The 109,252-nt window shown below is 39.4% G+C and overlaps 1 protein-coding gene across 3 annotated transcripts; it reads right to left on the bottom strand.

Moving 5' to 3' along the window:
* Positions 1–215: 215 nt before the first annotated feature.
* Positions 216–103,044, bottom strand: LOC142391696 (uncharacterized). 3 transcript variants are annotated; one of them, XM_075477684.1, is made up of 54 exons: positions 102,951–103,044; positions 100,171–100,295; positions 99,724–99,798; positions 99,539–99,638; positions 94,231–94,354; positions 93,865–94,140; positions 93,223–93,303; positions 92,532–92,651; positions 91,769–91,831; positions 86,187–86,231; positions 83,253–83,297; positions 73,658–73,711; positions 71,848–71,883; positions 70,125–70,154; positions 69,996–70,013; positions 69,450–69,503; positions 54,720–54,764; positions 52,881–52,916; positions 47,948–48,001; positions 47,829–47,873; positions 44,849–44,881; positions 41,335–41,373; positions 41,164–41,208; positions 39,012–39,047; positions 38,480–38,524; positions 38,289–38,342; positions 37,761–37,805; positions 35,554–35,634; positions 33,987–34,028; positions 30,834–30,902; positions 30,416–30,451; positions 30,182–30,235; positions 29,898–29,951; positions 29,066–29,107; positions 26,102–26,206; positions 24,730–24,783; positions 24,231–24,284; positions 22,532–22,585; positions 21,345–21,398; positions 20,779–20,823; positions 19,862–19,912; positions 19,674–19,709; positions 18,756–18,782; positions 17,506–17,559; positions 16,613–16,657; positions 16,274–16,318; positions 16,113–16,175; positions 15,646–15,681; positions 14,190–14,234; positions 13,567–13,710; positions 11,298–11,364; positions 11,040–11,177; positions 7,692–7,760; positions 216–3,712 (listed from the first exon to the last, which is right to left on the bottom strand). In XM_075477684.1, exons 2-54 carry the CDS (start codon positions 100,259–100,261, stop codon positions 3,621–3,623), a joined length of 3,345 nt encoding a protein of 1,114 aa, XP_075333799.1. In that variant the 5' UTR covers positions 100,262–100,295; positions 102,951–103,044; the 3' UTR covers positions 216–3,620. The 3 variants fall into 3 exon arrangements, with proteins under 3 accessions (XP_075333799.1, XP_075333808.1, XP_075333817.1); XM_075477693.1 differs by lacking the exon at positions 73,658–73,711; XM_075477702.1 differs by lacking the exons at positions 216–3,712; positions 7,692–7,760 and adding an exon at positions 9,353–10,578.
* Positions 103,045–109,252: the final 6,208 nt, after the last annotated feature.

A 109,252-nucleotide genomic window follows, 5' to 3' on the forward strand; every position in this document is an offset into this window, starting at 1 on the left:
CTTGTCTCCATCTTTCACCAGCTTCAGGTCAATTCCGTGGAGTGGACTTATTCAAAAGCCTAAAACACATTTTAGAGAACACCTTTTATTCATGAAGTGGGGTTTTTAAGTCTTATCGTTGTGTCTTGCATCCCATGGCCACAGGAAATAGTCATTTCTTAGAGTGTTAACAGTGTTAATGTAGGATGTATTTGAAAGAAAAAAAACCCACTGAATTCAAGAAATAATGCACCAGATAACATTTATTGCACACAGAAAGGCAGGTGGCATTAATCAGTGTAAATAAAAGATTCTGCAAAGAAAAAGTAAAATACAACCTCCGATACCTGGTAACCACACACATGTTGGACTACACTCCACAAAAGGGCACATTAATGCTCCTATTCTTTCTTAATTTATGAGCCAAGTCACGCTGACATCAACAAGAAAATGTGTTCTTGAACACGCATGAGGTTTTTAATTTTCCAAGGCAACAACGTTTCCCTTTTTTTGAAATTTCTAATCACGTAGCCATGCGGTAAACCAAGACTGAGGTAGATATTCAACCAAACAAAGACTTTTAAAAACAAACATTAAAGTCACCCAGCATGATTCGAGCTTATACGGGAGCAAGGAGCAGTTTCAGTGGGAGCAGCAGGCAGACATTTTTAATCTGAGGGGCCGTGCTGAGAGGCTGATCCATATTCACCCTCATTACAAGCTTACTTACAAGATTAGATTACATGTGGCAACAGGATCCACTTACATTACTATGAAACACAAGCAATAATAAAGACTGTGGATGTGTGAAAGTGATGTTTAAGTGAATTTTGCATTATTTGACTGGCCTACCCTAGGGTGCATTTTCAAGGGAAGTTGCAACATCTCCGAACTATGAGTTTGCTTTCATTAGACATGTTCCACTTTGAATAAATGGACTTTAATTTGGTATAAAGTTAAATAGCTCCAACTTTCAAGTGAAGTGAGCTGTGACATCAGTGTCCTCCCTACTTATCATACTGCTTGTGTAAATGGAAGCGGCAAAGTGGTGCATATTAATATCAATTGAAGCTAAATTCAATATACAGAGGAAGTGGCTCTCAGCAGTACACCAGGAGAAGTTTAGATCACATTAGTCTGCTGATACTGTCTCATTTGAATCTCATCAAGTTCAGTGTAATTGTCTCTGAAAGGACCCCGTGAAACTAAAAATGAAAATTAAAGAGTGTGAAAGGACAGAAGGTGGGGAAGGAAGGGGAATTCACGTGGTCAATAAACCAAAGAAAATTGTTTTCCTTGTACAGTCACAGCAAAGAGAAAATAAAAACGCATCCAGCAGGGGGCTCCTTCAACTCACAAATGAAGCCAGAGACTCGTACTCTATTTCAAAATTAGACTCACTCACACTGATGAAATTGAGCAGGGATAAAAACCAAGCTGGCATGCTCAGAAAAAAATGGTCTGCAGCTTCTGAGTTACATGTGAGTTATAATTCATTGTGTAAGAGCTGCATAATGACTATGATGTAAGGCATGAAGTACAAAGGGGGAAAAAAAAGAGTGCCAAACTGATCTTAAAGGATGAAATACAGATAGAAAAGAGTTCTCGATGCCACAAAATTTCAGATACACCCACAGAACTGTTCAAACATTAATCACATCAGGACCAAAAAGTCAAATTAAAGTGAGTCAAACCCTCATTACACAGACCTGAAAAAGAAATTGTGAGGATAGTTATATAGATTCACCACAGACCAGTAATCTTTTGCTTCTATATACTGCCACATGTCCATTGTTTAGTGTGATTGGAAAGTAAGGGCCATTTTATTCTGAACGAATGCATTTAAAAACCTGACTCTTTGCAAAGGGGAATTAATCTAAATCTCTTTGTCTCTCATTTGGGAACTAATCCTCCAAGTTAACTTGAGTCAGTTATCCATCCTTTTTATAAAAAAATGATATATTATATGGCCTGCTAGGGTACAATCAACTCAAAGCTTTCATAAATCAGTTGAAAATATTTAAGTGACTCAGAAAAAAATGTACAGAAAAATAAATAAGTTCAAACTCCAGTCTTACAACATCCCAAAAAATTCCAACAATCCACAGTTACACACAGTGTTGGTCAGAGCGAAAAACCAGGATGTAGATGAGAGATATAGTTAAAACTACAAGAAAATTCAAGTAAATTCACGAGTATAACATTGCACCATAAAAAAGAAGAAAAAAATATTGTAGCTGTAGTGTGGTAGTCCGATTTCCTTTGGGCAAAAATATACACATAAACCAGAGGAATCATCATACGTGACACTATGTAAACAAAACATGTCAATGATCATCTCAGATGCAACAGTTGTCGACATTTGCAGAGAAGTACAATTGTAAGTGAGAACCTTAATGAATTACAATGACAGCCTGCTTATGAAGTTAGATTGTTAGGTCCCTTGTCAAGCCCCATTAGATATGGAAAAAAGAAAACAAGAAAAACACACACACATACACACACACACACACACACACAAAGATACAATCATTATTTAAAGATTAAAAACCAACAGGACAGGGAAGTGAGGGAGTCACCTCACACTCACTGAACATTAACGTCATTTAAAGAAGATTCTTTTCATGCGGAAACATCTGCCCTTGATGTAGGTGTCTTCCACAAATAGCTTCAAACAGACCCGGTGGGTTGTTTGTGTTTTTTTAAAAATTACAAAAGCTTTGGCAAAAACATCGCAGATGAGGGCTCAGTATCTACATACAGAAAATGGGAAGTCATCTTTAGCAATGATTTTACTGCAGGTACTTGATCATCGTGCACGACACAAATGTGTCACGAGTCATTGTCTCAAGGGGAAAGAAAATCTGCAGAAACATTTCCCAAGTTATAAACTATCCAGACATGTATTAATCCACTGGCTAATAATAATTATGTTACCAAATATCCATGCTACAATTAGAATAAGTACCATATTTCAAAAACATTCTTAAGGAGCACACTTGAAATAAATAATTTCTCTGTCAGACACATTGGCTGCACTTTGGTTGCATAAGAAGTTTCATAAATCAGTTATTTTCTCACACCTACGCAAAAAAACATACATTCACTCAGCTAATCTCGTTCTCCTTCTGCCTCTCTCACACACACAGAAACATGAGATGTACCTTCTGCCAGCACAATGGCTTATCTGAGTAAGAACAGAAGAGTGCATAGACATGCCCATTAAAGGGGCAAACAAATAATTAAGATTGTGTTTTCAGACAGGGCTGAATTTGAAGAGACAGCTCTTTTTTCATGTTCTTAAAAGACATGTTGAGAGTCGACCAGGAATGCATTACATCACAGTAGGGGTTGTGAAAACAAGAAATAACTTCAAAGTACTGCATTGTCAAAGGTTTTCTGCTGCGTTATAAACAAACCAAAACAGCAATCCCAGTGAAATAAAACCCAGATGGCGTCCAAATGCTGTTGTGACGTGAATAAAAGAGTTCACTTGTGAGTCTGTCTAATAAGGGGAGGGGGGGGGTATGGCTGCGGAAGCTGTCAGACACAGTAAGCCTTTCTCCTGGACTGTGTTTGCAGCACGGAGCTCACCGCTGGACGGCTGTCCTTAGACCAGCCTATATTGCACTCTGCTGGGCTTATAACGAAGGGAGAAGACAGTCAGAGGGGTCACATGTCCCAGGAAGTCCAGGAGAACCAGGAGGGCCCTGAGAGGGGGTCCCAGGTGGGCCTTGGGAGAGAGATAGATATCATTAATTACTGCACTGGATCACTATTCAGAAGAGCTGTCCATTAATGATTAAACTGTGGTTTGGCACAGTCACAGACTCCATCAGACGAACACACACATTTATTCATCATACAGCTGCACGGACCAGCGATAGTTATCAAAAGCTGAACAACACCAACATTAAAACCAACGATAAGTGAAGTGACACTGATTATCATAACATAATGTCACATTTTGGTGTGAAACCAAGAGTTCCAAGATTGATGTGACCTACTGTCATGTGGCATCCACCAAACCACATTCCTGCAGCATCCCCCAGCAGGGCAATTTGCTCCATTGTGTCACAAAAATTGATCCGAAATAGCTTGACAAACATAACAAAGATGTCAATGAATTAACTTGGCTTCCAAACCCCTCAGATCCCAGCCTGACTGAGCATTGGCAAGACAAGCTGAAATGATTCCGATCAAAGGAGGCCCCACCCAGCGGCCCAAAGGACCCAAATGATCCAAAGCTGTAATCGCAGTGCCGGACAGCACAAGACACACTTAGAAGCCTTGTGCTCATGGTCCAATGAGTCACAGCTGCTGCGGCACACAAGGGGGACCTACACAATATAAAGCAGGAAGTTTTATTATTGTGGCTGATTGGTGTCTGTCCACCACAGATATTGGAGATAGAATGATAAATCCAGTTGTAATATTGGAAAAATACCACAGATGTATAAAAAACACTTTTTTTCCCCAGCGGAACAAAATCAAATTTTCATGGAATGGTAAAAATCCTCACTTTCAACATTTGATACGTCTTCTATTTTCAATTGTAAATTAAGTTTTAGAATATATTTAGAATATTTCACATTGTTGCACAGTGTCGCAACTTTTTCTGTAATTACGGTGGTTGAAAAGAAAAAAAAGTTTATGGAACCAGTTCTGAAATTGTGATTTAATTTAATTAATTCACTACTGGACAAGCTACTGTTTTAGTAACTTAGTATCAGTTTGGAAAATCCAGTACCTGCCAGGCTATAATTGAAACCATATGTTGCATGTAAAATTTGACACAACGCATTTTTGATAGTAGCTGCCTGTAGGTTATCAAAGTGTTAACATTGCCTGCTTTTTTTTCAATTTCCCATTAAAACCGTTCACAAAAGTTATAACAATTGTTAGCTGCAGCCTCAATACAGTTTTTTTTATAACTTCAGATTTACAACAAACTGATGAAAATAAAATCAATTCTTTGTTTTCCTACTTAAGAAGTGAGAAAAGCTTCACTTTTGTGTATCAGTGGGAAGTGAAAAGGACTATATTCTGTCAGTGATTTTGCAAATGTTCTCCCTCTCTGCTTTAAAAAAAATATTCAATGTGAAAGATCTAATTTAGAATTGATGAATTCTTCAGTTTCATTAAAGACAATGAAGGAGAGACCGTACAATTCTCCACCCTAATATGTTGAGGTCATCATGGCAGATGAGACCGTAGTGTCTCGTGTTACCTAGCAACAGGTTGTTGGAGTGGCAAAGCAGTCTACTTTGCTTTGTGCTTTCTGACATACAGTACTGGTTATATATTGTTCATCAGGCACGACATCCAGTGATAACGCCGCCTTTTAAAGGGATTTTGATAAGCCTGTTAAAAAACCCTTCAGTGCAGTGCTGCCACAGGAGCGCCCATTACATCAGTCAGACCAGTGACAGCTTGATAAAGGCCCACTCACTTTGTACAAATGGAACTGCTTGCTCTTTACCTCCGTGTGAAAGCACAACTTGCCCCTTCCATCACTGCCATATCCATCTACTATCTATTTATCTGCTCACACACAAACTGCACACAATATTTTGGTGGTTTTTAATACTGAGGGACAACCAACAGGCGTGTTTTTGTTTTCCAGTTTGTGTTCAGGGAGTTTAACAGTTAATAAGCAACTGCACAAATGCAGAATTCTACAGGAGGTGAGGTCAAATACAGCAGATGGACACTGCTATTATATAAATTATTAGCAGTTTATAATCATTTGGATAGTCTCTGTGCAACTCTTGAGACACACTCTTGAAAAGCACTGACACAGCAGCTTACCACAATTGACAAGACAGAGTTGTAAGAATCTCCTGTGTGCAACTCATATATCCAATTCTTCACGAGTCCAATGGGAACCTGCTCTGAGTAGATGCCAAGGATACCACCAATCTTTCATTATGAAGGCCAAGTGGAAGGAATTTTGGCTGGTAAAAATAATCTTCTGTTGTAAGCTACAGGGACTCGTAAATCTACGAGCAAAGGGAAAACCTGAGGCGTGGACCTGCATTCATATCAGTTTGTTCCAAGTACTTTCTGACTCTTTCCAAGATGTGGCTGCAGCTTAAGTCTAACCCCCACCAGTTATGCCGCAGGTGCTTCCCACAACTGTGCACCTCTAGAGAAGATGTCTTTCAACGGCGGTGATTTATCCTCTCCCAAGGAGCTGCAGCCAACTTTACTTTGCCCCTACGCATACATTATGCACAGACAGTACGAGCAACTTTAGGTTCAGTAATAAACTCCCACTGAAGCAGACTGGAAGTCAGTGAAGTGATCCCACTTTTCACAGCAGCTGACATCATGAGTTGGTGCTTTAGTAAGATGAGATTTTAGCTTTCAGCGCACACTTTTTCCTCCACTAAAGCATTCTGTCTTCTCCTGGGGTGCCATTCTTGTCCAAACAGCGCTGAGGCTACAGGACATAATGCAATCTGGGAGCTGTGTTTATTGCAAACAAGTTGAGATAACAAATCGTTGCTGAAAAGATTTAAGGTTTGAGTCTTGACAACAGTCTAATACAGTTGTTTCCCTTCAGAGAACAGGTAAATAAAAACAGATACGAAGGGATGAATGTGGAATAAGAATGGTTGTCAGCGCATTCAGACATGTGTGGCAGCCAATAAAGTCTCTAATATACAGCCGCAAATAGTTTACCTCTTTCCACCTTACTGGTCAGTGGCTGATGGTTTTTGACAGCTCAAGTGACAATAACAATGTCGCTCTTCAAATTTAGAGGACTGTCACAATCCAAGTCTTGGAGTTAAGGTTTAAAACAGTATGAATCTATCTATTTTTTTTGGCCTCTGGTTGGGAATCCTTTTTGCATCACACATAGGCATTTGATTAATTGCTGATGCAAAACTATTGTAGCTACTGCACTGTGTTGTTGCTGGTATAAGTAATTATCACTAACACTAAGGAGTTTATGTATTTTCAGCCACATTTGTTTGTTTGTCTTTTGGAAAGATTGCAGAAAACCTACCAAGATGATTCTCATGAAAGCTGGTGGAGAAGTGGAGCAGAGGAGGAACCCTTTTAAGTTTAGTGTGGTGTCTGCTCTTTGATCATGTGAGAGTTGAACTTAGTTGTAACTTTTCAACCATAAACCAATTTTTCATAAATTGTGTAAAATTAGATTCCTCAGATCAAGTTGAGTTCAAACTGTATGACCGACTGTCAATTTTCTAGACCATGGCAGTTGCAGGTGATTGTCAGACTGAGCCACACCAATGTTACCAGATGAACTGCTAAACTTCTCAAAATCTTTTTAATCCAATCAAAATCAGCAGAAACTTACCACCGAGTAAGCGAGATCATATCCCAGGAACTGTTTCATGACAGTTTTCAGAGGGGGTGCAAACACTATTTTGATATTTCCCCACAATTGTGAACCAGTTGCCTTAGAAAAGGTCCACATTGTCCAAATGCATTGTAGTAATATAAACAAGGACTTTATGGTAAGTATCCCAAAGGGAAACAAAAGAGCATAAAACTTTATTGTAGGTCCATCCTTGGGAATTTCTGTTGGGAATATCATTAAGATGACGGGGACAAAATTATTTTTTATATGCTGTGTTTGTTCAAGTCTCTGTTTGACTATATATAAAAACTCAATACATTAAACTAGCTATGTGTATTTAGGTGATCAAACTAGGAAATGCCATGTCCAGTGTTCTTACCAGGTGGTCCTGGGTCTCCTGGTAATCCCAGGCCCAGCTGTCCTCGTTCTCCTTTCTGACCCCTGTACCCTGAGAACACAGACACAGAACACTCTGAACAAAAACTGAAAAAAAAGAAATACATCTGTGGTGTGACATTACGGAGTGTACATTACAGTTAGTAAATTTAGTAAAAATGCCATTTGTTAACTTGTTCCAATCCAATGAACATCAAGACTGGGACACACTTGTGCAACCAATGTTAGGCATCAACTCTACACTCATTCTTTAGTTTTTCTGAAGGACGCAGCTTTAGCAGGAGTTGTAGAAAAACGGACCGCCCTGAGTCCCAAGTTTCAGTCCTAAACTTTTGAAAAATAAACAGATATACTGACATCCCATCGAAACAGAAAGAATCAAACAAGCCATCTGTATGTTAGTGTTTGACAAGGAAGGCATCATGGACAAAAGCAGGACCACAAGAACATCAAAACAGAGTGAAGAGGCTAATTTTTTTAACCAGAGGTCAGATATGTGGGCCGATGCAGGCAAGGGTGATAACATGGACTCTGGAGGAAGGTAGATTGTATAAAAAAATGAAAAGACACATGGACACCAGTCTCTAATAATCATGTTTAAATTAGATTCAGTCTTTTCAATGACACACACTGGTTGCTATAGGAATACCTCTAAGGAAAAAAAGAAAAACAGTGTGATGATCACAAGCGCATGCTCAGTCTGTCAAGAAAAACGCTCTCATGTAAAACAAAGAAAATCAAAACATTTGCACTCGTCTTCAAGTCAAACCAGGCAGTATGTTGCTTACAACAATATGCACACAATCATTATTTTCCACTGCATGCAAAGCTTGTAAGTCTTTACAGTTCAAAACAGCTGCATACCAAGTACGAATGTGAGGGGCTGCATCAATATTTCCCCATGAGGCACGCAAAGTAATGGAGTCTCTCAACCAGCAGTTGCATGGAGTGCATCAGAAACACTGACAGGAGTATCAAGCATTGCACCGACTGGCCCAAAGGGGAAACGCTTCAACGCTTACATGTCAGAGAAAATCTGAAGAAAGGCTTATGAATGCTCCAGAACTGAATCTCAAAGAGAGAGGGGCTATCCACACATTGCCGCAATAATGAGACTTCGTTCAACACTCACAGAGCCTGGGGCATTCATTCAGGAAGGAGACGTTCCGTGGAGAAAAGTGCACTGTACCTTAAGCGAAAAAAAAAAAACTGAATGGCACACAGAGCAATGAGCTTGGGTGGCACGCTGAGTTGGTGCACTCTGATAAAATTGAAAATGCCATATGGTGGTCGAAAACAAGTGGTTTCCAGGGCCACTAATGGACAAATTACGCTGATAAAAAAGAATGACAATGCCAAAGAGCGCTGTCTCATGCTTGAGTGATAGGACTGCAGGCCTGCACCTGCTGTACACTGTTGTAAAGATTATTGACAGCAACATCCCTGTTTTCATACTACAAGCATGCCTTACAAAAGAAAAAACAAAACACCCTTCTTTGAGCAGCTGCCCCATCCAATACACTGGGATATTTAGTGAGACAGCCATATCGTACAAGAAAGATTTTACAGCCTGAATTATAAGAATTATATATATATATATATATATATATATATATATATATAAGAAAAAAAATACACACGTGAATGAATATACAGAACTTACTGAAATACAAAATTAGAAGAGAATGAATGTTAAAACAACAAAACTGTAGAATTTGTGAAATCTGCACTTAAACACAATGACTTACATCAGAGAGATTTTTCATTTGGATCTCAAAAGTAAAAGATGAATAGAATGATAAATGAGCACTCAATTACAACAAAGGAGGAAATAAAAGAAGCGCTGCTCTTCAGCATCGGTCCTCCTGGGCCTGCTCTAACAGCTGGAGACTTCCTCTCGTGTGCAATCAAGCCACGGAGAATGGAAAAATAAATAAATAAATAAAAGACAGTTAATTCTACAGAGGGGTTATTTTTCTCCATAAACAATACATTTTGGCACAATGGAGAAGAAGTCAAATTGCATATTCCAGAAGAGCACGGTCTCCAGCGGAGGATGACGAGAAATAATGAGGAAATATTACCCCAAACACTCTCACCAGCTGAGTGGAGGCACGAGTCAACAAAGAAAAAAAATATATATATTAAAAGTTGCTGAATTCTTGATTTCTCAAGGGAAAAAACTTTCCTCTTTATTTTCGATAAATATTTATTGCAAGGCTGCATTATAAATCACCTATAAAACACTATTTGAAGCATTAAAAAAAATAATAAAACAAGCAAGACAAAGTCCACGACATGTGTAATGCCTGTTGCATTGACACAGCACAAATATTTAGAATTGACTAGTTTCCTACTTTAACTACATTATTCATGAATGAAAGCAGCATTCTAAATTTTTGCAGCGGGTTCAAATGTAAATGGTCTTGAGTGATGTGAGGTAGATACAAAGCTCAAAGAGAAGGGCCAGTGCAGGGGTGCTTTGATCTGCACCAACACATAAAACACTCCCCCTCTTCGAAAGTTAAGATTCTATAGTTGAGCTGCGAGCACAATACAAATCTGAGCAAGACTGAGGTACAAATCCTGACCGGCAAACCATTACTGTTGTGTGAGCAGTCAAGAGACTTGTATTAGTTTGACAAAAAATGTCCATCTCCTTCCTGACTATGCTCCTTTTGTATTTTAGAGGCTTTCTCTCCCGGAGTGAGGTATCAATACTGGAGCTCTTTCCTGTCCGCACTGATAACACTTTCTCTTATTCACAGCCAATTCTTCGTTTGTCTTCATATTTCCCAGAGAGCTGCTGTGCACCACACTCCTGGCCTTTCCTCTGCTTCCCGCCCCTCAGTCTGCATTGATATATGGGTCTATGCAAGAGAAAAATACCCATGAATCCATACATTATATAAGCCTCGGCCCAACCCCAATTCTACCAGTCTCTTGAATTTCATGTCAACTCTTTTCATTTAAAAAAAAAGAAAAAAGAAAAAAAAAAAAGCTCCAAGTGAGCTGTCAATCATGAGATTTAAACCCAAAGCCTGTATTTCGATAATAGAAACTCTTCCTTCTTTAAATATAGCTGGCTACATGTATGTACAGCACAGTCAGCTAGGTGGAAGTTTGATAGAGCAAATAGAGCATAGACATGTGATGTTGGTACAAACACTGCTAAGCAGTTAAATAAGACAACAAATGGTTAATCGTGTTCGCCAACAAGCAATCGAATGTTATGAGAGTGACTTTTTTTTTTTAAGTGAAATGTTTTTCTTTTGCGTTTTTGAAGCTGTGTTCATGTCCAGTGGTTCAGCTCACAGTCCTGAGCTCCTACCTTGAGGACCGGGGGGCCCCGATTCTCCTGGTGGGCCTGGTAGTCCATCCTTGCCAGGGGGTCCTGGAGGCCCTTGGACCTGTGAAGCTAAGATGCCTGCAGGTGTCTTCTGCAACATGGCAGCACTTGATACTTTCTCTGCAAGGCAATAAGACCAGAAAAGATTTCACACGAAGGGCGCTTAAAGGTGGAATAAAGGGGAGGGGAAAATAAAGCTTGTTAAATTTTTTTTTAATAACTTAAACAGAAAATTTGTACCTTCAAAAATCCTCAAAACTTCATTTTGGATAAACAGTTTGAGTTCTTCCGTGAAATGTGGATCATTCTGTATGTGGGGAGAATCAACAGTCACGTACAGCAAGTAAGAAAGAAAATCCAATTCAGGCCCAATACAAAATAAACGTCTATTTATTGTCAGTTTGCAGCAGTAAAGATTATACTTCTTATGACATGATAATTAAATGGGTTGTTGTCATGTATCTGGACTCAAAAATTGCCTCGAAGCAGTTGTTGAAACTGAACACAAAGAGAATATACTGTATTATCCAATAAAATCCCCTTTTTAAAATCTTTTCCTGTAACTAAGTGAATTCCATCGCAATTTAGTGGAAGATATGCACCCAAACTCAGCAAGAAATAAAACAGATTCAGTGGGGAATATTAAATTTGATACCATAACTCTTGAAAGTGATATTACTTTATGCCAAATTTTGCAGCGATGCACTCTGTGCTTAAGAGCAGAGGTGTTAGGCCTTTATACCTTTAAATATAAGGAAAGTCAAGAAAACAAAGGTATACACAAAAACACACACATACATACATAAAATGTAAACAGTACATACAGAACAACTACATTCAGAAATACTGGACAGGGATTTTAGTTATCTTTGCTATTCATCAAAACATACAGCGGTTATGGTTGTATAATAAATGTAGGTATAAAGAGCAGAATCTACACTTTGATTGGAAGAGTGTATCTCTCAGGAGAGTGTATAAACAACTTCTTTTGAATATGCAAAACCCTCTTTTTCAGGGACTAAAATGAAACTGGACAATTAACGTAAGCGTGTTAACACCTGGACAGCATCCCAACAAGTTATTAGTGATGTGGTCCCTTCCTTTCTTTATTTCTTTAGTTTTGCCGTCAGTCAGTGAAAAGCATCTCGATCAAGGTAAGAACAACATGTCTGAACAACTCAGACATTGTACAACATTCCACTTCATGCTTTCAAATACCCGTGGATTGCTTTCACAGAAAGCTTTGGCTGATTGTCCATCTGTACGCTGAAAAACCATCTAATCAGCTTGGCTGCACTCGGCTGAATCAGGCTAATGTTGTATCCCCATACATCTCCGAGTTCATTTGGCAGCTTCTATTCTGTCACATCATTAATAAACACTGGTGAACCGGTGCCATCGGAAGCCATAAATGTTCATAACATCCCACATTGCTTGAACGCTTTGGATGATGAGCCATTCCTAGCCTCATTCATACTTTTTTGATTCCCTTTGTGTGGATGTCCTGGCCTTTTCATGTGGCTGATTTAACAGGTGGATTATTTTTTTCCTCAGAGTGGGAAAAAAATGTTGAATTAATAACTGAATGATTTTGCAATCTTCCATATGGGGTTGTTTCATTTTTGCAGACTAAGGATGACCTGTTTCACTTGCACTGAGAACCTTTTTTGACATCATGTTGTGAGCTCACAGCAACAGCCTCCAAATGCTAATGCCACACTTAGAATCCCCTCCAGATGTTTTACCTTATTAGCTGGCGAAGAAATAGTGAATGAACAGAGCACACCTGTCCACTAAACAGCTCTGGAGACAATTCTCTTATTCTATGAAAACTTCTTCATATTCAAGAGCTGTGATTTCCACAAGCTCCTTGTGAATACCCTAAAATGAAAGTCTACGCTTCAATCATCACATAACTGTAAACTTAATTGGCTTCAGTAAACATCTGAAGTAAATTAAAAGGTTAGTGACGAAATAGTTTTGCACCTAACTGCATACAATACAGTGTTGCACTCAAAACAGTTCATCAGTCATGAAATGTTCTCAAATGCATTCTTTTCTACAGTGGCACCAGTAACACTGGCAAACAATAGTAGGCTTGAACGCTGAATCTTTCGCATTCAAAACACTTTTTCCATCACTGTGTGTGTTATATAACTGCAGTGAGTGTAAAATGTCTGTGACAGATGGAGGTGTTTTCTCTGCTCTGCAGAGCTCTCGGCACGCCCACATAGCTCTGTCTTTCTGCTTCCGTCTATCTCCCTCTCTGACCTTCTGTTGCGCCTAGATGATCAGGAGTGGGAAGCGTTGAGCAGAAAGAGAACCGCAAGCTCCCTCGCACAGCTTTGTTTGATGTTTCTTGCAGAAAGCTGTAGCTACACCAATTTTCCATACAGGGAATGAGAGCTGAACTAGTTACGGGTTGCGGGAGCGAGTTGGGTGATTATGGTTTCAATCATCTGGGAGGATAGACTGTTTATGCTGAGGTAAGTGCAGTTTTGCTACTTACCAGGAGTTTTAGACTCCCCAACTCTCCCGGAGGGCCAGGGTCACCTTTTCCACCTTGTGGTCCGATAGGTCCAACCGTGCCAGGATCTCCTATGCGACCCCTTTCGCCTTGAACACCTCTTTCTCCAGGAATCCCCGGATCGCCCTGCAGTGCAGAAGCCCAGCTATATCTCAGCTCAGTATGATGCAAAATGTGTGCAGGTTCTGCCGAATAACAATCAAAGCTAGCTGTCCTGGCTGACATAAGCTGCATCACTGGCACTATAATTGCCGGGCCTAACTTTATCTCTTAACCTGCTGTGCAGAGTGACCCTCTTCCTTTAATGTATCAGTCACCTGTCTTGGTACTCTGTTGCTAGCTGCAAGGCTAAAAGCCTCATTTTGTATCCTTCATTACCAGCATTTGCAACAGATTACTGCACAAGTGTGACAGAGCTTTGAAACTACAATAGGAAACTGCACTGAGAATGCCTTTTCTAGTGCTTACGTGCTTGTGGGGATTAGCCATATTTGTGCTGAAGTTTCATTACTATTCATCGCTATTCATCAACACATTTGCATTGTAGTTTGACTTCTAAAAACATTTTCTTTTTAGGAAAGATTAAAACAAGCGACGTTACTTACACGTTCTCCTTTGGATCCCCTGTCACCTGTTCTACCTGTGACTCCCTTAGAAAACAAACAAACACATATTTTAAGACGATGTTACTGAAGAAAAAGTACACGTACAGTAATAGGCTATTACTGAATTCTGCTCACATGATGCAGAGATTACCAAATTCACTCTAATATTCGCAGAGGATTCTGATCTGCTGCCTGAAGGAAAACTGCGAGCAAGCGTTTTCTGAAATGCTTGACTTTGAGAAATGTACACTTTTCAGATGACTGTGCATTGATTGCTTCTAACTCAGCTCAGGTCTATCGCTTGTATAATATCTCCCTGTACAGTGTTTCACCTTCTGCAATGTCATGGCGCCTCTGCATCGCTCCAGTTTTGTTTGACAAAGGCCTGATTTCCCACCAGCTGTCTCAACTGTACAGAGAAGCAGCGAGAGAATACCTGTCTCCAGCTTCATGTCACAACATCTTGTGTCTTCCAGTCCCTCCCTGTCACTCCTCATTGCTTCCCTTTACTTCTCTCACAGCAATACCACAAGGAGCATCTTTGTATCCATTTCCCGCTGGATTACAGGAGCCATGCAAAAGACAATCGGGCATGATGTGGCTTTAAAGCTGGCATCGCTTTGTGATGCCATTTTCCCTTGCCTGCTTTAATCTGTGGTACACTGTATTCCCCACTGCCTGATGGAAAGCTTAAATCTATCATCTTGCCCACTGAAATGTGCTTCCCTGAGCATTACATTAAACCTCAGAGCAGTGAACAAGAAACCTATGTGGAGGAGCAAAGCCACCTGCTAGATGGCACTGTTGCCCCACCACAAAGTCAGCCTCAATGTAGACAGCCTCTGTGAAATGCTGAGATGATAGTGGAAGAATACTAGATAATAAGAATGTGCAAACAATAAAGTGTTGGCGCTGTCATTAAGGTGTAAGGTGGAAAAAAAAATCATGCATATCAGAGCAAAACAGTAATCATCATCAGTCAAGTTTGGGTGTTGGATCATATAATGTGTTGGAAATGGTTATTCAAGAGATCTGTTCTGCATCCTGTGAGACCACTCTGTGTGTTCATGAAGTAAACAGTGTATAATAAACTTGATCAGTCGCCTAAAAGCAGACTTTTCTGCAGTATTTATTTCAACTTTAGCCAGGTTCACCCAAGTAGGACAATGCATAATTAATTTGAAGTGTCTACCGCCCTGTATTACAACCATTTTATCATTGCCTGAGAGCATTAACTGTATGATTAGGGTAAAAAGACTAAAAGTCAACAAAGCCTTAAATCTGCAGGATTCCATTTAGTTTTTATCGTTAAAATCTCATATATGCAAATAGGTTTAATGCAGTCAGCATGCTGTAGCTGGAGGGGGGATAAAAATCTGCTGTGCCATCTTTCTGCAGCTTGGCTGATGTAAAGCACTTTCTATAAGGGGATTTGCAACATGTTCGCCCAACTCACCTTGTATCCAGGAGTTCCATCTCTTCCAGCTCTCCCCTGCTCAAGGAGTGCAACACAAAACAAAGACATTTTGTATCAGCTCCCACCTTTGATTGGATCAGCACTGTTGCACTCCTAGTAATCTCCACAGTTAATGAGATATCTCAACCAAGGCATAATGATCCTGATTGCTAAGCGAACACTGTTCCATTGTGTGCTTACAGAGAAAATTACAGAAACTATCTTCAATGGTGATTACATAGAGGAATGTAATCATCTACAGGACAAGTGGTAGCTATCACGAGTATTTGTTCCATATTGTTCTTGGATCATGCCCCCCCACCACCCACCCACCCACGCCGCCAACAATGGTGAAACAAGAGTGAGTGTGCTAATGTAAAGGTGCGTGGAAATTACTACGAGGCTTTCGAAGCATCTTGTACTGATTATAAAGTGACAAAGGGACCACATTTATGTGGGGTTCTTACAGGAACACCTTGGGGTCCTTCGGGTCCAGGAAATCCTGTCTCTCCAATCGGTCCCCTCTCACCCTGTCAGAAAACAGAGACAGCCAGGGTGTCAGCTGGCGTTGACAAAAGACTGACGCGCGGATTGACAGTTCAAAGAGAGTTAGAAAGCTGCGGCTCACCGGCTCTCCTGGGATCCCTGGCTCTCCACGAGCGCCAGGCTTCCCCTGTCAATCACAAATACAGGAAGAGAACAGACCGTGTTTGACAGGTTCTCAATAGTGTCAAATCTGAAGCTCCTCTGTAGCCTCCCACTTATATTGTAGCTGCACAGAAAATCCACAGACCACAGATCGGCAGAGTTCTTAAATGAAGTAGTGTTGTGTTATAGGACATATTTGTGAAAGGCTGCTGACCACTGCTTAATTAAACAGCATTGACTTGTTGCCAGAAGACTCAAAACAACCCAGATGATTGATCAAGGTGAGTATTTAAAAAAAAAGAAAGGAAAAAGTACTTACTGGAGGACCTAGTATCCCAGGGGTGCCAGGAAAACCTGTATCACCCTGAAAACACAACGCAGGTCAGGTAGATGGTAAGACGGATTACAGAAAGAAAATATAGACCCCTGCCATGTCAAGCAGACACAGACACTAAGAAGTATTGTAGGAAACTTCCTAAACGTCGGTATAATGAACGCCTCAGAGCCCCAAATGGCTTGGACAAATGTAAAGGGGATAAAAGAGTGGAACACTTCATGTATCTATTCATAAAAGGCTCGCATATAGATTTACTATACACAAGCCCCTAAAGAAATTATATCCTCTTCATTTTTCAACCACAAACACTTTGCATATGTCAAAACCTCTGACGGTATTTCCCAGAAGGATAAATTACTCTGGAAGTCACAGAAACAGAAATATCCCACCCCCACACACTTTCCTCTGAACATAAAGTCTCACAGTGCCAATCAGCGGAGACTCTGTCATACAGATTTAAATACAGGCAATTGAGAAAAGCTTGTTTTGTTATCATAAGGAGAACACATCTTGGCCTCACAATTCTATGTGCAGATTGTTAGCTATTACATTAATGCTTATGCTCCAAACTGCTGTACATCCCATTTGGAAATGTCGACCTAAAACTCCTTCAGGCGATACTTAAACAGCAACCCGAGTAATTGAATTCTTCTAAAAACAGTTTCCCTCCAGCTGACTCATAACTTCAACTACAACCAATATTGTGTTGAAATCTTGTACGGCAAGCATTTTTGTTTTACAGAAGATGGATCTCTCCTTTTTAAAAAAAAAAACTCTATATGTGCTGTAATGAAAATTTAGTACAGATCACGCATTTTTCCTCCCTTTGCTATCGGGATAGGTCATGGCAGATGAGATATTTCTCTGTTGCTTACCTTGGTGCCAGGTAGCCCTTCAAGCCCGGGTAAACCCATGGCTCCTGGTTCCCCCTGTGAGGGAAAAAAAAGCACCACCTGTTGTTTTAAGATGAAGAAATCAGTCCCAATACAGACTTCTTTTTTTATTATTCTTTTGCAACTAATAAAAAAAACTATCTTTGCTTTACATATCTTCAACAGCTAAGTGAGTCTATCAAACAGGTGCAAGAAGGTAACATTGTTATAAAGCTGTTGGTAAATGCATAAAAATTGTATAAATGAACAAGCAAATATAGACCAGAGCTGCTGTACACGGAGTCAAGTGAATGCAACTCCGCAGGAGCAAATATTCCTCGCATTTCCATCTCCCCTCATAATATTCTTGGTCAGGTATTGATGCAAGCAATTACATATAAAGATTATATTGAAGACAGTCTGGAGAGGACAATGCTTAAAATGTCCAATGACACACGCAGCCACACCACGTAGGCTATAGATCCAATGGAAAAAAAACTCAATTTCAAAGTAAGGCTTTTTTTTCTACTCTAAAAATAGAGACCCATTCCCAGTGCTCGACCAAGAGATGGCCTCTATCTACCTCCTCTTGTTCAAGCTGCCATGGAGAAACGCCATCACACAGGACAGAGGTGCAACCAGTGCTGACATAGACGGATTGTCCAGGTAACTGTCACACATGTAGATTGTCATGAATAAGCTATTGTGGCTAAGGGGAGAACGGGGCAGCCAGAGGATCAGCTGCGAGACAGATTGGGGCAATTCCAGCATGGCACTGGAGCCGGTCACACAATTCATTAAAATGTCAAATTAACATCCTGGTGAAAAATCACCGTGCAACAAAACAATAAAAAATGCAATTGGCCCCATGAGAGTATAGATTTCAAGTTGATGGCAGAAACGTCAAGTTGTTTCCATGTCTTTGTGGATTGTGTGTGGATTGTATTCAAGAGTCAGTGTGGGGAGAAGCCCATTTGAAGTGCAATGAAGGTTCATGAGTTCTCACTGGCAAGACAATATGGTGCAAAGATTTCATATGTGTCTGAGACGAAGCCTTTTTTTATGCTGTGTGTTGGGTTTCTACTGAGAGTGGTTAAGTGCTCAGGCTTAAGGCAGTATTGACTTATGTTGTTCAGTGGAAAACCTCAGAGATAATGATGGAAAGCAATTGGTAGCTCTGACTCCTCGATTTGTGTGAAAAATGTATGAATGCTTCCAAAATACATTCTCCAGAATGAAAAGCCTCAACTCACTGCAGGTCCTTCGTCTCCTTTGGGACCCTTTAAGGAGAGAAAGAAAGAGAACAGATCACCCCCATGAATGTGACATACACTGCCATAAAAATCATAAATACAGTCTGAAATGACATGTGGCTACACGTTAGTGTTGTTAAAATTTATAATACTCATTATATCTTTTCTTTTCTCACAGTGCCTGTCTGTAAATCATGCTAACACTGGAGCTGTGGCTCAAAAAGGGATGACACAATCCAGTGGTTATCATGGAAGCTTTAAAACTTGGCCCGCATTTTTCCACCCAAAAAATAGGAATAATTGATAAATTGTGTGCCTTTATACTGATGAGGATTCTCTGTTATTGATTGCTCCCAAGGAGCTGTTGGGCACTGATGGATGCAGTACAAGGTGAAGCATCCTTAAGATTAAGCTGTAGTTCATGCGCATTGTGTGCTGGGGACAGCACAGAGGCCGCTTTTTGTCACCTCCTTAAGTGTTCGTTTTGGTGGATGGATCCCTGCAGGGCCTGTGACTGAATGTCTCCCAGGAATGGACAAGATTACAAACTGCCTGATAAGCAGGAGCAGGAGGAACTGATAAGCAAATCGGGTCACTTCGGCTTGGAACTCTGAAGAGCAGCTGAACTTCTGCATTCCATTTAGCATATCAATGATGTTGTGTGTCCTGGGGTGGATCAGAGGCACCTGTTTGAGAGTCAGGAAGCCTCTTGGCCTTTGCCAACCACCAGCTCACAATGAGCATGATTGAATGTGATATAAGAGCCTCAGAAGCCAAAATAACATTGGAGGGCTGGTCGGGTTATTTGTTATTCAGCTCTCCCAGGCTCTACAGCTAACACAGTATTGGCATGCCTGTTTGCTGGTGTTCCTACACAGCACACTTTAAAGGATTTGCTTCAGGCACGACAACACTTACCGGAGCACCAGGAGGTCCCAAAATAGCTCCACCACTCTGCAAAGACATTTCTTTATGTAATGACAACGTATTTTACAATATAGGTCAAACGCATTCCCACAGCAAGAAAAGATTGTTTTCTGCCAGTATGACTGAAAGCTTTGCAGGATTGAATTGAGTAAGAATCATACTGTATGAACAGTCTTTACCTGAAGCTTATACAGACTCCCCATTCCTTTGCCTTCCACATAAGGTACACCCTGAAACACAATCGAGAGTAAATCAGACATCTTCTCACAGAGACACTGACCACGCTCTCAGAGTTTTAGGCACCCTTACAGAAAACTGTACAGTAGGTGTGGAAGAGTTATACACTGCTAAGCGTTTAAAAGCTACATGAGAGGGATCAATAGCTCATTTGGTGATTACACATCGAGGGGGTAAGAGAGTGTGAGAATGAGAAAAGAGCAGAGGAAAAAAGAGAACAGTAGACTTGATCATTTCGTGAGCAGGTCCTAATTCAAGAAAAAAGGGTGTCTCAAAATACAAAGAGCAGAGTGATTAAAAGAGATTTGGTCACGAGAACTAGGCAATCCTGACTTCTCGGGTAGTATTAGGACATAAAAGGGTGTTTTGCTGTGATAGATTGGTAGAGGGCAACTAAAGCGAATGAAGAAGAAGTCAAGGTTCTCATTTAGAAGCAGGCGAACGCCTGTGCCCTTTTCAGGCCAGTGAGCCATCCCCTGTCCTCCCAGGCTGCAGGTTTATGAGACCAGGGTGTGTGTGTGTAGTGGGGTGGGGGCACGGCAGGTTCAAGGGGACCACCGATGAATTATAGATTTGCCTTTGGAAGTGCTTACTCACTCGCCTCTAAAAGGATAGAACATGATTCAATGCCAGCGAACGAGTGGCGGCGATTTCATCATGTTTGTACTTGTTTGTCAGTTATACTTCTCCTGTTACAATAAATGCTGTTAGACTGAGTAAAACACAAGTGCTGAGCAGATAGCTTTACCTCAGTAACCTCATGAATATCAGTAACTGTGCAGGAGGTGACACAAAACCTATGACCCAAGCAGAGTCCTATTATCAACAGTTTGCTCTTGTTGAAGATTTAGGAACTTACGGGAGGCCCCGGAAGCCCTGGTCTGCCTGTGGGTCCGTCATTTCCCTGCAAAACACAAACCACAGGAGTTCTTAAATATGTCTGTGAAAATGGAAATGTTTTATAGGCACTGTTCCTTACTAATGTAATGCACTCACATGGATACTCATTTGCCAACCCTGAGAAAAGATCCTTTAAAAAGATTTGCGTTCTTACGCTTTTGATGCATATGGCAATAAAGAAACCTTTTAAATGGTGTGAATAATCTCTATTTTTGTCATCGGTTATAAAAAAAATGAATGATCTTGCTTTTTCATTTTACCAATCCCTCTTTAAGATTTATGCTAAATAAAACATTGGTGACGAAAAGGATCCTGACCTATTATCAATCCTTCCCATCAAAACCATTGTTTTATTACAGGAATTGAACCAGGATACTCATCTATATCTGCACTTACTTGCAATTAAGAAGAAAAAGTTTCATGCAGGTTCTATATTGAGGGTATCCGTTGTCTGTAAACTATACATACAGTTCAGGCACACGTGTACACTATTTGTGCTATGTAGAGAAATGTAAAACATCTTACTTTATCTCCTTTTGTTCCTGGTTGGCCCATTGGACCAAGTCTTCCCATAAGTCCCTGCAAACAAAACAGCAAGCTCACAATTACATGTGATTTGAACATAAAACTCAGTTACTTTGTAGTTTGGGATTAGACAAAAAGGAAGTTTGAGGTTTGAAATAAGTTGGCTGTTTTTAAGTGCCTGCATTATGTCTCCTTTTTGTAAAGTCTGCTTCTCCATAGTGGAGGTCCCCTCGCATTTTAAAACAACGGGTAAAACAATGACTGTGGGTAATCGAGAATGCAAAAGTACGTCATGTCAGGTTGCATGTTGGGATGTGAGTGCCATCTTGTGATGAATGCTCTTGTTGCCTGATTAGCTTTGGGAAAAAAAGAGAGACAAATGTCCCTTACTGAGAAAATAAGATCTAACCCAGGTGTTGAGGAACAAGATTAACAACAGATCTGCATGCTGGACTATATAACTGACCTTGATAAACTGCCTCCACTCACATTCATGCACACTTCAAATGACATATTTTGCAGATGCAACTTGACTGAGTTCAAGATGAAGCTCAGAAACAGATTTGCAGAGACTGTGTTTTATAAGATCTGATAAATATCAAGCCATTCTTATCTCATTTCTGATTCCCTGCAAAATTCAACCCTCCCCTTTTTTATTTGGCCCATTTAAAGAAGTTAACCGATTATAACACATAATACTGTGTGTTCATTTCATAGTCATAGTCAGTGGATGTTATGAGATGATATATAGTCAATACAAATTTGCTATAAATTAAAAAAAAAAATGGACTAACACATGATTTTAGAAGCTAGTCTTGTGTGCATAAAAATCTGATCCTGGGGTTTAAGAGGCAGTGTCCCAGCCTTGGTGCTAGCGGGATTTAGCCCATGCTAAAAGTAGCAGCCAGTTTAACTTGGCAACTTCTGGTTATCCATTTGCTGTGTAGTGTGTACATAAGATTCTGACTGGCTCATAAAGCTGGGAGGCTATCTATTTAAAGACAGGGTAGTAAGCAAATTCAAATTTTCACAGTTTCGTGTATGCTTTAGAGCTCCATGTTTATGTAGAAAAAAAAGAGAAAGAAAGAAAACACACACACACACACAGTCAAAATGCATTTTTCCTAAATGAGACTTTTTAAGAGATTCCTTACAATATTAGACTACGTGTAGAACATAAATCTTACCTGGGCCCCCATTCGACCTGTCACACCCGGAAGTCCAGGTGCTCCTGGAGGCCCCTGGAGGAGACAAAGAGAATCATTATTCATTTGAATTATTTCTTAATACTGCAAAAGGGAATATCTTCATTTATACTTTTATGCAACACGTGCCTTGGTGTATACATTTTTGACTGAATCAAAGAAGCCACGTTTGAGGAGAAATAGTCCAAAGCAAGTTTACACATTTACATGTCCAGAAAGACTCATCCAGCTAAGAGCTCTACATCGCTACAAACCTGCTCAAGAACGCATGTTGAGACATACATGAAATGAGAGATTGACTTAACATCTTTAAAGACATTCTACCCTGTGAGCAAACATCAATTACAATCAGTACATTTGGAATATTTCCAGTTGTGACGATGATGTGGGCACTTGGCCATGCTGAACGCCACACAGCTCACTACAGACGGAGCAGATATTCTAGACTTGAGTAATGATGTGTAATTTAATCTGTTTCCTCACCAATAAGAGATGGATTAAAAGCTTACTGTACAGGTTGAATAAGACTGCAATGACTTCCTGGATTGTGTATGTGTGTGTGTACATATATATATATATATATATATATATATATATATATATATACACACACACACATCCAACTAAGTGTGGGAGCTGGAGCCTGTAGCTGCCATTGAGCATGTCATATCTATGTTCTATGTGTGTATATATATATATATATATATATATACACACACACACACACACACACACACACACACACACACACACACACACACACACACATAGATATGATGATGACTAACTTACATTAAATAAAATTCTTCTTAACCTGAAGCTTTTTATCTAAATGTGCAAATGATGGCCCTGTGATGGACTGGCGACATGCCCAATGGCAGCTACAGGCTCCAGCTGCCACACTTAGTTGGATTAAGTGGGTACAGAAAATGGATGGATGGACGGTTGAATGTATGTATATGCAAAAACTGTATTGTCTAACTGCGTTACCGCTTACTTGAATAACCAATAGACAAAATGCTGTACAATCAACATCTTATTTGGATGTTTTGATTTTTTTTCTCCCATGTAGTCTGAAAGAATGTTTGTTTGGCAAAACTTCCTAAATGTCAAAAGTGAAAAATAACCACCCAAAAAAACTAAACAAGGGTTTGACCCCTAAGCGTTAGGTCTTGCTTTTTGTGATACTGTGGGCTGTGTAGGACTGTCATGTTTTAGATATTATACGGTTTGTGTTTCCATGATTTGCTGCCAAAAAAATTCTTTTATTTTTTTATTTCTATTTTTTTCTAAAATGGAGCCTATAAAGTATCGTAGCAAATATTCCACTTGGTAGCAAGAATCTCTCGTCTTTGCTGGTGAGATTCTATGAAATGCTAAGGAGTAACTTGTTTTTAATTGACACACAGGCACACACACACACACAGGACAGTCGATGTTCTTTATAAAGTAGCTTATTTGAAAGGAAGAGATAGAGCAAAGTTCACATGCAGCTCTGTGGATAGCTTTTGATAGCTTCTTTTGAAAACTGACTCTCAGAGCAGAATGTCTTTGAGGAGAGGCTGAAATTACAATATATTTACATTCTTTTGAAAAACCTCTCTCAATGTCACAGTGACATCCAGATGGTTAGATAACCACTGGATTAATTTGTTTGGATGGAATTTATTTTTTCACTCACCTCATCACCTTTATCTCCGGTAGGGCCTGGGAATCCTCGCTCTCCCTTTACTCCCTGCAGGAGAGCAGAACCAGTGATGGAAGGAAAAGCGAATGTTTTTCACCAACCATGAAAAAGCCTCAAACTGAGGGCTGATGGGTGTAAACTTCCAGCACACAACTTGAAATTGCCTAGCTTGTTTCACTGTAGTGCAAGACTGTATCCATAGCAACAACGTCTGCAGAGAGCGCCTAGTGTTCATAAAAATATGAGTTGTACGACAGCCGTTTCGGCTTCCAGCAATAACACGAAAGGAAATTTATGAAAAGCCTTTCTCAGTGTAAATCTACATTTCTCCAGATTAGACATACACTTCAACAAACAATATCAGAGAATGAGGCTATTCATTTTACAGATTCTTTCCCTGCACTAAATACTTTTCTCTTTTTTTTGTGGCAGTTCTATTACACCAGTTTTGTAATTCATTGACTTTATTTATGTCTGATATTCTCTCGCCTACCTTTGGGCCCTCTTTTCCGGGGTTACCCATCGGTCCTCTTACACCCGGATCCCCCTGTTTATGATAGAAATAAACTATTAACATGATTGTAAGCACATATACAGCGGCATTAAAAAGTCTTGTCCCCTCTGGTCTGGTCTGCTTTATGTTACTGTAAAAAGCCACGTAAATATCATCCACATTATTTCCATCTAAAGGGCAAGACACAAAAGTTTGAGCACCCTACACGAGTTCTAGGTCTGGGAAATATTCAGGCTGTCTTGCAAACTCTGAAGGTTTTGCGTTCCAGGTAAAAATCGACAGATTTTTTTTAATTTATTTTAAAAACAGCCCAATATTTTCTTTGCGGATATTCAATAAAAAAAAAAAAACAACCTTTTTTTCTACCAGTGAGAGGATCTCTCTTGCAGCGTAAGGCAGAAGCGCGATTGCTCAGGAGTTATTTCCTAAATGCACCAGGCATGTTGAAATATTCATTTCCAAACCTTTGGTGCTGAATTTTGCTCTGAGAATGAGGAAACAGGTTTTCTATGGTTGAGTCATCCTTAAGGATCATTTTTGGTGCAGGTGGGGATGCACAGTAGAATCCCGTGCACCTGCACTCCTGAGTGTGCTAAATCTTTCTGCAGGTCTTTTAAGGCTGCCATTTCCTATTGCATTCACCTGAAAGAGTTACAAAAGCAAAACCTAATCTATCACGATTGTTGCCACGTAAATTGTTTTTCCTTGTTGTCCTTTGCTACAGGAGACTAAATTAACTGGAGTAGTTAGTGGAGTAGTCATGGCACAACTGTTGCGTCACATTTAACAGGCAACAAAAGCGGCGTTTGAAGCTTAGGGGAGGTAGGTGGTTCTAAACCAAGTCTGACTCCCACTCCAACCACTGATGTAAAGTAACTTTACTTTTAAATATCCCTTTAGGATTCAGATGAATAAACGACCACCTGAAAACACACCGGTATCTTCTTATAGCCATCTCATGCCGTGTATTCATTTTCATAGTGCTTAGCTGCTGCTTAGAGGAGTCTCCGTCATCTCACTGCAGGGGCAGTGTTTGAGGAGCCTTTCTGAGGAAAAACTGAACAAAATATTGTCTTTACATGATAACTGCACGCGAGATGTGGTGGTAAAACCTTTGCATGATGTTCAGTCATTATAAATTTGGACAAAACTAAAATCCCACATCAATCTTAATGAAAGTTTCATCTTTAACCTCATGTCTTTTGGAGATCCGTCCATCTTCTGCTCACTTTTTCACAGTAACAGCTAATTTGATTAGGGGCACGTAAACCTTTCCGTGACACTTAATTCTCAGCTCAACAGACTTCAGAGTGGAGCAAAATGAAAAAAAAGAGGCCTGAAATAGATGTACCTTTTCTCCCACCAAGCCTTCGACTCCTTGCACTCCAGGGGAGCCCTTCTCTCCCTTCTGCCCAGGCAGCCCAGGGACTCTGGTCTGGCACACACTGCAGGCATTCTGCCAGCGCAGGCGAGGCAAGAAGAGAAATCAGTGGTACAGATAAGATTTCATCAAGCTGAGTTGGCACACTGCTTTTTCACCCTTTATTATGTCATATCCCCTGGGTGGGAGACAAGACCTCAACTGACACTAAATGTTCCCTAAATGTCTCCTGAGCAGAAATAATGTGAAGCCACCAAGAGAGCCTCAAAGAGTTTCTCTCACCTAAGTGGGAGGTGAACTTTGTCAAACTCATTGACTTTGACATTTAGGTGAGAATCTTAAATATCATTGTCCCTGATTTAATCCAGATATAGGCTCTTCCAGGAAACAAGCGCAAAGCTCTAAGTTGGAGAATAATGGAAGGAATAAAAATGATAACTACTGAATCCTACTTTTCATCTTCCAAGACAGGGACATTTTTTATCCGTTTATCAAAATAAGAAGAGTCTGCTATTATTATCATTATAAAAAGGAAACAATCGAGGCTTATGTTCAACATGTTTAGTCTTTTTTCATAGGTGTCAACGCGCTGTTGAAAGTATCAAATAAAGGGCCTATATGCATTTCTGATGACAGCTGTAAACAATAGCAGCACCTAATGGAAAAATAAGCAGACACTGAAGTAGAAGAATTTATGAAACTTCTTCTCTATTGAAGCATCACATTTATTGTCACAGTTGACATGCGTTTACTATCAAAATGAAAAAGCTTTAATTAAGCTGAAAGCTGTCCTGCAGGTAGCAGCATGAGCTACGGTGACTAATCTGCTTCAATCAGACAATTAAAGAATGGACCCTTTAATTTTGAACGAATTTTGAGTATTCCCATTATGAAAACAAATGCTCGATCTCCCTTTTAAAGCTGTAATCTTGACTAACACGGGCTGAAAGGGGCTTGAAAAAGATTTTGGCCTTTTAGTCCCACTTCACGTTCTGCCTTGCAGAAGATGTAAAAGGACAGTGTTTGTTCCATGTGAAACAGGGATAATTATATGCATTATTAGAAAAATGTTTCAGAGTGAGAACATTAAAGATGCAAGCTTTAAAGTGAGGGCAGTTCCTGAGTTGACTTGTAAAATATTTGGTTGGGTTTACCAGTCTTTAATGTTCAGTGTTAAGCTAAAAAAGCAACTTTGACATGAGCGTTTTTATTTTTCTGTTCACCTTCTGAACCCTCTTAGACAAGCTTGCTTGACATTTCTTTAAGTAGTCTTGAGGAATAGTTCTCCAGGCTTTTGAAGGATATTTCAAAGCTCTTCTTTAGATGTTGGCTGCTTTTTGTTCCCTTCTCTGTCAGTAAGATCCCACACTGCATCAATAATGTTGAGGTCCGGGCTCTGGGGAGGATTCATCCCTCCATAAGACCTGTTGTCACTGATTTTCAGTCCACTTCTTGTGTCATTTGGTGCACTTTTTCTCCCTGTTTTCCTTCCTAAAGAATGGCTTCTTGATCATGACCAGGTCCATCTCTCAGGTCCAGTGTTAGCGTTTTACTTCTTAAGGACAACAGTTTACTGTTTATCTGCTGCTTTTTATTTATATTTTTTTAATTGTTCTCCATTTTTTTCCAGATTTCGCATTTGAACACTAAACACTCTCTGGAAATCATCTCATTGGTGCAAAACGTTTTTTTTTTTTTTCTGCCATCAAATTATCTGCGTGTCTTTGCATTTTTTCTAGATTCAACTCAAGAAACCAGAACAAATGACATGTCTTCATGACAAGCGGCCGGTAACTAAGTGCCTAAAGAAAGAATTAAAAAAATGTTCTTTGCTTAGTTGTATATTATGTGTTGACACGACACTGGCTCGTCCCTTGAGGTAGGTTTATCTTTCATGCTTGAGTGATTCATATGTCAGTATTAAGTGACTTTAAAAAAAAGAGAACAGCAACTGGACTGAAAATGAGTGAAGAAACTGACAGAACAATTTTGAAAACCTTTGGAAAGCCTTGAGAGCTATTGTTAAAGACCATTTAAATTAAATTTTAGATATTACAAAAAGCGTGGCTCACAGTGAGCAAATTAAAAAAAAAAAAATAGGGCTAAATGAAGATTTTTGCACAGCACTGTATTTGAATTTGTGTACATGAGAAGATGATTTAAACATGTCATGAAAAAAAAACAAACAGAGCATTTTCTTTACTATTTGCAAGAGGTTGTAAAGCTGGTTTTACTTTTAGCAGCTTATCTGACCACATTTTCTAAAATACACTTTTAATAACTGTACTACACTACACTACAAAAATTCCTATTCAACTCTATGCATGCAGATTTCTTATGCGCAGTCGCATGCACCATCCTCAGGTGACTAGAGGTTAACAAATCAATAATACCAACACATTTTGTTTCAAGAAACTTTTTGAAACTTTGTGTAAACAACTCTCCATAAACGAGTGTGAAAAAGTCTGTGCCACTCTTCATGTGGTGGGAGGAGAACTGTCATGTACCACCATTTCTTTGACACTATACACAGTGTGCTTGCATAACTGCAGCAGAGTTTATCTCTGCATTAACATCACTTTATTTGCATTGCCCCAGCGATACTTTATTTCTACTGTATATTCCATTCCATATTCCATTACTGTAAGGCTTTAGTAACAAGTTGTCACCTGGGGTGAATGAGTATCTCTGGATTTCTTGTGAAATTATTTGCTGTAAGCTTTTGGGTACACAGCACTTCTCTCGGTCATCCTGATGGAGGCACTCATGATCTTTCACTACAGCACGTCTCTGAACTGATAGCATCCATACATCAGAATAAAGTGGTTTCAAATCAACAAACACTGATCATTTTAAATATCAACTGTGACACCTTGCTTGCATGTCATTCTTTGTTAAAAGCCGTAATTATCGGGAATTACGAAGATGAAGTACCTTAAGTAATGCGCCCATGTCTCCGACGATAGGCAGGGCAGTCTGTCAGAAAAAAAAGGAAAAAAGAGAGAAAGTGGTTATTCCAGAGGTAATCTTTCCTGCTGCAGCAGTTTGGTGCAGCTGCATCCTGTAAATTGCTAAAAAAAAAAAAAAAAACATCAGCAGGCACATAAGGCTTTCATATAGGGGAATGGGATTTACACCAAACATTTTCGGCATATTTTAGTGATGGTGTTTTATTCCTGTCTTTTTTTTATTCTTTTCTTTTTAAATCTGCAACACATGGAGAAAACCTATATATATATATATATATATATATATATATATATATATATATATGTAAATAAATAATATTTTTGCTGAAAGACAGGACCCTCATATCCTTGGAAAATTGTTGTTCTCTGGAGCTCTTAGCTCAGTAAAAGGAATCTTTTTTCAAAACATAAAATATATGATAAATGTTTGTCATGCGCCTTTAATACGCATGAATATAAACATGTTTAATATGCCGCATTTGCAAGGCTTTGATGCAGCAATGCCCATATGGTGCTCACACTACACACACTTACTGTCTCAAATGTTGCTCATTTGAAACGCACAAAGAGACAAGAAAGACATGTGCTAACAACAGGGTGCTGCCAATTTGTTATGAACTGCAGCATTTTCCTGAAAGTGATGTTGGTTAGTGAACAGTAGGACTACTTGCTAATTATCCCAAAACTGGAGCTTCACTCTAGATGTTGACATTGACTGGAAGGTTATCTTTGTAGGTCTCGTGGCTGATCAGTATTTCTGAACTGCAAAAGGAAAGAAAAGAAGTTTTCTTACTTACTGGTTCACCTGGAGGTCCAGCAGGGCCTGGTGGGCCTGGTCTACCAGGAGATCCCTTTAATTGAGACGTAGAATGGCATTAGTAATGCCTCCTGGCAGTAATATCATGCAGACATTAAAGGCTTTAACTTTTCCCACCCATCTCAGTTGGTGGGCATTAGTGTCCTGGATCGTACTTGTACGTCAGCAGAAGGAATCTGACATTCTTTTATTCTCCCGGTAATCTTTCATACGTAAATGTGCGAGGGGGAATGTAAGGGTGTAAGATAGACTGAGCTTACTCACCTCTCTTCCTAGAGGTCCAGGAGGGCCTGATAAACCTGGTGGTCCGTGAGGGCCCTGGAATACATACCCACGCAATCTTACAGGTTCTTGCTTTTTAAGAATCAGCATTTTATCATTTCTACTATAAATAACTGCTGGGATGCTGAAATCAACATCAATGAGCAGAAAAAACTGTTTACAAATCAACTTAAAAATGAGGTTTGCATGCTGTCAGTTCAAGAAATTTCCACACACCTCAATTCCTGGTTTCCCCGGTGATCCCATGGGGCCCTATAAACACATCACACATCTTGTTAACACCATCTGCCCTCTGGCACCCGGATCCAATAAAGGAATTGTGTTAGACACCTTTTGCTCTATTGATTCTCTGTCTCCAACTATCCTGTATTTAAAAAACGGAATGCAGACCCACTCACACTCAAATCTGTGGGATTCAAAGTATAGCGGTGGAGAGCACACATGATGCAGGCAGTGTAATGTACCAGAAACTCACAGCAATAACCACTTAATTCACCTGTGGGTGTCTGTAAAGACCACTTATCAAGATGTTCTTTTACTATCTACAACCAATACAAGAGTGTGAAGGTATTACGGTTTGAAGTAAATAATGAATGAAGGATACACAAACAAATCAATACAACATCATACTCACAATGATGCTTTCCCCTGGTTCGCCCTTTTCACCATGGTCTCCTGGTAGTCCTGGCACCCCCCTCTCACCCTGACACAAACACAAGGGACGGTGAATCCAGAATACGGGAGAGCTACTGCACTGCTTGATCATTAAGCATTCAAACTCAAACAGAACCATTTTCCCCACATCTTTTGAATTTAGTGGTCTTTAGTAAAGACTAAACTGTGATACGAGGTATTTGCATAACAACATTTATAATTGGGGAGATAATCACAAAAACAAGAGGTCTCTTCCAAAAAGTGAAATTAAACATGTATATATCTAGAGAGGATATTTTGCATTATTTGAAAGATCAATCAACTAAAATGTACTTGTGATTCCACACCTCGTTTAATTGCATTCCAGGAGGTGTACACATCATTTTAAAAAGCAAACCTTCAAACATCTTCTATCGCATAAAATCTGAATCAAGGGCTCCAGTTTTTATATCCAGTGATTTGAACTTTCTTGCGGCGTAGCAAGTGGAAATGATTGTATTCAAACATCTGACACCTAAAGCTTGGCATTCCCTCTGCTATTAAAGTGTTTGGTGTCACTATACAAAGCTCTCTGAGGCTTTGAAATAAAAATATCTATGAGTCATGCACTCAAATGAATTTTTAAATGGTGCACATTTCAAATGTCTTCCAGTTATTCCAGGTGTCCATGTTTTCAGGAACACCCATATTTTATTTCAGGATCTGCTGGTAACTCTAGCAGCTTTTGCATCAAAGTGTGCACGACTACAATCACAGAGAGATCTCTCATATTTGGCCTTCATGGAAGGCATGTCAGGATAAGACCGTTGCTGTCCAAATGGAACATCAGAGTAAAAAATGAATAAATAAAAATAACATTTGGCAGTCAATACAAAGGACTAGTTCATTTTTGGACAAATTAAATCAAAGATTGTGTTTATGGCTACACTAACAGTAGACATGTTTGGTGTGGTTTCCCATGGAAACAGCAGTGCATATACAGGCAGCAGATAGTATCTCGGTCGCTTTTCATGTGAAAAATTTTGTTTTATTATCACAGCCGAACAAAGAGACCTAAGAACTCTTTTACCTACATTCCTTAAGCATCTCAACATCATCATGAAAGGGGGAAATTTCCCGAACATTCCAGACAGTTTTAATGCTTCCAGACTTTGAATAATGAAATTTTTTGCTTCGTCAAATAACCTATTTTTAACTAAAAAAAGCTGTCCTTTTTGTTCAAATGATTGTTGTCTTTGGTCATAGGTAGGTGATGGGAGCACTCCATCTTGTAACTTTGAACCTCACAGCCACTGTGAAGCATGGTGGTGGTGCCTAAGGGACTGGGCAGCCTACAGGCGTTGCTCTAACTTCACATTGTGCCATATGAAAAGGTGTTTGAGCACCGTGAAGCCATCTGTTTCAAAGTTGACCTTTTAACAAGGTAATGATCCCCGGCTTACTCATAAAATCTGCTCATAGATGCCTCAGAGGGACTAAATTTAGGATGATGGCATGGCCTACTGGAAAAAAAAAAAAGGAAACAAGGAATCCTGCAAGGAATAAAAATCTCTGCAATCCAACGTCAGAGACGATTATTTGTGCTAAAATAATAGATCCTTGCTTCCAAGGCTCCTGTGCTTACTTATTCCACTGAAAAATACACTCAGTACAAAACACTAAATAAGCTAAGTTTGTTTAAGTGTACCACCCTTATCTATTGGTGCACTTTCAAGCAGAATAAAATATGCTTATGGAGATTCAAGCAGACACACACAAAAAATGATGACTAGATTTCTGCAGTTGACAGCAGGTATATGAAAAAGACGTAAAATGTCAGGAAAATGCTGAAAGTATGTTAATCAAACTCTTGAAATAGATGCTGTTTGTGACATATTTCAGTAACTGCTTGTGTTTCATGCATGACTGTTACTATTATTCAAGCAGGAAACTTGATGAGTAACCAGCCCCATACAGATTAGGTCATAAACATCATTTCAACATCAAACTGTGCTATTACTTTGCTATTTCAATACAATTCATTGTAAATAGTGAAAAATAGAAATACTAGTACTTATTTATGGGAGGAACTGTCTTACATTGCTAAAAGCTTCTCAACTTTAAAAAGACAACTGTTGTATTTTTCTACAACTACTATTTTAAGAAAGACTATTTCCAGAAAGGTCGGGACGTTTCCTAAACATCATCTAATTTAAATCAGCACAAGTGAATAAATTCTGAATATAAAATAAACATATCAAGCACTTTTTTTCTTTTATAAGCTGACACGGTTTCCCAAGGTATCAATGAAATATCACAACATTTTGGGGACGCAGAGTGACCCACTCAACTCCACTCCGCCACTCTTCTCCTCAGGGACCGAGATATGCTGAACTTAATAACCCTTGGAACGTGTTATTGCATTATGAGAGCGTGAGGGAGAGCATACTTTAACTTGCCTTAAGAGCTCAGACCACCAGCTAAAATATGATAAAATCATTTAACTGGCAACTTAATTCTCAAATACTTGCATGTCCCTTATCTTCAGTTCAGCCATGAACAGATGATAGGCTACCAATCCCTCTCGGAGATACAGTCTTATCACGAGTCATGTGTTGAACTGGCCCAGGCATTTAAAAATAGCACTGCAATAACCATTGAAAACGTCATAATTCCTCCGCCAAATATCGACTCTATAAAGACTAGACTTCAGTGTTGTGTATTGCTAGAGCATTATTATTAGATCATTTATTTCTTATGCTCAGTAAACTATATAACTGATGGTAAGATTAGGAGTTCATGTCAAAGCAAAAAACAAGAGCAAAAGTTTCCGTTTCTGTGGAGTTTAGGCGATGTAGAGGGAGGAGACAAAGTGACTTAACTTTACTTTGGAAATCTGTATGACACACTGAATTATACATTTTCAGTTGTAGGGGGCCAAAAAACAAATCAGTTGCATTTCTTTTCTGAAATTTCAAGTTGGTTGTGACTTCAGACTCTTGAATGTTTGTTCTGAAGCACAGAGAAGAATTCTTTTTCCATAATATGTCCTTATTTAGTGCTGATGAAGGGTTTTGATCTTGTTTGAGCTCATGAAACAGGACTGTCTGATAACAAAAAGATTGTTACGTTTCACCCCCACAGTGGTTCCTACCTTTGGCCCACGTGACCCTCGAGTTAGGGACAAACCGTCACCCTACAAAACAACAGAAAAAAACAGAATAGGAAGTCAAGGCACATTCATAAGCGATCCTTATTGACAACTTAGGTACAGTCCCCCCATTAAAAATGTCCTGTGCTGTAATTAAAACATGACTCTGGAAACTGTACATGCTCTACAAACCACAGCATAAACAGTCTGAACACAATGATGCATTATGAGTACATGTTCAGCATAGTTTTATTAGCTTCAGTATGAAGAGGCACAGCGATGATACCATACAACACAGAATAAAACCTTGATTGGAACTGAGTTCAGTGTAAGCATTATTTACTGTGCCATCCAGATGAGACATTGATTTCTGTGGTCAGCATATATTAATGTTACAAGTCCTTCATTGCACAATGTAAATTAGCTGTGCTGAAGTTGGGTTTTCACTAACACAGCAATTCTGCAGTATTAGGGGGAGAAACCAACAAGATCACTCAAATATAAAACAGTAAAGTCAGGGACGTACAAAACTTTTTCAGTCCAACGACTGTATTTTGCCGATTTTGTTTTTTTTAAACAGAAAAAAGGGGGGGGAAAAAACCCTCTACATCTGCCAATATCTGAGAGAAGTGATTGATTGAAAATCAATGAAAACTATTTTGCAAGAAAAGGAAAAAAGCATACTGAAATTAAGATACATTAGCCTTCATTTTTTTGTCCTTTACCCTTATATGTTGTAAATCCCTTCTCTTACAGTGCCTCTGACAATATGTCCTTTGTAAAATAGAGGGATGTCGACATTAGATAAAAGCCATTTCACTTCGTCAAGTTTTTCACCTAAGATACACAAGGCTATTGGAATGCTGTCAACGCACTATATATTACCATCTTTTCTTATCCTTCTCCACTGTTCACAGAACTGGAAAATGTTAAAGAGGGTTAAATATTTCTGCAATCTCTCCCTTATTACTCTGCTCATAGTGTTTTCTTGCTTGATTGGTGGGTCTGCTGTTAATGTTAATGTTCAGTTCTGTGTTTCCACACATAAACAAACATAGTTGTTAAAAGAGCATTGCCAGTGATTGAGGAGCACAAGTGCTGTCGAGCAGGACTTGGGCACTTCTGCATGTGAGCCATATCCATAAAAGAGAGTGCTTCAACAGCTATAAGCACCAGAATGGGAGGATAGGTGATTACCCAGGCTGGAGTTACCGAGGGATGGATTGCTTAATGACACTGCATCTCTCTAATGTGATGCAGTGGTTTAGTAGCCAAAGGGCATGCTGGGACAAATCCTGGTGGGCTGTTGGAGCTGTGGGCAGGTGGTGGTTTAGACTGGCCCTATGCTGGCTGCATGCTGTTTTCATGCTCTGGTCGGCCCCTGGCCTCAATTTCCACTGTACACATCTCCTAGCGGTTAAGTCTACCGCTGGATTTCTTACACTGTTCATGTCACTGAATCTAGGCAGCTGGAAGAGCTAGTTTATCCTACAATTCTGTTTTGAGACAATCCTGTACCTGAACGCTACCCTTTTCTACTTTGGTGTGTTGTGGCAGACACGCTACCCACCATATATCCACCACCGGGTTCTCCAGGCTCACCCTTTGGACCAGCGGGTCCTTGTGGCCCAATGAGTCCACCAGGGTCACCCTACAGGCAAGAAGACAGACAGTGTTCAAATGTATTCAGACAAAGTGTGAAATGGGCTCAGCCATCTCTAAAATGCAAAGGAGGTGCTGTGCGTGCACACCAAGATGCATAAGAATGAGTCTGGGGGAAAAAGCAGGGGCAGGCGTAATTTTGATAAATGCACACAGTATGCAGACATAATGGAAGCTCGGCTCAATTTTGTAGATGTTTTACAGCGCTATGCTGCTATTTATTATCCTCTCGAGTCTTATTTCATCTATCCATTGATATTTTTGTCTCACATTGCCATTTTGAATTGAATCTGGTCGCTTTGATCACAGTTTGGTCACTGTAGGTTTCATAACTGGTCATTTTGCATGGCTTATGATCTCATTATTTGGCTCTAAGCTGCAAATCCCAACACAATAAAAAAAAAAACAACAACATAACGTAATATTAGACATTACAACAACAGAAAGACAGCAACATTTCACCAGGCACAACTCGAAAAGTTTTTTCTTTTCTTTTACAATTTATTGTGTTTTGAGGTTTTGTTGTGCAGTCTGCTTCACTGTTGTGCTTCCTTAAATGTTGTGGTGTTTCTCTGCTTTTGTTTGTTTGTTTTGTTTTCCGCTCCAGCCCCCCCGCGACCCAACCGACGGATTCAGCGGTATAGAAAATGGATGGATGGATGGATGTTTTGTTTTCCGAAATGTCGTGGTGTTTTCTATTATGTTGTTGTGTTTTTGTCTCATTTTCTGTTTTGCACCAGTGAGCACATTGCATGCCATAGTTCTCTTCTTGTCTCGTTCTGGTCGTACTGTGCATCTCTTTGTTGCCACTGTGTAACTTTTTCTTTCATGTTGTGCCTGTATCTTGGGTTTATATCACACTTCACAGCAAATAATCTTCCAAAACTTACAAACATGTTGGCAAGATAAAAATTCAATTTACCCAACACTCTTGTTTATGACAAACACTTGCAAAAGCTAACAACATACCCATCCACCTTAGCTGTGTCTTGTCTTTACAGCATATCACCAAATATAAGAGCAAACTAAGAATAATGCATATGTTCCCCATCCATGTGTGGTTTCTTTCCGGATACCCCGGTTTCCTTCACAGTCTGAAAACATGCTGGTTTCATTGATTGGTGATTCTAAATTGAGTGAGTGTGCATGGTGGTATGTGTCCAGGGTGTACCTTGCCTCTTGTCAAATGGCAGCTGGGCTAGGCTCTAAAAAGCCTATCCAAAGTATGAATGACCTATAATTATCCATTTGACTAATATGATGAGTGGAAATCATAAATTCTTACTTATATTACCAGGCATTCAACTAAGATTTTGTTACCTTGCCGCACTTCAGATTTACAGGGTTTATGTTGTGGCATGAAATAGATTGGTCGACAACATTAGTAGCTTAATGTCCTATGAGTAGTTTGGCACATAAAGCCCTGTAAAATAGCAACGCCTCATTTTAATCCTTCAGTTTCTGGAAGGCACTTTGGTCGATTTTCGAGCTCCTTTCCTATTACTCCTCTGTATCTGTTTTATAAAGACTGTCAGGCGTTACAGCTGCAAAACGTTTTCATATTTTCATAGTTTCCAAGTTTCAGCCCCGATTTGTTTTCGGTACAAAAGTTGCTCGTCTGTTGCCATGTATTCAGAGTGTACCACGTGAATATGCATCGAGTACCGCATCTTGGATTAGAGTTAAGAGCGGTATAACAAGAAAGACAAAGGAGGATTATAAATTGAATACTGGAAGCTTAGGCATTTGAGTGATTGAGGGAGGCTTTAGCCATTTGGGTTTTCCTCACTACTCCAATGGGTGGAAAGACTTGAGTACAGCTTTTGAGGGGAAACAAAACCAATCACAAATGGGTATTTCAAAAGCACCCTTTACCACTTTTCTGCTTTGCCACTCTCAGCACAGTATTCGGAAACCTTTTGCGGGAGGAAATTTCAGCACACATAACAGAGTTGTCAGAGGCATCAAAGATGAGAACACAAAGTTAGAGCGTGATTAAGGATGGCGTCCATAGTAAGTAATCTTCACAAGTTGTCTGGTCTGTTCCACCTGTGATAAAACATCCCAGGTTCATATTTGTCTTTGAGGTGAGAGCTTGATTTGAAGTTTACCTACCTTTTCTCCTTTCAGGCCATCTCTCGCAGGCACCCCTGGTGAGCCCTGTAAATAGTGGTGAAAAGAGACACATCTATCACCAGGCCTTCATCTTCTCGAACACATTAATCTCCTCCTCCTCACTGCTTCAGCGGGCTGCTGTGCTCCAACAAAACTTCCCTTAGCCAGGATTTATGAAATGCCTCTTTTCCCTCCCTGCTTTTGAATAAAGACAGATGCTCATTACTGAAACAGGTGCGGAGAACAGATTGGGCTGCAGCCTCCGTTCCTGGCATAAACCGCTTAGATTTGCCTCTTTCCACTAATTAATTCTTAAATTTGATTACTGATCGTCTGTGTAAAAATTCTGGACTTTTTTTTCTTGACTTATTCTGTGTCTCCCCCTATTGAGGCTTATTTGTTTAATTCTCTCTTTCACTGTGGGGAACTGAGTAAAGAGAGTAGAAGATGAACTATGATGACAGATAAGGCGGTCAGGGAAAGAAAGGCTTGACATGAAGTGCTGGCGTTTAGTGCCGGCGTACTTACTGGCTCGCCTGGGAGTCCTGGGAGTCCAATGGGTCCAAACAGGCCTTGCTTTCCCTGGTAAAATACATTAAAAAAAATGTATGCTTTGGGATATTTTCTTACTTTGTTTTGTTTGTTTTTCTCCATTATGTTAAATGATACCATGATATATATATATATATATATATATATTTACAAATAAAATGGCTCACCTCTGGTCCTTGATCTCCCTTTAGTCCTGGTGGCCCCATGTTTCCCTGTTACATCATGATGAAGGCATGAGGGAGGGAGAAAAAAAAGAAGAAAAAAATTGAATGAGATTTGTATTCGTTGTTAATGCTGAGAGAATGACTCAGCAAATAGGTTTTTTCTTTCTGCATTCAATACATTAGAATTTTTTGTGCACTTTATGTTTCCAATGGCAAAAAAAGGTCAGTTCCAGCCGAAGATGGAATACATGCTCGGATTGTCAATGGAAATTAGCTCTCCCAGCTCCGAGCCATGGCTCAAAGTGGGGACATTGTCAAGTTCAGAACTTACAAAATGTTAAAAGTAGAATCTTCCGTACAACGAAAATCCCTTTGATCAACAATCTATAAACTCTAGAGAGGCCATGACCTGATGTTCCTGTTGCACAGTGGAAGACTACAAATCATGGTCCTTCACAAAAGTGACTTTGGAAACTTGTTTTGTCGGAGGCGGCTTTTGATGTTCAAGTTTCGTGTTCATTCTTCGATGAGTTACCTTGAAACCCATCGGTCCTTGAGCTCCTGTTTCACCCTGCAGAAAATAAAGGAAACAAGAGACGATCTATCGTCAAGATGGGCATCGGGAGAAAAAAAATAGTCAAGTAAGCCATTTCTCTTGCAGACTATGGTAAGGTTTTAAAAACAAAAGAAAATCCCCAAGGACCCCAATGACGTTAGCCTTCGTGCTATGTGATGGTTAAGCACACAAGAGTATTTCCTCTGCAGGGTTAGTTTTTCGCACCAAGTAGGTGAATATATACAAAACAGCAACTATAAAAGAAAATACCTCCGGGACATGTTTTGCTCCACTTTCATAACACTTACTCTTAATGTTCATAAGCTGAATGTTTAGTTTGGATGCCTATCATAACACAGGAAATCTTCCCTTATTTGCAGTGCAATATTTGGACTCTCTGTTCTCTTCAAGCTCCGTACTTCTGCACCATCAATCATGAAATAGATTATATATTTATACAGGGACAAAGAAAAACAGTTTGGGGGGGATAGTGAACCTTTTACTAGCCAACATATAATATCTCAAGTTTAGAAATGTAAAATTATTTGAATAAATATACAAGTCTGTATTGTGTTCACTATACTTTCACTTTTCTTGGTGTGTCTCATATAGTCTTGTCTTCAGCAGGTGGGATGTATCCTCAGTCACAATGAGACTTGTCCATGATTTGCTTTGTTTACATAGTATATTTGGGATTGTTGTTTGCTGCCTTTTGGGCTCAGTTGATCATTTTGTTTTATTTCAGAATGTTCCCTGTTAGTTAATCGCTCATTATCCTTCCCAGTTTCTTTGTTTCCCTTCCAGTTCATCCGAGTTCTCTTTAAATTCTGGCCGTCAAGCTATCTATTCCTTTGGGTTTATACTTTTTGTGCTTAATATTTGCCAAACTGTGTTTTTTCGTTTTTTACCTACTCTGTGCCGTTCCTGTTCTGTACTTAGTTGTCTGAACTCTTTGAGTTAATGTCCTTTTTTTACATACAGTTTTCAAAGTGAAACTGTGATCCCTGATGGATTATGAAACTCCTTGTTTTATGCATGTTGCTGAATCTGAGCACAAAAAGTTCTCCTGTATGCCTCTGCATTCATTTTGCTGCATCAGAAACACCACATTAAAGCAGTACACACTTGGTCATAAGCTGTTTTTTTTCTTCTTGTACACTTTCCTTCTTCCATCACTTTAATTGAAGTTTTGCTTCATCAATCTGCACAACTTTGCTGTAACACTTGACCATTTTTTTTTGTGCTTTTGTGTGGATTGCACCCTGTTCTTTCAGATTCTTTTTCGTAGGCTTTGCATATAGTGGTGTATGTTCTTATTCTCTGGTCCCAAGTTCTTGTCTTAATTACATACAATCAGACATGTACAACTACACTGTTCAAAGCATTTTTAACTTGTTGTGCAGTCATCACCAGTCTGTCTGCCACTTTCTAGTTTATTGTGTATTACCTTTCATCTTGGATTGATATCTTTTCATTTCAACATCATTATAATCTTCGCTAGCATGATCACCTCTTATGGATGGCAGCTCTCGACTCTCAGTCAACAATGAGCCACTTGTGAGCTCATTTGTGCTTGAACTAACTCTGAAAAGCACACATCTGCTTGCGTAACATTCAGAAGCCAATACAATCTCAAACAAAGCCCTCTCAGTGCCGACATAAACCTACTCCAAATGAAGCTCAGTCCTCGCAGTTTCATATAGTTTACTTAGAATTGTGTTCACACACACAAAAGAGTCACTGTCTAAATATGTATGGCCTGGACTGTATGTGGATGCTTTTTTTTGTCTGGTCAGTAGCTGCACGAGAGGCTTTTATAATCTACTGGCCTGAAGTTTTTGAATCCGTACTTCTGAGATCCAAACAAGAATGGCGCGCCACTTTATTGCTACTTTAATGCCTCACTTTGTGCTTCTCTACAGAGCGCTACAACTAAATAAAACTCTCCTTCTGAAAAGCAGGTGATCAATTGTTTTCTTTCAAAATCATATGTCAGCGCTGCTTTTGTTGATGTTATATAAGAAATGGGAAACATCATTCACACTGTGGCATTGGAAGCAGTGCATGGAAACTAAAACTTAGAGACACTTAAATTGTCTTTGGTTAAGGGATAACAAGGAGAAATAGTTACCTCGTCTCCTTTCTCACCCTTTTGGGCTCGTTCCTTCATTCCATCCTTATAAACAAGAGAAAAACAGAGCACGTCAAAATCTGACTGCCGTATTCTTTGTGCGCTATTTCAAAATGGAATAAGACACCAAACATAAACATTTAACGTGTTATGATATAAACAGCTGCTTACAGTTTCAGAGAGCTGTCTTAATCCATGAGCCGTCATCACCTAGAGGTAATGAAAGAGACACAATGTTGTGCAAGCATCCTCCACTGATTACTTGCAGTAAATATAAAGAGGGTGTGAATAAACTGAACATTTTCAAGATTCACAAATCGATAGGGGCCCAGCACGAGCACAAGTCTCTGAGCATAGGTTTGATCAGAAAAGATGATATCTGTATTGGCAGAGATCATTTTCACTTCTCTTTCTTTTTTATCATTTCAAAAGATGAAGTGATGCTGCAGGAATATGAGCAAAAAAGAAAAAAAAGGAAAGGAAATGAAAGGCAAAGACCACTTGATGCACCAAACTAAAGTTGTGATCTTAAGTGTTTGTACGAGTTCTATTGTTTGTCAAGTCTGTCTGTGTACAAGGCACAGTTTTCAGATATATCACCCGCATAAAAATATATAAAGGTGAATCACAGAACAATCTGCTTGCACTTAAAAGCTAATAAAAGCTGAAAAAGTTTTTTTTTAAGTGGGCAAACAGCTGCCGTAGTGACTGACTAAACATGTGTTCAGCGTTCCAGATGTTGTTTTTGCCACATTAACACTTGAACAAGGGCCACAATCATTTTTTGAATTGCTAATACTCTACACACTACAGGGTGCAGGGGAACAGTGCAGAGACCGATGATACGAGTGATTGTTTCAGGTGGATTGCTCACAATCCAGTGGTGACTCTGGAGACATTTTAATAGTGGGCTGCACAGACAAATCGCCAGATAAAGATATAATTTAGATATGAAATACAGAGTTAAATGTTGGCAATAAAGTTGACCCGAGGTTAAAAAGAGCATCTAAGGTTTTGGCTCAGTGTATCAGACTACATTTGAATATCTTAAGAGCTTTTGTGTTGTTTTTACCATATAAATCATTCCTGGAAGCGGTTTTAAACTGATCAGACTTGGATTAAAGAAACAAGAATGGGATTTGAAGCCATTTCTTTTGCTGCTTCCATGGAATCCAAATTTTAACCCAGTCTTACTAGACATTTTGAAATAAGCAAGTTTACACGTCCAATTCTCAGTAGTTTCACAGTCCAAGTAAAAAAAAAACAAAACAATGAAATTACATTGTTTTGTGTTTAATAGTGTGATGTTAGGAAACCAGTGACCCTCCCCTGCTCTCCTTATTAAGAGTCGCAACTGCCAACATCATCATTGTGTTGTAAGCTTTAACATCATCACGTCACAAGAGTGGAAACGTTATCAGTAGAGAAACAGGTGCTGTATCGCAGTAGAGAAATAAAAAGGAAAATGTAGCTGTTGTACATGGAAACGTATTTTTCTATTAACTATTGTAAGTATTTTACAATCTATCATAAGATTGCATTGTAAACTTGGGAAGGAAATGTCTTCTGAGGGCATATTGTGAAAGGCCTTTGGTTACATGCTGTCACTGTGCCCCAATTTAGTTTGCTTTTAGTATTTTATTGTTTACCTGTGCTGGTGTCATTGTTACTTGATTAAATTGGACCTGTAAGCCCTTTTTGATTACAGGCTCTAAGGAATCCAACATAATGAGTCCTCTCTTTAGCAACAATGGCCAAAGTAAGAAAGGCTGCTATCAGTGTTTCTCATTAAGATAAGAAACAATGTGACATTGCCAGTCGTATTTCACCAAATTTACTCCATTAGCTTTCTCAAGAGCGGTGAAATACAGCCCAGCTCCATTTCTTTAACATAAGTTGGCATAACAGATTCGGTTTCACAGATCATAAAACTCAACTGTAAAGCAATGGCGCAATAAAAAACAGGACTCAATCCCAAAAAGGTGGCTTTACCGCTTTAAGGACATTGGTTGACGTGATGGCCGTGCATGCCTGTGAGCCCACTGCCCCTCCTTGTCACTAATAAACAGAGGCACAAGAAGGTTTATGAAGGGAGGGTAATGATCTGAACCCCTGCTTCTGCTGTGTAAGGGAAATCAATGCTTAACTGCCAAAATTATCTGCCATGGGAAGGCACAGAGCATAGACAGAAACTGGCACTAAATCTTCAAACAGCCTCATTTATCAATTGACTAATGTTTTCCCTATCCACTGTGTGCTGTGTTGTACATTTAGTATAACCTGGGAGGCGCACACCTCAGCACACAATGATGAACACGACTGAGTATTTCAGGTTTGATTAGAAAACGACTTCCTCTCCAAGTGAAATGAAATTAGGGGAAAAGCAAAAACTTTTCAAATGTTACTGAACATGGCAAGATGCCCATGTTCCAAAAGCACATTCAAACTGCCTACATTGATATCTATTCTTATCTCTTCGACCAGAACCAGTGAAACCAGTAGAAGTTGAGTGATCTTTTTTTTTATTATTCAGCTGTCTTATTTCCGTACCACTGACTTGCTTACAAGGAATGAAAATATGAATGAGAGCCGTCAAACCTTGCTTCAAAGATCGTTTCTGAAACCTTCAGAGGTTCAATAGGCAGCAGATCTTCAGAACAAAACCCATTAGGGTGGAGTCATCTAAATGTCAAAGCACTCACTATGGGAAAAAAAAAAAGCTCCAACACCAACAAAGTTTTCATTTGACACTATTTTCACTGTAGATTCTTTTCAGAAAGAATATGGTAAAAGCATGTCTTTGAAGTTATTACTACCAGCTCACAGATCTTTACCCAATTTGTCACAGTGTGTTTTTTTTAACTTTAAAATGTCTCAGCAACGAGCCCTTTCGCCCGAGCAACACCCACTCTGTGTCACCTTGAAAACACGTCAGATATCCACCACGATGACAGGGCCTTTTCTGTTTTTAACTGCTTTTATCCTCCGCCCCCCCAAAAAAAAGGAAAAAAAGGAAAGAAAATCTCGTATTTATAATGATGAACATTATAAATTGGTCAAGTGCTGTGTGACCCTCATTAATTCACACTATAAATATTTCTCTGTTCCAAGTGAAAGATTACACCATCATTGGGGGATGGCTAGTGCAAATGTGCTCATTTGAAGCTAAACACAGGAAATCAAAGTTCACAGTGTTTAATGTCCTTCGAGCTATTTTGTGCACAATCCTCCGCTTTGCGCATCACTAAAATCACTGAGAGGTTGTTGGCAATTAGCAGTGACTTCATTACCTAAAGGAATAAGTAATCGTCTGCTAGAGAATTTAACACAGTCATCTTCCTTAAAAGGGCTGCCCATGTTTGATGTCCTCTACGAACCCTGCCCTTCTAATCAAAAAAGGGAAATTAATATATATGAAGATCAAATTAAAAAAGGAGAGTGGAGGTTGACTGCTCTGCTGTTTATTTCTCCCTCATGGCTTACGTATGGTACAATACGAACATTTATCGATGCATAAAATATAGTCTTTTAGGTTTGTTATACACAAAAATGCACAACGGGTCCTTATGCTGTAATATACCCAACAAAGCATGTCATCCCTTGTGATAGAATGTATGATAACACGAGATAACTGGTAATAAAAAGCATTTCATAAGGTGGAGATTCATCACTATGCTGTACTTACAGGACCAGGAGGACCAGGGGGGCCAGCGTCTCCCTGAAAATATAGCAGAAACATGTCATCACTCACTATGTGTTGTCATAGCATTGTCATAGCAGTATGAGGGAGAAAAAAAAGGGAGTTTGAAGTTTTAAGGCCCTGTGTTGTTTTGGATCAAAATATAAGTGAGGGGATTTTTAGAGGACGCTTGAACCGTAGAAGCCAAGGCGTGAATTTGTTAATTACCCAGTCAATTCATCGTGGGCATCTTAGGCGTTAATGTCAGAAGATTTAACCCTTTGATAAAGACAGACATGACACTGTATGGTTAATTAACATGAAGCTTTGTAGAGACACGCTTGAGTCCCGAATAATTAATGATACTGAGTCTTGGATTATATGAATGAATGGATTATATTTGAATACAGTAAACATTTTCATGCTGCCCACATGAGGAAATCCTTTGCACAACCAGCAGAATAAAGTTTTGCAACCTGATCTTGGGAGAAATATGGGAATTAAACAACCTTTTCAATGCCTCATTATATGGTATCGGCATGTAATGCATTAAAATTACACGCTGGCAACACAGAAACAATGGCAAAAGAAAGTCAGTTAGCAGCTTCATCATGGTGGATTCACTAATTCCATCGCTCAACTGAAGTAGTATAAAGACCCACATAAGTCTGCTTATGAGGTCAGGAGAGGATGTTGGTGAAGCAGTACAAATTCATGCCTTAAAGCTAAGATTCCCTGATTGGTGGAACCGTTTCTGTAGAAGGTTTAGTCATAAAATTGTGTGGTTTCTCTCAGGTAAAGATATGGTTTGGGCGGTCTGATCTCATCTGAGAAACAACAATGAAACTTGATTTTTGAGCTTTCGCTCTATCACTCTGGTAACCCAGTCAGTGTTTTGTTTGCAGTACTTTACTGGTGACTGCCTCTGCCACTTAAGAAATGCAGCATGACAGACATGCTTGATACACAATTTTTGATGTATGTTCTTACTTACATCATACAATATCTTATCATCTAACGAATGGAATGACTCAAAATTCAAAATAGACAGTCATGGTACTATAATATTCACCGGATAAACCACCCATCCTCTCCTCTGACGCACACATTCATGTCTCCCGGAGGAATAGAAATCACATAGCGATACAACGCCTTTTCAAAAGTATAGTCATCACAAGAACATTTTTGGACATTTGCTTTTCCACCCATTTTTTTGAGGAATATAGAGTGTTTGTTAATCAATTTTAACATTGACCTATGAATGACTCAAGCATAACATAGGCACTTAAGTCAAGGGATGAACAGTGTTGTATCTACACAGACAGCTTAGCAAAGAATCAATTTATAGGCGCTTTGTTACTAGTAACCTGTTGCAAATACACACAATTTGTTCCCATTTCTTTAGATATATACAAAAAAATGACAGATAAAACAATTTGTAGACAAAAATAGTATTTACGCACAAACTAGGTGATCCCCAAAGTGCTTTTAGCTGAAAAATGAGGCATATCTCTGCATGGTGTTGAGTGTGTCCTTAAAAATGTAGAGAAACTGGCCATAAAACCTATCAACAGTTTATTAAAAGTAACTGAAAATACTGTCCTTACAAAATATTTCAAAATCAAGGACCTGAGAGATGCATCTAACCCTTGAGTTGAGTTAATCGAAGACTCATCAGAAATGGTGTCCATGGAAGTGTGGAAAGGGATGCAAGGACAACAGGCTGAGGCATGTCAAGTGACACAAGAACTGGACTGATATCAGTGGCAACAGGCTCTTATGGAGTGATGAATGCTCCCCAGAGCCTTGACCTCAACATTATTGAACCAGTGTGGGATCACCTTGTCAGAGAAAAGAACAAAAGGAAACCAACATCCAAAAAAAGAGCTTTGGAATGTCCTTCGAGAAGCCTGAAGAACTATTCCTGAAGTCTACTTGAAGAAAATTTGCCGAAAAGGGTTAAGGTTGTAGTGAAAAACAAAGGTGTGACTACCAAGCATGTTGGAATTGTTCAAAGTCTGAATTTGCCTTATATACTATATTTCGATTTATGCTTACACGTGTTTAAGTAAAGCACCGTGCCCATTTCCTACTTTTAAGGCATATAAAGAAGAGACTTTTATCAGTTTATCCCTGACATCCTGTAAAAAATATATAAACTTATGAGTCACTCTCAATTGTCTTCATTGCAATACGGGTTGCACAAAATTCTATCAAATTTCAAGGAGACAATTGATATGCCTCACAAATGAAGGTTGACATTGCAGAGAAGAATGCTGAATGTTTCTGATGGTAATTTAAGTTAAAATAATTCAGAAACCAGTTGCTTGTTTGTTAAATTTTGAGTCAAGCTACCCCAAATCTGAAAACTGGATCTACTTTAAAAACATTGGCTCTGTGAACAACACTGCCTGCAGTAAACAGTGATACTTCTTACTTGACACAGAGCCAAATGTTTCTAAAGATTTCAATGAAATCCTTTTTGGACACGACATTCTGCTAAAGGACAAATGAGGAGACACAGGGTAAAGAGGTCATTAAAGATGTGGAAGGGAAAACTGTGAATCAAAGTTTTGCTTGTTTATCCATACCGTAGGACGTTTCCTTTGCAAAATATCACCTGGACACAATTATTTGACAAGGGCAAAACAACACACACACTCTCTAATAAACCTAGACACACAACCTGTCAGCAGCAAGAAAATTAGTTGAATCATGCTTACTGGAGCAAAGGAGACAAACAATAACAGAACAAGAAATAATCACCAGCAGATTCATTATTTGCCGCTGGATGATTTCAAAGACTTTTGAAGGATGTTCAGACGCGAAGAAGATAACTAACTCAAAGGGTTTAGCCTCAAAACTTGGGTACCAATTAAACTGCTTGAACTTAGTTCCACCCGCTCAAGGCACAGGGAAGCTGAGTTTCAGGGGGCATAAACTAAGGAACTCATCATGTCTGACACTTGACGCTGATGTGACTTACTTTTTGTCCTTTCATGCCGCTGGTCCCCTCAGCATTTGGCTGACCCTGTGGGAGGAGGCCTTGGTTAATGACTCTGTAACACAGCGGCATTGTAAATGTCACTGCAGGAAAATACGTACAGGATCTCCTCTTTCCCCCTTTTCCCCTTTCCCCCCGGGGACTCCAGGCTCCCCCTGTATGTGAAGAGAGCACATCATTGACAGTGACTGACAGCAAAGGCAGGCTGGAAAGACAGAGAGCTGCGAAAGTGAAACTTGGGCAAGGGCAGTTGCCATGAATAAGTAATCAGAAGAAACATACAGTCCTGTGTCATCACAGAATCCTACCACAGTAAAGGAAAAGGAAACACATTCAAACTCCTGGTTTTGTGATATTATGGTAATGAAAAACTTAAGCCCCTGTTGCACTGCAGTAATTCTCCACATTTCCATGGTAAGATCATTCTCCTCTCTGCCAATAGATGGCACTTTGTGACTGTGTGTAAGCTGTCGGAGCATTTCAACAGGGTCTCTCTCAGTCAGTTACGTGGATAACACTCTAAGTGAACATAACAGTAAGACAAATGTACTTCTACGCTGGTCAAAACAGCTGATGAATGAATAATCATGTCACATTAATTCAAGTCTTTCATACACATTTGCACATGAGAACTCATCCCTTCCTAACTGATTAAACTGAATGCATTTATTACCTTATTAAGACTTTTTATTCTCATTTTTCTTGTGTCAAGAAGTCATACTGCACAAACAAATGGCAATAATTACATTTATTTCAGCTGCCAGACTGACTAAAATTCATGTATGACTGCACTCCATCAAGCAACGCAGACAGAGTAAAACAAATAGGTTGTTTATCAAAGATTGTTCTGTTCAAAATGCGTAGAGCTTCATAAGGATTGTTTCAGATACACTGTTTGGAAACATGATGGAGCATCTGTGTTGCATCTTGGAAAGGTGTGAAGGTTATTTGCTCACTACTTAACGGCGCATAGCCTCTGAAATATACCAGACAATAATTGCCAGTGAGTTACAGCCCCCCCCACCCGACTTGCTAATGACAGCCTCCGTAATACCACACTATTCATATAATGAGATATAGTCACTGTTTCCTCAACCAAATTAGGAGCTGTTATTAAGTCTGTAGATTGCTGCCATGTATGAACAGATGGATTGTCTTATTAATTTTTCAGGTGGGGAGGAGGGACCACCCTTCCTGAGTCTGGTTCTGCCAGAGGTTTCTTCCAGTTAAAAGGGAGTCGTTTCTCTCCACAGTCACCTCATACACGGAGATTGGACCAAACTAATTGGACTAATTTTGAATTTAATTAATTGGATTTGATTGAATTATGATTACAATGAAATGGATCTAATTGACGGTATTATTGAAGTGCCTTGAGATGGCATTCGTTGTGATTTTGTGCTACATAAATAAACTGAATTGAGCTGCTTGATTTCACCACAACAATCTTATAAGAAAACCAAACTACAAGCTTGTTACCATAAATTTTTAATTTGGTGCCAGAAATATGTTCTATTATCTGGGACAGTTGCTGTATTAATATATATCAACTTTTAAAACTTAACATTTTCCCATTTTTGGTTGATATAAGATTTCCTTTGCTCAAAAGTTTGGGGCCTTTGCTGTCAGATTTCTTTATTCAATAATGTGTGAGATGTTTTCAGCGGGTGTTGGGTCTGGATTGCAGGCAGGACAGTTTAGTAATCAAATTAATTCACTAGAAAGCCATGCAGTTGTAACACAAACAGGATGTGGTTTAATTAAATAAGCTCACGCGAGACATGACGTCACGTGACATTTCAAAATTCCAACCTGTTAGTAAGCTAGGCTTTGCTGTTGCATACAACTTCATTTCACTTTCGAAAGAAATACTGGACTATGTTTGTAAAAAAAAACGGCAACGAAATTGTGACTTTCCAGAGCGAGTTACTCCACACTCGGCAATCAACTACGGACTCACGTGACGTGATGTCTCGCGTGAGATAGCCTCCTGTTGACGGAAGAGGCTCTGATTGAGAGCAGGTACTGGCTTGATTAAATTCATTCTGGACTCTATATCCGACCACATGAAGACCTCGGGACACTTACACTTACATAACACTTACGTGGTAATGAGTAGAGGACTCTACTCATTACCACGTAAGTGTTATGTTGTTTGGAGCTGTAGAAGAGGTATAAAAATAGCGTTTTGTAGCGGTGACATGATATGCCCCTCTGACTTCCAGGCTAACGACTTTTGGCTAAAAACGGTCAAATCGAAATTCTCAAAACACATCAGAATGACATGATTTTGATGTCAACTCAACGTATGTACTCCCAACATCCCGTAAATTGATCTAAAGTGCATTTTACTCCGGATTATCCCTTTAAGAGAGTTCTGACACAGTGAATTTGGAGGCACCTTTGCATCTTGCTTTTATATGTTTTTTCTTCGCATGGATGAGTTTTAATTTCTATTTTTGGATGTAGTGACTGTGTTTTCCGAAGTTTTTCCTGGGCCCACGCAACGGTTTCTACAACGGTGTCTGAACTGGTTTTAGGCCACACGGTGGTATAAAACTACAAGCCTTCTTTTTCTTTTTTTTTAATCTCTTCCACAGTACAAATAGCAAACTGATACGGAAAATAATTTATCAGTTGTTAAGACAGTTTGTATTGAGTTTTCACCAACATTGAAGATAAAACACAGATAAATCGAAAGGAAAGCTTGTATTATCTGGGATGTCACTTGTGAAAAACCTGTGCGCTGCATTCTAGCACAAACTCAAAGAAAGATGATGTCTACCATTGTTAGATCTTCATGGAACATCATTTAGAGCTAATTTATTAGCAGGAGACTACAAAGAAAGTTAATAAACCTTTCAAATAAGATTAATTGCAGCATGGCCTGTATTTATGTAGATTATCATTGTATTTATACAATGATAAAGCCCAGGGAACTGCTCCACCTGTGGTTGACTGTGGGTGATATGTTGACTTTGAGCCACCTCGAGTCATCAACCTGCAATTAAGACAGTCGGCATCTCTCTGTCAGTGTCTGCAGTGTTCTGTCAGAGCACATTTGAGACTGTCAGTGGGGGACATACTTAAGGAGATATAATTCATGAAGACGCTATCTTTTCAGCACATCATGCACTGCAGACCTCTTTTTCTTTTTTACTTTGAAACATTCACACTGTGCTGAGTAAGAGGAGCACAGCTCCTACATATGTTACTCTACGAGCAGTTTAGTCTAACTTGCCTCTATTCTACACAAGTTAAAAAATACATAAGGAGGGCACTGAGAGGTATGGTGATGCTCTTCAATTATTACTTCTCATGAAAACCATTACTCTCTTTTCCTCTTGCAGGTGTCACAGTTTATCTCTATTCAGTTTCTCTACGTGCATGTTTTTGTTTCATCATTCTAACCAATTGAAATGTGAAGTCATTCTCTGGGACACAAGTTTTCTTGTCATCCAAAGAAAGCATAAATTTATGATGGGAAGGCGAAGATGCAGCTGTAATGTGGGGGCATGACTGATTTATAGCCAGGACAAGGCTGGCATTCACATTTAATGTAAGACTTATAGCAGGAAACAATGTGACTTGGCACCATAAGCCTCAGCCAATGTGAGTCACAGGTCTTACAATAACTGCTTTAATCATAAAATTACACTAAATCTAATATCAGCTGGGGAACTTTAGTCACCTGCTGGCTGTGTCACCTGCATGTATTTCTCCACCTTTCATATGAATTTGTTGGCTCAAATGTTTAATATTCCACACACTATTCGACACATCGTGATGCTATCATTTTTTGTTCTGGTTACATGTAGACAGCTTTGTGGGTCTTTGTCATGTTCAAGCTCTTAAACAAAACGGTGATTGTGAAAATGATCCTAAACCCACAGTCTCACAACTATTTCCCCCCTTCTGCTGGGTAAAGTTTGGAATTTTATGGCTTCCTTTTATGACATGAGAGTCATTCAGGACAATAAAGAGGCAGCTCAGCAGCCTGTTAGTGAAATCTCATGAAAACTTAATCAGGGTAACATCTCTTTTTCATTTTATTCTACACAGTATTCCTATGTCATTTTTCATCTAGATAAAGCCACTTCCCACTTTTACTTTAAAATGGCATTGTGGTTTCATTTATTCTTAGATGTAATAAGTCCGTCCACATAGGGACAATTTCCTTTTTTCAAGGTTGGCCAGCTGACACATCTCCTTCCTCTAGGCAGAGGGGAACAGGAGGAACCCAGTGGCCAGACTGGACAACACAGCCTAATACATGCCTATACATCAATTGAACAGGTGCAGTCAGGAGGTTTTTCACAACACAATAGCTTTCATTCTCGGCATGATCAGAAGAATACCACAGGAGAACTGGGGGATGATGCTGAATGTGTTTAGGTGGGTTTGTGAAATAAGCACATTCCAAAAGAGACCAGGTAGAGGTCCATATCTGAGGGTTTTTGTACATCTCATGTGTCCCTACTGAGCTACAACACCCCTGGGCTTCATGAAAATGATTGCATACTTTTTTGGAAAAGCACTGTATGTAATGGCCATCTGTCTGTTTAGAGTGTGAGCACTGAGTCATGCTGTGCTGCACTGCAGGACGTCTAGGGTTGGAGCAGCTATTAAACTTGCAGCATATACGTTGCAACTGACTGAAAGGTGCAATTTACGATGAGGGAGATCTGTTCCTTACTAATAACAAAAAAAAAAAAAAAAAAAAAAAGGAGGGAAAAGAATTGTCAGTCAGGGACAAAGCAGCTTCTGCTTTTGCTCCAACATACATCTGGCTTGTCTGAGCTGGCTGTTTGGAACAACAAGTTGTGTACATCTTCATACAGACAACGCTTTGCTGAAGATTTACCTCCATGCCTATATGGAGGCTACAACAACATTGCTCAGTCATCTTGACAATACACGCTTGCTGGGAGTGCAGGAAAGGGTCACTTTATCAAACTGGGAGACAGCTTATATCTACTTTAAATGCAGCATGTCGCTATTTTGTTTTGTGACAAACAATGTTTTGAATGATACCTTGACAGTTGCACCTTCAGAGGTTCCTGGGGGGCCCTGCAAGAAATATCAAAAGACAACTACATGAATACTTATTATGTTACTTATCATCTGTGTTTAAAACAGCAAGTGTATTCTAAAATACAACCATTAGCAGCAGTAGCCTCTGGTTATTTTTTCTAACCTTTGCACTAATGTTAGCTCTCATAAAGACAGGATTAGACACCAGTAGTGTATAGGTAATCTTTGTGGGCCGTTTTGTTATGCACCTCTCACAGAATCCACTGTCGATGTGGAATGCTAATTTGTCTTTGAAAAACAACCGCTGCCCCCTCTACTGCGCGCAACGTCCTGCTGCCAATGGACAAGAGAGAGTGATGCCCTGGAGTGTGTTGTGAATAGATGATTTTGCCCCTGAGATCTACCTCAGCAAAACAGGTGACTCATAAATGCCAATACCAAGGGATGGAGGCAAATCTGGCACATGCAAAGGGTATCATTAGGACACTGCCATTTAGAAATGTCACACCTTCTCCATTCTGTCGTTCTTTTCTCCAGCTTCTTTGTGTCCTACACTAATATTAGTTATTAAGGATGCAGGAGATGCAATGAGTTGTGCTCAAGAGATTTAAACAGTGAGTAGCTCAATTAAACTGAAAACAACTTAAGCATCTGTGATAGAATCAGAGAAGAGTCTGTCTTTATATGTTTATACATCTGAATGAAATGAAGACAAACCCTGTGCCCTGATCGAGATTGTAATCAGGGCAGTCTTGCTTGAAATTAATCGCACACTCAAAGCATCTGAACTACATGATACCTAAACGCTACTGTTTGTCCCGACATCAGCAGTTAAAGAGTCTGACAAGCTGTCTCCTTTAACACATCGTGGTGTTTGTGCCTTTTACACACACACACACGCGTGCACACTCGCACACGCACACACACACACTGTCTGTGATTGGTTTGGACACCTAAGGAAAAGACCGTAGCTCAAGAAGTCAATGAGCCTATGAGCCAGACTTGTCCCACTCATCAATACAAACACTTTCAAGTGCTACCTTAGAGTACCCCTTGTGGTCTTGTGCTAATAGTATAGCCTTTTCGGAGCAGTATCGGAGTAGATTTTGAAGAGATCCATAAAGTGTAAGCATGAAATTGGTTGACATAGATGTCTAGCAATGTTTGGAGGGTACTTTCCCACAGCCATTACACACTTTTCCATTACATGTTATATGTTTGCTGTCATTAATGACTCTTTCCTTTGATTTTATGTTGTGATGTGACGATATGGTGTCCTTGTAATGTTTGTAACACAATGTTTTTGCCAGCAGTCTTTAGTAACTTAAAAAAAACGTTACATTTGCAGAAACTATCGCTGTACCATGACAGTAATACATGAGACAGACAATCTGTGGCTCTTCTTGGTGCATATATTATAATTTGTGAGAATGTGTCATGCTTGAAACAACCAATGGGAGCAATGAGGAGTCTCTAACCAGAATAAATCATTGCCGACTCCAACAGCTGCCATGCTTACATTACGGTCTCCCCTGCAGGTAGATGTGACTGACACAGAGCTGAAGCACAGCAGAGAGGGGGGTGAAAGCTGTATTCATTCAAATGATCCACCTTCTTCTCAAGGTTACAAGGTCTGCTTTAATGCTTTAAAGCAAAGTATTGGCTCAAAGTGTTGTATCTGAGCTCATCTTTCTGTGTCTGTCAGCCAGTCAAGGTTGACAGACATTTGAGACAAGTTTTGACACTGATCCAGTAAGAATTAAAAAAAAAAAAGCAAAAAAAAAAGTCCAGTTAAATTATTTGAAAGTGAGTTTTTATGCGTTACTTTATATCACTTACAGGCAGGCCTCTGGGTCCAGGCTCCCCGGTCTTTCCTCTCCGTCCCTGGGGAAGGAAAGAAAAAAAAGTAAAAAAAAATAAATCAATAAAAGACCACAGTGAGTGAATGTGCAACAACAGGTGTGGGAAGACAAGCCTTTTGTAAGCAAATATGGCTAGACAGCAACTCCTGTCGCAATCTCTAATTGGCTTTTAATTAAGAACAAGAAAACAGTTTAATTGCTGCACCCCATGTGGCCCACTACTCTTTGTTGCCTCCTTTGGTTAACTGTCTCCTTTCCAGCTGTGTGATTCCCTTAGTGCATCAATCAACCAAAGGAGCACATACAATGGAAAAAACGGGGACAAGCCTGTGCTGGTCAGCAAACAAGGTCGGAACGAAGCCACCATCTTGGACCACTTAAGGTTTTTTTTTTTTTGTTCTTTTGTGAATTACATAGGCTTTAGGGTAGAAAGTCTTGAAAAGCTGACATCTTAATGAGATTCAATGCAATGTTAACCAAAGCATAGTTCTGACATCAAGAGGGTTTTATGTCCCCACGAGAAAAGACGATAATGCTCTGTGGATATTCACACAGCTATCCACCGGCAGAGCGTCTCAGGCTCTGTGTTGAGGACTGCTTGAAATTAGCTGGCTTTGGCAGATGTATAATCAACTCAATTAATATATTGTAATACTCTGACCAATATCAATTCACCATACAGCAATGTAATCAACTGTATTGAGACCATGCAGATTTCGGAATTAGGATGAAATTGGATTACCTCTTTCTAGTGTGAGTTCCATCATTTGACAGAAGTGCGATATTGAAGCCTCGTATTTCTCTCCCTACTGTATGTGTTAGTATGGGTGACACAAAAATACTTCTTTCCTCCACTGAGTAAGTGGCTGTGTAGATCTGTGGGAAGAGAGGCTCACAAGCTGCTGAAAGAAAAGTTGAGAATCACAAAGCGACGCCCCCAACTCTTCCCTCTGACACTCTGAGTATGCAGACTTTGATTAACTGGGTCAAATTTGACATGTGCGATAGCCTGCAACAAAGTCAAAGGAAGGAACCTCACTTTTCTAAGAACTATTGCTTTTAATCATCTGTTTGCATGTGCGCTCGTGCTCACAGACAATGTGTGTGCATGCCTGTTTGTAGTCCACAGATTACAGGATTATGAAAAGAGGAGAAGCCAAGGTGTAGTACCGTAAATATTAACCCTTAAAAATGACACAATAGAAGTGATGTACACCTGCTCTCAGGAACTGCACACTTTCCTCTGTTCACGTTGTTTGATGTACCAACAAAGCCTTGACCAGCATCTTTTGATCATCTGTGTTAATGCATCTCTACGAACACTTTAATGTGCACATGAATGAGAGAAGAGCTTGAAGAATTTAAATGGCCTTAATGTGTAAGAGCAGGGTTCTTAAACCTTGAACTCTTTGCTTCATATGGCTGGAGTAACCTCTTTGAAGGGCTGGTTACCTTTGTGACACACACAAAAAAAAAGCTTTCAGAGTGGGAGTCAAAGTGTTCAGTGGGTGTTTATGCACGAGGCTGCAGCATGTAGATTTAAAAGTGACTTTTCGCGTACAAGGTTTATTTCTCAAAAGAGAGTGTTTTGGTGAGGGTGGATGGTGTTATTTTCCTTCTTTATGTGATAATGAACAGGCTGACACAGTCACTGCTATGGCTGCAAAAAGATCAGACTGCTTGTTCTAGCCTTAGTTTCTACTGCTGCCCTTTCCCCTCTAAACACAACAAAAGTAGATTACACTGATAAGTAATCTATCTGATAAATATTTAATGAGGTATTATTCCAAGTAGGTCATGAATTATGCATTTTTAAAAATGATTGCCCTTAAAATCTCTTTTAACTCCAAAGTACAAACTAATTTTATGTCCATGTATTTCCATACTATCATCAAAATAAGTAGTGCTTCTCAGTTCCTCATCATTTTAAGTGAGAACAACTCAATGAGGGTCTGAGATCCACTCTACAGCCCTGGACCTTGCTTGCACTGTTACCCAGGAGTTCCATACAGTGGTAAGTATACTTATGTAAAAACAGGTTATGAGTTTGATTGGGAGTTTATTTCCACAGCTGAAAACTTGCCTTGAAACACTTGCACTTGCAATGGTTGTATTTTAGAATATTTTAGAATACAGCTGCATGAATCTTTTTTTTACAATTGATGGGATACATTTGTCAAAATAAACTCAGTATGGTGTTGTTACTGTAATGGGATGGTCAAGGGATGATTGTTTTCTGGTTTGAGATCACGTTGACATCTTCATTTCCAAAAAAGAAATTCAGAAATTCTGCAACTTTCTACAAAACTGTTAATTCCTTAGAAAAAAATCCAATGCAAAAACTTAGAGATATATCGTTGAGGTGAACTGCAGCCCAAAGCTCAAGGCAGTCACTAGGCAACAAGGATGAAAATTAAATGAAAACCGACTTCATTAGAAAGACAGAAATAAATAAAAAAGCGAGATCATTTGACAAAATGTGAAAGGAAAAATGTGTGGCAACAAAATAAAGTAATAATAATAATAAACCAAAAGAGCTTCCCTTTTGAACTGAACACCCCTGTGCCAAAATTTCAAGCTCAAAATGTTTAAGTGATCATAATAAATTGAAAAGAATGAAAACTCAAAAGGACCAGAGAGTAGCAGTTGAGTCTTTCCTGTCAGCTAAGCCAGCCTTAACTTTCTCATTTCTTTTTGTGTTTCTACGTCTCTAATTTATCCCTCCTTTGTGGATATGTTCATTCCATCAGTCTGATCTCATCGCTCTCTCCTGTCTGCTGCTTTTTCTTGTCATCTCTCCTTCCTTCCTTCCCCCGTTTTCTGTCACTCAGCCCGTTTCCTTTTTTCACCCAACTTCCAGCGTCTGTTGGATCACCCTTGCAATCTCTGTTGCTATGCAACGCTCGGTGTCCTATAAATTTGACAACATCCTAGTGCTTGATTATTATTTGAGTGTTGCAGTGTGAAGCCCTCCTTCAGGTCATTGCAGTAGAATAGAGGGAAGGAGAGACGCAGGAAAGCAAGAAGGCAATGAGGGATGAGAGGGAGGGAAGGAGGTGGAGAAAGATGAAGGAATTGTGGGGGAGGACAAAAAGAAGAGTTTAAGATGAACAAGCTGTTTTTAATGAAAGATGGGTTGAAAAGACCGAACAAACTCACAGGAACTACTTATCTCTTCAACTCTAAAAACCTGCAAACTGTACAAGAGAGATGTGAAAAATGCTAGATTAACTACTAATTCAATAACGATGCAGGCATAGCTAGTGAAAGCACACATCTGAGCAGAAAGGAGCAGGCTTCATGTAGACTGACAGCATATTTTGAACTTCCCACTTAGTCCTCATGGATCCGAGCCTTGACTAGCTTCAGCTCAGCAATGAGTTGTAAAGTCTAAAAGGAAAGCACAGACATGCTGCTGTGCTCAGTCTTGCAACACGAGCCTCAATCTAAGAGCAAAGTCAACAGCGACAGTGACACACAGCAGAGACACTCCTTTATGATGACTCCATAATCCTTATCCCAAATGTCAACATGTCTCGCTATTCCATGTCTCACTATCCAAACTGGGATAACACGGTGGTATAAAATGGAGAAGGCTGATTGTACCACATTTGAAGCTATGAAGCAGACATATCATCAAAAACTACATAATCCACCTGATAAATGACCCTATCAAGAGGGGTCAGAAGATAAGCTGGAGGAGCCTGAGAAAATGAACACCGCCAAACTCGAACCTGACACTGAGCAGTGAAGCACAAAATGATGGATAGTTCTCCTTTTCTTTTTTGTTTGTAAGAATTACATTTTATTTCAATCTCTATCTTACTTCACCTTCAACCAGATGTAGCAAAACACTCACAGCAAATGTCTATTGAACATGTTTACACCAAGTTCTGAAGACATTTCTTGTCAATCTGCTTGAACTAAAAATGGGGGTACAGAGAACTTTAATGTCCCCAAGGAGAAGCTCTTTGACTTTACCAAGCCAAATTTGTCTTCAACAATGTTACAGGAGAGATGACCTTTCCTTGACAGAAAAACTTACATGCCACTCTCACTCCTGCGTGGGCTGACTCCTGTCGCCCTCCGGGGACATGTCCTCACACCACCTGAGGCTTTTGTCTAACTGCTGTGCTGGGTTTAACAACAACGGATGGTTTAGCTCATGAGCAGCAGCTGTGTTCATTCAAACAGTTGTTCGTGAAGGAATGAAACTGACAAATGTCCTTGAGATTCATTTTAAATTTTATAGACGGAAGAGGTGGTGGTGTTCTATTAGAATCTAATGAAAAAAAAGTTAAATTTACAGGGGGCCAAAGAAATCGTCCCTCCATACTTGTGTTACAATAGACACTGACCTTCAAATATAAACATGGATTCTGAGAATCATGAAAGTACTTTCTCACATCCACAAAAGGCACAAAGAGGACGTTTGCCACCACACAGGATCTCATAATATCTATTCTCCAGTGAAATTGCTCAACTTAAAAAAACACATAAATAAACAGATGTATTCAGTGCATTGGTCAAGCCAACAGTTTCAGAAAAGATGCAGGCAATTACTTACGAACACTACCAGCAAAAGTTAATTTATCCTGCAATTAATTCTGAAATCTCATCCTTTCTCCTAGAATATATGTTCTCTTTTCTCATTTAGCAGTTTGCACAATGAACTGTAAGAATCAGTAAGGCCAGAAAAACTGCACTGAAAATCCAATCTGAAATACAAATTTCTGCAGCATCCTCTTACAGCTTTTATCACATTTATCTCAGCGTACGTATTTGAATTGGATACGTACATATACTTACATTAGCCTGGATGTTAGTCTTAAAACATTGTGAACTGGTGAAAGGAGTTTGTAAATACGTTCTAGCTGTGAGCTCAGTATACGGTTGCTGTCAAAACCCTAAGAAAACCCATTTTCAGTGTGTCAAGTTTGCCATCAACTCTTTTGTGGTAAATACTGATAATGCTGCTTGGGTGAAATGACACAAAAGGAAATGCAAGGACCATATCCTCACCTGCTTCTTATTAAGGATCCAATTAGTCTCAGACAGTGCAAATTCCCTACTTCTGATTGCCCTCACTGGATGCCATATTAGGACACCGCACAAGCTCAGAAAATGCCTAGGCACTGGAGCTTGCAAAGATCCCTTGCACTTGGTAAAAGCCCCAATAAAATAGGATTTGTTCCAGTTGTTTACTGAGGGTTAAGAGGAGCGGCCGGGGCAGGAAGAGAACGGCAAAGCCGACAGCTGCCTGGCAGGGGCTCAAATGCAGCTTAGCATTTTTCACCATTCTGACTGGCACACAATGCCCTCTTTAACTCACAGCCATCTAAATATTCAGGGACGTATAAAGAGATGGCTGACACTGCAGCCGACTTAAGACACAGATCAGCTGGCCAAAATTGTACCTATAGTCACTTGGCAAAAGCTTTCCATGAAGGCTTTCCTTACAGAGACTCAATCATAGACTCCATGGGACCAAATGGTTATTTGTACAAGTGCCACTAGATGGCAAACTGGTTTCATTAGAAATGTTGTGCTTGGCAGGGGACACGGCAAATGATGAAACTGTAACTTCTCTCTGAGAGAGGATGGATGTCCTCAATGCATGAATCTATGATGTGTGTTGGGTAAGATCCCTAATTAGGCAGTCTGGCAATTAGGCACTGAATACCGTAAAGAATATTTTTTTCAGTAGAAAGCTCACAATGATGAGAGAAGAAGGAAACCGACAAGAAGTAAGAAGCTATATGAGAGTGAGAAAGAATGACAATCATTTTCAGCTGCCACGCAATACAGAGGAACACAGGTGGTAGTACAGGGGTGCATGGTGACTTAACGCAGCATATCATTGAGTAAAATAACCATTATTAAGGCATTTCAGCAAACCTCTCATTCCCAATGACCACACAGTGTGCTAACACTTAAAGGATAAGACCGGTTTTTTGACATTGGGCCCTTGATTTCACATTATAACATGATGTTCTACTCACCCCTGCTTGTTGTTGAACATTTGGAGCTGTTCCGAAGATATTCGCGAGGCGTCTGGCTGCTCTCTTGAGATATTCGGCCATGAAACGGTTTCCTATGGGCAAGCTTATACAGGCACAAACTATGCTGTTTATAATTTATTAATTACTGTACACTAGCACTGATAACGTGGAGGTGCGTCGCTTACTTAAAAAAATCCGGGTTACTAATTTTGAATTTTAGCCGAATGAATAAATAGGCAGCAGGTCTGTGGGCTGTCTGTGGCAGTAGCACGACGAGGACGTCAGTAACACTTTACGACAAAAAAATCAAAATTACAGTAACCCGGATTTTTTTAAGTAAGCGACGCACCTCCACGTTATCAGTGCTACTGTACAGTAATTAATAAATTATAAACAGCATAGTTTGTGCCTGTATAAGCTTGCCCATAGGAAACCGTTTCATGGCCGAATATCTCAAGAGAGCAGCCAGACGCCTCTCGAATATCTTCGGAACAGCTCCAAATGTTCAACAACAAGCAGGGGTGAGTAGAACATCATGTTATAATGTGAAATCAAGGGCCCAATGTCAAAAAACCGGTCTTATCCTTTAAGCCAAAGGAAAACGCAGGAAAAGCAGACATCAGATGTCTATGGAAACTGAGCTATGGAAGTCCCTAGGGAGCCTCGGAAGAGCTCTTTACAGCAGCCACGTTTCTACCACATATCCAGGCATGACTTTTAAGAGCTCATTGACTTTAACAACTCCTGAGGAGAGGAGTTGCTGCTGATATTATCTGTATTTGCATCTTTATGTGGCGAGGAAATGATGATAAATCTATATTTAAGTATGAGCTCTATACGCACCCATCAGTGGAATGTCTGTGCAGTGTTTCCATGCAAGCTGGGTGCCTATTGCATTGGCTCCTCACTGGGTCAGCGATGCCTTTTCAATGTTCTCATCACCAAATGGATGCTGTTATTAGTTTTGGCTTGTTCACACTTTCATATTCTCATCTGGACATTTGGCCATATTATTCACACAGAGCAGATTGCTCCCATCCAATGTTTACAGATACTGAGTGTTTCATTAATACATTATCCAACAAGTGAACAGGAGAGGCTGAAAATCTACTTTGAATAAACCCCGGCTCATTTTACAAACCAAATATTTGAGGTCAGAGGGAATACACTGTGTAAAGATCGCTCTCTCTAGTTACTGTAGTCCTCGACGAGTCTTATGCTCAATATCACTCACCACGCATGACAGATTACACTAAGGCCCCCCACACTAGCATCTGTATAATATCAGGCCACTGTCAATGCATTGCTCCCTGATATTCCATTAAAGTGGACACAGATGAATGTGTCTAAATTGGTTGCAGGCAGGATGAGAGTGTGAAGAATCAGAATATGGATGGCAGGCTATAACAGTGTGCTGTAAGTGATGCAGCCTCCCACTACCACGCCTCTGTGCTCTGCAGTGTTCAGGGCTAAATCTCCTCCCCAACCAGCCTCCTTCCCCCTGCAACTCTTGGCTTTCCGTGTCCTCCCCCCTCCCCTTGACCGACTTGGACGAAACGGCTCACACAGACTGAGCTTACTTGGGGCAATCTTCAATCCAAGCATCAAGAAACAAAAATGCCCCTTTAAAGGTATTCACATTTTCAAACTACATCTTTTCTTGGACGTGACCTAAAATGCCAGAAGCGTGTCTTTGTGCATTTCCAGACTGGTTGGGGCCAGAGAAATCCCACTGTTTGGATGACTAAAGCCGTGGTGTGAAGTATGCAGTCACAGGGTCCAGTCAACTCCTACACATGAATATACTTCATAGAGACAGGCCGACCCTGTTTAAAACATTACACTCCAATAGTGCTCCCATGACCTGGCAGACATTGAAATAACATCTGATGGTTGACTGTTTGGTCAACTATCTCCTGAAGACGTTGTAAGGCTGTAGATGCATGAACGAGAGCTGTGCTCTGACTGACCATAGCAAGTCTATGTAATGCTCAGAGGACGTGTTGACCTACATTACCCCTTGTTGAACATCAGTTTTTCATACCTAGACCACATGTCGACTCACACAAACATAAATTTCACAGTAACTATAAAAGCCAGTGAGCAAGGTGCAATCAAAGTGGCCCTCTTAAAGTCTTGCCCCTTGTATTTTGTCCCTGTAATTAATTGGTCAATTAATTCATGTTTATTCTGGACAACTGTGGATGTAGCAAAATTGTGGAGCACTGGGACAGACAAGAGTCAGACAGATAAATCAAAGCTTTGTGCATCTGTCCTTGCATGTGCCAAACGCTTCCCCCTGTAACCCTCTTCTCTCCCAACAGGGCCTGAATGAGAGACCTTTTCATAGCCAATCAGGTCAAATCTTTGTTTCATCCTCTCTCCCAATGCACTTGACATTGACAAGATTAATTGCCTTGTGCTCTGGGCAAACACGTTACCTCCCGGTGTAATACAGGTGTCAAAAGTGTGCCTCTGAATTTTCTCAACATGAATTTAGCTGGAAAAGGGAAGAATTAACCATTCCAGTTTGCCCCACTAAGGGTTAAGGAATCCTCCTCCCGCTTGTAAAATCACACAGGGTGTAAATCTTGCCATAAAGTCTCAGCTGTGAGCCCTGCTGACCTGTAAATTCTTCCCTCTGTGTTTCTCTGTCATTGAGCTTCAGCAGGTCACGCCAAAACTATAACTACATATCTACATCCTGCTGCTGTGTTTAAACACCGCTTCGAACACAGCCACCGTCGCTGTGGTCAGCAACTGTGTGTCAGTCGTTTCATAGATCAACCAAATCTGGTTGCATTAAGTTTAACAGACTTGCATGTAAATCTCTACATATTCACATAACAGTAAGTCCTTCCAGCTGGGAAATATTTTTACAAATATTTTTACATAATGACCCTTTGTAGCAGGAAAAAAATGAGCTCAGAAATTTTAAGAAAGCCTACAAATAATTAACACAAAACATTTCAAAGCATGTATTAACCTATCAAAGCTTTGATCTGATGCAGTCACATAAATGCATCAGAAAATTCCACACAAATTGTTTTATCATAAATGTGAATCTGCATAAGAAACGTTACTTCTCGTGGTCAAAAAGCATCATGGTAGCGTTTTCTAAACTGGATGACAGGAAAACCTGGCGCCAGTCAAGCTGCTGTTACTGAATGCATTTACTGTATCACCCGAATCAACGGCAGCCTCCCATGGAGAACTTCTGGCAGGAAGGCTGGTATTCTCACCGGGGACTCGTTACTTAATAATCTCACGCTGCAGGTGCTCTGGTAGAGGTCAACAGCCTGCTACAGTTGCTGTTCATGTGTGCCTCTACCTTTGGAGCAAGAAACTGCTGCCAAATGTTTCTGTCCGCACAAACAGTGCCATTGCTTCTTCACTATGTCTGTGACTGCCCACGTTCATCTCTGCAGACACGCAGACTGATCCAAATGAATCTTAACCAAGTGCATTATATATGAATGTCATCTATAGTGTGGAGGCTCAGTTATCTAAAAGCAGCACTTGCTGTGCCCTGTGGAGGAGAGGCAGCTATGTTTCAGTTAGAGCATGCATTCGGTTTTAAGAGTCGCATCCTTTTTCAAATTAGGTTAAATGACAAAAGCTATCAACTGTGCAATGCGGATACATTTTATTAGTTTTAAAGGAGATGGATGCTATTGTGTAGCATCTGACACTAATGGTTTGACCAAAGTGCAGCCACACGAAGCCATCTGAAACAGAGCACCAGTAGAATAGTAGAGCCAAGTTAAACCTTGTGCTGGGGGGAAATGAACAGAGTTTGAGAGGACAGCAAATGACTTAAGTGCAAGATTACTATTATTTTCTTGTCAGGTAGTAAATGTTTGACATGTTATTTGCATCGAATGGACCATCGGCCTTTTTGACGTGTCGGAGTGAGAGTGAAGGGAGAAATCATGGAAAAAAAGATGCCAGCATTCTTGTTCAGGACTTATAGACAGCTGTCTAAGTCATTCAGCTCTGGGAATTAATGTAAAATGTAAACACCGCTATCACTTCCAAAAGACAGCAATTGCTCCTTTCGTCTGTGGACAAGTGGACTAGTCCAGTCGCCAAGCAGAAACAAGACAGACAATTTCTCCGGACTGTTTTGACAGATTATATCCATGCCACTTTAAAGAGGCCCACAGCTGTTGTTGATGTTACTTACATTCTGAGATCTTTGACATAAGAGAAGAACTGAAAGTGTTTCTAAACTACCATTACTGATGTGAATTGATTTGGGTCCTTGCTATCAAATATTTTTGAAGTGATGACAGCGGATGAATGCAATAGGACAGCAGCTGAAGTTTTGAGACATGCATTTTCCCAACAGCCATCACTGCTTTAGAAATTAATTGAAGAAATGTTCTCCAACCCAACAACCAACAAGTGGACATCATGTTTACACCAATGTTGTTCTCTAGTTTCATTTGACATCCTGCGTACAGATCACATGTCTGACTGGTCTCATGACTGCACTGGTATGCTCTTGTGGTGAGGTAACAGGTAGATGAAAATGTTGCTCCATGCTGCTGTATGCCTGCTGTAACAGGGTACAAATGCATAAAGTTTATTTTTAAACGAACCTAATGCACCACTCATATAAAAACCCAAAGTGTCATTAACATTAAAATTCCTCTCACATTCAATTGACAATAATTTCCAAAGGAATCAATAGATGTAAAAGCACAGTGGCTTGGAAGTGAGTAATTAATCTATTGCACACTGTAATTAGTGACCACAGAGGTCCTAATGCAGGAAGACAGAGGAGGGGAACTGATTCAACACAGGATGAATCACCTGTTAGTAACATCAGAGTCCTGTCACATCCCACAGCTCCACTCTGTAATGTTCCTTAAAAAGCCATCAATAATCTGGCTGGATCATTTAATCAGTAGCATTGATCTGGCAAACTTTTTTGAGGAAATGATTCCTCCCACATTAAAACAAAAAGTCTCTTAATGGCTTTTCCCTCCTCATTTTGTGTAGCCTTGCTAGTACCATCATCTATGCCTTTTCACCTTTATTAGGACTTTGTCCTTTATTATCTCTTTGACGTATGAGGTATGCGTCTCCCGATTCCATCCACCCACATCCCCGGCTGAGTTGTGCAGACAAATATTACTATGTGAAACAGGAGCAAAGCTACAAACAAGAGATGAAAAGGACAACTGGAAGGCAGTTAATTGATAATGTCACCCCTTACATGGTGAAAATTCTGCTGCGAAGAAGGCAAATTCTCTCCAGCAAATAATACACACGTCCTCACCTCATTCACCACATGCAAAAACATGTTCATTACCCCTCCACCCACTAACTCATTTACACACTGTGCCCAATTGTAATCTTAAAGAAAGAGAAAGAAAGAAATTACACAAGTTACCAGCCAACTAAGTTTGAAATTATGTTAATAAATGTATAATATCTTCATTAAATAATTCATTTGCGGAGAGAAAACATCTTTAGACAGAACAGTAGCAAAGTTCTACTTCCTATCTGGGCTTTTTTGAAGTTTTCATCATCTCTACACTAGGACAGCTGGGTCTAATAGGGGACCTTTGCAGTACATCTGTCAGCCGCGTGTATTGTCCAAGCCAGGGGACAAAAAAAAAAACCTTAACACAGAAGAGGCCTTGTCCTCATTAAATGAAGATTTCAAATGCTTTGCATTCGCATAATTTATGTTCTGCAAAATGCATAAAAGAAAATAAAGCATTATCAATCAATGAAGAAAATCTAATATTTATGCAGTTATCCCACTTAATTTAAGCAAGTCACATGAATAAAAACATGATGTATTTTTCATGTACACATTGCAGGACTTTTTCTTTTCAGTTACATTTATGCAGCACATAAGGCTTATTGTGTGAAGTGTGAATAAAACTTTGAAAACCACCTTGGAAAGGGGATTTCTCAAAGTGACTATTTATCAATCCACAGTAACCTGCTGTCATGACTAAAGATGAACCCATGTCTGCACTAAACCCACCCACAACTCTGGAGCAGGGTATGCTGGGAAGGATTGGCACAACACAAATTAGCACAGCCTGGTGTGGCATTCCTGTGTATTTTGGAGTAAGGGGAGCAGTGTGTAGGTTTAAGTCCACAAAATGATTTTATTTGTCACTTTTTTATTGCTCAGTGGAACTAAATCCACATCACTTTTGTGTGCATACAAGAGTTTTTTGTGCTCATTTTTGCTGTCAGGCAGGCACTTCTCTGCCTTCCATCCTGCGCAGGCATACCATCCAAATGCCAACACTAAAAAAAAAAAAAAAATTGCAGGCGTGTCTTTCACCTCCTCCACCAGTATGGGGCATAGCCAGCCTACAATGACAACACAGAGCTTTACACATCATTACTGAATGTGATGAATATTTTAGCACGCAATAGTCAGCAAGAGGGACGTATCATTCTTACTGGTGCTCACAATCTTCGTTTTGGATTGGCTGTAATTTGCCTCTCGATCCCAAAGTCCTACTCCTTGCCAACCATTCTATGTCAGTGTCATCAATATTTTACAGAACCAAGTCATACACATTATCATTAATGGTAATGTGCAATGTGGGAATACATTCCCATAAATTCTTACTCATGGCTGCTGCCATGACAAACTTAACTAGTCATCCATCAAGATAATTAGATAAGATCAAGATTGTGTGAATGTTAGACACAGGGTCACAAAAGGGGTTAGGTAACTGCCCTTGATATTCTCTCTTGCATATGTTGCTTTAAGCTTCAGAGGGGAGTCAGTGCAAATGGCATCATTCTTCTTCCCACTACAGCGTCCTCCACATCTCCTTGAAGTAAATCTAGATGGCTTAGAGTAGGCCAGTTGTATTTTCCTCAACAATAAATTGAGGGGGACAGTTTGAGAGATGGTCTGGCTTGAATCTAAGGTTTTGTGAAAGCTTTCCACTCCTGGCTATTCTATGAAGGATGCAGAGGGGTTTATATGCATCAAGATACTCTGCATCGTTTGTATAGCAGATATGGCCCTGTGTAAAACCAATAAGTTGCGAGCATGGTCAAGAATTGCTAATTGGGTGACTATTGCTGTATCAGCTGGCCACTAGCTAGTCCCTGATAATGATACATGTCCGCCTTCCTAAAATAGGTTGTCAAACTGCAGAAACACACGCTGGTCAACAACTTGGACTCCATGTGACTCTTAGAGCTAAGAATAAGCGGAAACCTTAGCACATTAACAGTCCCCATGAAGTCAGCCAGCCATCAAAGACGGGGTATTAATAGAACAGAACTGTCTTCAGCAGCAACAACAGCACAGAGTATGGCAGTGCCAGTTTAATGCCTTGTGCCTGTTTATATCTCCAAAATATTTAAAGAAACAACAAGAGCAAGAAAAAAGCATATTCATATATCACAGGGATATACAGCAGGAACGCAAGAGCCCACATCAAACATTGAGCAACATTCTATGTCTTCTCACCCAATTAGGATTGAAAAAAATCATCATTACACTGTATTCTGGAAGAAAAGTGCACACCGTAATTGATGCCTCTGACGCTCAGCCTCTTTGACACCCAGCCTCTTCTTAAGTCAGGTTGTGTTTAAAATAACACCGTGACTAATGAGGTAGAAAGACTACTACATTAAGTCTTTGTTGACTGGGAACACTTCTGTCCTAATAGAGTCTGTAAACTCATTCATTCAGGTAAATGATCCATTGAGAAATAACACAAGTGATGACAGGCTATAAATTATCAGGACTCTTGAAAAAAGTTTGCATGAACACAGAAAAAGGGTGGAATTCTTGACAAACATGTGTTCACATGTCTTGAGTCTGCTGCATCATCTTGCCTTTAGCTTAATCTAAAAAGAACATTTGCCTGACCTATTTATGGGTGCTCTACAGCTCAGCCTGTTGTATATTTCATATTTTGCTGCAGTGGAGGTATATCTTTGTTTCCCTTTTTATGATCGTTCTCTGTAAGACAAACAGAAATACCGAGTGGTGTGAAGAGCTCATTTTTGATCACAAGCAAGTCAATTAAGCCGGTCACAGAAGGACACTCTCCACCCATCCCTGAACAATGCATTTCAGCCATTATGTCAAGATAATTCTTGCAACAGGGCAATTTTCAAACCACCACAAGTTTATCCAACTAATGGCAGAGGAGCATGAATAAATTAAAAATCCTCCTAACTGTTTAGATGTAATCAGAAAGAATTTCCCATATGTTTCAACAAAGACTGATTTTTTATAAGTGAAGATAATCCTCCTTGAATTAATATTTCACCAAACAAGCAACTTTTGGTTTAGACATCACCTAACAAATCCTGACACTTGTAACCACAGTCTACAATCAGAGGTGGCAAATACGTTAATGTGGCAGTACACATCGGTTGAGTCGGTCACTGACATTGTGTCTATTTCAAATCAAGCTTTTAGAAACTCAATACTGCCTTCTAGTCAGACGTAACCATGTGTGCTGCCAGTCATACTGTGCGTGTGTGTGTATGTGACCCTTTGACCATGGGTCCCATTCATTAATTGTCATACAGCACACCCTAACTGGCTCTTCTCTTTTTTCAGGCCCACTGCCACAGAGGATCTTCTAAAACAACAACAGTCACTCAGCTGCTGTTCCTCCAGGCCAAGGCTTCTCACTAAGTGCAACCACATGCCAGGCCACACAACTGGGTAAATGTCTCTATTTACTCACCCTTTTGCCCTCTTTGCCCAGCTCCCCTGGCTCACCCGGCACTCCAGCCGATCCCTGCAGAAAGGACATGTACATGGAGAGCTGGGTACAAAAAGTGATGCGGACAGATGTTTGTTCCACATTATCTCAGCAGGCTAGCAGATTCAGAGCTTTTTTGAACTCATGGGGGAAAATGCATTAGCTTGGCTAAAATTGCATGCATAGATAGAAATGAGTAGTTTAGATTCTTAGGCATCAATAAGATCTAGGTGACTTCACTAATGTTCTCTTAATAGGCAATTTGCAGCCTCGGTTGCTCAGAGCTTCATTCCATTACTCTACAAAGTATCTTGATAAGAAACTATTAGCAGGTTGATCAAAGTATTTGCTGAGTTGAAGTTCTTGTGCAAAGATATAATTATGGTGCCGTAATAGTTGAACCCAACAGCACTTAAATAGTAAAAAGAACTTGTGAAACAAGAGCAATAAGTGAATATGAATTTATAGGTTTAATTTGTGTGTGTGTGTGTGTGTGTGTGTGTGTGTGTGTGTGCGTGTGTGTGTTACCTTCTCTCCTTGGGGGCCCTGAAAACAAATGTGACAAATAAAGATTCAAGTTTGCAAGAAACCAAAAAAAAAACGTGTCAAATATGAATATATGCCTAATCATTATAACATTTATTTAATGTAGAGTACCTTATCTCCTTTGACACATTCATTATTGGCCTAGAATGCAAACAAATAATAATAATTTGAATCAGTATAAAAACCTGACACAAATTATTCATTGCAGTTATTGGCAAGCAAGACAATTGGTCATAAGGTAATTATCCTTGACCAGGCTGACCTCACTATCTGACTCCTACAACTCTCAAGAAACCCTGCTGGCAACTGTTTAGAGGGGGCAGACAGAGTCATCTACCCTCCAGGCCGAATAGTAAACGCCAGGCTACATTCAACATATCAGCTTTCAAATTTGAGACAAATAATAGGCGACCTCTTTCAATCGGCATCCACAAGTCAAAGACAGTTGATTTTTCCAAGAAACAGCTGAGTAAATGGCCATATGTCATTAGTCAGATACCTCGGGCAGAGTAATAAAAAGAAAAAGTTAACAAGGTGGCTGACAACCCAGAGAATTCTGCAGATCCATTTATAAAAAGAAACATTTTTGACCTGGAGCATCCTAAATAAAATATGCCTCAATCTGTCCGCAGTTGTTTTGCTAATGAATCAATTATTCATGCATAATGGTATAATGGCCTTCAGTTGGACTGTGAGCCTGGAGTCTTGACCTCAAGTAACAAGCAATACAAAACAAATCCACAGACAGCAAGCCAGCACTACTTTAATAACTTCCTCCCAACATTTTCAGCAGACACTAACCAACCAAATTACTGGGAAGATGTGGAAAAGTTTGCTAAAACCATGTTTACTTGTCAGAGAAGGCTTGTTACTTTGCTTGTTATGTAAAATTAGCATTTGAGAGTAGCTAATGAATTGTGGCAGAGGTCCGTGGCTTTGGTAAGCACTTTGGTGACATAAAAGGGGCGAGCCAGCAGCAGTTGGCCTGTTTTGTTTCTTTTGTATCACTGCAGTGCTGATTTAAACTGGCAGACTGATGCCCTCATGATGTGCACATAATTAGCTACCCACCCACTGTATACCTTTAATCTGCAGCAGCCTTCAACTCCCCGGCCACAATGCATGGAGTATGTACGTTTGCATCCATGCCCACACATTGATTATTCATGTTGAGAGGTGACTATGCAAGCATATGTTGACGCATATATCTGCCGTCTGCTCACACGTCTAACGCTAGTGTGTGGAATTGTTTCAATTCAGGGTTATGCTGTGGTTTCTGTCTGCTGGATTTTATATGACAATATAACAAGCACAAATACAGCCAGTGCAATATAAAACCGTAAAAACATGGTGCATTTGTCGACGGCAGGGAAAGGCTCCAGTCTAATAAGTGTATGTGTCACCCATGCAGGATATAGCCAGTCACTACCTGTCACCCCCCACCAAACCCAATCCCCAATCCTCCCCCAACCTTGAGGCTTGCAGCTTCATTCTTCTCTGCCTGGCTGCTCATCCCTATCCTTTTTTGGCCAGAGCAGAAATGCCCACTGAGCCTTTTCTATCTGCTCTGTGTTTGACCCCTTCCCAGGCGATGGTAATGTGACACAGAGACTGCTCACCTGAGTGCACCACTTTCCAGCACTGTGGGCCAGATGTTTTAACTCTGCATGTATTGCCTGCTCTGCCAAAAGGTTGCGATATTTACAAAGCTCTGTCTAGCCATTTCAAGTCTTACCTTCATGAGCACATTTTACCATTTCAGGTTGTATCGAGTGACCTTAGATACTGTATATAGACAACATAATGAGATGTAAATGATAAAGTGCAAACTTACAGGCAGCCCTGGGGTTCCAGGCAGACCATCGTCACCCTGGGAAGGAAGATAATAACTCCAGTTCAGAACATTATTTTCTTACACAGTTAAATCTATGCATTATACTTTTGACAAGTAGACATCTAACTTAAGGTCCATCTATCATGTTTGTGACAAAACCTAAAGGTCAAGTTACATGAAATCAACCGTGCATACCGTTCATTTTTCAATACATGCTCCGGCGCTATAGAAGACCATTAACTGGTATTTACAGTACTTCATGAAATGAAGCGTGTCTGATGACTCTCACATCATCAGACAACTAGCAGGTGGGTAAGAACTATCAAATGTGACGGGCCTTAAAATAAACACAGCCGTACTATATCATGTGAAAGCTTTGCAGCATTAACAATAGAAAGATATGATAACATTGTTTAGTGACTGAGACGTACAGGCGGTCACAGAAAGTCAAATAGGGAAAGAGGCAGATGCCTTTTGACGCCAGCATAACCCAGTGTAAGCAATGATCTCATCCACTTTGTACTGCCTGTCTTGTTTTTTGTCTTTTCAGATGAAAAAAATGTTGGACTACTGTCCAGAATTTCTGCTCTTCTACAATACAACCCCCCCCCCCCACCTTTTTCATCACAGCCCACCAGGACTTTATGAAGCACTGGGCTGAAAATCGGAACATCACAACTGGCAATATCCTTTTATCAGATGTGGTTGAAAGAGGAAAAAAATGCGCTTGTAGATCATATCCATTTTGTTGTCTAAATGAATGTCACAGCTGAAATATGTCTGCTATGGGATATTTCAGGGGAGTCATTATTTTACACTTCCAAATCTGCCCCCCTCTGTCACACACACACACACACACACACACACACACACACACACACACACACACACACGCACACACGCACACGTACACACTCACACCCCCCACCCTTCCATCCATCTGGAAAATAGGATAAAATAGCCTGTGATTCTCCGTTGTCTTCACAGAAACACACAGACCTCATTATAACTTCAAGGCTGGTAGACAGTACATTGCACCTACAATTATGTGGTGAGTTCTATCAAAAGACAACACCAAAAAAACAAAAAAACAAAGAAGGCTCATAAGGGAGCAAAAATAAAATGGCAGGATGTATGGCAACTAATTACAGGAAAAACATTCCTTCTCATACATGGAAAATAATCCCACAGTGGGATGAAAAGAAAAGAAAAAGCTGAAAAGACCTATATCGTCTCTGGTACAACAGTTAATCTAATTCAGTTAACCATAAAGCGGCAGTATATGCGAACATGGCTTCGCATCAGTCTCCACTGCTGCACTTCCAGTTTGTCTCAGGCCCCCAGGTTTGGGAAACCACTCACAGCAACTGTATGGGCCATACATATATAACTACTGGCCTTTTACGTATGAAACAAACAAATTTATTTAGAATCCCGACCCTATGAGTAGTCACAAACCACAAGATATAGTGTTTACCTCTCATTTTCGTTTAGGCTTTGAAAGGGCAAGATGAAGGGATTTGTCAAGTATGTCCATTACAAACACGTGTATATTGGAACATTTTCACTCAGCCAGGTTAAAAGCTACTCTTTGTTATCATCAACGAGGTCTTGCAAAGTTATTATAGCTCTAACAAAGTAGTGCATAGCTGGCTATATATGGAGAAGCAATTATAGCAGCAGTTTAAACTGATGGGCAAACACATTATCAAGGCAGGGAAAGCAACTCATGAAAGTCAAACTAATTCCCTGAAGCAAAAGAAAAGCAAAAATAATCATAATGTCCAGCCCAGTGCGTTGGCAGACTCACTTTGTTTCCTTTAGGACCAACCGGACCAACAGGCCCTGGGTCACCTTTCAGACCCTGGGAACAGAAAATATACAGCACATTGAGGCGTATTTCCTTTGAGTGAGGTTTGAATATGGTTAAAAAAAACCTCACCAAACATGTGTTACTGTATGTCAGTATGTTGACACGCACATGCAGGTGTGAGGATCTCAACTGGTCAGTTAAAAGAGCAAGAAATAGCACTCACGAGATGCGAGCTGAGAGATTCACAATCAGCTGGTTACACTGTGTCTATCCCTCTGTTTACACTTGTTTCCCTTTGGTTTGACAAGGACAGTGGTTGTCATTGTTTTTGAACCTTGAAGCAGAGAACCTCTGGTTGGGATTGAACTACGCTGAGTCGGGCAAAGTCAAGCCTCTCGGTGGTGAAGTGCGGAAGCTGAGGGATGACTCACACGAAGAGTGATAGCTGATGAATGAGGCCTGACACATATCGACAGGCTAAATTTGCAGCAAGCCTTGTTAGGTGTGACACATTTGGGCCAGTGGCACCAACTCTTTGAAATAAGTTAGGGGGGGAATGGGAAAGATGGAGAGTGTGAGCAGCCTGTAAAATAACTCAGAAATCCAATAATTTGTCATGGTTAAATTTAGAGTCAGATAGTCTATTAATAGTGAATTATATATCTGCAGAGGATGATTACCTACCCTTATCACATTAAGTCTTGCTACCAGAGACGTGACTAATTCATTGCCTACTCCCTGCAAGTCTGGTGTTAAACACTGTCATTCAGAAAACAGAAGCCATGGTGATACTGGTGTAAAATGACTACCTGTATGGTAATGATAGCCATCCAGAAACAGCTTTCCCTTAAGCTGCATGAATAGTGAAACAACTATGAATCTATTTTATCAGAGTATATCAATTATATCAACTGACACTGTCAGTAACAAGGCAGCTGTCTCATAGCTCTTCATGTGAGCCTAGTTCCTGATTTAAAGCATCAGCCAAACTACTCTGCAGGGACAATCTGACACAAGGGGATCCGAATTCCCCACTATTATTATAAGGGGTGTGACCGAGGGGTGTGACTTTCACTTTGAGGTAAGGATAACAAAGGCACAAAGTGTGTAAAAGTCAATGTCTGTAAAGTTTTTCAATAGCTTTGGAGATCTCGTTTTGTAATTCCAATGAGAAGAGCCCAGCAATATTTTATCTTCTTACAATTAGGATTCTTCGCAGTTATTTTTGAGAAAATAACCATTTTTTGAGTTTGAGTGCAGAAGGTATTTACAGACGTCCTTGTTCACTTTTTGTCTAGCTGGTATTTCCACATGTTTTTGTCATTATGAGAGTCAGATTTAGAAATAACTACACCTTTTTAGTGTTGTCCAGAGATTAACACAGCGGCGGTCCAAATCTCTTATCTGAATCGATGACTACTCATTTCATCGTGCCTCTCCACTCACATGAGCCACCATTCATAAACTATTCCTAAAACAATCCTTCTTTGTTGTCTTCGTACAGATTATTTAACCGAGTGTAAAATCTACTCATCACATCCTTTAAGTCCATATGTCTAATGTTACAGACACCTGAAAATACTTGTTGAGAATCATGCCATCTTTGATTTTCTAAGTAAATAATAAATAAGACTGGCGGCCTGTCCAGGGTGTACCCTGCCTCTTGCCCATTGATCGCTGGGATAGGCTCCAGCCCCCCCCGCATCGGATTCAGCGGGTATAAAAAATGGATGGATGGATGGATAATAAATAAGCTTTTCATTGTGATGACAAACTACTGAGTAACTAGTTGGTATGGGTTTTCATTTTACTTCAAGGTACAAAAAAAACAGAAGTTAATGGTAAAGTAATGAGAAACAACTGGGTAGATAGTGATGCTTTACTTCACTTAGAAGTAAATAAAATAAAAATAAAATGTGAGTAAAAAGTGCTCAGTGCTTGATGATAGAGTAAACCAGGGACAAATGTGAGTGTGAATAATTTGCAGACATAAATAAACCCCCAGCAAGTTCAACAGTAAATAATCAATTACGTTTAATAAAATTGAAATGCTTGATTGAGATTTATGAGGGGTTCTTGTGAACAGGGTGTCGACTATTTGGCAGTTCCCCGTTCAGTCTTCATTCCATCTATCACTGCCGGTTACACGAATAAAGCAGATTTACAGCAAGATATGCATTAATTTGGTTTACTGAATGTTTCATGAATATTAAACGTATGTATCATTCAATTTGCCTGTATTTGTAGTCTTATATGCCTATAATTTGCTTGAACTGGCCTGACTGAGGTCATGGATAGGAATTATAATTCATTGCACAAATTATAATTCCTATCCTTGACCTCACTCATGCAAGGTTATAATTTATGTATAAACTACCCGAACTGAAGAGACTTACAAAAAGCTGACCAACACAAATTCAATAAGTCTAAGCTTACATTTTGGGGGTTCTGTAATGCAGTGGAGTCAAAAGTTGCTTAAAATGCATCCCCAGGTCACTCCCAAAACATTCCACACATATGTGTAAATCCTAAAACAATAGCGTCTGAATAAGTCTGTCACCCTGAACTGAAATGACTAATTCATATAAAAGTATTACAGTGTGATGCTTTTGAATTCCTAAATATTTCAGTAATGTTTCATACTACGACTGTAAAATGGACCTCCTCTCCTGAGCATCTTCTCCTTCAGCCGACTGTGGATCCACGACAACATGTTTACAAAAGAGCAGAAAGGAAAGTGCCATAACATGCGCTAAATAATGCAACTGGTATAAAGTTAAAAAAAAATGAGGGTTTTTTTTTCAGTTGCACAACATGTCCTCATTAGAAATTCAGGTCAGACAGAAGCTCAGTCAGCCAACAAGTCACTCACTTACTGAAACTGAATGATAGCTGCTCACCCCGTTTAACAGTCAAACTAAACATCTGCTATAGCGAATCTGTCTGCTGGAAAATGTTTTCTGCAGGAAAATACTTTAATTACATCAGTCAACAAAGCAACTTTACAGGAACGAGCCAGAATTAATTAAGTTTGCCAACTACTGAGATTGCACACAGTCATTCGGAAAGCTGTGGTGTCAGCAACAGAACCTGTACAGAGGATCGACACCGTGTGACAGAACACCTGAACTTGTTTATCGTAATATACATAAAAGAAGCGGGGCAATTAAAAAAGTCAGCTGCCACTCAAGACACACAGCCTGAACACACACAAGTGCCAGTAACAAGATTTTTCTGAAACTCCAAACTTTAAGGTAATAAACGTCAGTTAAATTAAACAGTACTTAGATACATTTAACTGCCTAACTTTACTAAAATGACTATTTTTACTTCTGTTATCTTATTTCAGGCTAAATTAACTGTCAACTTTACATTCTACATTACAGTGGGTGATATTTTGTTTAATTCACAGAGTGCCAAAGTAATTCAGTTCAATATGATATATTCCATTTTAAATTCCTGTTTTTTTTCAGAAAAAACCCCTCTAATTTATGGTTTATTGTATTCACTTTTATAGCTCTTGGCAGATTTTACTGCACTTCAGCCACTATAAGGTTTATGTCCGCTGTTTGTCACTATAAACCTTGTAATCCTGTTATAGAGCCTGTCTGGAGATAAAGTTCTTCAATATGCATTAAGTATTTATGTACAAAGGGGGCAATAAGTGCATAAACCGCAGGACTGCTTTCAATGTGATTTGTATTATTTTGATTTTAACATAATGTAACATAATGTCCGACAACACATAATTATTTTCATTAGGGTAAAATAGGAATTGCCACCGAATGTCACATACAGCGTGCCATGCAAGCTGGGAAGTAAATGCAAATAAGATAAAATCGTTAACCGCTCAAGCTTTTTCAAAACAACACAACTTGATGATTGACATAAACAAATTCAACAAACATTTAGTGAACTGGATTTGTAATTTTAAGTTCTGAAAGAAATCTGTTTGAAAACTGCTGGGAATTTTTTTTTTGAATAATCACAGATTAAGACGAAAGATTTTCCAGACTCCACCACTTTTCATTGGAGCAAGAGATGATCTATCTTTTTTTTTATCTGTCTCTCCTGACTAACACTTTGGAGTCCTTATTCGTGCCAAAAGTTGCATTTTTTTTACAGTGTAACTTTTGGCATTACATATCAGGGCATATCTAGTTAAGAAAAGGAAAAAAAACCAAGACATTATTTAACATTTATTAAAGAACTTTTTATCATTTCATCACTTTTTAACATTTATTTAAGAACTAATGTATAAACACAGTCATTATTTTATCCATTCTTTCATTTTTGATTGCATTTCAAAGAATTTCCGGACACCTATTTGCATTTATCAGATTTCAATACCCCTTTGAAACTTGACAAAGAATGGGGTGACACATCAGGTCAAAGACAAATCATAGTTTGAAATCCAAATGTAGGTCCACAGTGTGTTGTTTAAAATAGTTTAAAACTGACCCACACTAATGTTGTGTGTTCATGAAAGTGAGAAAGGCCTCATCTCCGAAGAAGGAAACATCTAATGATCCCTGAAGGGGTAAAAGTGAATTTTTTTCCTCATCAAACCCTCTACAACAGAGCCTAGTTAAGATGCTGCCCTTCGAAAAATGGACTTAGTTGTGAGCCCATAGGCCCAATTCAGGTGCACAATGGCATGGGGGGGATGAAGGCTTCAGGGGCAGGATCTATATTGTTATCCTCTGTCGCAAGCTGTGGGGTTTGTTGCATTTGCAGGGTTGGATGAAGGGGCTGGATATAAGCTGGTGCCGGCTGTATGGCAGTTGTTCCTGCAGCACGAGGTCAGAACACTGTGGGGAGCTGTGCGCTCTTGCCTGCTAATTACACACACCACTGTGTCTTGTCACTCCTGAAGCGGTGGGGCTGCAAGACAATCTGGCAACTCCCCAGCACAAGCCAACTAAAGCAACCAAATAAACAGAGCCAGGGAAGTAGGGATGAACAAATGCAGCCTAATTATGTTTGCTTATACCTCCAACCAAGCAGAGCAGCTGCAGGTCAGGTCAGTGTCTGAAAAGAGGTAGAATGACTCCAAGTTTCCATTACTGTACACAATTGATTTTTTACAAACTATATAGAATAGAAATATTGAGATTAATTATTGGGGAAATGTTGTTATACTGAATGACAGACCTTTAAGGCTCAGTGGAACAAGATCTGTGAGTAACATAGATATCTTGAGTGCTGGCCTACAAATGCCAGGGAGGTTACAGCAGGAAATGCCTTTTGTAACTTTCCATTTACTCAGCAATACATCACCACATTCACTGTGGTGTAATACTAATCGTACGGCACTGAGAACTGGAAAAGACAGCTAATTAGCATGTCTATTGCACTCTGAATAAATAAAGCAATGCTCCATTGTGTGAGGATGTTACACTACACTGTCAGAGATCCTCCAGTGTAGAGGATATCATGTTCTATCTTTTTTTCTTTGACACTTCCCTCTTCAGCCAAACATCCTGTATGCAGCAATGTAACTTGAATTACCCACAAGATAACACAGAGTGCACTCCCCCTGTCCCATAGGAGGTGTATCTGCAAAACGATACTACATCACATGCTCATAGTCAGAATTCTGGTTTCTCAGGTATCAACTGGAGCTTTAAATAACATACTAGCTTTAAAAATGGAATATGAGCTAATTGCAGTAAAAGGACAGTTCTTGTAAAAGAGTCTGTCACAGGAGTAGTCACAGTAAATAGGTTAAGTGAATTTTTTATTTTTTGTTTGTTTGCAAAACAGAAGTTAAAGTTTAACTTTTTTTTTTTTCAAAATTGAAAATCTTGTCACAAAATTAAACGGAACCAATAGTGTTAACCACGAGCTCTTGGCGGATATAAAGATGTCTTCCTGTATATCTATCAGTACATTCCTGTATATGTTTATACATAATATCGGTTATGATCTACTTATTCAATGCTCCTGAAGATCCTCTGTCTTGTTACAGCAGATAATATCTCTGGGACTTTTCAAATCTCTTGGAGCTGATTACAGTAAGTGATTAACTGTTAAGTCTTTTTTAGTGGATGAGGCCCAACTTCATCCATTCATTTATAAAAAAAACACAAGGGATTCTGGTTTTAACCCATTAATTGTGGCCCGCTTTGTGCCATGAGGATTGGTTACATTCTATCTTTTATTTCAGTGTCCTGCCATCATATTAATCTAAAGCCAATTCAAGGGTTAGGTCAAGAAATCAAATAAATCACAGAAAGAGCACAGCTGTGGAGAAGGCGAATAATGAACGGTCTATCACAGCATGATTTATTCTGTAATTTATTTGGTAGGAACATTTTCTGCAGATAGAAAGATGAATACAAGAAAAACAAAACTAAAAAAGGATGAAAACTGGGAGGGTATGTATTGTATTGATTGGGATAAATGACTGAAACTTGTGTTTGTGTCCATTTACTAAAAAAAACAATAAAGTTAGAAATGACCAGATCTGACAATCAATATTTTTACATCAAATGAAAATTCTGACTCTGTTTCCCATCTTTTTACTTACTCATTTATCTATTTTAATTGAAGCGCCGAAACACAGTTTTGAGACAACCTTACTCATCTGCATTAACAGAGGGTTATGCTGACCCCCCTAAATGATGATGAATATTTCAAGTATTTATAAATACCTGACTAATTTTGGTTTGTATATCAGCAACAGCTGAATTTGACAGAGGATTGACCCTTTTCCTCAGAAAGAGGACTGTGTTTTAGGGGCTTGAAATGGTGACTTCGTAAATTTTGGAGCAGCTGCTTTACTTTCTAACTGTCTCTTTCTCTGCACAGTGAACAAGCCCCCAGCTGTTTCCAGTTTACGTACCGCCGATATCAAGACAAGTGAAGCCCAGGCGGAACCAGTAACTGAAGAGCTATGTCACACTTTATTGCTGATTGCTGTAGGCCCCAGTAGCAGTAAATACCGTGCATGATCCAGGGAATCGTGTACATTCATTCACAGCCTTCCATTACGGTCTGTGTGATGTTATGACTACAAATCAGTCAGTCTTTGATGTGAGTGAAGTTAATTTCTAGTTAGGTGGTCTCGCTCTCCTTCTAATTCCTATGTAAATAAACTTGATTATTTCATTCATATGCAAATATTCCCATGGCGTCAACTGGCTTTTCAAGATGTCAGTAGCTACTTATGTTGGAGCAAAGGAACCCATGCTGTTTGTGGGGGGACAAACTAATGCTGAGTTTATGCTCTGCCAATTCACTGTTTTTTCCCACTTTCCACCTTAATTGGTCTACTGCTCATTTGCCATTGCTTTTATATGGGGTGCACCTCTCAGGCTAATGCAGGGAAAAACTGATGGAGGTTGATAAGAGAGCAAAGGATGTAATCAACAAGTAGAATTTATCCTGTCAAAGGTGATCCCTTATAGTCTGTCCACTCATATAATCATTTATTTGGAAAGAACAACAACAGAAAGCTTCCTTAACTTCTTTTTATCATCAGCAATCACATCTAGACTTTTACTGTTAACAGTAGCTGAACCATGACTGCATCCCTCTCTGTTTTAATGCTGGATGACTATCAAACATTTTTAATAAGTAAATCTTAAGATATCATAGCTCTGAAAAACGTTGAAAAATAAATACTCAAGAAAAAAAGGTGGAATTCCGCTGGATAATATCAGTAAAACCAGTTGTCGCAGCACTGATAACCTCATTACAATGCAGTGTTCTGCTGGGAAACCTTCAGCCCATCCAATGCGGATGCTACTTTGACACGTACCACCCATCTAAACAATATTGCAGAGCAAGTACACGTCACCATGGCAACGCCATTCCCTGACTGCAGCAGCCTCCCCCAGCAGGACAAAGAGCTGTGACCCCCCCCAAACCCAGAGGACCTCAAGAATCTGCTGCCAACATCCCGCTTTCCAGCCAAAGAGGTCCATAGTCCACGTTCTGACGGGTCAGAGCTGTTTTCCTGGCACAAGGAGGATCAACACAATGCTGGGCAGGTGTTTTCGTGTCTCGGCTAAAGGTGAAAATATTTTTTTTTTCTCCTTTTTCTTTCTCCATGCAAGGGTGGAGCACAGATCAGCAGTCTGCAGGGAGACTGATTTCTGTGGCAGCTTTTTTTGTCAACTTGAGGGGAAAATGGTCATGACAAAAGTCCCTTTATAAAGACTATAAACTGACCAACTGCACCTCTTCCCATGTATGTACTGATATTTTGTCATTGTGCTTATGCTTTACATCACAAATGTCTAAATAACTATGGTCTAAATAAATTTTAATCAACCTGTAATGCATTTTGTATTTAAAAGATGTGAATGTACTTAGAACACTTTAGGACTTATATATTTGTTCTTAAGGTTTTCTTTTTTTAAAAGACTTCAAAGTAGATAAAGAAAACTTGATTAAATGAATAAAACCAAAATGTAATTATTTAACTATTTGAAATATATTCCAATATTGCTTAACTGGCTATAGTATGTGAACCTTTTTCTTTCACTATCAGGTGTGACCTCCTTCTAAAGCAATATCAGTCCTGTATATCTAATTCAAGCAATTTGAACCAGTTCCTCCTTAAAAATTGCTTCAACTTTGTATGTTGGTAGATTTTCTCAAATGAACTGTTTTTCTACAACATTTCAATTGCATTAAGGTCACGGTTTTGACTTGGCCAATACAGTTTCATTCCACCCAAATATACAGATTGCATGGGATTTTTATGATGGGTGCAGTGTCTTCCTTTCTCCTTCCTACTCTCAACCAAAAAGTTCTATTTTTGTCTCACCCGTTTACAAAACTTGCATCAGCCTTTTGGAGAGAGGCCTTGAGTTGCTCTTAAGTTAAAAGGATCCGATGATGTCCAAACATTTTAGAGACCTTTTCCAGCCTGAAAAAGCATCAAGAACCCTTTTTCTGAGGTCCCCAGGGGTCTCCTTTGTTTGTGCCATGACACACATCAGACTTTGATGAAACCCTAATGATTAACCCTCATCTGACCCAGATTTCACCTTCCAATTACCTGCCAATTATAGAAGCTCAGGTGCGTTTGCCTCTCACAGATGTGTAAATAAAGGCAGTTTTTCTCATTAAATAAATTACAGAGAACATTTTTTTACCATTTCAATTGAAAAAAAATCTTTACCCTTTTAGAGCTTCTGTGAAATCAGTCGACGTTTAGGTCACATTTATGTAGAAATATTGAAAATCCTAAAAGGTCCACAAACTTTCAAGCACCACCGTACATTAGTTTAATCACAGCAGCTAGATTTAAGTGCATGCAATAAAGAATGACCTGAAATGACATGGAAGGGGCTTACAGTAATTTCATAAATTAGTTTAGTCCATTAGTATGCCAGGCTGCATACAGTAGATATCAATTAACTCCACTGCAGAAGGACACTGCAGGCTTGAACACGCTTAGATCTACGGATGTGACAGGCACCTGAAAACAGCCACACAGAAAATTCTGCTTTGCTCCTACCTCCAGGGCATCACACAGAAAATAAAAAAGCCTATAAGAATTGATTCTCTGACGAAACTAGATCTGGTTGATGTGCTGTGTATGGAATATGTGTCTGCTGGAGATAGTAGTACTTACCTTCTCTCCATCGATTCCCTTTTGCCCTTCTGATCCAAGTTCACCCTGCAATGACAAGATTGAAAGTTAAAAAGCGAAGAAAAGACTCTTGAAAAGTTCATTCTTACCATTTTCATCTTTTAACTTTCTTTTTAGTATATTAGAATGATGTCAGAATTATGCAGAACTGCGGTTGCTCAAAAAAGCCTCAAGCTTTTGAAAATGTTGGAATCTTTGTAGATAATCAGATTTTTCCAAAAACTATTGCCAAAGCCTTACAGGAAGTGAAAGGATTATAATTTCTGAACATATTAGCGATGGCACTGAGTGCCTGTTTAAAACAAAAAAAAAAATGGAAACCTGGAACAGGGAAACTGAAAGATGAACAATTATTTATAAAAATACAAAGAATGTAGTTTTTTTTTTACTTAAAAAATCATTCATTCATTTACAATTTACATTTAAGCCCTGAAAGACAAACCAATCAAGGACTTGATGGTTATTGGCATTATATTTGTGGTGTATTGCTCAGTTATTGTAGTTAAAAGTGTTTGCTTTCAGCATACAAGGATGACAGGAAATAAAAATAAATCCCTTTTGAATGGAATTAATTGTGCTGAAGTGTACAAAAATATCCAGAGATTCCTAACCTTTTCTCTTTCATGCAATGAAGTTAAATCTCAAATGCAATTTCGTATGATGTTAGCACTGCACTACACTGTTGGATCTCAGAGGCGGCAGCGCAAAAACAAACCCAGATAACGCACACCAGGCAGTGTCGTTTGCCAGTGATCTCACTGCGGCATTTCAGCATCAGCAAAGTATATAACATGTGTGAGATTATATGTAGCTGGTGAATAAGCTGTTCGAGGCTTACTGCTTTCCACACACTCTGCCAGAAATGTGTGACTTGGAACTCGTTGGCTCTGCTATTAGAATGTAACCTACACAGTATAATGACCTCGGCCGGTCCTGTAAAGCTCAAGCAAGCTGCTGTTTTACAGTGTCCAAGGGCAACCATATCACTAGTCTTGTAATATCGACAGCTGCAGGAAATTGTTGTCCTCACATTAAGGCTTCCAAAAGGGTGTTAAAATGAGTGTCTTGGCCAAATTATATATCGCAAAGGCACTAAAAAAAACTCACACATGCACAATGCAACAAAATCGCACTGAATATGTTTTAAAAATGATACAAGGAAGACAAACAAAAAGATACAGAGAAGAATTTGAGCACATGTTCGAAACACCACCAAACACGGTGGTGTCAACTAGCATCTGCACCAATACCACTGCTACTGCTTTGGATGTAGGCTACTCTTGTGCACTTTAGTGCAACAAAACATCTCCTGATCCTCATCTCAATGAGCGCGAGTGGAGGGCGCTTCACCATTAAGACTCATTCCATGTTCCACATTTTAAAAATTTGTGAGCAAATACTGTAAATCATCCCACAGTTAGCTTAAAGGATAAGACCGGTTTTTTGACATTGGGCCCTTGATTTCACATTATAGCATGATGTTCTACTCACCCCTGCTTGTTGTTTGTCATTTGGAGCTGTTCCGAAGATATGTCCATGTTATCAGTTCTAGTGTAGAGTAATTAATAAATTATAAACAGCATAGTTTGTGCCTGTATGAGCTTGCCCATAGGAAACCGTTTCATGGCCGAATATCTCAAGAGAGCAGCCAGACGCCTCGCGAATATCTTCGGAACAGCTCCAAATGACAAACAACAAGCAGGGGTGAGTAGAACATCATGTTATAATGTGAAATCAAGGGCCCAATGTCAAAAAACCGGTCTTATCCTTTAATGCCTTCAAAGGAAAAAGGTCCAAGATTAAGCCATCTTCAACATCCAGGAATAATCCTATTTAATGCCAGTGAAGACACAAATTCCCCAATGATCTGCGGTACAATCAATTCCGTGCATGCAATAAAACATCTATATCTCTGTGTAATTTCTTAATTTCTTTGAGGCTAGAATCACAATCCCATACCCTCTATATCCACCATAGTATGAAGGATATCCTCAGTTTAAAGCATGGATCCAACACCCTTTTATCAGCATCACAGCTAATGGTTTTTGTCCTTTATGAGATTTGGAATCCTTAACTGCGGTAGATTAATCAAGCCATCAAGTTGCAATATTTGATATTTGATAACCAAGCCAAAAGATGAAGGAAATCTAGAAAATGTTCACAGCTGTTCAGGATTGGTAACAGCAATAGGGAATTAAAAAAGAAAAAACACTGTTAAACTGAGTGCTTACATTAAAGATTCAACCATTTTCCTCTTTGAAGATCTGGATTTCCCAGCTGTGTCTCTTGATCTACTCTGTCACTTTTTGAAAAAGACATAAATTCACAGCAGAGGGCTTCATCACCAGGGCATACCAACAGCTCAAACATTTAGTAGAAGTTGCTACTGCAGTGTCGAGGACACGATTCCTAACTGGCCTCCACCCAGCAAGACTGCCAGCTATGTCCAGCAGCAGGGCACATAGCCAAGCCTGAAACGCCAGTGCCTGGAATTAAATATGCATCTCTGTAGCAGTAGCGTCCAGCCTGCGCCGACCAGGCACCCACTTGTTGGGCTAATGGGATTTATACATTACTTTCGTTTCTGTGTTGCGGGGACTGGGTCACAAAAGCAAGCCAGTGATTCATTTCAATAATGTTAGAAAATCATCTCAGATAGAAAGCAACACTGACAGAGTTCATAAATCATTTAGCCTGCTATTCAAAACATTTTTAAAGCCTGCTGTCTAAAAGAATCAACATTAAACTAAAACAACATTTATTAAATATAAAAAAAAAAAAAACATAAAAAGTGAAGTTTCCAAGTGAGCCCATTACAGTTGTAGCTTTGATTACAACTTTAAAGGCCAGTGTATATATATATATATATGTATCTATCTATAGAGTTTAAACATCAAAGTACTATGAGCGACCTACCTTCAGTCCCGGGTTCCCTGTAGGCCCGGCCTCCCCTGTGTCCCCCTGTGATAAAAAACAAGAGAGTCAACAGTTAGTGAAAGGTTTCTCATTCGCACATTAGTGAATAGCTCTATGAAGGCTTGTCATTTCATCAGTGGTCTTTCTCCTCCAGCTGTTCCACAAGTTGTTGCTGACAAAGAGGGCCAGCAGCTGCAGGTCAGGATACAATTTCCACACAGTTTGAAAGCTCTTAGTAATTGTTCTAATAGCTGGAGTGTTTTTACACAGTGGAGAGGCCAACACTGAAAGGGATATGGGACTTTCTTAAGAATATAACTTTTTACGATTGCCCTCTGTGACTGAGCTAGATTGTTATCAAACAAGTTTTCTGCAAACAAGGGAGCGATTCAAAAAATGACGCCCATTCATACAAGCATCTTCATTAAAGCCATTTTTTCTGGAACCCAACACTCATAGAGGAACAATAAGGCAATGTGGCCTAACTTAACGGCTGAGATGCTATCTCTATTCAGTGGGTTACGAGCTCATTATTCCACCCATGATTCCTGACAGCATGGTCAGTCCACCTATTGTATTTACACATCACATGACACATATGGTTTCATTGATATGAGCAATTTCATAACAAGCATTTGCATGAAATGAAAGAAATTCAGAACTCCCGATGTCACTTATTAAGAACAGAAAAATAAAAACCTCCATTGAAAGCATATAGAAGTGAAAGAATATTTCACAGTTTCATTGGACATTTCTTCCTCAAAACCCTTTTTTATAAAAGCTAATAATATATTAACTGATGAATAGAATAGGAAAAATGGAAGACTCGAGAGCTAGGGATAGGATTAGGGTTATTTCACAGTGAGTGACAAATCAAACTGTCTTGACTAATATGATATAATAATTCACTCTGGAGGAACAATGGGTTTACATCTGATTTGAGGGTACAGGAGAGCACGGGAGTTAAAAAATGTGCAAAACAAATGAAGGATATTGTAAAAGTGGAGGAAGTTTTCATTTCACCATGATGTCTGTTTGTTTTTTCGCTTTCTTTTTAATGTTTTGCATATACATGCAGGACCCATAAATCTAGTAATACCAGGGTTTATGTTCAAGACCAAAGAAAATGGATTTCCTTTCAAGTAAGCTGCATTCTTATAGACAACTACTTATCTGTCTAATTTCCTGAGGGATTCTGGATTAATCATTGCAGTTTAATCCCTTTGCACTGCATTAGAATCCTCCATCAAACTCTCACTGTAATGCGGGATAGTACTTTCCGTTGGAGTAACACAGCCAAAGTAATCCTCACACACTTTCCCGAGAAGCCTTCAGTGTAGGTCACGATGATTGGCCTGCAATTCTCATTATTGGTGTTTTAAATGCTCTAAATTGCCCAGAGTCTTTGAATAATCTCTACAAAGTCAACCTTAATTGTTAGTAAGTACGCTCAGACTATTTCTAATCTCCCACAGAATTAGACTCTCCTGTTGGTAATTGAAAGTCTCACGAGCCTACCTTATTAACAGTATTCGCTCTGACTTTCCTACCCCATTTTTAATGTATTTCCTAAAAGAGTGAAGAACTGTTTTATAGTCATTGGAGCACTAATGGAAATACAGGAATCAATATGAATTAACAGAAGTGAACTGCTTTCATAATCCACCTGCAGAACAATGTCAAAAAAAAGGTCAGACCGAATAGCAGAAAGGAGCTGCAACACAGGACTATGCCAAAGCATGACATTTCGATATACGAGATGGTTTTAAATAAACCACTTCCTCCTCTGCATCAGAGATAGCTGCACATGATCGTCTGTGAATGCCACAAGAAATTAGAAACATTTTCACCCCACGATGAGTGACATTTTCTTGTATTCAAGTATCATCTGCTCTCACTCAGAATGACGATCCTGTTCCAGCTGCTGAGTTCTTTAAACACTTCAGCTGTCATATACTGCGTGATAAACACTGCTTTGACACTGTATCATTTACACCCAAGCCTGCATTATTACGTCAAACTCACCTCTTACAATGTTCATTGAATTTAATTTGTTCTAATTAGTTATTCATTAAAGAAGTGTGTCAATAAGGCAATTTCACATCCGTCTGTCAAACGCATTAAGTACATAGTTTGTGTGGATTCAATAAAACCACAAATTAGGTGCAATAAATGATCTAAAAGCACTGCATAATGGCAAGAGAGTACTGAAGTGCTGCTTTGAATTTTCATTGAAATATCTCTCTTCCAAGGATTCATTAAGTCCACATTTAGCCTTAAATTAGCTTACGTTTCCATGTCAAAAAATGTCTCTGTGGTCCAGACTTTCATCAACAAATTATTGCAAGTATGCATGGATAAAGGGATTAAGGAGAAACACTAAAGGATACATAGGAAAAGGAGGCTGAAATGAAAGAAATTAACCTCTTAAAAGGCAAAGTCGGAAAACACTAGAGAAAGACGAGTAAAAAAAACAAACAAACACTAGAATAGGAGAGAAAATTGCTCGTACTTGAAATTCATCATGTCACTTAAGAGAATGTAGAATAATCAGAGAGAACAATTCATTTCAGATTCTGCAATCTACGCTGGGATGCTACAACCTTGTTTGAAGTAAATATGTTTATAGGATTGTTGACGGTTTCGGTAACTAAAATCTGCTTCCATTAGTGGTAAATGTTGCAGGCCAAAAAATTTTGATGTGGTATTTGCAGAAATATTTTAAATAATATATATAGAGAGAGATATATAAAATCATATATTCATATTAAGCACGTCATCACACTTTGAGAAAAGATGATGGCAATCAGCTTTTTAGCTCAGCTCACTTGTGAAACATATCCTTTGGCGAACAAATCAAATTTACCTGCGTATACTGTAAAAGAAACACTGTGGCTCCCTAGGTTCCACGGTGTTGCACGTGCACGTGTACAAGTGTGTGTTTTTCTTTTGATCAGTTGGCAGGACCTGGACAGCTTAGTCTTGAATGCGTGGTCTCTGATCATGTTTTTCCTTAGCATCATTGATTTATTGTTCAAGCCTGTAATGGGATTTGCTATGAATTTTGTTGTTCAGTAAGTAAACAAATGGTGCAAGATATTGATTTTTAATTGAGGACTTGAAATTAGATTTCAGATATGAAACACTGACTACTAGCAAAAGGAGCCAAAAGAAAAAAAAGAGATGATAACAATGACAAAGGAACGACCTGTGGTCCCGAAAAGCTTTGCTAAACCATGCGTACCATGATAAAGGATTTGCACTAAATGTCACTTTGGACATGCTGTTAGGTGTCAAATCAACAGTTGCTGTGGCCAAAATACAATAGTTTTCTAGAAGCTGAAACAACAGAAACATATGTATTATAAATGCTTTCTAATTTTTTTCTATTTTAAGGCAGGACTCATTAACCTGGTGGGTCCGGAAAAAAAAGGAGAAAATGCTTGATGGGAGAAGTTTACCCTCTATAATGTAATGATCAAAGTGAAAGTGTTTATTGTAAACCAAATTATTACATTTTATCTTAAACTAACCCAGCTGTTAGTAGTTCTGTGTTGGCACACTGTAACCGTGAGCCATGTCGCAACATGGACGCTCTGTGGTTGTAAAGGTATAATGACAAAGTAAATATCTGTCCAGTGCAAGATAAGATTTTACAATATTGCATTAGCTAAAACCGTAATGAAATTTGTCTGATTTTTTCCCTGATTCCTCAAACCGGGATGACTCTTGACTGCAGTTTCTCGCAGGTAAGACACTGACGATGCATTGCTACTTTCACAAGCCCACTTGAAAGAGAGAGAGAGGGGGGGGGGAATCCAATATCCCTTCAGAGTAAGCAGTAATTTATTTTCATTCTCTCTGTCCCCCCAAAGTTTCTGACTGTATTTTTCACCCATGCTCAAAAACACTGGTTTTGTGAGTTATTGGCAATTAACCTATTCTGTCATTCGGTATGAGGACATGTTGCTATTTGCAAAAGCAATAGACACTGACAACATGTCACAGTGCGTGGAATATGTGATACTGTCTGCCTGATCCATTCTCACCCACTGAATATCAAATAGCAAGTCATTTATCATCAGCACTCCAACTGCACATACGCAGACATGCTAAAGCTTGAGAGCTTATCCACACTATGTTAGCTAAGAATCATCGGGGGCCAATTATAACATACCCTCAAATCAACTGTAATTAGTACAATCTGCTATTCAACATGCAGTTTTTAATGTCATTTTCAAAATTATTAATAAAGATGAGTGTTTGTTTAAAAGAGTATGAAACGTCACCTAAAAATATAAATGAATAAATAAATAAACTGAAGCAACAATTGATATCTTAATGATTTAAAACTTTGTCTTTATAATTTGTACTACATATATGTATAATATTACTGCATGGACACAGACAGATGCTCCTTGCTTCTAGTTTTCTTGTGAGTTTGTAATAATTGCCTGAAAACGTTTTATGCAGAAGTCTCTAATGTCTAAGACAAACAGTGAGCTAAACTGTTGAGAGAATTTGAAGAAACAGAGACCAGTTACAATGTCGAAAGCTTTGGTAGTAAAAAAAAAAAAAAAAAAAAAGTAATGTTAAAAATCCGGCCTGGCTGCCGGAGGTTTCAATGATTTAACACATTTGTACCTTTTAGGAACGGTTGGTTTTCCAGACGCAAAAATCTAGCAGCCATCCAAACATATCTTAATCCCACAGTTGCATCATGATAATTAAGAGACTGACCCTAAAAGCCATCTGGTCTTATCAGGCAGACAGTACCGCCACCTGTTCAGCTGTGAATTCCATTCATAGTTTAATGCATTCTCCCTTCTGCTCTTCTTTAACCTTAAACAAACAGCCAAAAAGGGGATTTGATTTGATTCTCCAAACAATATGATTTGTCTAGGGGGAAAATAACCCTTTCTGTCTGATTATTTGATGGCTCGCTCATTTTTTTTCTTGTCCAGCAGCTGACACAAAGCCCACAATTTTCACAAAGTGGACATTTACAATTCGACATGTCTATGCTGTTATGGAGAAAGAGGCTTTTTTCTTCTTTAACAACACCTGTTTTTGTAATGATTGTACAAATGTATGTTTTCCAAATTCCCACTTCTTGAGTGAGTTTGGAGAAAATTCATTCATTGGGAAATCAATAGTGTGGTAGCTTCTCTGAGGGACCTTGACAGAAGATCATGAAACCACTGCAATATACAACAGCACTGACATTTTCTCTGTGAGAGAGTGGTGTATCCCTCGTTCTCTCACACTAAAATACACATTTGTCCTGAAGAAAACTGCTGTCTTGACGTTTATAGAGTGGAGAGGGCTCGGAAAATCAGTAACACTGCCCAAAAAAAACAAACCACGATGCCAGGTAAGATGTCATTTGAAAACAAAAATGAGGTTGTTTGAAACAAAGACCAAATCGCAGTTACGCAATTAATTGGATGCTGAACATGACCTACCTACAACTTTGAAATCAATTCAATATCTAACATTCATTTACCCACAGGTTTTTTTTTTTTTTTTTCAAAATCAAGAGCAAACGTGCAAGCATAGACAAGTAAAATTGTTGCCCCAACCTTGTCTCCTTTGTCCCCCTTTTGTCCAGGCAGTCCACCTTCGTCTCGATGACCAGCGTTTTCCTGCGAGCACCATTAGTAAGATTTGAAATGTTAAGACACATGTATGTGATCAAGATAAACCTGACGTTTCGAAATGATTTACTTGTCAATGAAAAGATTTCCTTGTCAATAAAGAAAAACATGTCATTTGCAGCATTCACAGCAAAGCAGACCCTGTTGCTTTTAAAGTATCAACTGGGAATTTAAACGTGGAACGTAAAACGTCGTTTTACAGTGGAGCATAATTCAATGTTTCAAATCCATTTCAACTGATAAAAAATGAACAATCTCTCTAAAGTATCCCTCTGGCACCTCAAAATGCTGACTTAGCAGTCTTTATGTGACTTACTTTATAATAGAGTGAGGTGTGGAACTGAACCTTCAAGCTGTAACATCCACTCCTCTCAAAGGGAGCTTACGGCTTTTAGACCTCCATTTACATTTTATTCCAGCATTAATATTTGCAGTAGAAAGAGTCCTTTTGAAATAATCTATCCACCATTCAGAGAAGAATTGCTGCTGTGTTTCTGTTCATAGATTGTGCCTGCACAGTCTTTGGTTGGGTTCCAAGCAAAATACTTTTTGGTAAAAATGTCTTTTAATAGGCTGTTTATTCCCATAAAGGATGGAGTACATGTGGTGTCAAATCACTGCTGGCTCAGTTACAATAGCCATTTCACTCACTCAATTAGAAGCCCTTGTTGGGCCGAATTGATTGTACCTTTTCATCTGGACAGTGACATCTGTCAATTGACTGTGAGGCCGGCTGAGACAGCATCAGGGGAATCTGGGCTGTAACCAGGGGAGGGGAAGTCCCATTAAATGTCTTCTCGACTCCACACTGGATCAATACAGAAATTTCACCATTTAGACAGCCTCCTTTGTTATGTTTGCTTGAAGGCAGAGAAATAAAAAAAAACCTCCAGAACTCAAAGTAATGTTTCACAGTTCACCTAATGTAGCTAGAGTTTAATGTTTTTAGCACTTTGCAGTCAAGTAAAAAAAAAGTCCACACAGACTGCTAATGCCCACTTAAGGTTGTGACAATTCAATAAGAGTAACTTTACACTGGCATGAGAGTATGCTTAAGGAGAAATGTAAAGGTAAGAGGTCAAAGTTCATCTGTCCATTTAGAATAACTGTAACATTAGCTCGTATTGATTTTATGGTTACAGAAGATCTTTGTTATCAAGTTTCCATCTGGGGACACGTGTCCCCTTGGATGAAACCAAAATCCAGTTACAGTTTTATCGTCTGATGACGTTCATACGTGACAATAGGTCAGTACAGATTGTGACTGCAGGGAACCACGATATTTATCACATGTGCAATAATGCGAATGCAAAAATATAGACATGTTTCTTTTAAAAATCAGTAAGTGTCAGTTCTGTACTGAAACATTAAAACACTACCTTTGGCTCGAGCAGCTCACAGCAATTTTCCATCTCAGCCATATACGGGTCACAGTAGATCAGAATTTGTCTCAGTTCAATCTGTTGAAAAGAGCTCATATTAACAGACCATTACACCACCACACATTTGTTCCATTATCACACCAAGCTCCTCTTTGAACTGACAAATATCTGCATTTCATCTGTTGAGACAGTACAATTTATGCCCTATGTCAGCTGTTCTAGCTTTAAGTTGTCGTAACACTGATCCCAATCTTCCTCGCCTGCAAAACAACTCAAACACAACTTTTGTAAGACTTCCAGCTTCTTACCAGCTTAGGTCATTTACCAGTTACAGGGCGTAAAAACGCAGCTTTTGATACTACATAAGCCAAATTCGTCTCAGAAGTATGGGTGGCCAAATGGCAAAGCTCATCTTACGTTTTTACTGCTTTTTTGGGCACCTTGTACTGTGAGGATAACACTTAAAGATAAACAAAATACACCTGTGAAGCATATGTTAAAAGCATTTGACTGTATCCCATTTGTAGCACAGAAATAAATAGGCTGGAGAAATCCCCCTAACGAAATCTTCAGATAACAGTCTAAATTTACTTTGAGACAAAAAGAAATATCTTCAGATAAATTCGGCATGGGACATACATCTACAGGCCGTCCATCCTCCACTTGTGTAGTGATGAGTGTGCGTCCACTGGGGTCGATGGTGTCCCTCTCATCTGTCATTCTTCTTTCTAATAGCTTGCAGTCCATATAAATGGAGACCATGTCGCTCTGCACAGAAATGCTCAGCTTGTGCCACTGGCGATCAAAAAGGGCGAACAGGTCACGGCTCTTAAATGTGTGGCGAAAAGTGTTCTTTCGCAGGCCTTGGTAAGAAAACTCCACCGCTTTCTTGCCACCATCAACCACAACGGAAACCTGCGAAGCAAAGAAGAATTTGACTCCCACCACAAAGAACGATGTTCTTGTGGGCACTGAGACTGACTTATGACAGTAAAACGGGCCTACCTGACTGCCACCCGATTGGTCAAATATCTGCCAAAGATACCAGCGTTCTCTTTTTGTCGTTCTTCTCACCCGGAAGATGGAAACCAAGGAGTACTCACTTGAAAGCCCGTTTGGAAATATCAATCTAAACAACAAAATCATCAGATTATGACAGAGTACCAGTACTGAATCCATCACTGAAATATACAACCAATTGAAGTTACCAGTGTCAATTCTCAGTATTGAATATAAACTCTGGTTCTAAGCTTTCAGGAGCTGAATAATAAACCATTTAATCAACTTCAGTGACCAATAAAACATTTTAGTACCTTCTTGATGCAGACATTCACATAAATAAACCTGATAAACTTAATCCCATTTAGTGTGATGAATCTTATTCAGGCTTCTCTGTCATTCAGATAATGAAAGCATATAGACATTGATCCAAAGCCACACTAACCAATCTTTTACTGCCCCGAGACCATGTGCTACAGTTATAGGGTTATGGGTCCAAAGTGGGATACACCTACACATTTATGTCTACAACCCCAGCTACTCTGTAAAGTCAAATACAAGCAACATATGCAGGGAAAAAAGTGCAAAGGTTGGAACAATTATACATTTCATATCACACCCACCCAAATGAAAATTATTTTTAAACTAATCTCTTAATCCACACCCACAGTTTTAATCTTATATGTTCTGACAAAAAGAAAAAAGAAAACCCACAAATTGTAACCTTCAAAGTGCTACAACCTTACAGCCCTAATTTCAGTCTTAAACTAACAACCAAAGGTGGAACAGCATAAACATAATAAATCAAGATCAGGAAAAATAATAATAATGCAATGATAAGGTCATTGGGAAGGCAGAGTACAGCCGGGGGGGAGGAAGAAAGAGACAGCTTCCTCAGACAGGTTGGAAATTAGTTTTCACTCCAATATATCATCTCCTATTCTCTCAGAGCTTCATTTCCCTCTTATATTGTACTCTTGAAGATTTTAGTGTAAAAGGTACATGACTAAAATGATAAATACACCAAGTTAAACCCCCGAAAATCAAATGCTTCTGTGAGAGGCCAAGGACTGCGAAGGTCGTTCGTGGCCCCAAGGGCTAAGACTATTTCAGCTGCAATTCAATATCAAAAGTGACATGGCAATTTATAATGAAAAAAATTTATTAGAAATAAGACCAGCAAAAATTTTAAGGTTGACCATACAGTATCCAATTCTACTAAATAGATTACTAATGAAAACAAGTACAAAAGGCAAGGAATATGCACTGAGGGAGTATATTCAATACATACAGATTCATGAAACATTATAAATTCATGCAGGTTTAATGGAACTGAGATACTCAGCAGAATATAGTAAAGAAATGTTTTCCCTTAGAGTCCACACTCTTCTTTACAAATACCTAACAGAGCCTACTCTCATTTCAAAACATGGTGCATCTACAGTGTGGCACACATGATCTCTGGGGGTCCAGAGGGTTAAAGTTCTTGACCTCACGCTAAGTGGGAAAAACTAGAGCTCAACATTACTCGGTTTGAAACACTGCTTGTCTGATTCTTAGGAGAAAAAGCAACTCTGAATGTTTAAGTAGGAGTTAATGGGTGAATGAGAAGGATGTGCATTAAATATCCTCACTAGCAGGCGACACTGCCAAAACAGCTTTTACACTAATTGTGTTATTCTGGCAACTCTGTCACTTATAAGCTCATTTCAATTTGACCAATTAGCACTGGCAAATATGTTTAGGAATAATTGTGATCCTTGAATTACATACAGCAGTGCAGTTTTATTTAATTTCTAGTCATGTGATGATTGTGTACAATAAGGTCAAATTATACAGTGTGAAGAAGCCAAATAAGACCCGTGAAACAGCCATAGCTGTAACAAAAAGAAAGAAAATCTTCTAAAGTAACTTCTTTTTGACAACTTGTAAAGCTGGCAGAATGGCAAGCTGTCACACACAAGTTAGAGTAAGAATTAAAGATTGAATTTTCTAAAGAATGACTATGTGCTTTCTGGAAACTATCACCTCTCTCGGAACATGCCTTTTATTGTGCATTCTGCTTGGCTGACACCACCCCTTGTATAATCAGTGACCGTGGTTTGACACAATGTCACAGCAACACTGCCGGTCTGCCAGACAATCCCACGGAAGCGACTTTAATGTCCTAGCTTGAAAGAAATCCAATCCAGGAGGATTCTTTTAAAGGAGTCAGAGGAGTCAAATTGCTGCACTTGAAACAATCAAACTTCAAGTGCAAGCCTCGTTGGCTCACATCCCTATCACTGTCACTCAATGTTCCGACAGACCACAGACCATGTCAGTGAATAAGCTTGATGCATGATGTATAAAGAGCATAACTTTTCTTCAGCATGGGTTCTCGTTTCTGTTTAAATCGATGGAATAAATGCTCTGTTTGCCAGACTGGAGGAGGACTACCAATGATCAAGCCAAACTACATGTATTCCTATAATCTGTGTGAATGTGAGTGAGAATGTGTTGAGACTGATAAAGTTATTTAGTTTAAAAAAAATGCCTGTCACGTCTCCAATGTTGCCATGACTTTTCCACAAGAGATACCCCTCTTGTCCATGGGTTTGAAAGTATGTGTACAGTTTAGTTCAACCCTATCTGGAGAATTTGCGCATTGTGTTCCTCAAACAAATCTTAAGTATTATGTAGTTATTATGTAGTGTGGCAGGGCACGTTATACTGCCGAAAGAGGCCACTGCTATCTAGGAACACAGCGTCAGCAACGATGTTAAGGTGGTGCATATCAAAGTAACACCAACATGAACAGCAACACCAAATGTTTCCCCAACATAACATTCACCAAAGCATCACATTCCCCCCTCTCACTGGTGTCATGTCTTCCCCAGGTAAGTGATGCATGTGGACCCGCCCATCCACATGACCATTGTAGGCACTTTCAGCTGTGGAAGCTACTGTATCCAGTCCCAAATGCAACATACTGGGATACACTGTTAGTTCTGGCAAAATTATATTACATTTTTTAGCAATTTCAATTGGACAATAGTTATCCAATTGAATTGGACAACACGGGCCAGTCTTTGCTCCACATATGCATTGGCCACTTGCAACATTGTTGCCTGTTCATGAGTTTTCTTTCCCTGGACCACTTTTGGTAGCTCCTGAATAATGTAGACCAGGAACATTCCACAAGAGCTGCAGTTGTGAAAAGGCTGTGCCAGCCGTCAAATCACAATTTTGCCCATTTCAAAGTCACTCAAATCCTTACCCATCCATTTATTTGTGCTTCCGGCACATCAACTTCAAGGACAAAATGCCTATTATATTCCTACCCCTTCCACTATTAAGTTCCATTGTAATGAGATAATCGATCCTTTCACTTCACTTGTCAGTGGTCATCAGGCTATTGCTGAGCAGTGTAATTGAAGATTCAACTGACATGACAGTCACAAAACAGTTAAACCACAGACTGATAACCGAACACAAACTTTGGTTATTCGATATAGCGTATTTCATCTTCATGTAAACCACATGAGTTTGTGGTAACCTTCGAATGAGATGAAAATTAATTCCCATTTAAAAAGACAAAAGGCTATGTTACAGAGGAAATAGATGACTTCTCGTCATCTTTAAGGATTGAAAGGAGCAAACGTGGTTGTCAATTCTAAAGGCGCTGTCATGAATCCTACATTTTCTGCACAGTTTGCATTTCAAATGTCATAAAAGCTGAATAGAAATCAGTCCAAATGCTACTATCCAATGTGGCTGCCTGTCAACTAACTGCAGACCGCCAAAGAAAGTGCTCCGCTTACCTTTCCTACACTTTTTAACATGAAAAGAGCAATATTGCAAATCAAATCTCCAATATAGATGGTCAAGACAAATTCAAATGTAATTTAAATGTAACTGTTGTTTCAATAAACGTAACACTTGTGAATATGTTAGGATGTAGTTAGGATGTAAACAGAGCAAGACCAAGCACAGATTCTGAAGACAGCGAACAACTGAAACTAAGTTTTAACACTGTATCGATGGGTACATAGTGTTGGGCAATTTATCACCGCACATAAATGCTCCAAGAGTGTGTCAGCTGTGATCTATGTGCCTTAATGTGCATTGTGCCAAGGAGCTGGCAGATCATCTGCCAAATCTAGAGAATGAAGCATACAGTGCTGCATATCCTGCAAGTAAAGTGAGCAATGTTTCAGCGGCTGAGGCAGGGGCAGGAGGGCCTCCTGCTCCGTGCTACTGTCCTCGCTTTCCTTCCTCAGCTGACATAGAGTATCACCTGTCAAAGTACTTAGATAATTGGATATGAGAGGGATCGCAGTCTTGCCACTATAACCAACGACGCTGTCAGCAGCGTCACTGAGAACCAGCATCTATTCGCATTATGGGCCCAGACTGAGAGCGGGGCTGGAGTATAAATGTATTTTCAGCCGGGTGACAGAACAGGGGAGCAGATCACAAATCAGCTGGCACAAAGATTTGTTCCTCTATAGCCAATCGGAGAGTGGTAATAAATGTTTACAGTTACATGTAAATATACTAAAAATATCCTGCCCTTCTGGAAGACTGACAAAGTGTTTTATTTTGCTGTTGCAACCAAAGGAAACAAAGCAATGATCCTCTCAAGGTGTGCATTTTAGAATCCCAAACATCCCTGTAAAACAAAGCCAGGCAACCATTACAGATTCATCAATGTCACTGGTCTTAAGTTACACAACTGACGGTACAAAATGTTAAACGTGCACAAGGCCTTCCTAATACTATATCAAATCAGATGACCACTTTATCACTTTTTCAGCACCAGCATGGTGGAGCCTCACAATGACCCTGCCTCTTAACTGGGGGATAAAGGTGCTCAACAAATGACACCTTAGTGTGGTATTATGTTGATATTTTAATATTCCTGTCTTGTTATACACACTCAGGCTTAATTTCATTCCTTTATGTCCCATATTTTCCCAGCGGAGATTTCTAGAATAAATGCAATATATTCAAATTAAGCTCAAATTATTCCCTGTCTTCCAGCTCACCTCACTGCTTACCCCTATTAGCCAAGGAAAATGGAGCCATTGCTCTGAGCAGGGTATATCTGGGTTGCTTCACTTCGACATTTTGACAACACTGTTCTTTTTTGCCCCTTAGAAAACCACTACATATAAATGCAAGCAAGCTTAAATTCACATGGGTGGTAAGAACAACAAAAATGTAGTGGTAGCTTTTAGCCATAATTATAATATCGCGTGGTCTTGCAACATTTGAGCTGTGAGAAATAAACAGCATTGACTTTACTAGCTCACATATGCATGCAGCTTACTTTGTAGGCTTGATAAGTGGACTGCTTCCCAATCGAAACGACGGCAGGTCATCCGTGACCGTTCCTTTTCGGAGAAGAAACTTTTCTGTGAGATCAAATCCTGTAAACGGGAGCAGAGTGTGTTACTGGATAGGCTGATGTTGCTTTACTTGGAGCGCCAAGAAACTTTTACATTCGGCACGTACCTGTGATTTCCAATGGACGATCTAGAACATCAGAAAACCTGCGATCCTCCACATTTATAGGAGGACACGAGCCATCTAGTGGGAAACCCACCAGAGAAATAGTTTGTGTTGATCCAAATGTTCAGTTACTGTATGTTTGAAACCAGTTTTAGAAGAGTAACCCCCCCTCTCAATTTAAAAGGAAAAATTAGGGGACGAGACAGTAATTCATAGGTGTGTTTCATTTTTATTTGAAGAGGAACAAGTTTTGATGATAAAATGTTGAACATCTCTCTGCCTATCTCTTCTTTTTCTTGAAAGGAGATAATTACATTTATAGCTGGAACTTTTTATGGCTCTTTATGACTCCAGCAAATTTATGACCGCAGATGGTAATATATGTCACCCTCCCAATACCTTTTTCTTTTTTTTCTAACACATTGCTACAAAGCACAAACTCTTACATACCTGCTTGTTCGCTCACTGCCATTCCAAAAGTGCAAGGAACAGAGTACACAGTCCAAATGAAAGCAGCCCACCTCAGCAAGTAATAAATCATGGCTCTGATGCTGGAAAACAGCCCGCGTGAGAACCTGGATGACAACAGAACAGATTTCACTTCAAACTCCCATTCGGTCAAGGTTTAAATAATGAATTACACACATGCCTAGTCTTGATGAAATATTTTCAATTTCAATATGTAACACGTGCATTTCTCATGGAATGCAAAAAGTCTCCACACACCGCATTGCTGTTCTAACTCTTTCAGCATTGGCAGTATGAAAGATGAACATTGAATTTGATAGCGATGCAAAAGTGCAGTGCCATGAAAGCCCACTAGGTTCAGGCTCCAATACAAATCTGGCTCCAATGGGCTGCCAATAAAAAAAAAACATCAAGTTTCCCCATGAAATGCTAAATCACCAAATTCTTTCCAAGGTCACAGTCCAGCTCCACCATCTTGTCCAAAAATAGTCACTTAAGGCCATAAAAAAATGGCCTTTATGGCAACGACCACAACCACATTGGTGACATTATTACAATTTTAGTCGCTTAATTACAAATATATAGGCAAAAACATAATCAAATATGTAGCACTTATACTGCTTGAGATCTTGATTGTTTTTAACCGTATCTATCCAAATTTACATTAGGTGACTTAAAAAAATATATATATATTGAGTCAACTTTTATAAATGTCTGCATAGTATCAGTGATAATAATCAGTTAGCCATCTGTCTAACATTTCAGCAGTGTCACTAATTAACAGCAGATACGAACAAACAATGGGCCAAAATGACTTTTATCATAGGCCTTTGTACCAACTTTTAAACGTTCACTGTGGTAGATTTAAAACTGTCATCTATTGTTTTTGAACCAACTTTTTTAGCAACTTGGCGTTGATATTCTTGAATTTGGATTCTCGCCTAACAGTAAATGATGTCCGATGCACCAATGTCACACCCAACTTACAGACACTGTCCCATGTTCCTAAAACTGCCAGTTGAAGATAAACCTGCTTCATTTCTAAGACCTTTATAACATCAGTGATGAATACAAATGTCAATTGTATGCTGCAGCAAAAGTTAGCCGGGCTGACTCTTGCTCTCTCGAGAATCCTTTTTTTCATTCAAATTCTGAATAACCGGCGCAGTATGTGTGGTTGAGTAACAGCACGATGAGTTCAACACAATTATTGGCTCCTCCAATGTTGTTTTGTCAGACTTAAGTCAACGTGTCAAAGCTCTGATCTTTCTGTTAGCACTTTGATCTGTGAGCTGTCTGCAGGGTCCTGGTCAAGGACACAAACCTGGGGAACCTCCAGTTACAAGGCAGTCTCTTGAACCATTTGACCATGCTGCCAAACCAAATCTTCAGCATTACTCTCATGCCTCTGCAGCGGCAGAAACACATTTAAAGTCATCCAGAATACAGTCGGTGAAGCAGACACACATCAAGCAGGTCCTAACAATTTTAAACGCTTTTGTGGAACTTTTAAATTGCTGCAAAACAGAGGCACTGCCTCCATAAGGTTGACACCTGAAGTCCCGGATATAAATGAATTCAACAGGAACATACTTTCATGTCACTATTCAGCTGTTTTAAAGACCCTCTTATGTGACAATGCAGCTGTAATTCTAATGCAAATACTGGGCTGTAATCCTTCCTTCTTGATGCGCTGGTCTGTTCCTGCCAAGCATAAAACGGCTGAGCACACAGACGAAACTGAACTTGACTTCCACAGTCCATGATACAATTTAGACACATTACCTTTATTCATTCACAGTCTCACAGAGCCTGACCAATAGTAGCAATGTTTTATCCCCCTCATAAAGAAGATACAGCAAGCCATCTCCTACCAGATCATAAAGTTTAGCAATGCAGGCTTACAGTTGGCTCTCATGGCGTTTGGAGGTGAGGTTAACCACGCCACTTTACAACTACAACCATGCATGGGTTGTAGACAAGTAGGTCTACAGAATGTGAAGGTGTAATGTTACTGCCTTTATTTCTGCAAACGCATGCAATACATGCGACTAAGCAGCCTGCATTCAGAGTTCTTCACATCTTCACATCTTCACATGTCAAACTCTCGTGACTGTTTCTGTATGGCTTGAATTGCTACTTTAAACCCAACAAGTTTTACTTTGTGCAGTAACAGCAACGCTGCTGGACAGTCCCCTGTCAGCCTGCATCGATTCAACTTCTGAAAGGACACAGTGGCAGTGCAGGCTTTGAGTCACAGCTTGAGAAAAGAGCGAACACAAGGCACTCAAGTTTTTCTCCATCATTCACCGAGCCGCTTTCGGTCAGTAAGCGCAACACGCAATATTCAAAGAAGCGTGTTTCTGTGCGCGGCAGCTGATTGGCTATGGTAATTACATGTTTATTTTAATAATTATGGGATGTGGAGATCCATAATCTTTCAGATTCCGACACATTTCATACATTACTTTTTTTTTAATGATGCAACGCGGGACATGTTTGCTGCTCAAGAGCTTACAAAAAAAAAATAATAATAAAAAAGCTGAAAAAAATCTGTTAATAATGTGTCCCGGTGCAGACAAGTTCAACGCGGGTACCAATAAAATAAAAACAAAAATAAATCAACGACTTTAATGGCAAGTGGTAAAAGCTTCCAAATGTGTCCGTCACAAGAGTTTCGATAGATTAACACGCTGATTTCTACACTTAGCCGATGTTGTTTTTAATTTACTGTAACTACTATTTGAACTTGAAGTACTTACAGTTGATGACAAAGTTTCCTTTAGGACGAAACCGAACAAAACGCGGCGAAAAAGACATAATCCATGTGTGATAACGATCAGTCCGTTCCCGGATTCCAGGACTTGGAAATAAAAGTCACTGTGGGATCGCCTGCTCGATCGCGGTCCTTATTAGTTGCACCGAGTGGCCCTCCCACTCTGTCATTATTACTGAAATGCACTGACAGAGACTTCTGCAAACAAGAGCAGAACACTCACTGAAAGCTTTCAAATTAGAGGAAATTAATGCCCAGAAGCAAGTTCAAACAATTTCTCCCATTAGAAGAGCAGGTGCGGGAAGTAAACACCGTTTGATGCCATGTGATTTAATCACATTTTCTTGAATAAAGGCCCAAATCACGTGGATTAGCTCGTCTTTAAGGTGGCTTCGTGGGTGTTGTTTGCAATAAAAGCTGCCTCAGTCAAACACGGGAAGAATACAAAAAAGTGTTAAGACTAGCTTTTCATCTCCAGCCAAGTCTTACCTGCCTATTCATCACGTAATGCCCAGCAGCAAAGAAAATTACACTCTATTATGAACCTTAAGATGATTCGACATCATGAAGTGACAGCATTTAGTTTTACAAGCAGTCCTGGTTCTGCAACATGGGCCGTTCAATCCACACAGCCTACTATTTTAGTCAGAAGAGGCAAATGCCATGCTGCAATACTATACTCCTTTATGGAAGCCAACAACTTCAACATTCACTGTTGTTGCCTTTCAAATGCATGTTTACCAGTCCCGTCGGAGCTCTGTCTTAATTCCATCTACGTACAATTCCAATGAGCGTTCACTCATGTTGAAAATGGTCTGCATAGGTTTTCTTTAGCCTATGTGAGGTGGGTAGGGCAAGAATAATATCAAAGAAAAGACGTATGAGCGTAAGATAAAACTGTGAAGAACGAAACAAAAGTACTTTTTGTCCAAAGAGCACACCAACAGTCCACAGAAACAGGTGTCTGTGCTCCACATATGCTGTTTAGACAGATGATGTTAATGCACCCACCCCTTCACCACAGGATTACACACACTCACACACTCTTGTCAATATTGTGTTGAAAGAAGCTCTGGAAGAAATTTCATAAAGAAATGGAAATTCAAATGGAGCAGATGGCTGTGTTTATTTGCTGAACAAGGCACTTTTTTTTTTCTCTCTTGAGTCTGAATTTCTTTAGATCCTCTGGGGTTTTGTTAACTATTTACATATAAGTTTTGCAGGCATAAATTCACAGTTCACCAATGATTTCCCAGATTTCCTATTCCAAGAGTTTGTTTTAATGAATCGGTTTGCATAAGAGATCCTATGTATGTGTGTGAGTGTGTTTGTGCTGGAGGTTGCATTTTTACCAGAAAATTGAATTCTATTAAATGAACCCATTTTAAACCTATATTAGTATTACTGTGGCATAATTTCAATATGATGTGATTTACCTCTACTCAGACCTGCAGTATCAGTGCTGCATCAACTATGTGGTTTTCTGATATGACCATTTGAGTCTTAATGGCCCCACAGGCGGCATCGCATTTCCCAACTTCAGCTATGTCCTTAAAAGGGTTTATATCAGATAGTGGTGGGCACTTAAAGATTGTGTTTTTTCATGATTTCAGCTAGATAAATTCCTTCTTACTCATATCTGATGTGTGATGTATTGATTGGTCTAGTTTGGCACAACACAATTAAAAGAGATGTGTTCAATTTCAATTACGTGAAGCATTTCGGTTTGTGAATTCAAATGACGTCTTGTCTTATCCATGTCCTGCATTTTAAATTGTTCCCCCTGCTAGAAATACCATGTGGGCCAGCTGGAATCTTGCTGACAAGGTCAGGAGAGAATATCTCTTCTCAGACTCCGAGTTGTTTCTTGTGGAAGAAAATTAAAAGTTTGGACCAATCAGCATCCTATACTACCAGGACAGGTTCTATGTTTGACAAAAGTCAACAATTGTGGCTCCTATACATAGACTGGTTCTGCTTGAAGAACTTTGTTTAGACGCAAAGGGTAGGGGGTCCCCAGGACCAGGACTTGGGAAATTCTTCCTTTACATAGAATATAGTATTATTTTGCACATCCTTTTTGTTCTTATGCATTTTAGGCCTTTTTTTTGTTTGTTATTCTTACACCATTAGTTAAATTAGGATGATATTTTTAGCTGAAGTTTAGGAGCTGGACCACACCTCAAATAATCAGCTTTCTCACTGTCAATAAATGCCCATCTGCTCTGCACACCTGTTAGTTCTAGTTTTCCAAATCCAACCCTCCCTTTGCTCCTCATCTTCTCCTCTGCCTCTCACTTCTTTCCTAATGGTAGAAATTTTTTCTTTACTTCTTGTCAACATTGTGCAAATAACACAATCAGTTAACGATGGTGTGCATCTCACTGATGGCCGTTGCTTGTAAATGGGCAAACGGGTTGTTTTGAGGCTTAAGATCGGGCTATGAGGCTCTTAGTCATCAAGGCCAAAGGACACTGTATGAAAAATGGAAAAAAAATAAAGTGGAGTGTTATAATGATAACACGTGACGTGCGTTCTTTATTGAAACCAGGCTTTCATCAGAGCATTGCCCCAACTTAATTGCCACTGCTGTCACTAAAAGCATCAATTGTGTGTGAACTTGCAAAAAATTCCACTTAACCTTTTCCTCCCTAAAGCACTCTGTGGTGGCTTTATTTATATTTGTCCCTAAAATGCAACCAACCCAACCTAAAAGGTTTCCCAACATGGCTCATTCTGGTAAAAACAGGTCTAAGAGTATTACACCTGAAATGGATATAGAATTTTTTGTACTTTCATTCAAAGTTTTGTAGACTCACAGTTGGGATTTTTCAGAACAGATTCAGCAAATTCCATATCCATTTACAGAGCTGGTTGGACAAACCAAAGGCCTAGTGAGGAGCACTTTTAATATATTTCAGAATTGTCCGTGGGGTCTGACATTAATTACAGCCCGAGGCTTTTCAGGACATAATCGAGGCGTTCGCTGAACTTGTGGTCAAAGTTTCCAAAAATAGCTCAGAGCTTAAGGGGTTAAACAGTTATGAGCTTACAGAATGTCATCTAAAACAGAAATAGGTCATTAGTAGTCCTTCAGGTAATGTCTGGTTTCCTGACACTAATTCATTTCTGACTTAACTGTACATAGAGAAACGTTTTATTTCTGAGAATGAGGGAAGTCATTTTTTCACAACATTTATAGTTTCACTATATTTGTTTGGACATGATTCTCCACTCTCTGTGCTGTGAAAAGCAAGCTGTTGATTAGCTGTGCCTCTCTGGGCTAAGAGAGAGTGGCCGTGGTGTGTAGGGGTTGGGATTTTGCTCATGCTAACCCTAAAATTCACATAAAATCAGAAGTTGTCAAAAGTTGTCAAAAGTACTTGTTTGGTGTTTCCATTAAATACTGCTCACAGATGACATTTTGGTTTGGATATTTTAAGTGTGAAAAGCTGAAATTGACAATGATTTCCCGTTTTCTTCACATTATTACGGCACAGATAGAAATCTCAACAGCTTCCAAGGATGTGTCTGTCCAGTTCATTGCATAAAAAATTGAACATCTTGGGGTTTTTAAGTGTGGGACTAAGCAGGCAACTGAAAATCCCTTTGACCTCTATACATTTTATATGATTCTGTCACATTTTTGACCCAACTTGATATCAGCCTACACATGATAACGTTATGTTATTCACAGAATGCATGCAGCATATCTATGTACGGTGTAAGGACAGGAAGGAGAGGTAATCTAATATTAATGGTCAGAAATTCCCCGCATCATTAAAACCTTGTACACCGTTTTTTCAAAACCCTTATGAAAGCAGTTTGTTTCAAAATAATGTGTTGCTGTTATTATTATAGGTATTATTATTATTGATCCTTCTTTATTGTTGTCGAATGTTTCTGAAACCAGCTCTTTCAGATTCAGCTGTTTCAGCTGCACAAACTAAATTCCATTCACCTTTTTCTCAGATTTTAAGGCACAGATAAAAAATCTCATTAGCTTTCAAGGTTTTTCTCCCTCCGCTTTATAACATTACAATTTGAAAACCTTAAAGATTGTAAGTGTAAGATGGACTAAGCAGGCAAATTCAAGCCTTGCAGCTACTTTGACCCCTTTACATTTGAAGTGTTTCTGTCACATTTTGACTCAATATTTTAGTCACCCTTGAACACAATGAATGCGTAAATAAAAACCTAACATCAGAAATGCCTTCATCTGTAACTTGGCAATTTAGTTTGGATATTGTAAACCCGACAAAAAGAAAAAAAAAACTACGATGACAGGGAAAATTTATGCCTCAAGACTATAACAATAGCTCTTGGGAATTGCCCTTTAAATTGATAGTAATATATGTATATTTCATGGCATTTTAGTTGTATTAAACAATGAAGTCGGATAACAAGGGCCATGGGGGAGATGTGGCAGCAACAGACGGTCATGCTGATTCTGACCCCAAGACATTCCATTTACATGTTTTGCACCCTCCTGACACAACCCAAATAACCCTCCAAGAAATGTGACAGAAATTTCCCTTTTTGTCTTACCCCTGTGATCTCTGTGTGTGTGTGTGTGTGGTGGAGGATTATCTGCTGTTTTCACCATGAATTTTACATTTTAGCATTTTTCTCAGCTATGCTTAGATGTGAAGCTTATGGTTAAAAGTTAGCCTGTAGCTAAGCAAGTTCACATCAAAAACAATGTAATATTATAAAATATAACTGGAAAATAATAGTAGGTGTCATACAAACACCTTAGGAACCATGCTGTTGTCAGTCAAAACAAACAAAAAAAAACATGATAAAAAAAGCTATGCTGTTCTTTTCAAATAGTTGACAGTATATTTAATCGAACAGACATCTGAATTGGTTTACCTAAATTCCAAAAGTATGTTCACTTTCCCACACAAAAAAAAAATACCTTGAGAATTCCTAGCTGCTTTTAAGCTCCTGCTGTTGATAGTTCCAACCAACTCACTCTCAGCTGATACAAAACTCAAACCATCTGTAAAAACTGCTGAAGTGTGGACAGATTAAGCTGCAGCAGCTCCACAGAACTGTTCTGATTGCACAGATGGCCGTAACTTCAATGATAGGAAAGTCAGGTGTCACTCCAAGGGTGCTCTGTCATGAAGTCCCAAACCCAAGACAAACCGGCAGGAAGTTAATGTAAGTGAAGACTGCATTTTAACAAAACCAAAGACACCTCCAAAGCAAGGAAAACCAAGAACTAAAGTCCAAACAAACTAGAAACCATAGTGGGATAAAAAAACAGGACTGACTGACTGAGAAGAGGCAACTAATGAGGCGGATCTAACAATGAACAATGAAATCCAAGCGCTTATAAAGCGCTTTTCTGGTCTAGTTGACCACTGAAAGGGCTTTTACACTACAACCCACATTCACCCATTTACACACACACACTCATACAGCACGTCTTTGTCTATACAATGTTACAAGCTACACAGCGCTTCCTTCTCACACACATATGGAAGCATCAGAGGCAACACGGGCTTCTTGCCTAAAGGCACTTTGACATGTGGGCCGAAGAGGCCAAAAATCAATTCGCCGACCTTCTGATTGACGGGCGACTGCTCCACCTCCTGAGCTACAGACGCCGCAGAGTAACAGAGAACAGCTGTCGAAATACTGATAACAGTGAACATGGTGGAGAACAGAGAAAACAAAACTCACCAAAAGACCAGAATGATGGATTTAAAACTACAGAGAATACACAACACAATATACAAAACAAACTACTGTACAGAGCATAGAAATAGAAAAAACACTTAGTAAAAACAGAGCAGGAAAGAAAAAAGCTGAAGGAAAGAACAATGAGAGAAAAATTAACAGGAAATCAGTGTAAGAGAAAGTCCAAACTGAAACACAACAAAACTAGACCATGACACACTCTTAGCAGGCTCAAAGCTACGATGCCCACTCCGACAGTACAGAAATGTCGATTGACTGCAGAGAGACCTCTGGACCAAATATGCAATATAACTTTATGATTCTGTGTTTCATAATTATCACCAGAGCACAAAATATTTTGGGTGTCACTTTTGATGCAGAATTCCTCAAAGCTGAGCACTCCTCTTAAAGTTTGAAACATTCAGTATTTACCTATTTCCTTTGAGGGTCTTCATTAAAATGTGTCCATTCAACGATGACAAAGAGCATTGATCTTGTACTTATCTCAGAGTGCATTAGATGAGCTCAAATATGAATGTGTTTCAACATGAGGAGCTTTGAGTTTTTACTGGATGTACACATACGTAACCTCAGCAA

Source organism: Odontesthes bonariensis, chromosome 2 (assembly GCF_027942865.1).
Source record: "Odontesthes bonariensis isolate fOdoBon6 chromosome 2, fOdoBon6.hap1, whole genome shotgun sequence".
Taxonomy (NCBI): domain Eukaryota; kingdom Metazoa; phylum Chordata; class Actinopteri; order Atheriniformes; family Atherinopsidae; genus Odontesthes; species Odontesthes bonariensis.

Bases quoted from the DNA above. Each gene is read 5' to 3' on its own strand.
- LOC142391696 (XM_075477684.1), bottom strand. From the start codon at position 100,261: ATGATTTATTACTTGCTGAGGTGGGCTGCTTTCATTTGGACTGTGTAC. The intron at 54,765-69,449 runs GTGAGTAAATAG...TTCCTTCCCCAG, and splicing joins TGGGCAAAGAGGGCAAAAGG to GGACGGAGAGGAAAGACCGG. The intron at 24,285-24,729 runs GTAGGCGAGAGA...GCTCTCCTGCAG, and splicing joins CCGGAAAAGAGGGCCCAAAG to GGAGTAAAGGGAGAGCGAGG.